This window comes from Vidua macroura, chromosome 19 (genome assembly GCF_024509145.1).
Source record: "Vidua macroura isolate BioBank_ID:100142 chromosome 19, ASM2450914v1, whole genome shotgun sequence".
Classification (NCBI taxonomy): Eukaryota; Metazoa; Chordata; class Aves; order Passeriformes; family Viduidae; genus Vidua; species Vidua macroura.
In genome coordinates this window covers 1,529,365-1,670,330 of record NC_071589.1, presented here as the reverse complement: position 1 = coordinate 1,670,330, position 140,966 = coordinate 1,529,365, and the positions used below count along the sequence as shown (strand labels likewise).

The following is a 140,966-nucleotide window of genomic DNA, read 5'->3' as shown; positions in this document are numbered from 1 at the left end:
CCACTCTCCATTTTCCATCTCCTTTCTCTCCTCTCCCACCTCACCTTTTCTGCCTGTCCCACCCCTGCAGGCTGACCTGGAGGCCATGCCCGCGCTGTGCGCGTGGCGCCAGGAGCTGCTGGCCGGCGCGCGGGCGGCGGTGGCCGCGTGCTGCGAGCACCGCGCGGGGCTGGAGCGCCGCTTCTCGCACCTCTACGGGGAGGACAGGAGGGAGCTGTGCCGCCAGCTCCTGCTCCACGGCCGCCTCCTCGTGCCCGCAGACGTCGAGGCCCACGGCGAGGACGGGGTCCCCGAGGCGCCGGCCACGCTGCAGCAGTTCAGGGAGCAGATGGGCTCCTACGAGCAGCTCTACGAGGAGGTGGCTCGCATGCAGCCCATGGGCACCTTCCAGGGCTGGCTGAGGCTCGATGCACGGCCCTTCAAGGCAGCCTTGCTCAACGAGATTAAAAGGTGGAGCTTGGTGTTCAAGCAGCACCTCCTGGACCATGTCACGCACAGGTGAGGGCTGGTCCTCCCTCCACTCTGGGAATTTCTCTCGTCTTGGCTGGGCTGGGTCATTTCACACTCATGGCCAAATGACAGGGAATCGTGGAATACCCTGGGCTGGAAGGGATCCACAAGGACCATCCAGTGCAGCTCCTGGCCCTGCACAGACACCCCAACAATCCCTGTGCATCCCTGGGAGCATTGTCCAAACACTCCTAGAGCTCTGGCAGCCTCGGGGCTGTGACAACCTCCAGAGCTAATACAGGAGCAAGGGAAGGGCCCGTGCTGCACAGCAGCTGCACCCCAACACTTCTTCTTCCACCAGTCTTCTGTGCCCTGATCTCTGCCTGTGTGTGAGCTGGGAGCAGTGGCATCCCTTGGCACCCCTGACATCCCTGAGCCAGCGCCCTGGGACCTGATGTAGGGTGTGAGACAGTGTGTGTGTTTGGCCGAGGTGTGTGTTTTGCTCCTCCTGAGCCAAATAATCTCTGCCAGGGCTCTGGGCTTGCTGTACTGGATTTGATGGTGGCCATCAGTAAATCTGCATTAATGCTGTGAGGTTTCTAAAAGCCCACGATTCAGGTAGCCTGGCATGAGCAGTCATGGGGAGGTGTCTTCAGGCTACAAAAAGGGGCAGTTTGGGCTGCAACTTTTGCATTAACACGTGTTCCTTGCTCTGAAGAGCTGCTCAGATCTGTGCAGGACAATGCCTTGGGTGATTTATTGGTCACAACTGAAGGGTGTCTTAGGCTGTGGATGCTCCCAGGGGAGTGCTCACAGACATCTGAAGAAGAGGCTGCTGAGTGGGGTGGTGATGTGATCTCTTGTGTGCTTTTCAGCACCATAAATCTGCCTGATAATTTCTTTGCAAAGAGGTTTAGTGTGGCAGAGAATGAGCATTTAGGAGCTGGTTATTGAGAGTCCCTGATGCAGCAGTTTAGTCTTTATTAGGTGAAGTATTTAAGGATACTTTTAGTCCCAGCAGCATCCAGAGAATTTAAGCAGGCACTTAAAAAGTGTTTTGAGACCCAGGAGCCCATTGTTCCTCTGCTGAAAGTGCCCAGTAGCTGGTGAGGTTAAGAACAGGATAACCAGGTGAGGAAACGTGCCCCAAACACTCTCCTGTCTGTGATGGTTTATGGCTCAAGCGCTTTGAGAGACAGGTATCTTAATTTTAAAGTCCTGGAGGGATTTTTTTTATCCTCCCACAAATGTCCAGTTGCTTTTCTAAACTGCTGTGAATTTGCATCACCTGCAGGAGGGAGCTGCCCTGTGAAGAGAGGCAGTGCATGAAGGACAATCCCTGTTTGTTACAGCCTTGAAACGTGTCAGGTTCACCTGGATTCTTGTAGTGGGAGAGATGGGGTGAAAACTGTCACAGAATCTCAGAATGGTGTGGGTTGGAAGGGATCTTAGAGCCCGTCCAGTGCCACCCCTGCCACGGCAGGGACACCTCCCACTGTCCCAGGTGCTCCCAGCCCTGTCCAGCCTGGCCTTGGGCACTGCCAGGGATCCCGGGGCAGCCACAGCTGCTCTGGGCACCCTGTGCCAGGGCCTGCCCACCCTCCCAGTAAAAACTGGGACAGTAAAATCTGTCCTCCCACACACCCCCTCCAGAGCCCTCCTGAGCTCCCTGTCTCTTCAGGCACTCTGTCTCCAACTTGACGTCCCAAGCTGTCTTTCTGTTCCTTGAAGGAAGCTGTACCACATCCAGGGACACCTTTGAGCAGGAATTCCAGTTCTGAGGCTGGATATTCATTCCAGAGGAGCTGCCCTCATCCCGTGCTTCCTTCCCTGCTTTGTGCCCCGCAGCCTGGCTGACCTGGACGAGTTCATCCAAACTGCCGAGAGAGGTTTGAGCAGAAAGGTGGAGAAGGGTGACTATGGTGGCTTGGTGGAGGTCATGGGTCACCTGCTGGCTGTGAAGGAACGTCACAGTGCCACTGATGCCATGTTTGAGCCCCTGAAGGAAACCATCGAGCTGCTGAGGGCCTACGAGCAGCAGCTGCCTGAGGAAGTCCACCAGCAGCTGGAGGTGGGTGAGGGCTTGTGGTGGGCACAGCAGTTTGCCCAGGAGCAGAAGGGAAAGGGAGCCAGGAGTGCAGGAGCATCCCAGATATTCAAGGCCCTGCTCCCTGTCATTAGAGGGCCTCATTGGGCAGCGTTTTGCTGTTGCAGGATGTGCCTGAGTAGCTCTAAATGTTGAGATTTTTCTTTTAAAGCAGAGATTAAGCCTTTTGTTACGTGTGAAAAACATGGAATTGCCTGCTCCAACTCCCAGCGATTACTCTTGAAAAAAAAAAATTAATGCATTTTCAAATCCATCTGTTAATTAGGTTGAATTATAATTATTTTTAAATAAGCTGGTTCTTGGCAGCTATGGAGATGGGAAGGATAATGCTGGCAGAGGAGCTGCCTTCCCACAGGACTTCAGTCCTCCTCTGGGTTAAGACCACCAGATCTGCTTTACCCAGAGGGCATCCCTGGCAGCAGGTTATGAAAATATCTTGGCATCTTTCCACATCTGGCTCTCACGAGTCAGTTTTTTAGGAATTCCTTTCCTTTCTGCAAAACAGACCATGAGATGAAGGTTGTAAGAGACGGCTGGGGGACAGAGACAAGCTCTGCCAGCTGTGTCTTCATCCACCATAAAGCCCAGTCCTGTGGGGAACCCAGCTCCACTAAATCCCCTGCCTGGGAGCTGCTGGCGTTCTCCTGCTTGTGCAAATACCTTCAAATAACCGATTTACTTTCCTGATAGAAGAAGAAATGAGGGTGTGGAGCAGCCATCCAGATGCAGGAGACAGCCAAAGAATTGTTCTTTGTGGCGAGTGACAGCCACACTTGTGTGTGAACGATTCATTCCCTCCTCCATGGAGTGGGAAAAGCAGAAGTCCCTCTAGGCTCCTCTCCCTCCGTGGAGATGGATGGGCTGGAGCTGCTGCTTGGTAGGAGGAGAAGGAAGCAGCTGTGTGTGGTCATGGACAGCAATTTCTGCAGAGACTCTGATGAAAAAGGCCAGGAAGAGACCCCTCAGGAGGGGCTGGCCCCAGCCTGGCCATCTCTGCTGCCTCAGAGCTGCCTGCAGCTATTCCCCTTCTTTCCATGGTGGGTCTCCATTATCTCCTCAAGAGCGTGGGCTGGGATGGAGAGAAACCCAAAGTCTTTCCTGTGGGCTTGCACAGCACATGGAGAGGAGGGAACCTGGGGACAGCAGAGCCCTTGGCAATCATGGAATTGTCAAGGCTGGGAAAGACATTTAAAATGATAAAATCTCACCATCCACCCAGCACCACCACCGTGCTCCCCACTAAACCACATCCCCAGGTGCCACATTCTCAGGGTTTTTGAACACTTCCAGGGGTGGTGACTCCACCCTGCCCTTGGCAGCCTGTTCTGATGCTTTACAACCTTTCCTGTGAACTTTTCTCCTCATATCCAAGCTAAACCCCCCGCAGGCACGACTTGGGGCCACCCCAGCCACCCTCCCTCGCAGTTCTAGCCGCGGGATGCGTCGCTTTTCCCGTTCCGTGGTTATCCGTGAGCAGCTCCCGCCCCGCAGAGCCCGTCCTGCCTGCCAGCAGTGCCTTTGTGCCCGCAGGAGCTGCCGGAGAAGTGGAGCCAGGTGAAGAAGCTGGCTCAGGCCGTGAAGCAGCAGGTGGCCCCTCTGCAGGCCGCCGAGGTGACGGCCCTGCGCCAGAGCTGCGCCGCCTTCGACGCCCAGCAGCTGCGGCTCAGGGAGCGCTTCGGGAGGGAAGCTCCCTTCAGGTACAGGTGTTCCAGCATCACACGAGCCTGGAGAGGAAAAAAGCTCATCCCTGTGATGCCCTGGAGTGGCTGCCTAGAGCTGAGGCTAGACAGAGTTAGAGAATAAAGTGGGTATTTATTAAAAGCCTTCAATAGAATCACAGAATAATGAGGTTGGAAGAGACCTCTAAGATCATCAAGTCCAAACTGTGCCCTAACACCTCAACTAGACTATAGCACCAAGTGCCATGTCTATATTTTTTTAATATACCTTTTTAATAGGTACACCCTGGGCAGTCAAAGCCTCACAGAGGCTATGCCCAGGATGGGCAATGGTCACCGATTTTTTTACACAGATGTAAGTTTGGTCTATTGGCATATCAGGAGTTAATTCTCCAATTACAGCTTCAGGTAATGCAGTCATGTTCCCCCAGTTTGCTCCCCCACAATTCACTTCTGTTTACACTTTTCAGGGCCTGTGGTGTGTCCTTGGATGTCAGGCCCAGAGGGATTGTTCTGTCTGACCAAAATGTGGAGGCAGTTAGCGACATTTTCTGTGGAGTTCAGAGCTATGCACTAATGCGCTACGGGATCTGAAAAGTAGAAAAGCTGAAATCCTAAGGCATCACCTGCATGTCCTGGTGATGCACAGATCTCCTCCCTGCTGTGCCTGCAGTGTTGTGTCCCTGGCAGGAGGCTGGGCTTGGGTGGTGTCAGCAGTGCCAGTGGCTCAGCCATCAGGGTGTAGTAGAGACCTTTCATCTCTCCGGTGGCTCTCAGAGGCTCTGTTTGTTTTACGGGTCCTTTAGAAGTTGTTACAATGTCACTTACGAAGAATAAACGCTTATTTCTAGGTTTGACGCCGAAAAGCCTTATCAGCTGCTGGATGCAAAGCACATGGAGATTAAAGAGATGGAGACAGCCATGGCCTCGATTTATGAATCAGCTGGTCTGTTTGAAGTCATGGTGCCAGAGTACAAACAACTGAAGCAGTGCAGGAAGGAGCTGTGTCTTCTCAAAGAGCTCTGGGACATGATCTCCCTGGTGAACAGCAGCCTCGAAGACTGGCAGACCACCAGATGGGTGGATATTAATGTGGAGAACATGGAACTGGAGTGCAAGAAGTTTGCAAGAGAGATTCGGAGTTTGGATAAGGAAGTGAGGGCGTGGCATGCTTTCAGTGGGCTGGACAGCAAGGTGAAGAACATGCTGACAGCCCTGAAGGCTGTGGCAGAACTTCAAAATCCTGCCATCAGGGAGAGGCACTGGGACCAGCTGATGCAGGTGACGGGCGTGAGGTTTGTGATGGACTCGGACACCACCCTGGCCGACCTCCTCAAGCTCAGCCTGCATGAATTTGAGGGGGAGGTCCATGGCATTGTGGACAAAGCAGTGCGAGAAATGAGCATGGAGAAGGTGCTGAAGGAGCTGAGGATGACTTGGAGCTCCAGGGAGTTTCAGTACGAGCCTCACCCCCGCACCCACACCCCCTTGCTGAAGTCAGACGAGGAGCTCGTTGAAACTCTAGAAGACAACCAGGTGCAGCTGCAGAACTTAATGTCGTCCAAATACATTGCGTTCTTCCTGGAGGAGGTGTCTGCCTGGCAGAGGAAGCTCTCCACCGCCGACTCCGTCATCTCCCTCTGGTTCGAGGTGCAGCGCGCGTGGTCTCACCTGGAGAGCATTTTCATAGGCTCAGAAGACATCCGGGCACAGCTGCCCCAGGTGGGAGCCCCCAGATCCCATATTTCCTGCTTGGGAAGTGTTAAAGAAGAGGCTTCATTATTAAATGGGGTTGTCTGTAGTGCCAAATTCCCCAAAGCAGTGCTGTTCTCCTGTACCTCGCTCCTCTGGAGGCTCCCTCAGTGCTGGGGCTGTTCCCCCAGGATGTTTTTGTACCCTTGAGCCGTGCTGAGGGGCTGATCTCCCTTGTAGCACTGCATGGCGAACACAGAGTTGCTGGGTGAGAGCTGCAGCCTTCCTGCAGTGCTGCAGGTGTGTTCCCTCTTCCTTCGGAGGGGAGAGGACCGAGATCATTACTCAGACACTGCAAATCATTAAACAGAGCTGGCCCAGGCAGCTTTGGCAGCTTTCCCTCCCTGTCTTTCCACTCTGGCGCTGGGGGAGAGCAGCTCTTCTCCTGCTCCTGCCCTGGGGAGCTCCTCAGGGTGCCTCCAGCCCAGCTCCCAGTGTTATTCCAGGCTCACAGCCATGCTGAGGAGGAACAAGCCTTTCACTGGTGAGGGAGGAACTTCCCCTCACCCCAAAGACAGCTCTCAGAGGATGGGATCTCTCAGCACACCAAGAGAGCGTTGCTGTGACCTTTGTGTCCCTTTGCAGGACTCCAAACGCTTTGAAGGCATTGATGTGGATTTTAAAGAACTGGCCTATGAAGTTCAGAAAACCCCAAATGTAGTTGAAGCCACCAATAAACCAGGTCTGTCCCAGCAACTGGAGGACATGCAGAGCAGGTAGGTAGAGCATCAGTCCCAGGATTTTGTCAGAGACTGGACTGAGCCATGAGAAGTTGGTTGAACCTGTGCTCCGAGGCTTTTTCTGAGGCTCTGCTTCCTCTGCAGTCACAAATCTCCAGCTTTTCTGATCTTTCTCAAGCTTATGTATTTGTGACCCATCACCCTGGGAGGGTGGGCAGGCCCTGGCACAGGTGCCCAGAGCAGCTGGGGCTGCCCCTGGATCCCTGGCAGTGCCCAAGGCCAGGCTGGACAGGGCTGGGAGCAGCCTGGGACAGTGGGAGGTGTCCCTGCCATGGCTGGGGTGGCACTGGGTGGGCTTTGAGGTCCCTTTTCCAATCCAAGCCCTTCTGGGATTCTGTGATGTTTGCAGCAGAGCTGAGCCCATTTAATTCACAAAACTATCCCTGTGTACCCTTGACATGAAGCATAACACAGCTCCCTGAGACAGACCTGAGTGCCCTGGCATGGAGACACTTCTCACTTTACATATGAATCTGCCTGAAAACCACTTCAAAGTCCATGCTAGGCTGTTGTGCCAGTAGCAGCTCTCCATTTCAAAGAAAGATTTGATTTTATTTTCAATCGAACAAGGCCAATGTTCCTCACAGAGAATGTTATTTAGGAACTTTGTAAGCTCAGCAGCAGTTTAGCATGTGAACACTGCAAGATTCATTTTAGATTGGAGCAAACAACTTTCCTTTCATGCTTTGCAAACACAAAAAGCTGAGCTGGTTGGAATCAGACTTTAAAATGTGGCTCATTAGAATAAAAGCAGTTCTGGAAATGTTCATCCCAGTGGATGCCACCACCTGTGGCAGCTACGAGCTTGTCTAAAGCAGTGGGTCAGACTGCAAACCTTTCCAACCTCTTCCACTTGGGCTTCTGCTTTTTCATGAGGCTGCCCTGACTCTTGGGTGCTTGACCCCTGGAGTAGAGAGAGTGAGCTGTGAGTTCCCTTGTGCTTTGTGGATCTGTTCAGGGCTGTGGGCAGGAGCAGCCTGCAGGCTCAGCTCGTGCCTGGCATTTCCCCATGGTGGGAAGAACCTGCCTGAAAAGGGCAGCATGAAGCATGGCAGGGTATTAGCCCACCTGCCCTGGCCTCTGCTTTGTCTCCCCAGGTTGTCTCTGTGTGAGAAGGCTTTGGCTGAATATTTGGACATGAAAAGGTTGGCTTTTCCCAGATTTTACTTCATTTCTTCTGCAGATTTGCTGGATATTCTTTCCAACGGCACCAACCCACATCTGGTAAGGCTTGTGCTGCACCACCTTTGCATTTTCCAGCTGTCAGGAGTGTCACAGTGGCAGGTGTTGTCTGAGACTCTCCTTAGTGTCCTTTCTGGAGTGGTTTTCTCCCACCCTACGTGGATTAACAACTCCTTCACAGCTGATCTCCACCTGCCATCACTGCCAGGCAACCCTGCCCTGGGTGTTGTCTGATCTAGCCCTGGGGATGCTCGTGGCAGGGTCAGAGAGCACCTCCGCGGGTTTTGTGCCACAAAAACTGTGGCTTTGCTCCTGCTGGGGTACAGTGAGGTTGCAGGAAAATTACTTTCTCAAGGATCTCATCCAAAACTTGTTGCTGACCTCGGATCCCAGCCTGGGATGCCACCAAACAAAGAGCCCCAGGCTGGCCATTCCAGAGTGGGAGGGTTGAGCACTGGTGGCTTGTAGAGGGCTGATTTTTTTAGGCAGAAGAGGCAGTTTCCAGGAAATTCTCTTCCTTCCCCCTGCAAAGCTTTTGGGAGGTCCTGATGGCAGGGCAGGGAGGAGCAGAGCCTGCAGGAGGTGAGCAGCTGGTGGTCAGGCAGTGGCTGTGGCCTGGTGGTGTCTGACCCTGCACTGGGATTTTTGGGATGGGGTCTAAATGCCAGGTATGGGGAATCCCCTCAAATACACCATTCCTCCTCCCAAACCCTCCCAAATACACCATTCCTCCTCCCAAACCCCCCCCAAAAACACCTCCTCCCAACCCCCCCCAGGTACACCATTCCTCCTGCTGGCTTGGTAGGATTGCCAGATCCCAAGGAGGAGCTGGCAGTGACCCTCCTGTTGTAAGAACAGGGGGTCCAGTCCCCTTCCCCCCCTTCCCAGTCCCCTTCCCCCCATTGCCAGGAGTCAGAACCCTCTGCCCCCCGTGGGCAGAGCTCAGAGGACTCAGTCCTGCAGGTGCTTTTCCATGTGGAGCTGCTGCCAGGGAACCTCAGCCCCTTAGCCTGGCAGTGCCATGCCCTGCCCAGCCTGGTTTGGGAGGCGTCACTAATCCTGAGGTTGGTGTGAGAACCAAATCAACATGCTCGCAGCAAATGGAGCCTGTTGGGTAAGGAATCAATTCCTTGTTCCTCCTTTTAGTAGTGAGCAATCTCAACCTCCTTAAGATTTTCCTCCTTCTCAGCGTTTGTGTCAGCATGTGAATGGGGCAGGCTTGGAAATGCTCTTGTTGCCACCAACCTTTACCTCTGCTTGGATCTGTTTGCTGCTGCTGGGTGATTTCAGCCCACAGAGTGTCACAAATACACAGCTGATTGATGCTTAAAATGGAGAGAGAGAAAGAGAACACGGGAAGCAGAGAAAAGCTGCTGTGTTGAAATGCTCCACGGAGTAAGGAGAAATTCCTGGTGCTTTCTGTTGTTCAAAACTATTTGCAGTAAAATCAAAGTAAATGTCAGGCAGGATCACACAGGGATATGCTCTCAGCCTTTCCACTGTACTTTCAAAGCCTGATAATTCCTAAAGGAGGATTAAATAGACAATGATATTATCCACTTGAACTGGGTATTGAACTGGTGCAGGTTCAGGTGCATTCTGGGCTCTGGTGGCAGAAGTGTGTCGAGTGCTGGAGCACAGCCAAGGCCCTGCAGAGTGGCCAGGGGCTGGGAGGGGACAGTGGGGGCTGCTGAGCCTGCCCACTTGCAGGTGAGAACCAGGATTCCATGGTTTATGTCAGATTTGAAAGGATGTGTGCTTGTCCTGGTGGGGAAGCTGAGTGCCCATTGCTTCTTGATCCACTTGGCACCTCCTGGGATTCGGCCAGGTAAGAAACTGATTTGGGCACCTGTGGGACAGCTCCTGAGGAGGGGTTGGACTCCTCTGTGGGACAGGGGGTGAGAACTGGGCAAACAAGCCATAGGATGGATTATAGGATAGCCTGAGCTGGAGGGGGATCCACCAGGATCATCAAATCCAGCTCCTGAGGACAGCAAGAAGCTCATGTTGGCAGCATCCTGGCTGTGGGTGAGAAGATGCGGTGCTGCCAAGATGTCCAGGTCACTCTCTGTGAGCAGGGCTGTGGCTGTCACGCCTCTGCTGCTCTCTGCCCTGCCTCTCCTGGTCCTGTCCCTGTCCCCCTCACTTCATTTACACGATCCCGTCGGCAGGTGCAGCGTCACCTTCCCAAACTCTTTGACAACTTGGCCAGGCTGAAATTCCAGGTGGACTCTGAGCAGAAGACAACCAAGGTTGGCCTGGGAATGTACAGCAGAGAGGAGGAATACGTCCAGTTCAGTGCACCCTGTGACTGCAGCGGGCAGGTGAGAGGGGACGCCTTGTCTGTCCAAGCTGCCTGGTGGAACCTGCTCCCACCCCCCTCGGGTGGGCACCCCTGGCCAGGGCCCTGCAGAGTTTCACTGCACTGCCTGCCTGAGTTGTTTGACACTGGCACAGTGTTAGCGCTCCTATGAAAATGCACCTTCCCCAAATGAGCGTTGTGAGATGTGATTAGGAATAGGGTAGAGCAGGTTTGAGCTTAAAAATAAAGGAGGGAATTTTATAATCTTATAACTACAGTAAAAGGAACGCATAGAATTCAGGATGAAAACTTCCTAGAACATTCTTCTTCTCCCTACTTAATTTTTACCCTTACACAGTGAGACACAATTTTGGATTTTGGGAGTTCTTTGCTTTTAACCCCTTGTGTTCTCAGAGGCGTGTCCAATGCCTTCAGTGGTCACTCTAAGTGTCAATATCCAAACCTGACCACTGATTGGTTTGACCCCAACTTTTCCTGAGAAAACTCACTTCCACGTCAAACTATGACAATGAGAAAAGCTGGAAAGGGTGGTGTGGAACTTCATCCTTGCTTACACCACAGCTCCAGTCCTGCTCTGGATGGGTCCTCACAGCCCATGGTGTGAGGAAGGGCTGTGGCCTATTCTTTACTGGGCTTTTTAATTTTAATTCCTGAAAGATGTTTTGAAGGTTACTCTTACCCTCCCAGCTGGGAGGGGATGCAGACTGAAAACAGATTAAATTATTCCATAGTACGTCTGCACGGACACCTTTGGAAAGAAAAGGTTTTCCAAATCTTCCTTATTTCGTAGGACGTGTTGAAGTACAAAATTTAAGAATCAAATTACTGCTATTTTACAGCTTTTCTGTCCTTGTAGCTGCACTTTTCTCCGTGGACTATTATCGGAAGCTAAAGTAGGTAATACCAGCTCTGAGCTCCCCAGTGATGGCACTTGGCATTTAAGCTCTCCTCTCAGTGAGGACTTTGCCTGTGAAATATGAAATTCAGCAGGAATTGTGTTCCCAGCATTCTCTTGCTGCTGGCAGGTTGTGCTCCAGTGCCACAGGTGACTCTGCCATGGCCTGGAGCTGGAACACGCTGAGCTCAATTGCTCCTCAGAGGAGTTCAGTGTGGTTCCTCCTCTAGCTGGGTTTCCACAAAAACCTCCCTTGGTGTCTGGAAGGGGATGCTGATCCTGCAGGAGCAGAAATGGCTGAGTCCCCCAGTCTGGAGGAGGCCTGGGGCTTGTTTGGCTGGAGAGCTGAGCTGCTTGTCCCCCTCCTTGCTGAGGGGTGAGGGCTGGCAGGCGTGTTCCTGGGACCATCCCTCATCAGCCAGGGATGAGAAGCAGGAATGTTCCTGGGATTTAACCCCTTCTGCAGGTCGAGGTGTGGCTCGGCCGCCTGCTGGACACCATGAGGGCCACGGTGAGGGATGGGATGAGCACGGCTGTGGCGGCCTACGAGGACAAGCCCAGGGACCAGTGGCTCTTTGACCACCCTGCCCAGGTACGGCCCCTGCCCTGCCCTGCTTCCAGAGGGGGCCGTGGATGGGAATGGTTCTGGCTGTGCTCTCCAGGGCGGAGAGGAAGGGTGTGATGCCTTAAGGAGCTGGAACAGAGGCTAGATGGAGTTCAGAGGAATAAAGTGGATATTTATTGAAGTGCCTTCAAAGGCAGTACTGGAGACACAGTCGTGGCTCTGCCTGGATGGCTGCAAGATGGAAACAAAAGAGGGCTTGGTCACAAGTTCTCCCATTTTTATAAGTTTTAGTCCATTTGCATACAAGAGTTAACTGTCCAATTAATAGCTTCAAATGATGAAGTTTCATTGTCCTTGCTTGCCTGCCCTCCTCTTTTTGCATTGTTTATACTTTGGGCCTGAAGTTGGAAGAGATTTTCCCTGAGTCTCCAGCTAGAATGGGATTGTTTTGTCTCCACCACCCTGTGAAAAGATCCCAGTAACATTTAATATAAAGCTAAAGCTGCCCACCAAAGAACAGAAAAACTTAAAACTTAAGGTGTCAGGGGAGTTCTCCTTTCTCCTGGCCATCTCTTGATGGGTTCCCAGGATGAGCTCTGTGCTCTGACCAGAGCTCCAGGCAGGATGCAGCTCGGGGACTTGGGCAGTGGCCGCTGCAGCCCAGGGGTCACAGGAAGCCCCTACCCCCAGTGGGGTGAGAGAACAAATTGATGGGGCCTGATGAGAGAAAGGAGCCCCTTGGATGCCCCTCTGGCAGCCTCCCATGTGTTCAGACATGAGAAAGGGGCTCCTTTACTGATGAGCAGTTGCTGGATGTGCCCGGGATGGGAATTTCAATGGATGTAAAACGGATCCCTGCTCCTCTTCCTGCTGTGATCCTGTGTAACAAAACTTCATGTCAGGTGTGCTTCATCCCTGACCCTCCCCATGGATGAGGCGCTCTCAGATGTGAGGAAAGGCCGGTGCTGCCCTGCTGTTGAGCCAGTCTCTCTCCCCAGGTGGCTCTTTGCTGCACCCAGATCTGGTGGACAGCCGAGGTGGGCATGGCCTTCTCCAGGATGAAGGAAGGCTACGAGAAGGCCATGAAGGAGTACCACAAGAAGCAGGTGGCCCAGCTGAACACGCTGGTGACCATGCTGCTGGGGCAGCTCTCCAGGGGCGACAGGCAGAAGATCATGACCGTCTGCACCATCGACGTGCACGCGTGCGACGTGGTGGCCAAGATGATAGCACAGAAGGTCGGTGTTCCCCGCTCAGTGTGAGCCATGCTGGGCACTGAAGGGGAGATGGTGGAGGGACAGGCACTGGGAGCACTGCCTGCCTCCGCAGGGCCACAAGAAAAAGCATTTGGGATTTTCTTCTCTGTAGCTTTCTTGCTCCGGTGTGGGCCCACGGGGAATCCCTTGGGAGTTGTCCACCACTCCCACACCGCTGCCCTGTCATCACATACTCCCAGAATGGTTTGGGGTGGAAGGGACCTTAAAGCTCTTCTCATTCCAACCCCCTGCCATGGACAGGGACACCTTCTGCCATCTCAGGGTGCTCCAAGCCCTGTCCAACCTGGCCTTTGGCTCTGATGCCTTCTGGACCGCAGCTGGGAGTGCTGGCAGGAGCTGGGTGTTCCTCTGCTCCAGGGGTTTTCCAGATGCCTTCTGTCCCATCTGGGGTGCCAGAACTGATGCCTAGAGAGGCTGAACTGGAACAGAGACTAGACAGAGCTAGAAGAATAAAGTAGGGATTTATTTAAAGATCTTTAAAGGATATACCTTGGGCAGTATAAGAGCCTGGCCATGCCTACACCCAAGATGGACCCCGAGTCATGAGTTTTCACATTTTCATAAGTTTGGTCCACTTCCATATTGGGGTTAATTGTCCAATTACAGCTTCAGGTCATGAAATCCCATCCTCCTTGTTTGCTCTCTTCAGTTCCCCATTGTTTATGAATTTTGGGCCTGGAGCTTGTAACAGCTGTCTTTGGACAAGCTGGAAAAGGAATTGTTTTGTCTCCCTGCCCTGTGAAGAGAATTTACTAACACTTACTAGCTCCGAGCTACACACCTAGGCAGCACAGCATCTGAAAAAAACATGAAATCTAAACCGCGAGGCGTCACGCCTGCCCTCCCTGGTGGCCCTCTGCAGGTGGACAACGGCCAGGCCTTCGTGTGGCTGGCGCAGCTGCGGCACCGCTGGTCGGACGAGGAGCGGCACTGCTGGGCCAACATCTGCGATGCACAGTTCCTCTACTGCTACGAGTACCTGGGCAACACCCCCCGGCTCGTCATCACCCCCCTGACCGACAGGTGAGGCCAGCCAAAAGCAGGGTCCAGACAGAATCAAGGGAATAAAAAGCAGTTAATTTATTGAAGGGCCTTCAGGTACATTTTGGGCAGGTGAAGCCCCCCAGGGGCTGCACCCAAAATGGACCATGGGTCAGGAGTTTTCACACTTTTATCAGTTTGGTCCATTTGCATATTGGGGGTTAATCTGCCAATTACAGCTTCAGGTAATGAAGTCATTTACCCCAAGTTTGCCGCCCCCAACTCATTTTTTGTTTCCATCTCTCTGGCCTGAGGCAGTGAGGCCTGGAGAGGAATTGTTGTGTGCCCAAAATGGGGAAGCAGCAGCTCACACTGTGTGTGGAGTTTAGTCATCCACTAAGGAACTGCAGGATTACAAATACATGAAAAATATAAAAGCTAAACTCCTAAGGCATCAGGAGAACCCTCTCACGGCTGGGCTGTGCCAGGCAGCTGCACAAAAGAGGGGTTTACTTGGGATGCCCACATCCCTCTTGTTTCCCCCCGTGTCCCAGCAGTGGCAGAGCTGCAGCTCTCCCTTGGTTTGGGGTTTTGGTGTTGCCCTCTGGGGTGTCTGTGCCTCAGATCCCAGAAGGCAACCCCCAGGTGAAGATGCTCGTGGTGGGTGCCTGCCTGGGCACGAGGTGTCCACACCCTGCAGGGCTGGACAGTCCCAGAGCTTTCATCTTGTCCCGAAGGACACATTGGGTCCCCATCTCAGTGGGGACACAGACAATGACATGAGATGCTCTGAGTTGTCCCACCTGGCTTCCAGCTGCCCATACAGATGTGTGCAAGTCTCCTGTGGATCTCCTGTCATATTTTCCCACTCTGTGTGATGCTGCAGTGGCCCTGAGCATCTCAGGTGGTTCTGGTGACCCGTGTTAGTCAGCTAAGCCAAGCTCCCCTGCAGGTTGCTGGCCATGGTGACTTCTAGAGGGGGTAAATGTGGGTACCTCCCTGGGATCCACCATCAGCCCGATGGAGAAGCTCTGGGGGCATTGTGTGGAATCATTCCTGGGCCATCAGAGCAGGTATTTAACTGTGCTGGGGAACAGGATCCTTTGGGCTGAGGAAGATCTTTCAGAAAAGCTGACTTTCCTTGTGCTACCCTGGACATGCCCAACGTCACTGAGTGTGACAGTCCAAAGATAGCACGGCCTGGAGTGAAGGGGTTGGGCAGACCCCAGTGGGAGATGAGGATCTCTTGGATTTGAGGAGCAGCTGAGGAAGCTGGGGGACTTTCCTGGAGGAAAGGAGGATCAGGAGGGACCTTCTCACTCTCTGCAACTCCCTGACAGGAGGGGGCAGCCAGGTGGGCTGTGCTGTGCTCCCAGGGAACAAGGGACAGGATGAGAGGTAACAGCATCAAATTGCACCAGGGGACATTCAGATTGGCTGTTAGGAAAAATTCCTTCACTGGAAGTGCTGTCAAACCCAGGCTGCCCAGGGCAGTGGTGGAGTCACCATCCCTGAAGTTGTTCAAAAACCACGTGGATGTGGCACTAAAGGACATGGTTTAGTGGTGAACAAGGTGCTGGTGACTGGATGTGATGACCTTAGAGGTCTTTTCCGACCTTTCTGATTGTGTGACGCGCTGGAGAAGTCCCAGCAGGGCAGAGGTGGTCGTTAATGCCCACCAGGACTTTCAGCTTGGCCATGCTCACACAGAGCTGTCCCAAAGGAGGGCGTGGGGCTCTGCAGAGTGCACTGCAGTGACCCGTGGCACCCAGCTCAGTCTCTGTCCCCTTTTCCCTCGTCCTGTGCAGGTGTTACATCACCCTGACCCAGTCCCTGCACCTGACCATGAGCGGGGCCCCTGCGGGCCCTGCTGGCACCGGCAAGACGGAGACCACCAAGGACTTGGGCCGTGCCCTGGGCATCATGGTGTACGTGTTCAACTGCTCCGAGCAGATGGACTACAAGGTGCTGCTCCCCCCAGACTGGGGCTGCTCAGGGCCCCTGGAACCTGCAGGGTGGGAGTTATCCAGCTGGGCTTGCTCTGGTCCATCCCCTCTCCTCTCATCCCTGCTGCCTCCCTTCCTGCTGAACAGATTTTTCTCCTCCTTTCTGTCTCTGAGACTTGCACAGGGTTCTTGGGGAGGAAGAGAGCTGAGCTGTGCTCCCTGCCCTGCTCCACCTTTCCCTTCCCTTCTGGAGTTAGGTTCCACATGAAATTCTTCACAAATTCTGGCCTGTTCAGTGGAGACCAAGGCTGTGCTGATCCATTCCCTCTCTGCAGACCCACAGGACACCTGTCCCAGGCATGGGGAGAGAGCTCTCCTGGCTTCCCGGGATTCTCTGCTGGGATGAGGCCAGCTCTGGTCATGGGGCTGACCCCTGTGCTCGCCAGGGGCAGTGGGTTTGGTGGCCTTGGACCGTATTTTATCCAGCTGAGGTCTCTCATGGACGTGGGGCCATCAGTAACTGAGCCCAGGTGACCTTTGGATGGAACCAGAGTGCAGAGATGTTGAGAGAGTGCAATTAGCAAATCAAGTGGCAAACTGTGCACAGCTATAAATATTATAATTGAGTTGTGCCTGCTGCTCCCGTGCACTTCTCTAAATACCCACAATAGTCTGTAAATTGCTATAAATAAACAGGCAGGGAAATCAAATCCATTTTTTTTGCTGGAGTTGATTCCGTTTGTGATTTCACTCTTGTAATTTTATTTTTTTTTTTTTTTCTTTTCAGTCTTGTGGGAATATTTACAAAGGCCTTTCCCAGACAGGAGCCTGGGGCTGTTTTGATGAATTTAACAGGATCTCAGTTGAGGTCCTTTCTGTGGTTGCTGTACAGGTAAGTGGAGAAAAGCTTGTGGATAAATACAAGCCAGCCTTCCTTCCCTCCCTCCCTCCCTCCCACAGGGCCAGAACAGAAATGTTTGAGACTTGGGGAACTTCAGTGCTGAAAATTGAGTTGCTAAAATATCAAAGTTCTTCTGGTCCCAAATGTCAGCTGTCAGTGCAGGTTTGGGGATCCCAGTGTTTGGCTGAGGTGCTGAATTCTTTCTAGACCCACTTGGAGGCTTGGCGTTGCAGAAATTAAGGTCTAGAGCCCAGAAGTTTCTCCACTTCTGTAAATGTCTTGATCAAAGGAATTGTTCTGAACCCCTCCACGAACTCCTCACTCTCATCTCTCTTTGTCTCATCGTTATACCTCCAGTGATGTCCCAGAGAAATCCCAGGCAGGTACAGGTGTTTGTGTGTCCTTCCCTCTCCATTCCCCTTCCCCTTCCATCAGGTCCCAGCTTAAAGTTGTCATTGAAAAACGTCTTTGAGCATCTTAAAATAAAAGGGGAAGCTGAACAAAAGAAGCCCAGATATGACTCAGCTGCTAATGATTCCCTGGCTCCTGGCTGGAGCGTGGTGTCTGAGCGAGCAGGGCTGTCACTCCATCATCGCCTCTGCTGCTGTTAGAGGGTAACCATGGTGATGCTTAATTGGCTGCCTTAGTCATGCAGCTCCTGTCGCTGTGGGTCCTTACACTGAGAAACTCCCTTAATTGCTTTGCTTTAAGGTGGCAGACGGGTGAGTTGAGGGCAGAGATTCCTCCCTCGATGGAGTGGTGCTATGGAGGAGGTGAGCTGGCTGCAAGGAGCTGCTCCCTTTGGAAGTGGGGAAGGAGGGTCTGGCAGTGTTTGCTGTTTAGGAAAAGGTTTTTTGACAGAAAGAGTGATAAATTCTGGAATGATCCACCCGGGGAGGTGGTGGAGTCACCATCCCTGGATGTGTTTAAAAAAATATTGAACGTGGCACTGCGTGCCAGGGTTTAGTTGAGGTGTTGGGGCTGGGTTAGACTCGATCTGAAAGGTCTCTTCCAGCCCAGTGATTCTGTGAATTCTGGGAATGGAAGGTGGGCAGTTAGGTGGTCTGGCTCTAATGGACTCACTCTCTTTGGAAAGTGGGGGATGAGAAAAAGAAAGCTGCAATCAGGCAAGTAGAAAAGACCAGCCAAGGGTCTTATGAAGCTAACTCTTGGAACTCTTTTCAGTTTGGCTGTCCAGTCTCTTCAGCCCTTTTCTGTTTTGTCAGAGTTGGGAGAGTTGTCAGAGTTCTCTCTGTGATGGGAGACACACAGATTAACCCCAAAAGTGTAGAAAGCTTTATATGGTCAGTAAAAACCCAGACCAGAGCAGTGATAATCCCCAGTCATCATGGGCCAAGGGCAGGGAGGGCAGCAGTGCTCTCTGGGGATTTTCATACCTGAACACCAGCACTGAGCACTGCCTTGGTTCCCAGGTGAAGAGCGTGCAGGATGCCATCCGGGAGAAGAAGAAATCCTTCAATTTTCTTGGAGAAGACATTAACTTAGTCCCCTCAGTTGGGATTTTCATCACCATGAACCCTGGTTATGCAGGACGGACTGAGTTACCTGAGAATTTAAAAGCTCTCTTCAGGTGAGTCGAGGTCAGGTTTTGTGACCTGTGTAATAAAACTGGCAGAAATTCTCTTTTGGAACACCCAGGCTTCATTTTCTTGGGAAATTCACTCGCACTGGGGATTCACAGATGGTTTCAGCCTTGTGCACCGAGCCTGGATCAGGGAATGCACAGGGAGGACAAGGGAGCTCTGTCCTGTGCCATGGGAAAGGCAGTGTGGGCAGACTGGGAGAGTCTCCAGTGGCTCACTGGAGAGGACCTGGAAGCTACAAATCCTCTGCTCTCGAGCTCTGTAGTCAACACTTGCTCTGCAATCCTTTCCTGCCTGTCTCCCTAGGCCCTGTGCCATGGTTGTGCCAGACTTTGAGCTGATCTGTGAGATTATGTTGGTGGCCGAGGGCTTCCTCCAGGCCCGGGCCTTGGCCAGGAAGTTCATCACGCTCTACCAACTCTGCAAGGAACTCCTGTCCAAGCAGGTGAGCCCTCTGCTGTGCTCTGGATCCCCAAAATCAGGGATATGACACCCTGATCTGGATCCCCAAAATCAGGGATGTGACACCCTGATCTGGATCCCCAAAATCAGGGATGTGACATCCTGCTCTGGATCCCCAAATCAGGGATGTGACACTCTGCTCTAGATCCCCAAATCAGGGATGTGGCACTCTGCTCTCTCAATCCCCAAACCAGGGATGTGACACCCTGATCTGGATCCCCAAAATCAGGGATGTGACACCCTGATCTGGATCCCCAAAATCAGGGATGTGACACTCTGCTCTAGATCCCCAAATCAGGGATGTGGCACTCTGCTCTCTCAATCCCCAAACCAGGGATGTGACACCCTGATCTGGATCCCCAAAATCAGGGATGTGACACCCTGATCTGGATCCCCAAATCAGGGATGTGACACTCTGCCATGCACCTCCACAGCTGAAGCTTCACAGCTTTTAGTCACTGACTGCCTTTGTGGCAGCTGTTGGCAGAAGGGAGGGTTTGGTTTGTGATCACCAGAGGAATGACATTTTCAAACTGCTCTCCTGGAAGATCTGCAGGGACTGAAGCATTTGACCAACTGCATTTGTGAGGGAGATTTTTCAAAAGCCTCCAGTGCCACCATGACTGGGGCAGTATTCAGTGACCCTTGGCTTTCCAGTCTCTTAGTTCCTATTGATTTTCCTGCCTGCAAGGGGTTCATGATGACTGTTCCTCTCTTAGTCCAACTAAATACTTCTCTGTCATGTCAAGTGTTGACCATGTAAGGTCGCCTCCAGTGCAAAACTCTGGTTAATCAGATTTTAACTTGGTATTGTCTGCATAGATCAAAGCTGGGGTGAGCTGAATCAGGACTCTGGATGGAAAACCTGGTCTTGGCTGCTCCAGCATGAGCTTGGGTGGGTTTCTGCCTTGTCACAGAAACTTTGTGCTGTGCAGCTGGAGGCCCTTGGGAGCTTTGGCCCCCCACACAAAGCAGTCAGGCTGTTGGGCTGTGTTCTGCAGGGTCTCAATGGAGCACAGATAGAAGGACTTGTTAGCTGGCTTGAGAGTTCCTCTCCTGCCTCTTTAGGATTCCTTTCCAGCAGTGTCCTCCCTGCCCCTGTTTGGTGGACTGTCCCCAGGACCAAATGTCCCTGGTAACCTGGTGATGGAGAAATTTGCGTGTCTGAGGCCTCAGAAGGGATTAATAAGCCTTCCATCTCAATAGCTCCAGCAGATCCAGGGCTCTGGCAGGCCTTGCTTAACCTGCACAAAGGCCAAGGTTTTAGGGTTTAGGGGAAAAAATTGCTTAGGTCTCCAGAGTGCAAGTCCTACTGCTGACTTAGTGCCAGTTCTGAGCCCATGTGATGGCATGAACAGCTGAATTATTTGACTCCTTGGTGCTCTCCCTGGTGGGAAGCTCACCTTCTGAAATGGAGACTCAGGCTGGTGGAGGTCTCTGGCCACGACACAAATAACGAATTTGGCTGCATTTCCATTGCTGCCTGCTCTGGCAGCTGGCACTGCTGGCTTTTTACCCCTGCCTAGGCATAAACTCACCCCTGTTTTTACTTCTTTCTTCCCCCTCATGTAGGACCACTACGACTGGGGGCTGCGGGCCATCAAGTCGGTGCTGGTGGTGGCCGGCTCCCTGAAGCGCGCAGACCCCGAGCGGCCCGAGGAGCAGGTCCTGATGCGCTCCCTCCGCGACTTTAACATCCCCAAAATCGTGACAGATGACGTGCCAGTGTTCATGGGGCTGATTGGGGACCTGTTCCCTGCGCTGGACGTGCCTCGGAAGCGCGACCTGGATTTCGAGGCCGTGGTGAAGGAGGCCGTGCTGGAGCTGCGGCTGCAGCCTGAGGACAACTTTGTGCTCAAAGTAAGGCCAAGGGATATTCTGCTCTACCTGCACCATCATCAGCTCAGCTGGGTTTTCTCAACTGCCTTTGCTTCTTCAAAGAGGGCTCTGCACAATCACAGAATCCTAGAATGGTTTGGGTTGGAAGGGACCTTAAAGCTCAGCTCGTTCCACCCTCTGCTTTGGGCAGGGACACTTTCCATATCCCAGGGTGCTCCCAAGCCCTGCCCACCTTGTCTTGGACACTTTCAGGGATGGGGCAGCCACAATATTCCCCTTGCAGACAGGCTTTGATGGAGGACAGTCAGCTGTGCTGGGTCTGACTGCTCCTAAATCCAGCTCTGCCTCTTCCCTGGACTTACAGAGACTGACTCTCGTGCACATGCAGCCCCTGCAGTGCAGAGCCTCCTTGGCTGGTGGCTGTCACTTGTGAGCAGTGCTGGAGGTTTGTCTGCCTGCTCAGGATTTCACCATCATGGTTAGAGTGGTCAGACCAAACTCGGGGTCAAATCCCTTTGTGTGTCTAGGTCACAAATTTCTATGCAAGAGCCCCAGTGAGAGCTAATTTCACAGAATGGTTTGGGTTGGAAGGGACCCTAAAGGACATCTCATTCCAACCCTAAGCTGTGGACAGGGACTCTTTCCCCTAGATTTTGCACATTTGAACTGCAATTTGGCGTGCCTGTGCGAGCTCTGGGGTGTTTCCCCAGGTGGTGCAGCTGGAGGAGCTGCTCAGTGTCCGGCACTCCGTGTTCGTGGTGGGGGCTGCAGGCACAGGCAAGTCTCAGGTGCTGAGGTCCCTGCACAAAACCTACCAGAGAATGAAGCGCCGTGCTGTGTGGACAGACCTCAACCCCAAAGCAGTCACCAACGACGAGCTCTTCGGCATCATTAACCCAGCAACGAGAGAGTGGAGAGATGGTAAATGTCTTTTCGTGGCTGAATTTGGAGGTAAAAAGGATATCTTTAATGAGGAGATGGTGGGTGTCTGTGTGCAGGTCTCACAGCCCAGGTGCTGCTCCCAGCCGTGTGAGGGTTTGCTGTTGGAAGGACATGTAGGGAGTCACAGTTTTTGGGAGTTTATCCTTTTGCCACAAGGATAATCATCATGTCTGTTAACTTCTGTGTCTGTCTCAAGTTTGACCCCGAGAGTGTAAAAGTCCTCATTTCCCAGCCCGTGCAGCCAAAGAAGGAGTCTGAATGTGCAGCATCAGCTTCTCAAGGTTGTTTATTTTCCCTTCTCTAGAACATTCTCTCTCTGACCTCCTGAGCTCTGTCCAGCAGCTCGGCCATGGCATTCTGTCTGCCCTCAGGGCAGTGTTCACATTTTATACCAAAAACTCCATGTGCTGTGGTTACAATAACGTGCCAATATCTGTCATTGATGTTGGACAGTGTGTCTGTGCCTTAAACCAACAGAAAAGTGTCACCAGCACAGCGAGACATGGAGGGCAAGGAGAAGAAGATCAGGACACACCTGAATCCCTCCATCTTGTCCCCTTGAACCCCATTCTAAAAAGCCCCAAAATTCTACTTTTTCACCCTGTGTTAATTCAACCACCACACTACTCAAACCCTTGTGGCTTGTAATTCCTCATACAGAGTTGCCAGCTTTTTCCACGGGCTAAAATCAAAGCCACAGGTGTTTTTGACTTTGTGCCAGGATCTGGAGCCAGCCAGGGCAGCCAGAGGGATGTCCTGGGTTCCCACATGTTAACACCAGCACTTCCCAATTCCTAACTCGGGCAGGTTGTTTTTTTTGGGGCTGGGCTGCTGATGGAAGAGAATTCCCTCCTGTCCTGTGCTGTGCCCTGGGTCCCCCCAAAAAGAGCCATTGCCAGGTTTCCGTGGTTGGACACTCCCAGCAGCCTCTGAGAGGTGTTTTCCCACTGAATATCCCTGCCTGATCACCAGCACGCGGCGTTGGCCAGGCTGTTGATCCTGATTGCTCCTGAGGAGGATGAGATGAGCATTTACAGCCTGCTGAGAGATTAGAGAGATGCAGAGTGAAAACGTTGGGTTGTGACTAATCCAGAAAGGCAGCTTTGATTCCCTGTGTGGCTGTTCTGGGAGCTGAGGGGGAGGTGAGGGAGGACAGCTCCATAAATCATCCTCGGCCAGAGGTCTCCAGGAGAGGAGCTGCCACCACCTTCCCTGCCCCCTGCCACCGCCCCTCCTGCCCCCCTGCTCTGCTCCAGTGCCAGGGTTAATTTCTTTTTAATTGTGACTAGGAATCCTAAATCAAAGTGACAGAGGGAAGTGTGGGATGTAGTCAGCCCTCTGCAGACAGAGCTGCACACTGGGGATTGTGGATCAGGGACTGTGGGTGGCACTGGACAGCAGGAGAGGCATTGCCAGGTGGATGTCCAGTGTCCTCAATCCTCTAATGTTTCAAGAGAACTTACAGGACTCCTCTCTGATGGCTCAAGGCAGATATTTTTCTGCATTAATCATTCCTGAAAATGTTGTTTCTTGATGCCAAAGAGCAGCCAGGCCATTTTCAGCACAGCTGACAGGAGAGGATGTGTCCCCTTATGGATCAGCTCCTTCTTTTCTTCCTCCCGAGTTCATCCTGTCACTCATTTCACTGCCAGCAGCTGGGAAGTTTGCACATGTTAGGTGGAAAAAGGTCTCACAAGGGAATCCTAAAAGTGTTATTTGCAGAACCAAACTCCTCTTTCAAATCCCAAAACCCCTCTGTGGTGTGGATGCCTGAGGCTGGGAGAGGGGCACTTCTGTCCAGCTGCTGCCGTGGTAGTGATGCTCCCAGGCAGGAGCTGCTGCTGGCACTGACAGTGCTGGAGAGGTTGCCAAGCTGTGTCCAGCGTGAGGAATGGAGTTCAGGCAGAGCCAGGGAGGTGTTATTTGTCTCTGACCCCATCTCGTAGCTGTGTGGCTCAGCTGCTCTGCACTGTGCACAAGCTTGGTTTTGGTCATGCAGTGCCACCGGCGGTTCCCGACCTGCACCACGAGGGAATAGCTGGTCCTGGAGAAACAAAAAGCATGCCTGTCACAATTCACCAGAAGAGAGGCTCTTTTTAATGTCTGCCTGATGTTCCTTCATGCAGACCAGCCTTTCCCTAGGTATTTCCTCGTGTGGAGGAGAAGTGATGGTTTTGTGGAGCTCTCATTTGCCCTGCAGTACTTCTGCTCTGTTCCCAGCTTCTCACTCTTCTTAGCATTCATTATTTACTCCCCTTGAGACTCTGTATATTCTCTGTCTCCTTGATTTTACTGACATTTTGTTCTGTCACTCAATGTCAGTCTGGGCTTGTTCTCCCCTCATTCTCACTAAAGCCATGACCCAGTGTTTAAAGCATCTTGATTTTCCTGATATACTTCAAGCTACAGGAAAAAAACAAAACAAAACAACCAAATATAAGAATTTTCAAGGCATATTCAGATGGTTTTCTCTGCGTTGTGTAGTTTGTGGGGTTTGTTTTCTCTGAGTATCTGCTCTTCATTTTTCCTGTGTCTTATGGTTTTCAGTGGGAATGAAGCTCGTGTAGGCCCACAGTCACTCTCAGTGAAAATAACTCTGATAATTTTTTTTTTCTTCAAAGCAGATATCATTATATAGTATTATTTATGTCCAGTCATGAATGTTTAAGGGGGAAGCATAATTTTTAGGAAGTTGCTGGAACAATCTGTTAGAGCAGGTGGCAATTTCAATGTTCATCAACATATTCGTGTCACCCTTCCAGGACTGTTTTCATCAATCATGAGAGAGCTGGCCAACATCTCACATGATGGTCCCAAGTGGATGGTACTAGATGGAGATATTGATCCAATGTGGATTGAATCTCTGAACACTGTGATGGATGATAATAAGGTAATGGATGCAAGGTAAAGAAGCAGGTATTCCTTGTCAGGGGTGATTCAGCCTGGGACAAATGCAGATTTTAATAACATCTCCTGGAATAATGCAGCTGTGTTTCTCCAGACACACCAAACAATATTGCATAAAGGCAATGGTGCACGAGGGAAATAACTTAGAGCTTGTTTTCATTGTAATTTCCCTTTTCTGGAGAGTCATGCACGTGAGTAATTGCAAATGTCCTGATCGTAACTTTAGGCCCTTTAGAAGTAAGGTAGGGACATAATTCTGTGTCTTTTCCCCACCCTGAGGGAATGCTTTGGATTCTGGGTTGTGGAAGAGAGAAGGAGCATTCTATGCCTGTCAGAAATCATGTCTGGCATCACAGAATGGTTTGGGCTGGAAGGGATCTTAAGGCTCACCCCATCCCAGCCCCTGCCATGGGCAGGGACACCTCCCACTGTCCCAGGCTGCTCTAAGACCTCTCCCTTGGACACTTCCAGGGATCCAGGGGCAGCCACAGCTGCTCTGGGCACCCTGTGCCAGGGCCTGCCCACCCTCACAGGGATGAATTCCTTCCCAGTATCCCATCCATCCCTGCCCTCTGGCAGTGGGAAGCCATTCCCCCTTGTCCTGTCCCTACGGGCCCTTGTCCAAGGTCTCTCTCCTGCTCTCTTGGTACCTTTAGGTACCAAAAGATCACCCCAGATTCTTCTTCAGGCTGAACACCCCCAATTTTCTCAGCCTGTCTGAGAACTAACAGAGCTGCTCCATCCCTCTGCTCATCCTGGTGCCTCCTTTGGGCTCTCTGCAGCTCCTGCCTGTGCTGGGCCCAGGGCTGGGGCAGCTTTGCAGGTGGGCTCTGGCCTCAATGGGGCAGAGGGGCAGAATCCCCCCTTGTCCTGCTGGGGCTGCAGCCCTTTGCTGCTGTGCCTCAAGGAGCTGGGCTGGGCAGCCAAGCCCAGCAGTGCCAAGTGCTAAACGCTCTTCATTCCTGTTCCTGGCAGAGTTTCAGGCTGTCTGTCTGTCTGCACGTGCAGGTGCTGACCCTGGCCAGCAACGAGAGGATCCCCCTGAACCCCACGATGAGGCTGCTGTTTGAGATCAGCCACCTGCGCACGGCCACCCCGGCCACCGTGTCCCGGGCAGGTGGGTCCTGCCTGGGCTGCACTCGCTGCAGGTGGCACTGAAAAACAAAAAAATTAAAACCTTACAATTCCTATAAAGATTTGTAGGGACGGTATGTTTATTACAGCGCTGGGTGCCTGTGGGGATCATCCCCTTCAAAGGACATGCGTGCCCCTGAGGACTCCTGATCCCTTTTTATTCTTTCTCACTAGTTTACATATGCATAAAATTTTGCAATAAGTTCATGCATATTCATTCTGCTGATTTTGCGTTACACTTGCAGCTCGTTACACTTGTAGCCAGTTTTTTATCAGAAAGTACAGAAAGAACTCCTGAGTCACTCTACCCTGTCTGTTTCAAGGTTTGAAGAGTCTCTCTTATCTCTTCAGCTTGGAAATTCGCATTCTTTCTCCTCAGCTGGAGCAGTTTCACTAGTGCTGCAGTTACCAGACTAAACAGCGTATTTTACTATTGCTAGCAAGCTCAAAGCAGCACATTTCACCTAAACCCAAATGGATTTCTACCCTGTTAAATCTTCACTCTGTCTCAGCACCTGGGGCTGTTAGCAGCCTTTGTTGGCCAGGCTTAAGCTGTGCCAAGGGCAATACAGGTTGGATATTAGGAAAAAGTGTTTTACAGAAAGGGTGATAAAGTTCTGGAACGGCCTGGAGTCACCATCCCTGGGTATGTTTAAAACAAGCCTGGATGTGGCACTGGGTGTCAGGGTTTAGGTGAGGTGTTGGGGCTGGGTTGGACTTGATGATCTTGGAGGTCTCTGCCAACCCAGTGATTCTGTGATCCTTTGAAAGCTGCCAGGCTGGGAGCACAGCTGCTTGTGGTGTGCAGGGAGTGTTCCTGAAGCTCACAGACACGCTGAGGATGCCGAGCCCAGCCCCACTTGGGGTCTGCCATCATCTTGGGCGTGCACTTGGAGTGTTCCCAATGCTGCTGTGGAGTCATGGCACTGCTGAGAGAACACTCCTGCACAGCTCTGTGTGGGCCTGATGAGGAGAGAGCAGTGTCTGTCCCACAGAGCTCCCGATCTTTTGGAGCAGTGCATGGGAACAGGGAATGAAGGTGTTCCCTGGTGTCTGGTGGCCAGAGCAATAACATGGCTCAGGCAACACCACGTTCCAAATTTGGTGCGGGGTCCTGAGAGGCGTCCTGGTCTCCTGAGTTTCATCTCTTCACTGTTAATGTTTCTCCGCTGCAGTGGGGCAGGAGGAGGGGGCAGGCAATGAGAGACCAGGTGTATTTGACAGGGTTTCAGTGGTTTGAGACCAGCTGAAAGTTTCTGGTGGGAAAAGGGAGAGCCTCTGCTGTGTCCTTATGCTTGTCTCTTCTCCTGCACCTCAAGGGATCCTGTACATCAACCCCTCGGACCTGGGCTGGAATCCCCCTGTGAGCAGCTGGATTGACCGGCGGGAGGTGCAGTCGGAGAGGGCCAACCTGACCATTCTGTTTGACAAGTACCTGCCCGTTTGCCTGGACACCCTGAGAGCCAGGTACCACTGCAGAGGGCTTGTGTCCCCCTGGCGAGGGCAGGTGGTCACTCACCACTTTCCAGACCAGCTCCAGGGCTGGCCAGTGTCCTCCTTGTGCCCAGGAGCCCTGAGTGTTGTTGGCTTCAGCTCCAGGAAGCTGTGGGTGAGGGGGCAGCTGACACTCCATCCTTGCTTGGTCTGATCTGGTTCTCCTTGGATATTGGTTTGATGGTTCCTGTATCCCTTGGAAATCAAACCCAGGAGATCCTAAAGGGAAAATCTTTCCAGTCTCCTGATGTGTCAGGCCAGACCTGAGTTCACTGCACAAGTTTTGGGTCAGTAGAGCAGATTTCAGAGCACTGCTGAAAGAAAGTGTAGAAGATGCAGAGCAGATCATCTCTTATCCTCTCCCCACATCTCTTCCTGCCCCTTGGGGATGAGGAGGAAGCTGGGCTTTGTGTGAGAGGGTGGGATTGCTCCAGGGGCAGTCCTCTCTTGGATTTCTTTCCTGAAGCATTTGAGCACAGCTGAGTCCCTCTGTGTGAGCACCCAGCCTGGGCGTGTTCCATGGCCAAACACAGACACTGAATGTCAGGGAAAAACAGGACAAGGAGTGATGGCTTTAAACTGAACAAGGGCAAATTCAGATTAGGTATTAGGAAGAAATTCTTGGCTGTGAGGGTGGACAGGCCCTGGCACAGGGTGCCCAGAGCAGCTGTGGCTGCCCCTGGATCCCTGGCAGTGCCCAAGGCCAGGCTGGACAGGGCTGGGAGCAGCCTGGGACAGTGGAAGGTGTCCCTGCCATGGCAAGAGGTTGGAATAGATGACTTTTAAAAGTTCCCTTCCAACCCAATCTAGCTTTATGATTGTGTGATTCTCCATCCTCTGCTTGCTCCACATACCTGAAGGTTTAAAAAAAAAATAGAAAAAGAAGAAAAGTCAGTGAACAACTGAACCTGGGCACCACCAGCCCCAACAAAGAGGTGTCAGGAGGAGCTGCTTGAGTGCAAGTCTTGCTCCTTGGGCCTGGGAGTTGGGAATCTTGCAGGGGAGCTGCTCCCCGGGTGCCCAAACTTTAAAGCTGTTGGCAGCAAAGCCCATCAAGCATCTCCAGCTCTCTCTGCTGAGCAATTGTCAGCCCGTGAAATCCCCAGGATTAGCTGCACCAGCCCCGAGCTGAGTATTTTGGGATCTTGCTTAATTCAGAAATTGTAGAACCAACCTTTCAAATAGCTCTAATTACTTTATGGAGGACTTCAGTGCTGCTACAATATTAGTTTGGAATTCTGTAAGTGTAGCTTAAACGAATGTAAAATGGCAAGATGAAAGGTTTTATTTTATTACTCCTCTATTTGACCGCTTTTGAACTCCTGGCGCTCCCAGGAAATCATCGCCTTCAGCAACTCCTCCATTTTACTTCTTTCAAGAGGATCAAAGTTTTTAAATGCCTGAAACTTCTGATTACTGTTATTACGTGTGTGTGTGCCAGTGCCAGCGGGGCCAGGCAGAGGATGTATGTTCTCCTCAGTGCTCTTCCAGGGAATGAGACACCCACTGCTGACAAGGAAAGTGCTGATATTCTGGCAAAGCATTCCTGCCTTGCTTTCCTGGGCTGGGAGCAGCCCTGGTGCTTCACCCAGTTATATTTCCCAATTATGTTTTCCATTTCCATCCCTCAGATATAAGAAGATTATTCCCATTCCTGAGCAGAGCATGGTTCAGATGCTCTGTTACCTCCTGGAATGCCTCCTGACAGAGGACAACACACCTCCTGACTGTCCCAAGGAGCTTTATGAACTTTACTTTGTCTTCGCTGCTGTCTGGGCCTTTGGTGGCTCCATGTTCCAGGACCAGGTAAGAAGGGATGTGCCACATCAGCATCTTTCAAAAGACCTTTTATTGCCTTTTTCCCCCCCCTACTTTTTTCTACTTTCCCAGACCGAAAGCTGTGTCAGTGATGCTGTTTGACCTGGAAACCTGAACTAAACTATCCCTTTGATGAAAGCCCTCATTATCCAGGGGGGAGCACTGGAGAATGGCCAAGCCCAGCGTGGTGCTCCCTTGGTGCCATCACCTCGAGGCTTTCGTGGTCCTTGTGGAGGATTTAACCCTCAATTCCCTGTGTGCCAGCTGGGAAAACCACAGCCCTGGTTCTGTCAGTGCAGGATAACTTTTAAGCCAAGCCTGGGGGGCACTGCTGGCCCTTGCCCAGCTGCTGCCTCAGCAGAAGAACTTCAGCCCCTCACTCTGGCTGGAGCGCGGTTGGTGGCACTTGGACGTGGCATTCCCGTGCCACAGCAGCTAGCCCTGGTGTGGCAGGGCCTTGGCACAGCTGGGTGTGTGGCAGGAGGAGCTGGGAGCAGGCTCAGCATCCCACTGGGAGGATTCTGCTCTGTAAATGTCAGGCAGGAGAGCGCGAGCACACGGCGTCCGAGCGAGGGGGAGCCTGATGAAAAATGATCCAATATAAAAGCTGTTTATTGCTCCCTGCTGAACGTGCCCTTCCTGCTGACCTTTTGCTGCCGAAATGTCAGGAGAAACAGGCTGGAAGGCTTCCCACTGATCTGTGTTTGTTGGTGGGGAGCGGGGCCCCTCTATAAAAGCAGATGATAGATTTGGCATTTCCAGGCGCTCAAAGTAGCAGCAATCCACACAGGGTTTTTGTTCAGGAAGCAGTTTGAGCTCGACACCATTCTGGCAACAGAGCTGGGGCTGGGACTGCTCCACTTAAGGGCTCAGCCCCTCCCAGCACTGCCAGCAGGGCGAGGCACCACTGTGAGAAAGCTTTTAGCAGCACTGCACATCCCTTTTCTGCTGCCGGGCTGAGGAGTTGTGACAGCAGGAGAAAGGAGATTACAGTCATTCTGCCTCTCTGGGCAGCACGAGACTGCAAAATCTTGGATGCTAATAATGTGTTTTTCAAATCCTCTGGTCTTTTGATGTGTGGTGGCTCGGGGAGCTTTGCGGAGGACACTCAGTTCAAAGCCAGGTTTCCTGAGGGAGGCTGAGCAGTCCACGGTCCCACCTGGTCCCAAAAACCCGTGCGGTGGCTATGGCGAGGAGAGACCCGATAGAGATGCCCCAGGAACAAACTGTGCTGCTAAAACTGGCTCAGTGATGCATGTGCTCTCTCCCAGACATCGTTTTAGCAGCACTTTCCCCCTCCTTCCCCCCCTGTTCCTCCCCAGGGCTGAGGGCTGCAGTCCCTGTGCTCTGCGTGGGAAGGGTTCAGACAGTGGCTGGCCCAATTTCACAGAGGGGACCTGAGGCAGGGAAGGGACTAAGCACATTTTGAAAATCCTGACTCAGTGTCTCAAGCAAAAACTGTCACCACAGCTCCCAAAAAAAAAAAAAAAAAAGTTCAGATGCTTGAAAATCTTCATGCATGGAGAGACAGAAGGGAGAAAAGCAGGAAAGCAGGAGCTTGCTTTCCTCTCTCCCATTCTTTGCTGAACTGGGGTCTGCAGTCCTGCTGCTCCTGCTTGAAAAGAGGCCAGAAAACAACAAAATGTTTGCAGGGTGGTGTGATTTATGAGGAAGAGATTTGGTATGCATGCTCTGACTATCCATGGCCACGGATGGAGATGGATGTGGTGTCCTTGTCTGTTGGAAGAAGTAGGCACCAAAAATCAATCAAGTGTCTGTTTAGTCATAGGCACGTATTTCTCTTTTTCAAATTGATCCATCTGTCTAATCTCAGACATACTAGGAGTGATCAACACAGAGGATGAATTATTTAGGGGAATAAATAGGAGTGATGAGAAAAAATGAAGAAAATGAAAAATTAGACCTAATAATAGGAAAAAGGATAAGATTGTTATGCTGTGGAATATATTTTTAAGGACTAATCCCACTCTGGCGGACTGGGATAAATAACATTCTCCATCTCTAATGAATTTCTCTGGATTTGTCTATTTTCTCCTCTTTTTCTCCTGCAGCTCGTGGACTACAGAGTGGAGTTCAGCAAGTGGTGGGTGGCTGAATTCAAGACAATCAAGTTCCCTTCTCAGGGCACAGTCTTTGACTTTTACGTTGATCCGGAAACAAAGAAGTTTGAGCCTTGGTCTAAACTTATTCCCCAGTTTGAATTTGATCCAGAGATGCCACTGCAGGTAGGTGACCCCAGCAGGCTGCTGGGCTGGAGGAGTTCCTGTGTTTTAGTGACTGAACGTGGGTGTTTCAATGCAGTCTGGTGAAAGGCCAGGCACTGATGGAATTCTTCACTGGATACAACTAAATTACCCATCTTTTTTGCTGTGCTTCAACTGTGTAACACCACAACCTCCATCCATCTATCAAACATGAGTGATCTACAGCAGGGGCAGGGAGCTGCTGTGCCCAGGGTGCAGAGAGAAGTGGTGAGACAGAGCAGGGACAAAGCCTCTGAGACACCACGGCTTGTTGTCATTCTTGCCTGACGCTGTTGAGCCAGGGACAGGTGAAATGACTAGCACGATTTCAGAAGGTAAAAATGAGTGTTTATTCAAAAGCACTTCTCTCTTTTATGGAGAACATTGTGAACATTAATTCCATTGTTCTTACAGTAAAAACATTTCACCTGATTGGTGCACTGGACTTAGGTCAGTGTGGTAGAACACATCTATAAACAATGTGAACAGAAAGCAAGATAACAGATTGTTTACATTGCTCTCGGACTTTTTCCCAGGCTTAGCCTGGCAGAAATCTTTCTCTTTTTCTCTCTGACTGAACTGAGAATATCCACCCTTGGTGGCTGTAACTAGAGATGGGTTTATGTTTGGGCCAAGAAAAGAGTTCCTCAGGTAGTGAATTGTGGCTGCCACTTGCTCTTCTCTGTTTTTTCAGAACTGCCACAGTTGACTGGTAAAAATCATCACTGTTTCAGCAAGGCGTGATTTTGTGGGGGGGATCCAGGCGCTGCTCCCAGGGGCTCACCTGAAAAGGTGGATTTTAACAGCTGCCAGCAGCAGATCATTCCTTCCCTAAAGGGCTGGACAGTGCCCAGGCAGAAAGGGAGCTGGGGGTGCTGGTCGACAGCCGGCTGGACATGAGCCAGCAGAGTGCCCTGGTGGCCAAGAAGGCCAATGGCTCCTGGCCTGGATCAGGAATGGTGTGGCCAGCAGGAGCAGGGAGGTCACTCTCCCCTGTGCTCAGCACTGGTGAGGGCACACCTCGAGGCTGTGCCCAGCTCTGGGCCCTCAGTTTGGGAAGGACGTTGAGATGCTCGAGTGCATCCAGAGGAGGCAACGAGGCTGGAGAGGGGCTGGGGACACAAACCCTGTGAGGAACGTTTGAAGGAGCTGGGGTTGTTCAGCCTGGAGAAGAGGAGGCTCAGAGGTGACCTCATTGCTCTCCACAACTCCCTGAAGGGAGGTGCAGACAGGTGGGGTCGGTCTCTTCCACCGGGCAGCGCTGACAGAACAAGAGGACACAGCCTCGAGCTACGTCAGGGGAGGTACAGGTTGGATATTAGGAAAAAAATTTCACTGAAAGAATAATAAAGTACTGGAATTGTCTTCCCAGGGAGGTGGTGGAATCACCATCTCTGGATGTGTTTAAAAAAAGACTGGACGTGGCACTTGGTGCTGTAGTCTAGGTGAGGTGTTGGGGCATGGGTTGGACTTGATGATCTTAGAGGTCTCTTCCAACCTCATTATTCTGTGATTCTGTAAAAGGCTAAAACCTGAAGGCATCAGCCTCAGTGGCAGGGCAGGGGACACTGAGGCTGTTGCTGTGCCCCCAGGCCTGCCTGGTGCCCACGGCCGAGACGGTTCGCCTGCGGTTCCTCGTGGCCAGGCTGCTGCAGCGCCGGCGCCCCGTGCTGCTGGTGGGCACTGCTGGCACAGGCAAGTCTGTGCTGCTGGGGGACACGCTCTGCTCGCTGGACACCGACGTCTTCCTGGTGAAGAAGGTCCCCTTTAACTACTACACCACCTCTGCCATGCTGCAAGGTAAGCTCTTAAACCGTGCCAAGGGGGTTTAGGCTGGACATCAGGAGGGATTTCTGCACTGAAAGGGTGGTTGGGCATTGGAATGGGCTGCCCAGGGAGGTGCTGGAGTCACCATCCCTGGAGGTGTTTGACAAAGCCTGGATGTGGCACTCAGTGCCATGGTTTAGTTGACAGGGTGGTGTTAGGTGACAGGTTGGACTCGATGATCTCAAAGGTCTTTTCCAGCTGGAGTCATCCTGTGTGATTCTGTGTGATTCTGTGTGATTCTGTGTGATTCTGTGTGATTCTGTGTGATTCTGTGTCATTCTGTGTCATTCTGTGTCATTCTGTGACATTCTGTGACATTCTGTGACATTCTGTGTGATTCTGTGACATTCTGTGTGATTCTGTGACATCCTGTGTCATTCCTGGGACATCCATTGGGGTTTGAAGCTGGATGTGCACTGGGAAGCTCAAGGAAAGACCCATGGGTGAGTTTGCTCGTGTTGTTGTGGGCACACTCACAACCCCACAGTGAAACTCTCCACTCAGCAGAGCCCTGCTTTTGTGGAGATGATGTTTTCCAACCTGAGAATGTTTCCAAAAGCAAATTTTTCCAGAAGCAGAGCCCTGCTTTTGTGGAGATGATGTTTTACAACCTGAGAATTGCCTTCTTAACCCCACGCCTCTGGTTCAGGGCTGTGCCAAAGCCCAGGCTTCAATCTGCTGTGCTTTTCATGGCTTGTACCTGACTTGAAGTGTGTCTCTAACATGCTGGAATTGAAGAATAAGATGGGTTTCTTGGAGAGGATCCAAACTGTCCTCGGGGTGCAATGATGGGAGCTGCATCCCAATGAGCAGTGAGGATGGTGCTAATGGATATGTGCAGGCTGGAAGCCAGGGCTGGTTCCTGGGGCTGTGCTCCTGTCCTGCCACAGCCCAACACGTCCCATGGGGCAGGGGCACAGAGCCCTGGGGGGCTCAGATCCCCAAGGAATCTCTTGCCCCAGGGAAGTCCTTCAAGAAAAAAAGGTAAAACCTCCCCTTCTGACCAGTCTCGAAGCCATGGGCATCATGATGGCTGCAACCTCCCTTTTTCCTTTTCCTCCTGGAGTGGGGAGTGCCCTGGCTTGGGGAGGGGCTGAGCTGAGGACCCTCGTGTTCCCCACCTGCCCAGGTGAGCGTGTGTGCAGCTGTGGGGCAGGTACAGGGTGTCCCTGTTGCTCTGAGCTCCAGGCTGAGCCCTCCCCTTCCTTCCTCTGCAGAGCCCAGCACGTCTTCATCACGGGGAAGTGTGATTTATGCTGCCTGGCATCCTTCCCCACTGCTCATTTTGTAGTTAATTTGTCCCTTTTTGTGGGGTTTGTCAGTTGGCTGCTTTTTTTTCTTCCCCAGCAGGTGCCTCTTTAGATTTGTAAAATGTGAATCCAAAGCATTTTGGGATTTTAGTTTTTATTTACTTTACGAAGAGCCAACCTGAAAGCCAGGGATTTTTTAGTCGAGGTGCCTGTTGGGACAGAGATTTTTAAGGTGCAGAGCTGCACTCTTGAGGGGAAGCACAGGGATGTGGTTAAAAAAAAATCTTTGTGGAGTTGTAGCTTACAGATTTTCATGTGCACAGGGGTTAAAAGGAGCCAGACCCTCTCTCTGCCCAAACCTGAGCACAGTTTGGGGATTTTCTTTGGTGTATTGTGAGCAAATCCCGCCGCCTGTGGAGCCCAGACCTCTGGAGTGCTGCTCCATGGACCTCTGCTCCTCCATCAGCTCTATCCCTGCCCTCATTCCCCACCTTCCCCCTCCAGATCTGCCTTGAGAAAATGACAATAAATGTTGTTTTTGGGGGTTGAATATTCTTTCCCCCTTGGCCATCAGGGTGAGAGGGGCCAGACTTGCCAAGTCTGGTGTGCAGTGAGTGTTTGAGGGGCTGATGGGGATGTGTCAGGAGCCCAGAGCAGGGACCCTGCAGGATTATTGTAGGATAAGCTTTGAATTAAAATGCAACTTCCACAAACATGTCACTTCATCCCCAGTAATTGCATTTCACTATGATGAATCTCCTGCATCCTTGTTTAACCTCGAAAAGGGCTGATTTTATGTGTTAATTAAGGCCTAATTAAATTTAAATTAAATGCTTATTTGAAACACTTAATTTGACTTGCTACCAGAAATTTCAAATATTGTGGTTTTACTGAAGGGGGAGAGAGACTCCACTGAGGAAAAATCTATCATTTTTCTAAGCACAATTCATGGCTTTGTGCAGAAGTGTCTGTGACAAGAAAACAGCTGAATTCTTAGTGGGTAACCAAGCTGTCTGCAGGGCACCCAAGCAGGAAACAAATGGGGTTTTAAAAGATTTGAGGTCTTAAAAAAAAAAAAAAAAACCACAGAATATAAATTTTCCCTAATAACTTTTGCCCTTGATAAGGGATGGCTGAAGCTTGCATTTGCACAAAATTTTTATCAAAGCTCCCAGTTGTCCCTAATTACAGAGGATTGCTCCTTGCCATGTGCTGCTTACAGGACTGGTGCTAACCCCAAACTGTGTCAGTGAAATAAATTCTGCCTCCATCTCCAGCAGGGCTGGGAGCACCTGGGAGTGAGGATGGGCTCCAGGAAAGCCCCTGGCAGGAAATTCACCCCAGGGCCCAGAAAAGCTGCTGCTCTTTGCTTTGCCTCTTCCTGAGGCAGTAAAGTTTGCTCAGGCTGCAGTGAAAGAAATCAATAACCTATAAAACATTTTGTGCAGCAATGTGGGGTGATCTGCATTAAATATCACTCCAGCATTGTAAATATTCCCAATATGCTACACTCTAGAGCAGCACATAACCTCAGCCTTCTCCTAAAAAAAAAAAATGGGAACTTTCCAGAGCTTCCAAATGAGTTTTCGCTCTGTGAAAAACACCAATCACTTGTGTTTTTTAAATTTTAAAAGTTTATTAGTAATAAAATAGTTATAAAAAATAGTAATAAAATTAGAGTAATAAAAAATTGGACAATGAGGATTAGGACACTACGAGACAATAAAAAGCAAAGAATTTCGGATGTCTGGATGTTTTTGGGCACTGAGCTGCCAAAAACATGCCCTGTGAACAAAGGAACAACCCTTAAAAGCAACAGCCTGTTGCATATTCATATATCTCATACATGATGCATAAATTCCTTGGAAATTAAGAATTTTTCTGGTTTTTGTCAATGTCTTCCCCTTAATCCTGGTGGTTCCATAAAGAAGGAGAGAAGGTGGAAGGATGTTTGTCCTTTTCTGATAAGGAGGCTGTAACTCTTTATGTGCCCTGTCGCTGTTATCTCTGTGCAAAGAGTTTCTTGATGATCTTATCCCTTTTCTTGAGCTAGTAAAAGACATCTTACATTGCAGAGTTTCTCTTTTAACATTGTTGTAACCTACAACTGTATTTAACACACCACTTAAAAAGGATTAATACAGTATTACAAAATAACCCTCCATAATACACATAGTATTCAGTATAATATTTGCCCAGAGCCAATCATAAAATACACATTTTTCACACTCTCCATGCTCTTCCTTCCTGAGAAGCCACAAACATCCCAAGTGTGCTGGGAGGGCACAAACATCTCTGGTGGAGCAGGCAGAGGGCTGGGCTGAGCACTCACCCCGGTCACTCCTGTCCCTACAGGTGTGCTGGAGAAGCCTCTGGACAAAAAGGCTGGCAGGAATTACGGCCCCCCGGGCACCAAGAGGCTGGTGTACTTCATGGATGACCTGAACATGCCCGAGGTGGACGCCTACGGCACCGTGCAGCCCCACACCCTGCTCAGGCAGCACCTGGACTATGGCCACTGGTATGAGGCTGCTGGACCTTTGCTCTAGGGCGTTAACCAAAAGGTTGGTGGTTCGAGCCCTCCCAGGGATGCCAAAACTGTTGGGGACAGCTTGTCGGGTCCCCAACAGGGTGAAAGTCCTCTCCCTACCCCGCTGCGGCCAAAGGAGGAGCCTGGAATGCGTCCGGTTGCGCTTTCAAGGTTGTTTATTTTTCCTTATCTGTATCATTCTATCTCTGACCTGCCCAGCTCTGCCCAGCAAATCCACCACAGGATTCTGCCTCGAGCCTCGGGCAGCTCCCACATTATATACGCAAAATTACGTGTAGTATGGTTACAATGTATTACCAATTCCTATCATCTATGTTAGACTGTGAATCTCTGCCTTAAACCAATAGAAGAGTGTCACCACCACAGCAAGACATGGAGGACAAGAAGAAGGAAAAGAAGGCTAGGACGTGCCCAAATTCCTCCATCTTGACCCCCTGAATTATATTCTAAAAACCCCAAAATTCTACTTTTCCACCCTGTGTTAATTCAACTACCACATTCTCAAACCCTTGTGGTTTGTAATTCCTCATACAAAATTGTCAGCTTTTTCTACAGGCTAAAATCAAAGCCACAGGTGTTTTTGACTTCGTGCCAAGGTCTCCGAGCCCCCTGCCAGGGTCTGGAGCCAGCCAGGGCAGCCAGAGGGATGTCCTGGACTCTGACAGCTACCTGGCAGATCTGTACTACTAAAAGCAAGCAAAGCAAAAAACCAGAAGCTTAATATTTGATTGAACTCCATATTTCCCTTAAGCTGTCACCCAACAAAACATTCTACAGCCCTACTGATTGCCACACTTATAAAACCCAAAGTTCACGGTCTTTTGTGGGTGAAACACAAGATGTCAGGTGCAAATATGGGCTGAGACCTTTTTTGTCCAGTCTGGTGTTGGAGATGAATGCAGAGCCCTCTTCCCATCCCGTGGTGGAGCTGGCTGGGAGGCTGTGGGTGAGGAGAGCACCGTGGGCTGTCCCATGTCCCCAGCAAACATTCCCTGAGCATGGAGGGAGGCCAAGGACTGCCCCTGCTGGGAGCTCCTGATGCTGTTTTCAGCCAGGCAGCAGCAACCAGTCATTTTCCAGGTGATCTGTGGGAAATCCAGCAGCAGTGTTTTGGAAGGAGATTGGAGAGTTTTACACTGCAGCCAGTGGGACAGGAATACTCACAGCTCTCCCATGGGAAAAACAAGGCAGAGACACAGAGACATTCCCAGTCTCCTCAGCTGGGAGTGTGCCCAGACTTGAGCAAATCTTCCACAGTGGGGTGGAAGCAGCAATTCAGGGCTGTGGGTGTTGGGGAGGTTGGGCAACAAGAGGGCTGGGTGGGGTGTGTGGGAGCAATGCCACGTGCTGGGGACACCATGGGCCACCTGTCCCCTCCCAGGTGAGTCCATGCTCCCTGCCCTGCTCTCAGCAGCACCTCTGGTGCACCCTCAGTGCTCCCGCTCAGCCCAGGGTGCTGAGGAGGGACAGGGGCACAGCTCTGGTCCCCTTGGGCTGCTCTGGCTGCAGCAGTGACCCAGGGGCTCTGCTGCACATCCTGCCCCCACCCCAGGCTGGCCCCATCCAGAGCCACTCCTGTGGTTTCCCACAGTTTCCCTGCCAGTGCTGGCTCTGACATCCCAGAGCTTTGCTCAGCACTCGTTACCAGCTGATGGAAATGCCAGCTCCAGGATTTCTCCCAGGAGCAGGGCCCTGTGTGGAGAGGGGCAGAATGTGACTCCCCCTGAAGCCACAAGGGTCCTGGCAGCCCACAGACACACTCAGGGGGGTGTGGTCACCATCTGTGGCTTTTGCTGTGCCCCAAGGTACGACAGGAGCAGGCTGACCCTGAAGGAGATCAGCAATGTGCAGTACGTGTCCTGCATGAACCCGACTGCGGGGAGCTTCACCATCAACCCCCGGCTCCAGGTACATCCTGCTCCGTGGCCCTGGTTTTGGGCGGGTTGTTCAGGCTCAAGGTTTCAGGAGAACCTGTGGCACATCCTGCTGTTGCTCAATCAGGGGAAGCAGCACGGGTCTGTGAAGTGGCTGTAATTCCTGATGGGATTTCTCCCTTCTTTGGGTTTCCTCTTGTTTTACTGCTCAGTGGGAGGAAGAAGTCACAAGTTCCCAGCCACCCTCAGGAAAACTTCTGGTTCAGACGGGCAGATTTTACCTTCCCCTAGCTGATATTACTGCTGGACCATAGTACTTGAAAGTCTTTTGGTGGTCAGGCATTGGAACTTGCAGCCCAGGGAAGTGGTGGAGTCACCAACTCTGGATGTGCTCAAAAATGAGTAGATGAGGCAATCCACAGTTTGCTTTGGGACTTGTGCAATGGTTGGACTTGATCTCAGAGGTCTTTTCTAACCTTAAGCATTCTATGTTCTCTTCCTCTGCAAGTTCCTCATCAGCAAAGGGAGGTGGCACCTTCCAGGGGCAGGCCTGGGCTTCACCAGGGCTCTGTGGGACCTTCAGACCTTTCAGCTCCTCAGTGGACTGAGCCTCCCTTGTGAAATGCCACTGAAAATCCCTTGTTCAGCCAGCAGAAGGTGTCTCCTGCCAGCTGTCCTCTGCTGGGAAATTGGAGCGGGGACAGAGTTCTGGTGGACTTTCAGTTGGGATCATAGAGCATCCCAGGTTGGAAGGGACCTCAAAGGATCTTCTGGGCCAGCCTTTTGTGGGAAGTGGAGCCCAGATGAGATTGTTCAGTGCTGTGTCCAACCACAGAAAGGGCACTGACCTGAGAGGTGGTTTCCATCTCTCTGACCTTTCCACCTCTCACTTTCCCTCCCTCAGCGTCACTTCTGCGTCTTCGCTCTCTCCAACCCTGACCAGGACTCCTTGTCCAGGATCTACAGCACCATCTTAGTGCAGCACCTGGCCAGCGGGAACTTCTCAGAGGCCGTGCAGAAATCAGCCCAGCAGCTCATTGCCCTGGCCCTGGGGCTGCATCGGAAGGTGGCTGCCACGTTCCTGCCAACAGCTGTCAAGTTCCACTACGTTTTCAACCTCAGAGACTTCTCCAATATCTTCCAAGTAAGTGCAGCTCCTGTCCTGTGGCATTTGGAGTTTGTCCCTGTGCCACAGGCAGCTGAGGTTCCTCTGGCCCTTGGTGAGCCAAACACAGTGTCCCACTCAGTAATGACACAGCATGGGTGTCCCCTGAGCTCAGGGGGTGACCTGGGGCCATTCCCTGACTCCTGTTTGGGTGGATTCCAGAGCCATCACCCATGGCTATTTACTTTCCAGCCTCCTCTGGCCAATGGGGAGGGATGCACAGCTCCAGGAGGTGTAGATTTTGAGGGGTTTGAATTGTTCCAGTGGCTGGAAAAAGGACAAATTGGAGAGAGCTTTGGGCTCCTGACCCCAGCCCTTCGAGCAGTGGCTGTTGTCAGTGTGCTGAGCTGGGTTTGTCTTGGTGATCCCCACCCCTGTGGTGCGAGTGTGGGGGTCCCTGGCACCACCCAGCACACAGGGAAGCTCTCCCTGCCTGGGGCAGGGGCTGGGTGCTCTGTGGGCTGCTGGCCCTGAGGAGAGGACAGCAGTGGCTGCTTCAGCTGCTCTGCCAGAGCCAGGGCAGCTTGGTGAGCACGTCCTCCCAGGTGCTCAGCATTGTGCATGCAGGCTGGCAGTTAAAGAGCTGATAAATCCATCCAAACCAGCTTTGATTTTACTGCTGAAACTGAATTACCAGCCACTGTACCAAAGCGAAGTTGTTCAGCTTCAGAAACGTTGTCTTCCATCCTTGGAGAGATTTTGTTTTTCTGATTTCCCCAGCAGTCTCGTGCTTTGAGGCAGCTGGTGTTACTGCTCAAAGAGCCTTTCAGAGTTTCAGGCCGCTTAATAAAATTTGATAAATTCCTCAGCAGCCAAACCGAGGGTCAGCACCGTAGCCTGTTCTAAACCCCCAGCTGGTCATTTGTCACTGTCCTTGTTAACATCTGCTTCACAAAGTGGGGACGTGGAAGTTCAGAGCCTTGTGCCTGCCCTCAGACAGGAGCTGAAGCAGTGACAGACAGGGAAATCTGGGACCAGGACCTCGAAGAAGTGAATAACTCCACCGTGGCAGGAAGGAGTCAGGCCTGTCGCTGTGCTCAGCTGAGCATCAGCAGCTCGGACCTGAGATGTGGGTCGTGGCAAATCCTGCCTTCCAGTTAATTTGGGCTTTGGGAGGTGAAGAAATTTCCTGAAATGCATGAAATTTCAGCATTTCAGTGGGAGGCTTTAATTTGATCTGCTGAATGTGCCAGGGTTGGGGGGTAACAGAAAACATCCTGCCAGATCCCAGCTCTGGGCCAGAGGGCGGTGACAGGAACACTCCTCATTCTCCTCTCAAGGGATTCCCCATCCTCTTTGTTTGTTTGTTTCTTTTTAATGTTGGCCCCACCTCCATGTGACCCACAGCCACGTGTCCCTCGTGCTTTTGGGCTGCGGGGTTCTTTAGATTCAGTCCCTTTAGAGGGACTCAGTGACCTTTAATTCTGTTCTAATCAGTTTAGGATCTGATGTGTTTTTCCTTCCTCTCTTTGAGCTGTCAGCTTTTCTCACCAATTTTATTTTTTTTTTTTCTGGAATAAATAAAATAATTTGACAGCTGTAATGACAGATGTGAAACCCAAACAATCTAAGCCATGGACCAGTGAGCTGAGAGGGCCTGCTTTACATTGCTTTCAATGCATTTGATATTTAATGTATAAATAATTAGATGTTAGGAATAAAAGCTGTCTGTTTAATTCATACCATTGAAAACCCTGTGTGCTGTTAATAGGCTTAGTATAGGCGACACCTCTTTGAAATATAATTCTTTTATGCATTTTAATAGAGTTCATGGTAAACATACTGTGCTAAGCAGACAGCAACTGATATTTCCTGCAGGCAGAATGCACCTAATTAGAATTAATTGATTAAAAGAAAAAATAGCCACCAGTAACATTTCCAAACCTTTTTTTCTTCTTGACAAAGCACCCATGGCATGGGGTTGGGATGGGAGAACCACGTGTCTGGGCTGGTGCCTGGCTCTGCAGGGTCCCAAATGCTGAGAGCAGGACCCCAGCCCGGCCAGGGGAGGCTGAGTGGGGGATTAAAATGGGTAAAATGGGTGTAATGAGTGTAAACCTTCAGAAGAATGTGGGGAACAGCCATTCCCAGGGCTGTGGGCAGCAGGTTGAGGGAGGTGATTCTACCCCTCTGTGCTGCTTTGTCAGACCTCACCCAGCTCGAGGCTCCCAGCACCAGGGGACGTCCCAGGAAGGACCTGGAGCTGCTGAAGGGAGTCCAGAGGGACACCAGGACGATCAGAGGGATAGGGCAGCCCTGCTGTGAACAAAGGCTGGGAGAGCTGGGGTTGTTCAGCCTGAGGATTGCTCTGAAGTGAACTTACTGTGGCCATTCAGTGCCTGAAGTGGCCCCAAGAGAGCTGGAGAGGGACTTTGGACAAGGGATGGAGGGACAAGGATGGAGGACAAAGGAGGAATCACTTCCTACTGACAAAGAGTAGGTTTAGATGGGATCTTGGGAAGAAATTGAGGGTGGGCAGGCTCTGGCACAGGGTGCCCAGAGCAGCTGTGGCTGCCCCTGGATCCCTGGCAGTGCCCAAGGCCAGACTGGAGCAGCCTGGGACGGTGGGAGGTGTCCCTGCCCATGGCAGGGGTGGGATGGGATGATCCTTAATGTCCCTTCCAACTCAAACCCTTCTGGGTTGAGAAGCAGCTTTGGGAGTTTTGGATTAACAAAGGACACGCTCCCTGGGGTGTTTGCTGTGGGGCTGCTCAGGTGCAGGTTGCTGTGAGGGGGACTCAGCCTGGTGGGTGCTGGAGTCCCTCAGGCCAAGCCGGGGTTTCCTGGCTGTCTCTGCTCCGCACAGGGCCTTCTGTTCTCTACCCCCGAATGTCTGAAGCAGCCCCAGGACCTGGTGAAGCTCTACCTGCACGAGTCAAACCGGGTGTACCGGGATAGGATGGTTGAAGAAGTGGACTGGGACACTTTTGATAAAATCCAGCGGGAGACGGTGAAGAAATGCTACGACGTAAGTGTGGAGCTCTGATGAGGTCTAATTCTGATGAGAATGGAACAGAATGGATTTACTGGAAGGGAAATCAGTACTGGGGGTGTTCTTTTCTCTCTCTTTCACTCCTGTGCCTGTTTCCCCTTTTCCAACACGCAGGAGAAACCATGTGGACATCAAAAGGCTGGAACACCGTGGTTCCCTTGGAAGGTGGCTCACAGCTCCACTGGGTTTCCTGTATTTGTTCTCTACTATTTTCTTCTCTTTTACAGGACATTGAGGACACTTTAGAGCAGTCCAAACACATGAATATTTATTGCCATTTTGCAAAAGGCCTCGGGGAACCTGGCTATAGGCCAGTTCCAAGCTGGGAGGAGCTGAACCAGATCCTCGTGGAAGCCCTGGACAGCTACAACGAAGTCAACGCTGCCATGGACCTGGTGCTGTTTGAGGATGCCATGAGCCACGTGTAAGGGGATTTTCTGCCTTTTTGCCCCCATCATTTGTCTGTGCAGATGGTTTTGTGGGGTTTCCTGGAGGATGTAGGAATATGGATCCATGTGCTGAGGCAAATAATTTGTAGTTCTGCAGGGCCAAGTGCCAGGTCCTGCGCTCTGCATAAACATTTCTCAGATGTGACAACATTCAGGTGCTTCTTTGCCTTCCCTTGCCAGCCAGGACAGAACTGGTTGTACTGAGGTTTCCCTAGATGCTGACTGCTGGGTTTAGAGCCACATTTACACAGGCCCTTAGAGGGATTTTCCTCTGTATAAAGTAAGATTATGTGCATTCAGCCTACTACTTTTAAAGGATGGAGGCATTTAAACTGCTTTGATCCTTTGGAAAACCTGCTTGCATGGAGATGCCTGGAGGTGCAGATGGATTCCAGCTGGAAATTGGACATGTGGGACTATATAAAAATAAGCCTCCTGCTGATTATTATGAAGCTGTTTACATGCTTTCAGGGGGGACTTCCAGCTCTCACACACAGCCTGGGGGAATCCCAGCAGAGCCAGAGTCACTCTGGGTACTGGGATGCAGAGCTGGCCTTAGGTGGCTCCAGGAGATGGAGCTGCCCTGGCAATCAGAGCTTGAATTTGTACAGAAACCTTGTCCCAGGAGGTGCAGATTTGGGACTCTAAGCTTGAAGGAAGCCCTTGACCTGCTGCAGCCAGGGTGGGTGGTTTTAATTCTCACTGGACCTGGCAGCCTCTTATATATCTGTATATATAGAGGAGTAGCATTTACATACATATATATAAAAATACAAATATATGAATATATGAATATATACAAATAAATAAATATATATATATATATACACAAATGTGTATATATATACAAGTATATATGTATGTGTGTCGCTATTGGACACAAAATGAGCACACAGAAGCTTGGTGAGTTCAAGAGAGAAAAAAGAGCCGAATTTATTTCTGCCCTCACAATATATACAATTCCAAAAGTGACAGAGGATTGGAGGATGAAATTTCCACCTCTCCAATCACACTGGTCAAACCAACAGTGCATCAGTTCTCTCCCTCCACAAAGAAGGATGCAAAACAATCATTGTTTACATGAGCAGTGTGAGAAAACTCCAGTAGAAATATGTAAACATTATCAGAAGGCTAAAGAAGTTTTAGAGAACTTCAAAACTTTCAAAAGAACTATAAAAGAAAACTTAACACTTTTAAAAATCAGGGTAGCATATGTGTATGTATATATGTAAATGTATTTGTATGTATATATATATTTATATGTGTGTGTGTATGTACACACACACACAAATTTGTCTGTTCCAAATGCTCCCAAACTGTGTTGTTGACCACTGGGCTGGGGCAGATTTTTCCTGAAATCTGCTGTCCATGAGTGTTTCTGCTTGCATTGCCTGCAGAATGCTAACAGGAATATTGACCCTGTGCTGCTCTTGCACTTTACATAAATCGGGATTTGCAATTGGAATTTGCAAAACACGGCACTGAGAATAATGAGGAAAGCAAGATTTGAGCATCCAGCACCACTTCACAATTTCACTGGAGCTGAGTGAATCTCATTCACTGCATTTGGAAATTGCTTTTGGCTGAAATACACAACTTCTTCCATCTCAAACAGCTTCTGAATGTCAGCTTGAATTTGCTGAAGATTTTCAGCTGGGAGAAAAAAAAAGAAGGAAAAAAGACATCTGATGACTTAATGTGTGTAGGGCCATGGGGGATACCTGTCAGTCACCTCATCCAGGGCTGTGTCACAGCACGGAGCCCTGGGGAGCTCATCAAGGCAGGGACCAGGGGCAGAGCTGGTCTGGGTAATTCTGAGCAGGAATGCTAAAGCTCTCCTCGCAGTCTGGATTGCTTTTATGAAAGTAATTTCACAGAAATTATTAAATTATATAAAAATCAGTCAGAGTCTGTGCATAGATTATAGAATACTGGAGTTGTAATAAAGCAGGGCAGTGTTTCTCACAGTCTTAAATGAAAAATAATTTGATTAATCTAGGAAAATAGTGAAGGGAGCTGAATAAAGGAATGGTGCTGTGTTTCAGACACAGTGAGGGTTCCACAGGTGGGATCCTCTGGACCCCCCTCACCTAGTGGGGAACACGTGGGGGTGTCAGCATTTGCTTAAAGAGAACAAAAGGGAGGCAGACAGAGTTCACCACAGGACTCTCAGGTGAGCAGACCTGGGAAATAACAGCAAGATCATTGTAAGAGTGAGAAAATCTCACTCTTACATAGTGGTGGTGTGGATAAAAGGAACAGAGATTTTCCAGGCAGGTTTGTGCCATTCCAGCCAGGTGTGAATGTTCTGTACTGCTCAGCAGGGCTCCTCACCTGTGCATGAATCCCAAAGCCTGGAGAAGAGGGGCTTTTCTGGGGAGGGGGGTCAGAGCCTTGAATTTTACCCTCGGTTTTTGTATGTCAATGTAACACCTTTTCTCCTTGCACTGCCTGCAAAGACACCCAAGGACTTAACATTGTTAAGTCACACTTAAACATTGTTCTGTCCAGCAGGACTTGGCAGGTGGAAAAAAAATGGGCACAATTTGAATTGCCACCATCCTCTGGACAGGTCTCAGCAGAGATGGGCATTGATTGCTGCCACATCTCCGAGACTGCCATTCTTCACCCAGCTCAGAACACAATTTCCTAGCAAATAAAATATGTATTGAAAAGCAGTGGGCAGAGAAATGGCAGAATGCTCTTGTTAATGAGAGGTTTTGTATGCCTCGGCGCAGCTGCCGCATCAGCCGCATCCTGGAGGCGCCGCGGGGGAACGCGCTCCTGGTCGGCGTGGGAGGCACTGGGAAGCAGAGCCTGACCCGCCTGGCTGCCTTCCTCAGCTCCCTGGAGGTCTTCCAGATCACCCTGAGGAAAGGCTACGGCGTCCCTGACCTCAAGGTGGGGGACTTGAAATGGAGGGGAAGGGAAAAAAAGAGCAGAGCTTGGCCTGAAGGATTGTTGTGTGTTGGGAGAGGGAATGGGGGAGGATGGCCCTGAGCACAGGTGTGCCCAGGTGGGCAAGAGGTCAAGGCCACCTGGGGGTGGCAGCAGGGCCAGGGCAGCGCCCGTCCCCTGTGCTGGCACTGCTGGGGCACCTCCAGGGCTGGGGACAGCTCAGGACAGGAAGGACAAGGAGGGGCTGGAGCGTGTCCAGGGAAGGGATGGAGCTGGGGAATGGTCTGGAGGGGCTGAGGGAGCTGGGAAGGGGCTCAGCCTGGAGAAAAGGAGGCTCAGGGGGGACCTTGTGGCTCGGCACAGCTCCTGACAGGAGGGGACAGCCGGGGGGGTCGGGCTCTGCTCCCAGGGAACAGGGACAGGAGGAGAGGGAACGGCCTCAGGCTGGGCCAGGGCAGGCTCAGGGTGGATATTGGGGAATATTTCTTCACTGAAAGTGCCATCCAGCCCTGGCACAGCTGCCCAGGGAGGTGGTGAAATGCCCACCCCATTTATAAGCCATGTGGATGTGGCACTTGGGGACATGGGTTGGTGGTGGCGTTGGCCACTCTGGGGGAACAGCTGGATGTGATGTCCTTAGAGGGCTCTTTTAACCTAAATGAGATACAGAAACACCCCAGAGACACCATGCTGCTGTGGAGAGGAGCAAATGCCTCGCTGGAGTGTGTCTGCCCAGGGCTGCAGCCACACCTGGGCTCTCCTGGCAGTGCCCTGAGTGCCAGCCCTGAGCTGTGCTGCTGTTCTCAGGGCAGGTTCTGAATGATCCCATTTCTATGCCTGGCCCATGCTTTGCACCATCTAAGCCCTCCTGGTGTCCCACCTGCAGGCAGACATGGCAAACCTGTACCTGAAGGCCGGGCTGAAGAGCGTGGGCTCCGTGTTCCTGCTGAGCGACGCGCAGGTGGCAGATGAGCAGTTCCTGGTGCTGGTCAACGACTTCTTGGCATCAGGTACAGCCCTCAGTGTCACCAGGTGACACAAGGAAAAAACGACGTACCACAGCCTTGGTCACGATGAAGAGATTAATTTATTTTCTTTGACTCCAATCTTTTATAGTTCTCAAAAGGTGCCAGTGGATTGGAGGGTGAACGTGCCACCTCTCCAACGACACTGGACAAACTACCTGTACATCAAATTTCTCTGCCTCTATGAAAGAATGCAAAACAATAGGTTGTTTACAGAAAGTTGTGTGGGAAAGTTCTCTACAAGAATGTAAACTCAGAAGGCTTTAGAAAACTCTTGATAATCAGGGCGACACCCTCAGGCTCTGCTTTCCCCTCTCCTGGGGAGTTCTGCTCCTGGCAGCACCTGGAAGTCTGGAATAGACAAAGGGGCAATGATGAAATGTGCTGGTAGTTACATTTCCTAGTGAATACAGTATGAGGTTGAGCTCTGGAGTAAAAACCATGCCAAGGCCTCCCTGAGGAGGGACACTCCATCAGCTGGGAGATTTCTTGTCTTTCCCTCATGTCTTGCACCCGTTTTTCCATATCTCATGGGATTCTGCAGAGAGTTGTTAAGGGATGTGTCTGCTGGGGTGTTGCAGCTGGGGGCAGAGCCAAGGGTGAGGAGTTTCATCTGTGGATCTCGTGCATCCGCCTCAGAAATTAAGGTTGTTTCTGGATACAAGATTTGAGTGGAGCATCTGTGAGCTGGAGGATGAGGCAAAGCCACAGGGTGACCTTGTGTCACCTGGCTGCTTATCCCATTCCAGGCTTTTCCCTGTTGTTGTTCCAGATGCATTCAGGTTTTTGAGGTGCTGCTCACCCAAAGCACTGCAGGGCAGTCGGTGTCCATGCCAGTGCTTGCAGAACGTGGCACAGGTGTGTGAGGATGAACATCCCTGTGCCAGGTGTGCTGCAGTTCCCGAGCACCTGGGGGTGCAGGCTGTGTCACCAGGACCATGGGAGGACACCTGGAGTGGGCATGTCCCCATTTTCCCTGGCAGATCCCTGCCACTGCCTGCCTTGTTTGTGAGTTGGATGGGGAAGGTGCCAGCTGGGTCAGGTCCCACAGGGATGGGGAGAGGTGAGGAATCAGCAGCACAACCGTTGGTGAGTAGCTCCAGAGGCGACACGTGTGGCTGTAAATTGGTGGCCAGATGGCTTCAGCACAAACAAGCTCTGAAGCTCTTCCCTCTGAATCAGCTGTGATGGTTTTGTCATCAGGAGCGAGGGCAGGGATTGTTGCAGATTGTGGGGAGGGGCTCCCACCAACTCCTACCCGTGGTGTAATGCACAGACCTCTGCTGAACCTCAGGAGAGCTGAGGTTCCTCAGCCTGGAGAAGAGAAGCTCTGGGGAGACCTTAGAGACTCTTGCAGTGCCTAAAGGGGTTCCAAGAGAGCTGGAGAGTGACCTGGGACAAGGGATGGAGGGACAGGACCAGAGACAATCCTTCCCTGTGAGGCTGCTGAGGGCCTGGCACAGGGTGCCCAGAGCAGCTGTGGCTGCCCCTGGATCCCTGGAAATGTCCAGGGCCAGGCTGGATGGGGCTGGGAGCAACCTGGGATAATGGAAATTGTCTTTCTTACGTGTCCCACTTGTTGTCATTATCTAGAACAAAATATACCTTTAAATCTTTTTGCTGAATGAGCAGATTTTCCTGATTAGTGTATTTCCCGAAGTGATTAGTGCTCGTATTGAAAGTATCTGGCTCAATAATGATGATTTTCATCAAATCAGAAGCCAGAAAGGAAGTGAATATGTGATAAATTAAGGAAACTCTAAAAAAAAGATATTTGGTTGGTTGCATTTTTGGCAATCAGCTGCTTAACTATTAACTTATAAAAGTTTTTACAAGATTTGTAACTTGTGAAATGTTTGGATGGGCTGGGAGTTATTTGGCCACTGCTAGAAATGGCCCTGAACAGCTGCAAAAGTTTTACATGTAATTAATGCATTTGCAAAACTACAATGATTTTATAATACGTATGGCATATTAGGGATTTGAATTTTTTTTTAATCTAGTTTGATTGCACAGCTAAGAAATTGGATTTTCTGTGCTTTGACTCTATTCTATCTTCCTTTCCCTTATGTTTTATAAGGAAGTTTGCTCTCACAGATGTTTATTTTTCAGCAGAATGACCTTCTGTGCCCCTTTGCTGCTTCTGGGGCCCAGGGGAACCTGGTGCAGGGGTTTCACCTGAGGAGGGGACTTCCCCGAGCCCCTGAGGAGGGGAACAGCAGCTTCCCTTTGCTCTGAGACTACAACAACCTCCTGAGGTGCAAACCCACGCGTGCCCTCCTCTCCTAGGGGAAATCCCGGATCTCTTCCCAGATGATGAGGTGGAAAACATCATCAGCAGTGTGAGGAATGAAGTCAGAGGCCGGGGGCTGGTGGATTCCAGGGAGAACTGCTGGAGGTTTTTCATCGAGCGAGTTCGACGGCAGCTGAAGGTGAGATGGAGCACGAGGGGTTGGCGCTGAACGATTTTTTGCCTTTTCCCTTTTATAGATTCTCTGTGCTCTTTACACACATATTTGTAGCCTGTTATTGTATTAGTAGCTAGTTCCAGTACTTTTCCCTACCTTTTCCCTAGCCAGAAAGAGAAAATTCCAGAGCTCCAGGGGGTACAAGGCCTCTATCCTATCTTGGTTTTTCTGGGAACCAAGGCAAAAACAGCTCTTCAAGACGTATTTTCATAAACAAAGTTTAGTTTCCATCTGTGGGCCATTTGCATATTGGAGTTAATTGTCCAATTATAGCTTTAGGTTATGAAGTCCCATCCTTCTTGTTTTTCTCTCTCCAGCCCACGTTGTTTGTGCTCTTGGGCCTGAGATTTGGATCATTTGTCCTTGGTCCCCAGCTGGAGAAGGAATTGTTTTGCCTCCAGTTGTGGTAATCCAGGACTCCTGAACAAAATCCAGGACTCTTGAACAGCTGACCAATATGATTGAGCAGAGGCCATTTATTGTTTACATTTTACAGATATTTATGGAGTCTATAAACTGCTAAGCACACACTTCTTGATTGGTGTCTTTGTCTTGTTCACTCGTTTTCTGCCTGCATTTCTCAGAGTATTGCTTACAGCCCGGGTGTTTCACAGTCCTCTATTACCCAGTTCTTGCAGTCTTGGTATTCGGTTTCTCAGCCTCTTCTTTCTTAATTTAGCACAATTTATGTTCCAATAGCCTTGACAAACTCCTGAGGCTTTGATGACAAACTTCAAGCAGGCTGGCTGTGCACACTGTGCCCTAACCCCTGCAAATACATTGCAACAGGCTCCCAACCCAGTGCAGAGAGCTCACCAGCACTTCAAATGAAGCTCAGAACTGCACACTAAAGCAGCACAGAATCTAAAACATAAGGTATCAAAGGGGTCATGCGCTGCTGCAGGTCCTCAGCTGGGTAATAATTAGTATTGATTGTAGAAAGCTGATCAATTGCTTTATTGTATTATCTTATAGTATATTCTGTTATATTACACTAGTAAGAGCTCTCACGAGCTCGAAAACCCGTGACTCTCTCTGTTGAGAGTCCCAACACAGCTGTGGATCCAATTGGTCAATGAATCTAAATACCATCACCAGAATCTAATCAAGCAATCACCTTGGGTAAACAATCTCTAGAACACATTCTGCATGGGCACAAACAGATAATTGTTTGCATTCTTTTGTCGCTATTGGACACGAAATGAGCACACAGAAGCTTGGTGAGTTCAAGAGAGAAAAAAAAGCCAATTTTATTTCTGACCTCACAATATACAGAATTCCAAAAGTGACAGTGGATTGGAGGATGGAATTGTCACCTCTCCAACCACACTGGTCAAACCAACAGTCCATCAATTCTCTCCTGCCACAAAGAAGGATGCAAAGCAATCATTGTTTACATGAACAGTGCGTGAGAACTCCAGCAGAAATATGTAAACATTATCAGAAGGCTAAAGAAGTTTTATGAGAACTTTAAAACTTTCAAAAGAACCATAAAAGAAAACTTAACACTTTTAAAAATCAGGGCAACATTCTTTTAACTTTCTCAGGCTGAAGCCTGAGAGAATTCTCCTTGCTCTCTCTTCGACTGAACTGAGAGCTTCTACAGTCGTGGAGCCCGAGGTGGGCTGCAGGGCAGGTGCTGCTCTCCCTGCCCTGCCCCTCAGTGCCCTCTCCTGCTCCGCAGGTCGCTCTGTGCCTGTCCCCCGTGGGCCCCAAGCTGCGCCTCCGCAGCCGCCGCTTCCCGGCGCTGGCCAGCTGCACCACCATGGACTGCTTCCAGCCGTGGCCCCGCGAGGCCCTGGAGTCTGTCAGCCTCCGCTTCCTGCGGGACATGGACACCGTGGAGGTGAGCAGCCAGCACAGCTCCTGCTGGGGACGCTGGGGACAGGGCTGGCCGCAGCCAGCAGCGGCCTCGTGTCCCTCACGCCGTCGCAGGGAGGGTTGGGTTTGTCGCTGTTGAGGCAGGGATGGGAATGAAGAGACTCCATCTTCAGAAGGTAAAAATGAGCGTTTATTCAAAAATTCTCTTCTTCTCAGGCTACTAGACAGGTGTTCTCTCTTTTATGGAGAACATCGTGAACATTAATTCCATTGTTCTTACAGTAAAAACATTTCACCTGATTGGTGCACTGGGCTTAGGTCAGTGTGGTAGAACAGATCTATAAACAATATGAACAGAAAGCAAGATAACAGATTGTTTACATTGCTCTCGGACTTCTTCCCAGGCTTAGCCTGGCAGAAATCTTTCTCTTTTTCTCTCTGACTGAACTGGGAATATCCACATGGATTGGCCTCCAACACATCCAGGTGGCACTGCTGATGTCCAGAGGGGCATCGCTGGTGGCACTGAAGTGCTTTGAACTCAACCAAACCATCACTGAGGCACACTCCACATCTTTTTGGAGAGGACCATGGACCTCGGCAGCAGAGCCATGGGTACCACGCTCCTGTGTCACTGGGAGCCGAGGATGTCTTACTGGGAGCTGCTGAAGTGTCACTGGGAGCTGCTGAGGTGTCACTGGGAGCTGATGGCACTGCCAGGGACAGGATGGCTCTGCCAGTACAAGGGCAGCCCCAAACCTGCACAGAAAATAACCTGCTGCTCTCCCCACTTGTGTCTGAGCCTCTGGAAATCTCAAGGGCAAAAATAGGTCAAGTTCTCAGTGATGACAATCTGCTACTAGAATAGAGATTCGTTTCTGTTTATTTAGCTTTTCCAGGCAGGATTTAGGAAGAATAAAGCCTACAATGTCTCTTTTTAGGAGTGTGCACTTTTCCCATTTGTACAGGAGAAAAGCCCAAAATTATACTTAAAAGAGCTGTTATTTTGTAGAGAAATCGCTTGGAATAAGATAATGTGTGAGATAAAAAGATATAAAAAAAGAGGTATAAAGTACACGAGCAGCAAAGTTATTTTAGAGATAACTGAAAAGGGATCAGCTCAGGTGTTACACCCTGGATTGTGCTGCAGCAGAATCAAAAGTTACCAAATTCCTTTATATTCAGCACAGACCTGTGTTTATATATAGTTTTCTATTTAAAACAGTTTCTCCTCATCTTCCCATCTTACCTTTAGGATTCAGTCAAGGATTCTATAAGCAAATTCATGGCCCACGTGCACATCAGTGTCAACGAGGTGTCCCGGCTGTACCTCAGCAACGAGCGCCGCTACAACTACACCACCCCCAAGTCCTTCCTGGAGCAAATCAAACTCTACCAGAACCTGCTGCTGGAGAAGGACAAGGACTTAAAGGCAAAAATGGAGCGCCTGGAGAACGGCCTCGAGAAGCTCAAGAGCACTTCTGCCCAGGTAAGGACTCCTTGGGGTTGGTTTTCCTTGTTTTTCTTGTCTGGCTTGAGGGGAGAGCTTTACAGGGAAGAAATTTGGGCTGGATCTTGGCTCTAGTCTGGCTTGAGCTGGGTTGCTGGAGGAGCAGCAGTGATCCTCTGCACTGGAAAGGAGAATGGAGAAGCGTGTGCCCAGTCTCTGCTGTTTGGGAGGTAACTGAAAGCTTTTGGTAAGTAAAATGAGACTGGGATCCAGCTGGCTCTGCCATCCTCTTTTAATGGTTAAATTTCAGCTGTGGTGACAAAAGAGCTTAGAAAATACATGACAGTGATTTTTGGAGTTGCATCCAGGAAATCTACAATAACCTCAGCAAGACTCTTTTAAACAAAAGAGTGCACGCGGTTAAAATGAGGCTGCTGTTCATTTTTCCTTCCATTATGCCATCCATCTTTAAGGAAAGCTAAAACATGTCTGAAATGCACATCAGTCATCCCAAAATCCTCCAGCTAAAGACTCCTGCTGGCACTCTCCTCTGGTAGTGATTAGAAGTTGTTCTGGGTGTTTCCCAGCCCTCTCTGCTGTTCTACATCTGTTGCTACACTCCCATTCTGCTCTCCTTTTCATATTCTATTAACTCTTACAAATGTTTGCTCGCAAAGCTTCTCCAGTGGCAAATGAGGCTCTCCTGGAGCTGCTCCAGAGGAATGCAGGGGGGTGGATGAGAAGGAAGGACTGGCAGGTCCACACAGCTACTCTGGGGTGTGCTGGGGGCATCAATCACATCTCTTGTGCTCAAGGGGACACAGCCTGCCTGGAGGTGATGGATGGGCTGGGCTGGTGCTCTCAGTGCTGATATCTCCATCTCCCTTCAAACAGCCTCCTCCACAGAGGGGTGGGCGCTGCCACGTCCCCTGTGCAGGTTTCAGCATCTCCTTTGGAGGGAAGGGGGAGCAGAGAGCACTGGTGGCACCCACCAGAGCCACGAGGCCGTGCCCTCACTGCCCAGCACGCACCTCAGCTTGTCAGCAAAACTACAGGAAAAACAAAAACCCCTCCAACAAGGTGTTTAGAGTTAGAGAATTGAGGCATTATTAGGTTCTGGCCAGGATGTGTAACAGAAATCATTTAATCCACACATAGCCTGGGTGTGCAGAGAAAATCCTTCTATGGCACATGAATTTTACCAGTTTTTTCACAAACTTTACGCAGTCAAGACCCATAGAGATCCATTGGTTCAATGTTCATTGATATCAAGTTATGGAGTTCTTAGTTTTTGGTTTCCTGTTGGTTCCAGATCTCTTCCCCTCAGATGCTAATTATGTTCTCATTACCTCCGATGCTAATTAGGTTCTCATTCTTATTTCTCTTTTCCCAGACCAGGTGTCTCAGACCATGCCAGGGGTGATGTTTGGAGCTGATGGTCGTTATCTTTTGTGTCTCTTCTGTGCTAGTCCCAGTCCGTTAAGATGTTAAATTCATCAGGCCTTGCCTGGTGGAACAATGCCTTGGAAAGAAACATAAATTCCCTTCCCCAGGGACAAAGGCGATCAAACCTGACTGAAATTATAAGATTAAAAATTTTAAACTTGGTATATTTTCCAACAACCTCACCTCACCCATGCAGGCAGTCGTTCTGATGGACCTGTGGGGTGCTGCTGTTTTTTCAGGATTCCCCAGTGGTGAAGAAAATGGATTTAGTTTATTTTTTTTTTTGGGGAGCAGCTAATATGAAATGAATATTTTGAGAACAAGTCCCTGGGTCTGTTGTGACACATGGGAACCCTTCTGTATCCTTCAGGCTTCTCTGCAGTGGGTGCTGTGTGGGCAGGGTTCTCTGATGAGCCACAGATCAGTGGTGGGGGATTTGGAGGCAATGGGAAGGATGGGAAAATCTAATCACAAGAAGGATGAAAGAGCACAATGCTGGTGTCTGGTTGCAGTGAGGCTGGGCTCAGAGGTGCCTCCTTGAGCAGGTGATTAAGATGCAGAGCAGTGAGGACAAAACATGTCAAATTCAAGTCTAAAATTAGCACTGGGGGCCTAAAATTAAACACCTAAATTACCAGATGTGCGCAACAGTCAAAACTGCTGTTGATTTGAAAGCAGAGTGTGGGTATTTATCAGTATTGGAAATCATACCAGCATGTTCTATCTTGAACGTGGCTTTAAAAGGCTGAACTTTACATTCACCCGAGGAAATCCTCGGTCTTGGGGCTTAGAAGTGAAGAGTCCTCTCCCTCACTCAGGCTGTCACCTGCGGGTTGTGCTTGGGAGCGATGTGCTGGGGGGTATTTTCAAAATAAAGGTGGGGGATTTTGATCCCTGGGTATCACCAGGGACGTAGCTCTGGGGGCTGGTGCTCATCACTGCCATTCTCCAGGGCCCATGACGAGCTGCTGCTGAGGTTTGTGTATTTCTGTAGCCTCAGAGGGGCTGTTGTATCAGGAGCTGCAGGTATTTCTTACTTTGCTGTCCCCATTTCAAAATAACCTCTCTGCCTCCTCTCACTGTGGTCCCCTCTACCCCATTTTTTTTTTTTTTTCTTTCCTGTGGAGATTTGGACACCTTGATGCTGTTGACCAACTTTGCTCCTCCAGCAATGTTTTACAGCCACCTCTCCCTGCAGACAGTGCATCCTCAGCACTCAGGGAAGCTGAAGCCTCCTTCCCGTTAGGAAATAATGGATTGGGAAGATGTGTGGGATGAGTCATTTGTTTTTCAGAGTGCTGTGTGCCACCGAGAGGTCAGCACCCATTGCTGAGTAATTCTGAGGATGGCTGTGGTTAATATTGCATCACTGGATTCCAGATTCGAGCCTGGCTGTTGCTATCAATTAATCGCTGACCTTTTGATGTATTTTGTGTTCTTGAAACTAGGCAGGGACAATCAGATAAAATGAGTCTTCTGGGAGCCTGCCCTCCAGGTTTTCTTCTCTTCAGTAATTTTTCTCATGCTGTTCTGGTGGTAGGCAAGGGCTTCTCCCTTCCTTTCCCTGATGAAGTCACAGCACATTACCCTTGAATTTCTCATTTGCTTTGCTCTTTCCCTTTCCACCTCGCATTACTAATTGCTCATCAGACTGTTCTGCACTCAGGAAGCTGCTCACAGGTTTCTCACAGAATCACAGAATTCTTTGGGATGGAAGGGATCTTAAAGATCATCCTTTCCCACCCCTGCCATGGCAGGGACACCTCCCACTATCCCAGGCTGCTCCAAACCTCATCCAGCCTGGCCTTGGGCACTGCCAGGGATGAAGCAGCCACAGCTGCTCTGGGCACCCTGTGCCAGGGCCTGCCCACCCTCACAGAGAAGGATTCCTTCCTGATAGCCAACCTAACCCTGCCCTCCTTCAGTGTGAAATCATCCCCCTTGTCCTGTCACTGCAGGCCCTTGCAAACAGTCCTTCTCCAGCGTTCCTGCTTTTTTTAAAATCCCAACAAAATATTTCCCCTTCCACTGCTGCGTGTGCTTGGCAGGGCATTGTCTGTTCCCCAGGGCTGAGCTTACACCTGCTCTTTGTGCTGCTGCTGAGTGCCTGTGGATTTTAATCCCCTGCTTGTTTTGTCCTGGCCGTGTAAAGCCCTGGAGCTGCCGTCTGTGTGTGTACCCAGCACACAAAGGCTGATTTCTGGGCAGAAGGTCACAGCCATATCAGCCATCAGCAGGGCCCGCTTCAATTTCCTGCAGCCCCCAGAGGCTTGGAGCTGAACAAGGAGCTGCTGCTGGGTTTGTCACACGCAGGGATGATGTGAGCCTGGATTTACAGCTGTGCCTTTGTCCTGGGGAGAGCAGTCCCACAGAGGCAGGCAGCAGGGGATGGTGATGGATGGAGGGCGTGTGGAGAGTCCTGAAAAACTGCTCTCCACGTGGAGCCAATGCCAAATGTCAACAGCTTCAGTGCATGGATTGCAGGTTGTGCTCTCCCTTCTGGTATCCAAATGGGTATGGCCAGAACCAGTGGCTGGCTTCCCTTCCTGTGAGTATTTTTGTGTGGGGAAAGATGTACCCCAGGAGCTCCAAGTGAACCTCTATGAGCCTGAGATCAGGCAGTGAAAGCCTCCGAGGTCTGCCCAGAGTCTGGTTAAATTCACTGAAATGGGGATTTTAACAGGTTTTCTGTCTGCAGCTGAGAGCCTGTGTGAGCTTGCCGCCGTGCAAATGCTGGTGAGGGCTCCTGTGTGTGAGCAGGGGGCGAGGAGTTGCCACCATGGCCATGCTGGTGGCCTCCTGGCTGCCAGCTCAAGGGGATGTCCCTTCTCAGGCTCATCTGACACCACATTTAAAGCCCCTTGACCCTCGGAGCTCTGGACCTGTCAGCAGATCCCAAATGCAATCTTTGTGGGGTGAAAATGTGTTGCCCTGATTTTTAAAAGCGTTAAGTTTTCTTTTCTAGTTCTTTTGAAAGTTTTAAAGTTCTCATAAAACTTCCTTAGCCTTCTAATAATGTTTACATGTTTAAGAGTCAGAGTTCCCACACAATTTCATGTGTAAATAGAATAGTTTACATATTTCTCTGTGGGTAGAGAGAAATAATTAGTTAATCTTTAGACCAGTATAGTTAAAGAAGTAGTAATTCCATCCTCCAATCCAGTGTCACCTTTAGAATTCTATAAATACCAAATGTTTAAATAAAACTTAGTCTTTTTCTCTTTTAAACTTACCAAGCTTCTGTTATTGATTTCGTGTCCGAAACGACATAGCGACAAAAATGATGTTAGGAAGAACACCCAAGGTGGACCCAAGATGGACTCAGAGTCACAAGTTCTCACACTTTTATGAGTTCTGCTCCATTTCCACACTGGGGTTCACTGCCCAATTCCAGCTCCAGGTGATGCAGTCCCACCCTCCCATGTTGCTCTCCTCCATTCCCTGCTGTTTGCACTTTTTGGGGCTGGAGCTGCAGCGCTGTCCTTGGTTGTGGGGCTGGGAAAGGATTGTTGTGTGTGCCTGAGCTGTGAGGAGAGCTGGCTGACACTTCATGTGGAGTTCAGAGTTATTTCCCAGTGCAGTGCAGAGCCTGGGAAATATGAAAGCTCAAACTGAAGGCTGTCGCCCTGATTTTCAAGAGTTTTCTAAAGCCTTCTGAGTTTACATTCTTGTAGAGAACTTTCCCACACAACTTTCTGTAAACAACCTATTGTTTTGCATTCTTTCATAGAGGCAGAGAAATTTGATGTACAGGTAGTTTGTCCAGTGTCGTTGGAGAGGTGGCACATTCACCCTCCAATCCACTGGCATCTTTTGAGAACTATAAAAGACTGGAGTCAGAGAAAATAAATGAGTCTCTTCATCGTGATCAAAGCTGTGGTGCGTGTTTTAGATGTCAGCGAACCCAATGGGAAGAATGATGATGTCTAACTCTATTTCAGAAGGCTGAATGATTGCTTTATTATCACTATGTTATAATACATTAATATGCTATATAAAAGAGGATACTAAATACTACATACTACTTTCTCTAACTATCATATCTAACTAACTCACAACTCGTGACCCTGTTCTCTAGAGCCCAGATTGGCTCTCAGGCCCAAACAATCCACCATGATCCAACCAAGCACTCACTCTGGGTAAACAATTCTCCAAACACATTCCACAAGAGAAGAACAAGGAGCAGAAATAGAAAATGTTTTCTCTTTCATTTCTCTCTGTGCACCTCAATAAAAAAATCCTGAGAGAGAGAGAAATGTGCTTGCCACAGTGGTGGGTCGTTTTTCCTTGTGTCAGCTGGTGACAGGAGGCGTCAGCAGGACTCTGCTGACAGGCAGGCGCTCCCTGCCCTGGGGTCCTGCTGGGTGTGGGGCTGTGCTGGGCACTGAGGGGCAGGCAGGGCAGCCCAGATCCCACACATCTCTGCCCTGCAGGTGGATGAGCTGAAGGCCAAGCTGGCAGCCCAGGAGGTGGAGCTGAAGCAGAAGAACGAGGATGCTGACAAGCTGATCCAGGTGGTGGGGGTGGAGACGGAGAAGGTGAGCAGGAAGAAGGCGGTGGCTGACGAGGAGGAGCGGAAGGTGGCCCTCATCACCCAGGAGGTGGAGCAGAAGCAGAAGGACTGTGAGGAGGACCTGGCCAAGGCTGAGCCTGCCCTGGCAGCTGCCCAGGCTGCTCTCAACACCCTCAACAAGGTAGGGTGAGGATTCCCAGTGGTTTTCCTCCTCGCTGGGAGAGAGGGGCTGTGTCATCTGATGGCCCAAGTTTTGTGCATCGTATTGTCCCTCCTCCAGCTTCCTCCCTGCTGGTGCTAAAGTGTGTAAAAAAGAGAATGGATGTAGCACTGAGTGCCATGGTTTAGTTGACAAGGCCGTGTTTGGTCACAGGTTGGACTTGATGATCTCAAAGGTCTTTTCCAGCCTGGTTAATTCTGTGATTCTGGGGTTCCTGGTGGAACCTGGAGCACCCAAGAGGATGCACCATGTTCCTCTTCACTCATTTCCATGGGGAGGAGCGGACAAAGCTGGTCCAGAGGAAGATGCCACTGGGAAAACGTATGATCAGGAGATAAGCATTGCTCTGATTGCAGGAGACTGGTTTTGGGAGGAGTTTCTGTGCCTTGGAAGGTTTGTCCTCCAGGGGTTCCCATGTGATGTGGTACTCAGTGCCACAGTGTTAGGTCACAGGTTGGACTTGATGATCTCAAAGGTCTTTTCCAAGCTGGTTAATTCTGTGGTTCTGTGATGTGCCTGAGAGATGCCCCTGCAATTTATTTTGGTCTGCAGTTCATGCATAGTGTGATAGTGAGTTTGAAAATGTAGGAAGTCAGGAGCTGGAGACAAAAAATGCCCTTTTGGTTCCTCCAGTTCAGTTTGGCTGCTTGCCCTGTGAGGGTGCCTGGGCTTTCTCAGCAGCTGCATTCCCTGAACCCTGAGGGCTGCAGGATGTGGGAATCAGAGGATGGATTCGGCACTGGCATCTCAGCTTGGGTAGGAGGCAGCATGAAGGGAAGCTCTGAAGGTTGTTTGAGAGGGCCTGAGCATTATTTCTGTAGGTTTCATTCTTATTTATCCCAATCTTCTGAGAGGGCATAAAACCTCCTGCTCCCCCAGGAGCCTGGGGAGGAGCAGCGTGCTGTGCTGGTCCCAGGTGGGATGTCAGGAGCAGGGAATGGAGCAGGTGTGCTGCAAACATGCAGAGCAGTGATCTAAAGGCAGCACTGCTGGGGCCCAGAGGAGCCCAATTTATCAGATTGATAGCCTGGGAGCCTGACTCTATTAGTGGCAGAGTGAAAAGAAAGCCCATTCATTTTTCACCTAACAACCTTGTTTTCCCCTTTTCAGACCAATCTGACGGAGCTGAGGTCCTTTGGGTCACCTCCTTCTGCTGTCAGCAACGTCACGGCGGCCGTGATGGTGCTGACGGCCCCGGGAGGGAAGATCCCCAAGGACAGGAGCTGGAAAGCAGCCAGAGTGGCCATGGCAAGGGTAGACAGCTTCCTGGACTCCTTGATCAAGTTCAACAAGGAGAACATCCATGAGAACTGCCTCAGGGCCCTCCAGCCCTATCTGCAAGACCCCAAGTTCAACCCCGAGTTTGTGGCCACCAAGTCGGCGGCGGCGGCCGGGCTGTGCTCGTGGGTGCTGAACATCGCGCGCTTCCACCGCGTGTTCTGCGAGGTGCAGCCCAAGAGGCAGGCCCTGGACAGGGCCAACGCTGAGCTGGCAGCAGCCCAGGACAAGCTGGCCACTGTCAAGGCCAAAATCACCGTGAGTGACCGTGGGGGGGACCCGTCCTGCTTTGTCCCTGCCTGGGGGAATCCTCAGCTTAGGCAGAGCTGCTGCTCGGTACTGGTGTTCTAAAGCAGGGGTGGGAACCCAAAGCTTTGGGGGTTGTGGGGTTTTCTCTCCCCCCTGTTGCACTGGCAGCCCCGAAATCCAGCCCTGTGCTGGGTGGGCAGCAGGGAGGGGAGGGGGATTCTCACCTGTGCTCAGGTGAGAGCTCACCTGCAGAGCTGGGGCCCAGCACAGGGAGGAGCTGGAGCTGCTGCAGAGAGCCCAGAGGAGGCCATGGAGCTGCTCCAGGGCTGGAGCCCCTCTGGAGCCAGGCTGGGAGAGCTGGGGGTGCTCACCTGGAGAAGAGAAGGCTCCAGGGAAACCTCAGAGCCCCTTGCAGGGCCTGAAGGAGCTCCAGGAGAGCTGGAGAGGGACTGGGGACAAGGGATGGAGGGACAGGACACAGGGAATGGCTTCAAACTGAAAGAGATGAAATTTAGGTTAGTTAAAGGGAAGAAATTGTTTCCTGTGAAGGTGGGCAGGCCCTGGCACAGGGTGATCCAGCTGTGGCTGCCCCTGGATCCCTGGCAGTGCCCAAGGCCAGGTCTGGGAACACCCTGGGACAGTGGGAGGTGTCCCTGCCATGGCAGGGGTGGAAAAGGTCTCCAAGATCCCTTCCAGCCCAAAGAATTCTGTGCTCATGTGACAGAATATTGCTGCTTTCTCAATTTCCTCTGTTCTTCTGCAGCCTTGCTTGCACCTGAATAGAAAGGCTAAATATGAATCCTTGTTATTCCCACCTAATTTTTTTGTAATTTACCTCTTCTGGGCCCCTCAGAAAATTCATTACCTCAAACCAGTGTGTTCCCCGTGTGCTGCACAGGGCAGGGGATGGGAACTGGAGGCTGATTCAGTGCTGGGAGCACAGAGCTGGGCTGGCTGCACACTCAGTCCCTGGTTTTGCAGGATGACAACTGCTCTTGCAGGAGCCTCATTTGTCACGGCACAGCTCCCTGGCAGCACATCTTGGATGTTATTTGGATTTTTCCTACTTAAAAAAAAAAAAAAAATTAAAAAAAAAATCTCTGAATAGCAGAAATTACAGCATGATTAAAAGTGCATTTCCACAGAGTGTAGAGTGAGACCTTTATCATTTTCCTTCAGAAAATTATCTCTATGCAAAAACACATCCTGCTTTATCCTGCTTTCCTCCCTGCTCCCTCCCTGCTCGATACCTGCTGAGAACAGGGTGTGGGAAGCAGCTGCTCCAGAACCTGCCCGGTTTTGGGGTGTTTTGGGATCTCTCCTTGGGAGTGGGATCCCCTCTGTGGCCTGGACCCGCAGCAGGGGCAGGGTCCCAGTGAGTGAGGTCCTTCTGCTCCCCTCACCCCCTCCACCAGCACCTCACCCTGTTAGAAAACACGTCACTCCCTTGATGTTTTCAAGGGCTTATCATTCTTAAAATGCTTACTACACTTTTTAACTAAAAATACAAGAAAAGGGTGCAGAACTCTCCGCTCGGCCCTTCCTGCTGCAGATGAAAGGAGGCACCTGGAGCAGGGATGGATTTAGAGGGCTTTGGTGTCTAATTCTCCCACCTCAGATGTGCCATACGGTGCTGGGGAACTTTTTTCATCCTTTTATGCTGCTCTTCTCCAAAGCTTTTTTACGCCTAGGCTTTTTTTTTTTTTTTTTTTTTTTTTTTTCCCCAAAGGAGTGGGATTTTGTTGAAGAAAATTGCAATCTTTGGGGAGATTACTGCTGCTCCTCTGGCAGGCTCTTACAAAACTGCCTGGTTTAGAGGCCTTCTCCTCTCTGCAGGTGGGGAGTGATGCAGGGTAGCGTGGGATGGATGTGGAGGTATATCCTTACTTATCTGGGATCTCTTGGATAGCTTCACTGCTGGCTGCTGATTCATACCTGCTCACAGCTGGGCCCCAAGCTGTCTCACACTCGTTTTTATTAATAAATGAGAAAATTCCAATTGTCCAAAACATGAAGGACTTTCTGCCTTTTTTCCCTGCCTGGGAAGTGAGTGCTCTGCACCTGGGGCTGCTGGAGGTAGGAGTGAAAGGTGTGTCCACAGCTGCACACAGCTGCATTTGTGTGCCCCTGGTGGGGCCCTGCAGACCACATACACGCATATATTCTACAGAAACTCGATTATCAGCTCGTGCTTTTATAGTGGAATATGATATACACGAGCCTTTGCAGGCTGATAGATCCACATGCACACAGGGACAGAAAGTTTTCGTGTTATTTTCCAAGGAAGGTCAAGGACAGGCTGCTTTGTGTTTGCCAGCATCCAGGAGAGCTGCAGAGATCTCTAATATAATCCTTTTTCATTTTCGGGTTTGTTTCTAGTGTGTAGCTCAGTGTTAAAGTGATTTACAAGCAGTTCAGCCTTAAGCAGTCTGCATTGGGTGCAGATAAAATCAATTATTGCTTTTCTTATCAGAAGTGAAATGCTCCAAGTGCTTGTGGGAGCTGTTGGTTTGGTTTAGGCCCAAGTGTGAAGAGCTCTGTCCAAGAACAGGGCTCTCCAGTTTCCTCTGCAGGTGCTTTGGCCTCCTCCTGCCCCTCCCAGCCCTGACCTGCCCAGCCCCACCTCACGGGGGGCTCCTGGCACACTCCTGGGCAGCTCTCAGAGCAGAACCATTTCCTTCACTCCTTGTATTCCTTGCTGGAAGCAGTGTGAGGGCATGGTTTGGAGAGGGTTCAGACAGAACTCCAGGAGCCCCTTGGGGATTTGAGCACGACTTGGGGAATCAGCAGAGCCTCAAGGACTGCTCGGAGACCAGGGGCTGTGGCATCAGGAAATATCAGATTTGGGTTCCTCAGCTGCCTGCTCGTTGCTCAGCCATAGCACTCGTCATCAGGGCTCAGCCAGAAGCCCCAAATAAATTCATTTTGTGTGTCCTTTGCCTCTGCCTGTGCCGAGGGTGTGGGTTCCAAGCAGGGGCCCAGCCCAGCCCTGCTCTGTGCTGGCTCCTGCTGCCAGCCCTGGGTGGATGAGCTGGGCTGGAGCTTGGGCAGCTCTGGACAAGGGTTTGCCTCAGGATCACAGGATACCAGAATGGTTTGGGCTGGAAAGGATAACAAAGCCCACCCAGTGCCACCCCTGCCATGGCAGGGACACCTCCCACTGTCCCAGGTGCTCCCAGCCCTGTCCAGCCTGGCCTTGGGCACTGCCAGGGATCCAGGGGCAGCCCCAGCTGCTCTGGGCACCTGTGCCAGGGCCTGCCCACCCTCCCAGGGAACAATTCCTAATTCCCAATCTCCCATCCATCCCTGCCCTCTGGCACTGGGAGCCATTCCCTGTGCCCTGTCCCTCCATGCCTTGTCCCCAGTTCCTCTCCAGCTCTCCTGGAGCCCCTTTGGGCCCTGGCAGGAGCTCTGAGCTCTCCCTGGAGCTTTCCCTTCTCCAGGCTGGACACCTCCAGCTCTTCCAGTCTCCAGAGCAGAGGGGTCCAGCCCTTGGAGTGTCTTCATGGCCTTTTGGACTCGTCCCACATCTCCAGGTGCTCCCCGAGCTGCTAAAACCGTGCTGTTCCTGACTTCCTCCTGCGTTTCACCCCCAGCGCCTCAACGAGAACCTGGGCAAGCTCACGGCCAGGTTTGAGAAGGCCACGTCGGACAAACTCAGGTGCCAGCAGGAAGCTGAAGCCACAGCCTGCACCATCACCCTCGCCAACCGCCTGGTGAGTGCCAGCAAGGGCAGCCCTGGAGGGACCAGGGCTGGGCTGAAGCCTGTGCATGCAGCACGTTCCATCCTCTCATGTTTTTGGGAATGTCTCCTGCGCTGCAGCAACTTCCAGCAATGAAAATGCTTGTACAGAGGTTGTTTCCATGAGGTTGTGGCAGAATGTCTTCTCTTTCTCAAAAACAAAAAAAAAAAAACAAACCCCCCCCCCCCCCAAAAAAAAAAAAAAAACAAAACAGGAGAGGCAGCTGCAGAAAGTGCTGTTGTATTCCAGAAGGTTTGGGGCAGCTCTGCTCATTAAAGTGCCTGGCTCTGCTGCCATCACATCTCTCAGCTCCTTCCTGGGGTTTAAATGTGTGAGCAGGTACTGATGGGCCAAAATGATGTCAGTCAAAAATGGTATCATAAAAACAAAGGTGTGAACACGCCCGTAGCTTTGCAGGGTCTGAAATGACAAGAATTAGAGAGAAAAGATCTCTAAAATCCTCAGTCTCCTCTGAGTCAGAACACAAAGGTGTTTAGAGAGGGGCCTACGAGGAACTGGAGAGGGATTTTGCATCAGTAGTGACAGGACAAGGGAGAATGGGTTCAAACTGGCAGAGGGGAAATTTAGTTTAGATATATGGAAAGAATCCTTCCCTGTGAGGTGAGCAGGCCCTGGCACAGGTGCCCAGAGCAGCTGGGGCTGCCCCTGGATCCCTGGCAGTGCCCAAGGCCAGGCTGGATGGGGCTGGGAACAGCCTGGGACAGTGGGAGGTGTCCCTGCCATGGCAGGGGTGGCACTGGATGGGCTTTAAGGTCCCTTCCAACCCCATCCATCCCATGGTTCTGTGATTCTGTGACACCACATCCCTGGTTACGTCCTTTCCCCACCCCATGACGTGGGAACAGCTCCCAGTCTCAAGAATTCTATGGTTTTATACTGTCAACAATTCATCATTTCTGCGGTGTAGGCAAGGAACTGCGTGCATCCCAACTTCCTGCTGTGCCCTGCACACCATCTCCTGTGTCATCCTGGCTTTGATCTGGGAACAGGACCCGGCAGCCCTCACTGATGTGCAGCTCATTTGACATTCAGGAGGTGTCACTGGTGTGGCTGGGGGTAGAAATGAGTTCCCAGACTTTGAAACAAACACAGCTGAGGTTGTGTAAGGAATGCAAGTGAACGTAGAGGGCGATGCTTTGGATTGACAGATGAACCTGGGGGATTGAGGCGAGCCCAGCTCTCACATTGCCAGACTGGCATCTCATGAACTTCAGGTGGCCTGAGCAAGATGCTCCAGGATCCAAAGGACAGGATCTGTGCACCAGAAAGGGAGGCTGGCTGATGAGTGGTGTTTGTGAGTGGGTGTGTGCTAATGCAGAGGAGGAAATTTAGCGATGACAAATGCTAAATAACGTGTGCAGGGAAAACAAACTGTAATCATGCAGTTACACGGATAGGGCCTAATTGCACTATTATCACTCACAGAAGAGCTCTTGGAGTTGTTGCAGAGAGTTCTCAGGAACAGCAGCGTGGCACTTGACAGGAGGAGAAAAGACAAATTGATTACTAATTGGTAGGAAAAAACCTCAGGAAACAGAAGTTAAGCGTCACTGTATTGGGTCTGTCAGTGCCTACATCCCACACGTGGTCACCCTGTCTAAGAAGGCTGTGGGCAGCCTAGAAAAGCTACAACAAAGTACATAACCACTTCCATGTGAGAAGAGAGGGAATGGATTAGGGCTCTTCATTTTGGAAAAGCTTCTAAAATCATGACTGGTGTGCAGAAGGTGGGTGAGGGATGGTTGTTCACTCTCTGTCATTATCAAAGGTAAGCCAAGGGGTAGCTTTTAATTTGCCTCTTGCTAAAGAGAAAGAATTCCAATGACTTCCAGGATCTGAGGTGGGAGACACCTGGGGTTTCTTGAATGTATTAAAAGTGGCAGTAGTGTGTGATCCAAGCAAAGGAGAAGAAAAGACTTCCAGGACCTAAGGAGATAAAAAGTAACCTGAAAAAATTAATTAGGAGTATGGAAGCACCTCCAAGTATCAGGAAAATCAGATCAATAAAGACTTCTTGGTCTTAGAGGGGCTGTGGGACTGCCCCTGGGTCCCTGGCAGTGCCCAAGGCCAGGTTGGGTGGGGATTGGAGCAGCCTGGGACAGTGGGAGGTGTCCCTGCCATGGCAGGAGGTGGCACTGGATGGGTTTTAAGGTCTCTTCCCACCCAAAGCAGTCTGTGATTGCATGAATCATAAATGAGCTGGTGTGTAGGAGGTCGCATGGCTCCGCAGTGATGATGTCAACTGTCTGTAAAGAATTGCAGAAACGATCCCAAGTGTGGAGGGATGAAACACCAGGTGGATAAATGTAATGTAAAGTACACTGGAGAAATGAGGGTTTGCTTCGCATGCCCTGTAAGTGATGCTGAGCCGATTGTTATCACTCAGGAATGAAAGGATGGAGTTAAGAGTGCTGTGAGCTCTGTGCTCCCAGAAGCAAAAAGCCCTCACCAAACCCAAAGCCCATCTGAAACCGGATATTAGGGTTTATTAGGAAAAGAAGGGAGAACAAAACAGAAAAATCCCCATCTTGCTCTATGAATACCTTCTAAATAAATCTTGAATGTGCAGCATTACCAACGCCCCCTCTGCTGCACCTCAAAGGCTGGAGGAGAACGGGAAATGGTGCAGAGCCAGCAACAATAAAAGAAACCGGATAATAAAGATTGCATCACTCTGTGCAGATAACCATTGCAAGGAAAATCAAAAGGCTGCTTCTGTCTGAGGAATTATTGAAGAGGCTAAAGCTCTTCAACCTGAAAAGAAGACAGCACAGGGATGCTGAGGGCTTGGAATCCTGAGTGGTGCAGAGAAGCTGGTGCCAGGATTGTTCCCTGGTTTTGCACTGGACAAATGTTTCAGCAATTGAAAAGTTCAGGCAGCACATCAAAGGATGTACTTTTATACCGAGAGCTCAGCTGGACTGTGGATCTCCTGCCCACAGGATGCTGTAGGTGCCAAAAGTTGGGTTGATATCCACAGCAGCTTATGCTCAGTCGTGAAGTCAAAAACCATCAGTGGCTGTTAAGCACAGGAGATATAAGCTGTGGGTCAGAAGGTCCTGAAGTCTGCAGCTGTGGGAAGCTGGGAGCTGTGTCCAGAGCTGTGCTTGCGTGTGCAGCATTCCCAGGACAAGGGCTGCAGTCAGCTGCAGGAGCTGGGTGTGCCCTGCAGAGCTGGGCCTGTGGTGGGGGTTTCAGAGGGGAACCCAATCACTTCTTGGCTTAGGAGATCCTGGCTGTTCATCAGGAGATCCTGGCTGTTCATGGAGGTACACGAGGCTGGGAGGAGAGCTGTTTGATCTGGAGTGTCTGCAGGACAACCAACACAACGAGTTTGTGTTGGGAATGTGAAGGTGGCTCTGACCCTCAGGAGGCAGCTGGAATTCTGCTGGAAGCAGGATTGGTCAGGTTCACATTCCATGATTGTACGAATGATCGATTTGACTTGGGAATTTGCAGGTTGGGGGACTTGCCTCTGAAAATGTGAGATGGGCTGAGGCTGTGAAGGACTTCAGACAGCAGCAGAGCACCTTGTGTGGAGACGTCCTGCTGGTCACAGCCTTCGTCTCCTACCTGGGCTACTTCACCAGGAAATACCGCCAGGACCTCCTGGATGGCATCTGGAGGCCCTATTTGCACCAGCTAAAAGTAAGTCCTGATTGCTCTGAGAAGCCGTTGTTTCTGGGGTTAACGTGGCCACAAATCCTGGTGCCCACAGGGGATCTCTCAGGGGAGGGACATCGCTGTGTCCTCACCAAGCTGGAGCGAGGATCAGGACGTGGCCACGTACTCCTCCCTGGGGAAAATGTGGTGTCCTTGCTCGATGAGGTTCCTCCATGTACACAGGAAAATCCCATACGCAGAGCCCAGCTCTGCAGTTTTGTCCATGGCCACGAAAGAGGGGGGAATATGGAGAAGGAATTGGAGCAGGCAGAGCTCGCTGCCAGCCCTCCAGGAGGCTTGGAAAAACTCCAGGTGTTTTTTCGTTCTGGACACGAGCTCTGGTCGTGCTGGCCATGCCTCTCAGCTGGTTTTACCCATGTCTTGCTGTTAGGACCAGATGGAGATCATTGTGCTTGAAGCCTGTTTAATATTTTACTAATTTTAACAGGTTCCTCATACAAATGGTGCCAAGAAGCTTTTTAAATAAGGTCCCAGAGATGCCCAAATCAAAGGGCTGACCAAAGCAGACAGTTCCTTAGGCTGAGAGAGGAAAACTTCATTCTGCATTTCTTAACCAGAAACTTAGTTAAGATGTGGTTTCAAAAATGACCTGACTGTGCTTAGAAATGTCAAGGAAGTGCCTGTAATTCCAATGGAAATGAAAGGCCCGTTCTGCTCAGACACCTGGCACAGGTAGCTCTGTTTGGCACGCCCAGACATGGCCTCCCCTGTCAGAGAAGTGTTTCTGGAGCTGCTGATGCTGGTTTGTAACACACCAGCAGCCTTAGGAGGGCATTAATTCTGTCCTTCCAAGCTGGCTCAGGGAGCTGAACAGGGCAGGGAGTGACCCCAGCCAGAGGGGCTGGGCTGTGGGGAGCAAAACCCCTGGGACTGTTTGTACAGTAGGATTGGGAAAAAAAAAACAGACTGCAAATACCCCATAGAATGGGAACCCACTGATAAATCATGGAATCACAGAATACTTTGTGCTGGAAGGCACCTTAAAATTATCTCATTCCAACCCCCTTGCCAAGGGCAGGAGCACCTTCCTCTAGCCCCTGTCCAACCTGGCCTTGAACACTCTGAGCACTCTTTGTGACCACTGAACATCTCCTTCCAGGGATCCAGGGGCAGCCATAGCCTGTCTGGGCACGCTGTGCCAGGGCCTGCCCACCCTCACAGCCAAGAATTCCTTACCAATAGCCCATCTAATTCACCCTCTGTCAGTGGAAGCCATTCCCTGTGTCCTGTCCCTCCATCCCTTGTCCCCAGTCCCTCTCCAGCTCTCCTGGAGCTCCTTCAGGCCCTGCAAGGGGCTCTGAGGTTCCCCTGGAGCCTTCTCCTCTCTAGGTGGACACCCCCAGCTCTCCCAGCCTGGCTCCAGAGGGGCTCCAGCCCTGGAGCAGCTCCATGGCCTCCTCTGGGCTCTCTGCAACAGCTCCAGCTCCTGCCTGAGCTGGGCCTGGAGCTGGAGCAGCTCTGCAGGTGGGCTCTCACCTGAGCAGGGCAGAGGGGCAAAATCCCACCCAATTCTCCTAATCCCACAGCTGCTGACTCAGATAAACACAACTTACCGCTTTTTAACCCAGCTAGCTTTCCCTGGGATGACCAGGAAGCTCTCAGGGTCTGGGTGTCAGGATGACCCCAAGAATATAAAAGTCCTTGTTCTCTCAGCCTATTCAGCCAAAGAAGAAATCTGGAATGTGCAGGGTCGGCTTCTCAAGGTTGTTTATTTTCCCTTATCTAGAACATTCTTTCTCTGACCTGCTGAGCTCTTTCTAACAAGTCATCCACTGTGTTCTGTCCTGCCCCTCAGGGCAGTGTTCACATTTTATACCAAAAACTCCGTGTGCTGTGTTTACAATAACGTGCCAATGTCTGTCATTGATGTTGGACAGTGTGTCTGTGCCTTAAACCAACAGAAAAGTGTCACCAGCACAGCAAGACATGGAGGGCAAGGAGAAGGAGAAGAAGGTCAGGACACGCCCAAATCCCTCCATCTTGTCCCCTGAATTATATTCTAAAAACCCCAAAATTCTAATTTTTCACCCTGTGTTAATTCAACTACCACACTGCTCAAACCCTTGTGGCTTGTAATTCCTCACACAGAGTTGGCAGCTTTTTCCACGGGCTAAAATGGAAGCCACAGGTGTTTTTGACTTGGTGCCAAGGTCTCTGAGCCCCCTGCCAGGGTCTGGAGCCAGCCAGGGCAGCCAGAGGGATGTGCTGGGCTGCGACAGGAAGCCTTTCTGTTTGCCTGGCAGGTGGCAATCCCCGTGACGCCGCGCCTGGAGCCGCTGTCCCTGCTGGCGGACGAGGCGGCCGTGGCGGCGTGGCGGAACCAGGGCCTGCCGGCCGACCGCACGTCCAGCGAGAACGCCGCCATCCTCAGCTGCTGCCAGCGCTGGCCCCTCCTGGTGGACCCCCAGCTGCAGGGCAGCAAATGGATCAAGAGCGCCCACGGGGAAAGGCTCCGCGTGATCCCGGCGGGGCACAAGGGGTAACGCCGTCGTTCTCTGGAAGGAGGGACTGCTGGCGCCGTTGGGAGTAGGGCGGTTGTGGCTGTGGAGAGGAGCTGGAGGAGGAGGTGGCCTGCTGTGAGGCTGGCTACACCCAGGGCTAGAGGGCGAGTGAGCAGGCTTGTTGTGGTTAGGCGAGGGCTGGGGTCAGTGGTGGTGTTGGGGTGCCTTTGGCAGCCTTAGGAGGCGCCTAGGGAGGCAGAAGGATGGTTTCGCAGGCATGTGAGGAGTGTGGCAAGCAGAGGGGGAAGGCTAAGCTAGGTTCATGGGCAGCTGGGTGGTTGGGGTAAATGTGGATGGTGACAGGCTGAATAGGTTGATTAGTAGGAGGAGTAGGAAGACCACCCCCAGGGAGGTGGTGGAATCACCATCTCTGGATGTGTTTAAAAAGAGACTGGACGTGGCACTCGGTGCTATAGTCTAGTTGAGGTGTTGGGGCAAGGGTTGGACTTGATGATCTTAGAGGTCTCTTCCAATCCATTATTCTGTGATTCTGTGAGGAGCGCCACGCGGTGAGTGTGGGATGTGCCTGCCCGGGGTGTTTGGTGAGCACTGGGCACTCAGCTGCACTGAGGGAAACCTGCCTCTGTATCTGCTCCCATTATCTGCTTCTTCATTACCAAAATGACAGATTTCTTATTAAATCAAGGGTCTGTTTAGTGCTTGGCTCAGTTACCATAGAAACTCCTCTGAAGCTGGTGATGGAGTGAGCTGAGGCTGAGTTTGAGTATCACAGAATCCCAGACTGGCTTGTGTTGGAAGGGACCCTAAAGATCATCCAGTTCCACCCATGCCGTGCGCAGGGACACCTCCCAGGTTGCTCCAATCCCTGTCCAACCTGGCCTTGGACACTTCCAGGGATCCAGGGGCAGCCACAGCTGCTCTGGACAGCAAGCCTGTGCAGAGCTGTGCCATCCTCCATGGGGCTCTTGTAGGTGTCATGTCCTGGTTTAGCTTCATCCAGGAGGGTGACCAGGGCTTCCTCCTTCTTGGAGAAAGAGAGGGTTGGGTATGGAGAGGTCACCATGTGCACTGGGCACAGGGTTCCATTTCCTCGTGAGGAAAGAAGGTGTCCTAAGTGTGACCCTAAACTCTGGGCAAAACGGAGCTGAAAGCTGCTCTTCATCCTTGCTTTAAGATGAACTGCACCAGTGGGCTCTGGAGAAAACAAAGTCCGTGCTGGGAAATATTCCAGGCTATGCCAGCTTTGCTCAGGGCTACCCTGGGACAGACTCACTGGTCACTCTTGTCCTTGGGAGGAGGTCTGGGGCCTCGTTCTCTCTGTTGGACAGCCAGGACTCTCTCTGTCAGTGCCACTTTCTGCACCAGGCACTGGCACCACCGTAGCCCTCTGCCTCTCTCCAAATGCTGGCACCCACCTGTAGCTGCCACCGCAGTGAGGGTCCCCTCTGTCCCCTGCTCACTGCCAGTGTCACATCCTGCTCTGCTGCAGGAGGCACCAGCGCTGTTTCCCACAGGTATCTGGACACACTGGAACAAGCCCTGGCTGCTGGAGACCTGGTTTTGATGGAGAACCTGGAGGAATCCGTGGATCCAGTGCTGGGGCCGTTACTGGGGCGAGAAACAATCAAGAAAGGCAGGTGAGCTTGGGGGGCTTGGGTACACATGTGGAGGGGGGTTGGGGGCTGCTGTGCTCTCTGTTCCTGCCCTCAGACCGTGGGTGATCACATCCAGCAGCATTAACATCCTGCCTTCAGCAGTGAGGGTGTTTTTAATCAGGCAGTCACAGGTAATTCAGCCATAGGATGGCTTGGAAATCAACCTGGATTTCTCATTTCATTTCACAGCGTCATTCAAACCTCGTGTAAAAGAGAGACCTGTAATTCTCCCATTGTACACGGACCTTGGGGTCTGTAATTGGCTGTTCTGACACCAAATCATTACCAAAATAGCTGCTGCTCTGTTGTGAAGTAAAAGTAGCCTGGAATTTTAGCAAACGCTGCAGTGTTTAGAAATGCAGCTAGAGATTTCAGCATCAAGTGTTTCTTAATGAGGTCAAGTTCTCATGGCAGCTGCTGGTCACCTCCAGCTGAGGGGAGATCAGCAAGGGAGGCAGCCAGGGAGCTCTTTTCCCTTAAGTTCTTTGAGGATTATTTCCCTGCTTGCCTAAAACATCCCAGGCTCTTGTAAACTGGTGGACAAGGCAAGCTGTCTGCAAAGTTTGCTGGGGAAAACATCCTGGGAAGGGTGGCTGAGCATGGGTTTGGCTGCAGGATGGAGGATGGAGGGGCAGGATTGGTTCCAGGGCAGGACTGAAATGTTTGGAGGATGCTGAGAGGGTGGTGCAGCAGGGAGGGTGGCAAATCTGACCCCCCTCCCCTCCAGTGGAACACTCAGGCATCCCCTTTTGTGCATGTCTGCTCTCAAATCTCCCTGCAAAATCATGTTTTAGCTAACAAAGGGAAACTAAGTCATAAATCACAAAGAAAATCCCTGGGTTTTGTGTTTCCAGGCCCTAAGCCCAGACTCCAGGCAGATGCTGCCTGGAAGGGGCTCTGAGGTCTCCACACAGCCTTCTCCTCTCCAGGCTGGACAATCCCAGCTCTCCCAGCCTGGCTCCACAGGGGAGGTGCTCCAGTCCCTTTGTCAACCTCCAGGTCTCCTCTGGAGCTGCTCCGACAGCTCCTGGTCCTGCTGATGTTGGGGACACCAGAAGTGGGCACTGTCCCAGGTGGGGTCTCCCCAGGGACAGAATCCCCTCCTGGCCCTGCTGCCCACACTCCTTTGGATGCAGCCCAGGGCACGGTTGGATTTCTGGGCTGGGTTAAACTTGGGTTCAGAGAATGTTGGAATTTCCTGGGGTCTCTGTGGGCTGTAGACTGCATGTCAGGAGTGCAGAGCAGCAGGATGCTGGGTTTCCTGGCTGATGTCACCTCCTGGGAGTGGCAGCCACCACTCTCCACATGTGGCTTCACGTGTCAAGCTCAGTGCAGCTGCAGAGCTGGCCTGCTCAGAGCCAACACTCTGGGTAATTTTAGCTGTGACCAGTGAAAAGCTCGAGGCTGAGAGGCTTTTCCTCCCTGCAACTCCAGTTTTAGGCAGAATTCAGCCTCTGCCCAAAGCCAGGAGAGTTCATGGTTGGACTGATTGTACTGCTGCTGGAAAATCTGAGCCCCTTAAACACAATCCAGAATTCAAGAGAGACTCTCTGGGGTTTTCACCTTAAATCAGAATTGATTTAAATGCGCCCAGTATGAATTAAATAATGATTTCTGTGAGGAGTGCCAACTATCTGGTGCTGCCACTGACTGAGACCACCCCGAGTGCTGTGGCGACAGCTCCTGGCTGACGCTCCTTCTGCTGAAATCCCAGGTACGTCAAGATTGGGGACAAGGAGTGTGCCTTGCACCCTGCCTTCCGTCTGATCCTGCACACCAAGCTGGCAAACCCCCACTTCCAGCCCGAGCTGCAGGCCCAGTGCACCCTCATCAACTTCTCTGTCACCCACGACGGCCTCGAGGAGCAGCTGCTGGCGGCCGTGGTGCGCCTGGAGAGACCTGACCTGGAGGAGCTCAAGGTCAGCACCTGGGAATTGTCTCTGGGAGCAAGCAAAAATAATCAGCAGCATTGTTATTACACTTATAATTTAATTAAAATTAGTGTAATTGTAATTATTGTAATTATGAATATTGTTATTGATATTGTTGTTGATATTGTTGTTACTGGTCTACACTGGGAGGCCTGACCTGGAGGAGCTCAAGGTCAGCACCTGGGAATTGTCTCTGGGAGCAAGCACAAATCATCAGCAGCATCGTTATTACACTGATAATTTAATTATAATCATTGTAATTATGAATATTGTTATTGATATTGTTGTTAGTATTGTTGTTACTGGTCTACACTGAGAGGCCTGACCTGGAGGAGCTCAAGGTCAGCACCTGGGAACTGTCACTGGGAGAAAGCAAAAATCATCATCAACATCGTTATTACAATTATAATTTAGGTATAATTATATAATATTTATAAATAATTATAATTTAATTATAATTATTGTAATTATTAATATTGTTATTAATATTGTTGTTGGTCTACACTGAGAGGCCTGACCTGGAGGAGCTCAAGGTCAGCACCTGGGAATTGTCTCTGGGAGAAAGCAAAAATAATCAGCAGCATTGTTATTAGACTTATAATTTAATTATAAGTGTAATTATAATTGTTATAATTACATTTATAATTGTAATTATTGTAATTATTGATATTGTTATTGATATTGTTGTTATTGGTTTACACTAGAGGCCTGACCTGGAGGAGCTGAAGGTCAGCACCTGGGAATTGTCTCTGGGAGCAAGTGTTGCAGTCATCATTATCATAATTCACTTTTTATTTTAATTTTTATTTCTGTTATTGGTATTTTTAAATTTTTATTTTGTTTTTAACAAACAGCATTTCACATGCCAGCTTGCAGACGTTGCTGAGCTCCTCACAAAATCATATTTCCCTTGGATAGCAAACAGTGAGGGTTTTTTTTTTTCCTTCAGCCTTCTCTTTTCTTGGTATTTTGAGAACCCTTGTACTTAATTTTCAAGGTTTTTCTCTCAAAAATTCTCTTTATTTTCCTCCTCCTCTTGTGACTGAAAGCTGAGTTTCTCATTACCTCCGCTTTTTTCTGGACTTCACAGATTTAATTTTGGAAGCAGGATTAATCTCGCTTAATTTTCAGCATTTGTGGTAAAGGAGTCTCTCTGTAAATATTGGCAATGATATTTTTCTCTTCTGGCTGTTCCTCCCACTTTGTAACAGGCCAAAATATTTTCTCTCTCTCTTCATAAGTACGGCTTTAATTTCAAGGCAATTTTATAAAGAAAATCCTCCCTTCTGACGACGCCTTTAACAGTGTAACAAATATGAATAATCCTAAATATTTTCTGAGAGTGGGAATAAATTGAGCACGTGCTGAATTTATAAATGTGGGAATAAATGAGAATAAATGTTCTGCCTGTCCCGGGCTGGAACTGCCTCTCTCTTCCCAGCTGTAGCCCAGTAAGCCACTGGTGGCTAGTGGGAGCCCGAGGCCAGGATGCCAAGGGAGCAGGGCAGGAGAGGCCGTGGCTCTGCCCTGAGATCTCCCCATACCCAAAGGGCTTCACTGCTGGTTTTGCCATCAGGTTTTAACCCCGTGTTCCCCTTTGCTGGAGTGACTGGGGTGGGCTGGAGTGGTGAGAGCAGAGGTTCAGCAGGAGGGGTGAGGAGCAGCTGGGGCTGGCTGGACCCCAAGAAATGAGGTCCAGGACAGGGGCAGGTTTTGGAAGTGCTTCACTCTCCAAACCAGCTGTGCTGTACAGCTGCTCACTGCCAGCTGTGCCAGCAAGGCATGAGTTTTAGAGTTTGCACCTGGATTTCATGAGTTTGTGCCCAGCTGGAATGCTGTGGAAGAGCCCTGTTAGAGGTTTGAGTCAAGCCTCACTCTCCTTTTGGTCTGCCTACCCAGAGACACAGGATATGTCTTTGAGATGGGGATAAAGGTCTTGTCTTCCTGATTCATTTCCAGTGTTTTCCTACCTTTCTAGCAAAAGGGCTCAGTTCTCCTGGTGCTCTCTGTGCTGTTCCAGGATTCTCTGAGCTGCTAGCTTGTTGGATAAGGAGTGATCCCAGAACTCTGGCCATTCCCAGGAGAGCAGGAATCAGCACTACTGGCCCATGGCAATTGTCAGTGGCAAGCCTGTTCCCATGTGAAGCTGATTCATCCTTACTTTACCACATCCTTTATGACTAAAAATTCCTGGATTTATTATTTGCAGTCAGATCTCACAAAGCAACAGAATGGATTCAAGATCACCTTGAAAACGTTGGAGGACAACTTGCTCTCTCGGCTGTCATCAGCATCTGGGAATTTCCTGGGAGACACAGCGTTGGTGGAGAACCTGGAGACCACTAAAAGGACAGCTGCAGAGATTGTGGACAAGGTACTAAGACAGTGATAGCCTGGAGAAAGGCATGTCTGTGGTCCTTTAAGGATTTCTGGGTGGAATGTAACCTCTGCTCTGCCCATCTCTGCTTCATCTGCTGAGCAGGGAGTAGAAATTGGTGTAAATTGTAAATGCTCTCCATTCTGGAGAGCTGCAGGCCATTTAGTTCTTTGGAGCTTTTTTTTGTGTTAAATGACCTATTTAAGACCAAGAGAAAACATTGGTTCCTGATGTAAAGACAATAAAATTTACACACTGTATCAAGGCAGCTTTAAGCTGTTCCAGCATAATCCTGGGTACATCACACTGCCTCAGTTAGGCTGGGTTTTAGTACTGACCAGGGACTGGAGTCTGAGGAGTTTGTGATCTCGAGTAAATCTGAAAGAACTCGGGTATTTCACACCCTTCCATTCCTCAGAGTATAAATCAGCATTTGTGTGAGCACAGCTGCCCTTGCTGGCTGCATGGGCTTAGGTAAATGCCCAGAGGTCTTTCCTTGCTGCTGAGGGAACTTGGGAAGTGCAGTTCCCGTGCCAGGATTGTCCCAGACCTCTGGTGGGGACATTCAGCTGCTTCCCTCTGCAGTCACCCCATCTCCAGAGCCTGCACTTGTCCCCCCCCAGCCATGTTCTGCCTGGCCCAGGCTGGAACTGCCTCTCTCTTCCCAGCCAGTGACCAAGACACGGAGTGATCCTCCCTCCACGTTAAAAATCAGAATTATTTTCCATTCGTGGTGCATTCAGCTCCCTGGGGAGGGGTTTCTTGAACCCCCAGAACAGGTGTTGAAGGGATTTTTTGATGTGGGAAGCTTGGCATCTCCCCCTTGAAGCAGGTGTTTTGGAAGTGCTTCACCCTCCAAACCAGCTGTGCTGTACAGCTGCTCACTGCCAGCTGTGCCAGCGAGGCATGAGTTTTAGAGTTTGCACCTGGATTTTACGAGTTTGTGCCCAGCTGGAATGCTGTGGAAGAGCCCTGTTAGAGGTTTGAGTCAAGCCCCACTCTCCTTTTGGTCTGCCTACCCAAAGAAAGGTGTGCAGCCAACATTTTCCTTGCTTTGGAAGTCCTCCCTGCTCTGCAGATGAAGAGCATCTGTCTGCCCCAGCTCTGGCTTTGAGTTTGCCAGAACCATTCCTGAGCCCAGCACTGCTCGTGGGGATGTGCAAACAGGCTCATCCCAGAGATCCCACAGCAGATTAAGGCTCATCCTGTGTTTCTCTGGGGTGTCCTGCTGGCTTGTTCTGCCACAGGAAGCCTAGGAGGGGCTGGAGAGGACTTCTTGCAGTGACAGGACAAGGGGAAGGGCTTCAAGCTGAAATCAGGCAGATTTAGATCAGATGTTAGGAAAAAATTCTTAGCTGTGAGGGTGGGGAGGCCCTGGCACAGATTGCCCAGGTAAGTTGTGGCTTCCCCATCCCTGGAAGTGTCCAGGGCCAGGGTGGATGGGCTTTGAGCAGCCTGGGATGGTGGAAGGTGTCCCTGAGTGGAATGAGAAGAGCTTTAAGGTCCCTTCCAACCCCAAGCATTCTGGGATTCTGTGATCCCATTGCATGGTTTGCAGGGCTGGCTGGGTCAGCACTGTCCCAGCAGCTCCTGACCACAGTATCAGACCTGTCTGTCCTCAGCCAGGGACTAAAATAAACCCCAGGAGGCTCAGGGGTGGCACTTCTTGCTGCTGAGGTGGAATGAAAGAACGAACAGGATCGAGGTGATGCTTCTGCCAAGAAGGTTTTCACATATCCCTCAGAGCAGCTGCAGAGCCCTGTCCAGGGGGGTTTGATGCTGCTGAGGAAAGGCAGCAAAGGTCTGCTCTAAATTAGCAGCTCTCAGCCCTGGGGAAGCTGCCTGAGAGCAGCACCGGGGCTGCTCAGCACAGGCTTGTTAATGGCCTGCACAGGAGGGGGGCAATTAGCACGAGAAACTCATTGATGAGAAAATGAATTCCAGTTAGCAAAGAGCAGGGAACCTAGGGAGATGTCTGGAGGGGACTCAGGAAAACGGGGGATTGGGCAACTGGGTGGAAAATGCAGTTAAATGGAAGGTTCCAGAGGGGGAGATGCCGGGGAGGGCAGCTCCAGCCTGGCAGGGCTGGTCCCACGGTGGTCACTTGTGGCTTGCCCTGATGGCTTTGTGGCCAGTGTCTATTGTTGAAATGGGCCCCCAGACAGGTAATAATAATAGACTCCATGTATTACAGAAGGTTGATTAATAATCTTTATTAAGAAAACCATTGCTCTTTTTTATACCTTAGTTTGCTACAAGTGGAATTGACTGGTCCTTTAGTTAGAACACCATCGCCATCGGTTCATTAAGAAACCACCCTTTGGTAAACAAATTTTCATAACACATTCCACATGTCCACAGTATCAGGTGTAGCAAGTTAAGAATTGTTCCTCATTCTTTTCTCCGATCTTTTCACAGCACGATGCCCGGGAAATTTATCTGCTGCTCTCCGTGGCCAGAGAGCTGCTGCCCCGCGTGCCCGCTGTGCCAGGGCTGCAGGCACTGCCCAGGGCCGTGGTGACAGGGATTGTGCCGTGCTTCCCTTGCAGGTGCAGGAGTTTAAGGCGACAGAAGGCAGGATTAACGAGGCCAGGGAGCAGTACAGGCCCGCGGCCTGCCGCGCCGCCATGCTCTACTTCACCATGACCGAGCTGCACGCCGTGCACCCCATGTACCAGTTCTCCCTGAAGGTACCTGCCCTCCTGCCCTCTGCTCCTGGGGTCCATAAAATCAGAATTGCCCTCACGGTGTCCCAGAATCGCACACGGTTGGGGTTGGAAGGGGTTTAAAGCCCATCCTGTTCCACCCCTTCCTGTCCCACGCCTTCCGCCACCCCAGGTTGCTCCAAGCCCTGCCTACAAAAAGTTGCAGCTTTAATATTCTGTGAAATGGGAAACTTTTCTTTTTGTCGTGTAAGAAAGGTGTTTTGGGGGATGGAGGGTTAAAGGAGCATTCTGGTCTACAGCTCCTTCCAAACGATTTCTTACCTTGACAAGTGACCTGGAAAAAGGAATTGAGGAGCGACTACAAAATGTTGAGCCTCACCCACAAAGAAGCTTTTCCTCCTGATAGCTGTGACTCGTTTGTTGCAGTAATTTTATCAGAAAAAAACGTACAGAATATCTTTTTGTGCCTTTTGAAAGATTCATCCCTCTCACATACATAATAGATACGGGGGTTCCTGAGGTTTCACCTTTAATCTGTGCCTCCCATAGTTAGTTTGTTTTATGTTTTCCAGTGAACATTAGCAGCGTGTATAAATACATGGAAAATTATTGGGGGAAATGCTTTTATCTAATAAATTTTGATGACAGGTCATAAAACATTGTGTAAAGATGCACAGGGATGATTTTAGAATACTTGCCACACAGCTGGGAGCCCATTATAAATTAGAACACAAAGATTTATGTGCCGCTCTGCAGCATGTTTTAACACAATTTAAAGAAACGTTAAGCAGGAAAATGCATTCTGCAATTATTTAATAATGCATTCAGTATCAGTGTTACTTTAATTTGTTGAGGCATCATTTTTCCTTTGTAGAACCCTAAAAATAAGGCTGCCAGCACGGTCATGCCTTGTCCAGTTGGTGCCATCAGTGTGTATCGGCCTGGTTATTTCCTTTAGCTGGGCCCAGCACTCGGAGCCTTTGCATTGCTAAACAGGGCTTGGGGTTTATGCTCTTGTTAATTTTCTTTTTCCAGCTGCACTTGATAATTTGCTCATGCTTTTAATTGGGATGACTCTGAAAGTTTTTTTTGTCTTTTCTCATTTAGATCAGAAATGTTGTTGCAATAGTCCTTAACCTCTTCTATAAGAGGGTTGTTCTCAATGCAGACACCCACCCTTGAGGGGACTTCAACGACTGCTTCAGCTCACTGCTCCCTGCCCTCCTCAGCCAGCCCTTTGCTGGATCCAGACAGAAAAACACTCTTGGGATTTTAAATTTTTTTTTATTTTTAATTATTTATTTTGAGGAATTGCTCTTCTCCAAGTTGAAATATTTGTGCAGTGGGAGATGTACTTTCCTCCTCTGCTCCACTCTGCTAAGACCCCAGCTGGAGTAGTGTCCAGCTCTGGGGTCCTCAGCACAGGAAAGGTGTGGACATGGTTGAGCAGGTCCAGAAGAGGCAATGGGGATGATTCAAGAGCCCCTCTATGGAGCCAGCTGGGAGAGCTGGAGAAAACTCCATGGAGACCTCAGAGCCCCTTCCAATGCCTAAAGGGGCTCCAGGAGAGCTGGAGAAGAGCTGGGGACAAGGGATGGAAGGACAGGGCACAGGGAATGGCTTCCACTGCCAGAGGGCAGGGATGGATGGGAGATTGGGCAGGAATTCTTCCCTGAGAGGGTGGGGAGGAGCTGGGATGGAATTCCCAGAGCAGCTGTGGCTGCCCCTGGATCCCTGGAAGTGTTTGAGGCCAGGTTGGACGGAGCTTGGAGCAGCCTGGGATGGTGGAAGGTGTCCATGGCAGGGGTGGAACTGGACGTGCTTGTGTTGGAGTTCTTCCCCACGGAAACCATTCTGGAGTCTGTTTCCTCTGGGAGCTCCACTCTCTGCTGGCTCCACACTTGCAGAGGAAGTGGCTGTGTCATCCCAACAGCAGCACGCTGGGCACAGACACATCTCCTGTACCCTTGTGTGGCAGTTCCCTGTGCCCTGGGGATGACATCCCTGGGATGTCACCACTGCCAGGTGTCCCTGAGGAGCAGCCACAGGCAGAGCCAGGGGCTGCTCGGTCTCTGTGTGCTCCCTGAGTTGGCATCACTGTGACACCTCAGAGGCACCCAGGGGCGTGCAAAGGGCATCTCCCACTCCCCCTTCCCTCCGTGTCTCCCCTCCCAGGCGTTCCACGTGGTGTTCCAGAAGGCCATGGAGAGGGCAGCTCCTGCTGAGAGCCTGGCAGGGCGGGTGCTGAGCCTCACGGACAGCATCACCTTCTCCGTGTTCCAGTACACGGCCCGGGGGCTCTTCGAGAGGGACAAACTGACCTTCAGTGCCCAGCTCACCTTCCAGGTACCAGCACCACCCCGGGCACCTTGTGTGCCAGGCTTCACTGCCAGAGCAGCCCGTGCAGGGGCTCCAGGCTTGACTGTCTTCTCTGGGACTCACAGAATCACTGAGGCTGGAAAAGCCCTCCCAGCCCAGTGAGTCCACCCTGATCCCCACCCTGTCCCCAGCCCAGAGCTCTGAGTGCCACCTCCAGGAATTCCTTGGACACCTCCAGGGATGGGCACTCCAAACCTCCCTGGGCAGTTCCAATCCCTGAGCCCCCTTTCCATGGGGAAATTCCTGCTGATTCCACCCTGAGCCTGCCCTGGCCCAGCCTGAGGCCATTCCCTCTCCTCCTGTCCCTGTTCCCTGGAGCAGAGCCCGACCCCCCCGGCTGTCCCCTCCTGTCAGGAGCTGTGCAGAGCCACAAGGTCCCCCCTGAGCCTCCTTTGCTCCAGGCTGAGCCCCTTCCCAGCTCCCTCAGCTGCTCCTCACAGGATTTATTCCTGCCAGTAGCAGGCACAGATGCCGGGTTGGATTTGAATTACGCTGACAAAGGTTATTTGAGAAATTCCTGCTTGCAGGACATGCAGAAGATGGCAAAGCAAACGGGCCTGGAAGGGCTCTTGCACTGAACCTAAAGAAGTGCTTGCTGCAGAGCTGCTGGCCCATGTCCATGGTGTTTGTATAATTTCTATTTTTTTTTTGTACAATCTGGCTCTGCTGCCAGGGCCTTCTCCTCAGGGTGCTCTCCACCCACATGGAACTCAGCCTTTACCACATAGTTTTCCCAACTTTTTTCCTGTCCTCTTGCCAATCTCCACACTCATTCCTGGTCCTCTTTTGGGACACCCAGAGCACTTACAAGCTGTGTCCATCACACCTCTCCAGCACGGGGCACTCCGTACATTTCAGCCACACGTTTTTGAAGCACTTTAATTGAATAAATAATCTGCTGGATTTTGTTGCTGCTCTGGATCCTGGCTGCTCTAGGAGATCTTGTTTGTTTGGAATTACAGATACTTCTGATGAATAAAGAAATCGACCCAGCAGAACTGGATTTCCTGCTCAGATACCCAGCACAGCCCGGAGTCACGAGCCCCGTGGAGTTCCTGTCTGACCATTCCTGGGGAGGAATCAAGGTACCTGATCCACAGGAAACCAGCTCCCCTTATCTCCTCTAAAAACCCTTCAGAGGGTCCTTGTGGCATTAGGTGAACAAGGTCTGCCTTTGAGGGGCCACAGGCATGGGGAGTTCTGCAAGTCCAACACGGATTTTGAGGGCTCTTCCTATGCCCTCATGTGTGTCCCCAGGAAGATGGTTCTTCCCTCTGAGATTTAGGCTTCTCCCTGTTAGACCAGGCTGAGAATACCCTCAGGGGTTTGTGGCTGTGGTTTGTAAAGGACATGGAGCTGCCCCTGTGTTTGGAAATAATTGGGAATTTCTGCAGGGATGTGCTGGGGTTGGAGCTGTGACAGATGCCAGACCTGCAGGGAAATTCTGTCATGGGAATGGCACCAGCCATGTGTTTGGAGTGAGAAGGGAGGAAAAGCACCCCAAAAAGATGAGAATTATCCCACACTTGCTCCTCTTTGTCAACAAATGGAAATTGTGCTGCCTTTGGACCTGATTTATCAGGGTGGGGTTTGTTTTCTGAAAAGGATCCAAATATTCTCCACCTTGGGCCTGTTCATTCCCACCTTGCTGGAACTGGGATTGTGTCTCCTGTCTGGCTGTGGTGCTGGTCAGTCTCTGGCACCTGTGGTTGTGAGTTTGTGGGCCCCAAGTTGGGCAACTCCCTGGGGGCTCCCCTGGCAGGGGAGACCCTCCTGGAGCAGCTCTGTGTCAGGAACCAGAGATGCATTGGACTTTTTCTGTCTTCAGCTTCTGTTTATTGTTATCAAAACTTCAGCACTGTCTGCACCAGACTCTGTGTGCAGGAAAAACAGCACAAAAATGGCCAATGACCTCGTGTTACAAGGCCTTTTAATCAAAAACTAAGCTACCTAATTAAGAAGTGACACCTAAATTATTTCCCTTTCTAACCCAATAACTGACCCCTACAGACCCACAATGAGGATTTTTCTGCCCAATTACAAGATACCACCCAAACCCAAGAAGAAGAAGATAGGAGAATGGAACTCAAGACAACACCCTGTACCCTCCATCTTGAACCCATCTATAACATACTAAAAATCCTAAGACCTAAATTTCTCACCCGTGTGACACACTACACTACTCTCTACAACCTCCACAATCTATTTCACACTTTTGTGGTTTCTGGTTTACCTTGAGGCTTTGGAAGTTTTCTCCATGAATGAAGGTCAAAGTCAGTGCTCCCCTGGGGGTCAGGACACCCCAGAGCAGAGAGAGAAATATTCCCAGTGCCCTGGGTTTCCACATGTGGTGATGTGAGAATGAGTTTTATTTACAGCATGTTTTCTCTGTGGGACGTGAGGACACGGGTTGGTGCTGGGTTGATGGTTGGACGTGGTGATTTTAGAGGTTTTTTCCAACCTTTATGATTCTGTGACTCCTGCAGGTGGTACAATCCCCAAACACACACCTGCTGGGTTTGCACGGAGTTTTCTTTGTGAGGTCACCACTGCTGTGCTGCCAGTCCCCCTCCATGGGGCTGAAATGGCCTTTCCTCTTCCCTCCGTGGTTCCCTTCACCGCGAGCCCTTCCCACTCAGCCTCCTCTTCCCCACTGGAGGGGCTTTGTGGAATCTGTGGTGCTGCTGTGCATGGGAAGGTTTCCAGGTGTGCTGCACACCTCAGGTGTCCTCAGCCTGCACTCAACAGCCCCAGGAACTGCCCAAGAGTCACTGCCCAGTCATCTGCACTAATTTTATGGATTTCAGGGCTTTCTGATAGTGAATTCTGCATTATCAGATACCAAATACCTTTCAGATTGTCTTTTGTGATGACTGTACTATTGATTTTGCTGTAAATAATATGGTTGGTGTCAACTTTTATTAGTGTTTGTGTTGATGTCTGTTGGTTTATTAACCTCTGAGGTTTTGGCAATTCTAGTTACTTGAGGCATGGGTTTAGTAAAATAATATTTTGTCACAGACTGCTATAATTAGGTTAATTAGTCATGGATTCTACACAGTTCATTAGCAGGCTAAAATCTCCTTTTCTTATATCAAGAAGATTAAATGCTACAATAAATTGTTTCTTCAACAAAGCTTGAATGAAGTACACTTCAAATTTATATTTCAAATTCAAAGTGAAATTTAGCATTCTGCTGATTTTTCACAGAAACATTGCAAATGCTCCAGCCCAAAGGACTCCTTTTGCCACGGGGTTCTGGCCAAGATAGTGCCAAAAGAAATCAATATTGATATTTGTGGCCCATTCTGAGCCTCCCACTTTGGGCACATTAACTTCCAAGGAAACCTCATTAAATGTTGAGGGTTCTGGGCATGCAACTGGCCTTGTGTGACTTGACTTATTATTTATTGTTGGGGGTTGATTAATAATATATAGAGGCCAATAATCCTTTGCAGTTGCTTGGCTGTTTGCAGCTCGTGGTGCTGGAGCGTCTCATTTAGGAAGCACTCATTTATGATTTAGTTTTCCAGCTTCTTTCAAGTTCAGCACAAAGTTTCACAGAGCCTTTTGCTGTAACCTGTGTGCCAGGGAAGTTTGGTATTCACTCCTGGATGAAGAAACCCACGGCCCTGGCCAGAAGGAGGTGGTTTGTAGGGAAAGGTAATAGCTTTAATTATATCTGCTGAGAGACCTGGGGAAATAGGCACATTTCAGGCTCTTTGGTGCTTCTTTAAAGCTGAAACAGCAATCGAATTCGAGCTAAAGGCTGAGAAAAGCTGCTCTGAGCTTGCCTTGGTTCTGTTCATCAGTCAGACGTGTGGGAGGGAATGGCACCTGTGGAGGAGCTTTGCCTGGCTCTGGAGCAGGGGAGATGTTAGCAAAGGGCACAGTCATTGCCTCAGTGCCACTCCTGCCTGTGGGTTATTGAGTGTTAGCTGAGAGCAGGAAGGGCACAGAATTTTGTCATTTAATTAAAGCAGTGCCTTTGCTGACTCCCTGGCTCTGCTGCTCAGTGGAGTTGGTCATTTCAGTCCTAAGGCCTCTCATTTGCAGGGGCTTAGCAGTGATCCCTCGAGAAGGCAAAAGTGTTCTTTTGTTCCTGTAATGAGGTTTTCTGTCTCTTTTCAATTTCCTTTATTGCAGCCTGTTGTGCTGTTCTCCCCCTCTGTGCTCCCAGAGTCTGCCTTGAAAGTTTTGATTTCTGTTGGTCCTTCTGAAAGCATTTTCTGTGTCCGTGCACAGCTGGCCATGTTTCCTGGCTTGGCTGGTGGTTTCCTCACCAGTAGATGTGTGGACACACCTTAGGGCACAGTGCTGCTGCTGCATGTGCCAGGTGCAAAAGCCATTTGGGAATTCTCGCTGTGTGGTTGAATTAGCACAGAATCCATGCAGAGATTGTCCTCTGGAGGGTGAGTATTCTCTGAATTCATCTCTGAGTTGTTGCCCTGTGGTCCTTTGAACCTTGTGTGAAGGCAGGCTGCCCTGTTGAGCTGTTCTTGGTTATCCCCAGGGCAAGGACAGACAGCTCCTGTCGTGGCTCTTCTCTGAGCATGATGTTGAAATGATATAATTTGGTTTTAGGGTCTTCTTTAGTGTCTTTGCTTGGTCTTTCAGACTGTATCCAGATTAAGCAGCAAGATGAGCCAGCAGTTGTTTGCTGCCCTGGCAGCACCTGACTGCACACAGTGAAACTCCCCTGAGCCCCCAAAGCAGAGCCACCTCACCTCCCTGCAAATGCAGGTGAACCTGGTGGGAAGAAATGCTGATGTCTGACTCCAGTTCAGAAGGCTGAATGATTTCTTTATTATAACTATGCTAGAATACATTAATATACTATTTAAAGGAGATACTAAAACTACAAACCTACTTTTCTAACTCCCATCTCTAACTCACAACTCGTGCCCCTCTCTGAGAGTCCAGCCACATGTGGGTTGGATTGGCCACCAGGCTCAAACAATCCTCACCAGAATCCAACCAAGCAATCACCCCAGGTAAACAATTCTCCAAACACATTCCACATGGGAAAAACAAGGAGCAGAAATAGAAAATGTTTTCTCTTTCTTTCTCTCTGTGCTCCTCTATGAACAAATCCTGAGAGAGAGAAGAATGTGCCTGCCACAGGCAGCCCTGCAGTGTCCTGCCCTGGGTTGTGCCCAGCCACTTCCTGAGAGCAGGAGAGCTCACCAAAGCCTAAGATGAGCCAGCAGGACACTGGCTAATTGTGTGGCTCACCCTGAGCTGTGCCTGGCCACCTCCTGGAGGCACAGCCTGAGGAGCAGATCAGCAGGGAGGGAGCAGCACCTTCCCCTCGCTGTGCTGGGCTCTGAGACCCAGGCAGAAACTCCTTCAGCCCATGTCTGACCCAGCCTTACTCTGGAGCAGCCCTGTGGCTGTGGGTTTAGGCCTGAGTTTAGACCCTGTGCCCATCAGTGGCTCAGGCACAGCCTCACACAGGGCACGGTCACACCTTCTGCCCACAGCAGGGGTGCAGCAGAGCCCTGGCTGTGTGCCTGGCACAGACCACCCGAGCATCCCCTGGGCAAGCTGGGCTCTTCTCCAGCTTCCCCACTGCTGATGGAGCCACTGGCTGTGCCCTCGTGGTCTTCAAAACCAAAACTTTTTGCTTTTGGCCAAAGGCAGGAGGTGAGGGTTGTTCTGGGGGTTGTTCCCCCCTGCATGCCGAGTTCTCCCAGCTCCAGCTCCTCCACGTTGCCCTGTGGCTCCCCGTGGGTGCACGTGGCTGTCCCCGTGTCCGGCTGTTGCCAGGAGCCTCGGCTGGCTCCTGGGAGCTGGAAATGTGCATTTCCCCAGCCTGATTTCCTTTGTGATGTTTCCTGCAGTGCCTCTTCAGCGCTGAATGCAGATGTGTCCCACGGGATAAGTGCAGCGAGTTAATGCACAGCAGGAGTACACCTGGCCAGCCTGGATTACTTCTTAGCCCAATCATTTCCCTCATCTTTTTCTGAAGAGGAAGAATTTTCATTATGTAGATATGAAAACGCCACTGAAAGGGCATTGTTTAATAAATGTGATGTTGAATAATGAGCTCTAAATACTGAATGCAGCTTTCGAGGAGGAGAACAGCCCTAGACAAAGTCGTATATTAACTCCATATTTATAATTTTGCAGAATGCAGATGATAGGATTGCGTATGTGGCTTATGAGATAAAATACCAAATCATATATTTTGCATCTAAGAAAACTGGATTTTTTTTTTTTTTTTTGACAAAAGAACAAAAATCGCTCTTCCAACTTTCACTTCTTGTACTTTTTAGATGAGGAAATTTTTCATTCTTCTCCAAGATTCATTGTGGCACAATCTGCTGCATACATTGTGCTCTCTGTGCATATGCAATGTCCTTTGATCAGGCTGGTCAGACACGAAAGGCTCGCAGCTCACAGCTTCCCTCCTACATCCAGAATTATTATAGTGCCAGAAAATCATAGTGTTAATTAAATATCTTCCATTAACTCAGTTCTTCAGATGTACAGCCTTTTAGAGCATCTTTGATAGAAAAACATTGATTGTGACACTTCAATGGGCATTTATCTGCTCTCATCTAGAAGTTTCCTAAGGACATTCTTCTGTCCTCTGTATCAAGTCTCGGAGAAATATTCCCAATGTCTCACAGAAATGCTACTTGAGAAGGTTTTACCTTTTTTTCTCCCCTTTTCTTTTCTAACCTGCTGGCTAACGATCTGATGCTTATCTGAAATATGGCAGAGATTGTGATCGCATCAAATATTTAAGGACGCACTTTGTCGGTTTGATTGCAGAGTGGAAATTGAGTTTTTCTGGATGCTCTAAGCCTCTGACTTTCCCTCTCAATCCTCCCTGATACAAAGCCTGCTGTCGTCTGAGCATTTGGAGTGTAAAAGCCTCTTCACCCTCTAAATGGGAGGAAAGGGAAGCAATGGCTTCATCCTGCCCTTGGGTCACACCAACCCCAGGCTGGGGCAGAGGGGCTGGAAAACTGGGAAAGGCCCTGGGGGTGCTGGAGACAGAGCTGTACATGAATCCAGGTGTGCCCAGGTGGGCAAGAGGCCAGTGGCACCTGGGCTGTGGCAGCAGGGCCAGGGCAGTGCCCGTTGCCTGTGCTGGCACTGCTGGGGCACCTCCAGTGCTGGGGACAGCTCAGGACAGGAAGGACATGGAGGGGCTGGAGCGTGTCCAGGGAAGGGATGGAGCTGGGAAAGGGCTCAGCCTGGAGAAAAGGAGGCTCAGGGGGAACTTCTGGCTCTGCTCAACTCCCTGACAGGAGGGGACAGCTGGGGGGTCGGGCTCTGCTCCCAGGGAACAGGGACAGGAAGAGAGGGAACAGCCATGTGGATGTGGCATTTGAGGACCTGATCCTCTTAGAGGTCCTTTTTAACCTAAACAATTCTCTGATTCAGTGCTGAAGGACGTGTTGGAGCTCCTCTTTGTGTGACAGAGCCCTCTCCCTGGTTCCTTTCCCTGCCTCTGGTGGTTCACGTGAGGAGCTGTGGAGATTGCAGACCCAGTGCTCAGCTCAACTCTGACTGGCAGTGACCTCTGGGTAAAAACCAGAGCTCTCCCTGGGTTGGGGAACGTGAGTTGGCCTTTTTTGGAGGCTCTCATGGCCTGTGTTTCATTCCCACAATGTGAGCACAGAGCATCAGTGCACCCCAGTACCCCAACAGGAGCCCTGGGGCCACCCTCTGCCCTTCGCTCAGACGCCTGAAAACACAACTGTGAGAAGAGATTGAGCAGAGGGAAAGGGGAAAAGTTCTGTCTGAGGACCTCAAGACTGAGAGGCCAGGAAGGTCTGCTCTCCAAGAGTGTCCTCTGGAAGGGAAAAAGCAGTTGGCTCCCTGTGTCAGAAAAGAGAAGAAATGTGCAGGAAATATTCACAGCAGGCAGTGGACCCTGAGAGCTTCCCACCTCTCAAGAGGACACCTGGAACAGCTGCTCCAGCTGAATCCTGACTTCTTGCAGACCATGGGATGTATTTTCTCTTTCAGTTTTGCTGTGCATTGGACCATTTGGGATTTATAACAACCAAATCCAGGAAAGTTTTCAGAAATACACAAGTAGCAACTTTCAGCTGCCCTCGGGGATCCATGCCCAGCTTCTGGTGCTGGCTGTGTGTCCCTGATTGCTGAGAGGCATCCAAGAGTGAAGAGGAAAGATGGAAAGCATGGCTTGGGAGAAGAGCCTGACTTTGCAAGGCCCGTTCTCAAACCCACTTGAACAACCTTTTTAGAAAATGCAGAGAAAATGTCAACATGAACCCATCTGGGAAACATCTCAGGCAAAACGAGGAAAACATGGTGGGTGGCTGTAAGCAAGGAGAATACAAAGATTGTGACTAAGTCTCATTTCCTTTACTGACCTTTCCCATCAAGTGGAGCTGGCTCTAAGAACGCACTGCTCGGAAGGAGATGAGTGCTGAAGCCATTGTTCCCCAGCTTATGATTTTTCACTGGAAATTTTCTGAGGAAAGGTGCTGAGCTCCGACCCATCGCTCATCAGACTGCTTGTGGTGTCCACCCTGCATGTTGTGATGCCCTGGGACCCTGCAGATGAACAGGGTGGGTTTGTACAGCGATGTGGTGAGGCTCTGCACACCTCCTGTCCCCATTAAAATGTAGAAGCAGGAGTTTGAAGGGAGACAGGGGCATACAGTGCCTTGAGCTTGTCAGTCAGCTTTTATGAAAGAAATAAGGAGGGTTAAAATAACATTTTTGTGCTGAAAGTTGATTGAAGCTTGGCAAACCCCATCAAATCTTTATTTTCACCTTGGTAGAGATTTTTCTTATGAGTTAAATTATTCAGGTAGGGCGGCTAAACAGAAAATAACACCTTCAGTGTATGAATAATACAGCCCAAAACCCAGGATGGGAGAGACTGTAAATAATCCATCATCTGCTACATTAATTCCTCTAGTTAACAGTAGTATTTAAATGGAGCAATTCATCTGCCTGTACGTCTTTTTCCTGAATGATCCAATCTATCAATTGAGGCCAGGTGCAGCTCTGGCTTTGCCATTCTTCCAGGAGCTGTCATTTTCCAGCTGTGGGGATGCTGTTTTTCCTAAAGACTCCTGGGCCAGCTACAGAAAATGAAAGAAAGGAATTATGAATGTTAGCTGAAATGTGCCCATGGACAGTGTAAGACCTTTACAAAGCGCTTGGGGGATCACAGAATTGTAGGGTCGGGAAGGTTGGAAAAGATCTTCAAGATCCTCGAGTCCAACCTTCCCCTGAATCCCACCATGGTCACCAGCCCCCACCACAAAATTCACCCACGAGCCACTCCAAAGCCCTCAAGCCCACCAAGGACCTCTGTGGATCTCTGCTTAAAATGTGTGTAACTCAATTCATAAATTCCACAGCTCCTTAACTCTGCAAGTGCAATCGTGACTAATCACCAGGATTTAATCATCTCACCAATTATTAGAACTGGGAGAATATGAAATATCATTTCTTTCCAGTGTTGTCAGGTTGTGTGATTTTTGTAGAGAGACGTTTGATGTTCAGTGTGTTCCCTACAGAATGTAATTTTTTAAAGCAGAGGCACAAGTTTTTTTTAAAGAAAAGCAAGATATGTTAATAAAAACTGAAAGTAAAAACCAGATATAAGCTGAAGCCTCAAATGGTAATGATAGCTCTTACGAAAACCCTCAACTTCCTTTATTTTGATTTTCTTCTGTCTTTTAAAATGCAGTCCTGTGGCTGCTGGGGAGGTGGTTACAGACTGGGTGTTAGGAGTGTTCTGACAGCTCTGCCTTTACTGGCTCTGTTTTATTTTCACCCTGTTTGTGTCAGTACAGGGCTCAGCAATGAGGTGATTTTGTCCTGCCAGAGCTGTTCTCTAGCCAGGTGACTCTGAGGAGGGGTGATTTAATTATGGAAGTATTTTAAAATGCAAAACAATATCTTTGGGTTTTTTTTGTTTTTTTTTTAAAGGACTGAGGGTTTTTTCAGAACTGAGGGGAAGACAACATGGGGTTAACATCTGTGTTTGGGTTATTTCAAGGTTTTATAACATCTTATGAAGCAACACCTAAACTTGAGGCCAGTTTGAGCAGATGGCTTCCCTAGAACAGTTGCCTTTAGTGATCAGAGCAAGTGTTCCCTCTAATAAATGTCCAGAACTTGTTGTGCTGTGTCTGGCAGCAGGAGATTCCTCATGTGCAGCAGCAGTGACAGCAGCCCTGTGGAGCTGTTCTCTTCTCCAAGGACTCCTCTGGACTCGGAGGGTTTCCTCTCCTCCCTGTCCCCACCCCAAAGATCCCCCCCGTTCCCTCGGATCCTTGGCCGTGTGTGGAGAACACTCCCAGGCTCTGTGGTGGCATCCAGGATTCCTGTCCCGCAGGCAGTGCCTGATCCATGCTGTGTTTCCCGGGAGAGCTCTGCCTCTGGGGATGTGTGAGCCCCACGGAGCTGCTGACGCTCCAGCTCCACAGAAACGCTGCTTCTCACTGACACCAGAGCTGTCAGAGAAACCCGAAGTGATAAAGCAACTTGTCTGTGACTCACTGAACGAAAAACCACTTTCTCTGAGAAGATGGTGGATCCTCTCCCTGACATGGTATGGAGAGCCCTGTTTTGCTGGAAAAGTCTCATTTTGAGATACGAAAGCCCCTCCTGTTTCCATCCACCAGAGGTGATCACAGTGTGGGCTGCAAAGACAAGAGCTCCAGTCCTCCAGCCCTTTGGATCATTTTCTATTTTCACCAATATTTTTTGTCTTTCTCAATTTCCATGACAACTCTAAGTGACAAAAGTACTTTTCATTATGTGGACAAAAATAGATAGCCTGCACAGGTTGATGTGCAGTTCCCATCTGCTGCCCCAATGTACCACTCCTGCCTGGGAACAGGGATCCTTCAGTGCTGGACTAAGTTTCTTGGAAAAATTCACAACAGGGGTATTGAAAAGCAATTAATATTCACAGAAAGATTACTGATCGAGAGACCTTTCACTCCACTGGCTTTTAAATAGAAGCATCTCCCATTAATACCATCACTCCTAATAAATGCTGTTAACATTGTTGGCTAATGACAATTTTAGTGTTTATTTATATAATACAGAGGTTTTATTTGCAATTAGAGCTTTCATGATTTCGCAATATGTTGTTCAGGGAGAGAGGGAGACCATCATTCCTGATTACACATCTGTCATTTAGTCAGAAAAAAGCAATTTTTCAGAGTCTCCCTTGTTAACATCAGCCAAGAGACTTCTCGAAGCAGCAGCAGCAGCCAAAGTTCTGAAGTGATATTTTAAGTGAATCACGTCAAAAGTCAACAGTGAGAAGATGTTTTATATGAGCACTTGCACTGAGAATTCCCCGAATTCAACATTTGCTGTTGTATTTTACTCAGCCAAGAGAGGTACACTGACAACATTTACTGCTGCAAGGACCAGGGCTTGGCAGGTCAGAACCTGTGCCATCATTCCTGGGAATTTCAGTTTCTCACCTTCAGTGCTCTGGATTCTGGCTTTTCACAGAAATCAGGATACGGCGCTGGATTTGGAGCAAGTCCTTCTGTCGCTGACATTTCTCCTTGTTAGTGCAAATCCACACAGGGAAACAACAGCTGTTGAATCACTCTTTGCTCACAGTCTCCATGGAATTCTCTGGATCCCTGGGAATTTGGCATGGGGATGATGCCTGGAGAGGCTCCTGCCTGGAGCAGAGGTAAAGGAATAAAGCAGGGATTTATGAAAAGGCCTCAAAGGACACACCTTGGGCAGCACAAGAGCCCAGCCAGGGCTGCACCCAAGGTGGACTCAGAGTCACGAGTTCTCACACTTTTATGAGTTCTGCTCCATTTCCACACTGGGGTTCACTGCCCAATTCCAGCTCCAGGTGATGCAGTCCCACCCTCCCAGGTTGCTCTCCTCCATTCCCTGCTGTTTGCACTTTTTGGGGCTGGAGCTGCAGCGCTGTCCTTGGTTGTGGGGCTGGGAAAGGATTGTTGTGTGTGCCTGAGCTGTGAGGAGAGCTGGCTGACACTTCATGTGGAGTTCAGAGTTATTTCCCAGTGCAGTGCAGAGCCTGGGAAATCTGAAAGCTCCAAACAGGAGAGGAGAATTCTTCCATTTTTGGGTAATGAACAGGGCGTGCTGGTTGATGCCAAAATCTTTCATCCTTCCCTGGACTGAACCTTCCAAGGAGAATGGACAAAATCTGGTCCTGGTGGGTTTCTGGCTGTGGTTGCCAGACTCCAGCTCCCTGGTGGAGCAAAACATGAGGAATCAGTAGAGTTAGAAAAACGGTTCAGAGGCACACAGGATTGCTCTTCCTGACATTCCTTGAATTTTTCCAGGCTCTCTCATCCATGGAGGAATTCAGAAACCTGGATCGGGATATTGAAGGGTCTGCAAAGCGGTGGAAGAAGTTTGTTGAGTCTGAGTGTCCTGAGAAGGAGAGGTTCCCCCAGGACTGGAAGAACAAGTCAGCCCTGCAGCGCCTGTGCATCCTGCGAGCCCTGCGGCCCGACCGCGTCCCCTGCGCCGTCAGGTGTGCCTGGGGGCAGCTCTGGGCTGGGCTGGGCTGGGTGGGCAGCAGGAGGAATTCAGGGATGTGCTTGGAGTTGTGAATGTCAGCACATTTTTAGGGTGTGAGTTCTGCAGCGTGGTTTCCTATCAGGGGTCTTGAATGAACCCAGTGAGGGTGGGAGGCACCAGCACAGGGTGCCCAGAGCAGCTGTGGCTGCCCCTGGACCCCTGGCAGTGCCCAAGGCCAGGCTGGACAGGGCTGGGAGCAGCCTGGGACAGTGGGAGGTGTCCCTGCCCATGTGATGATCCCTAAGGACCCTTCCAGCCCAAACTGTTGTGTGGTTCATTGATCTCTGAACCCTGCAAGGCAATCAGCACACTGGATTTAAGTGGAATTTCCTGCCTAGTGGGACCCAAGCTCACTGCCACAACCAGGGTGAGGGGCAGACCTGCCAAGTCAGAAATGAGCATCACCACACAGCTGTTACACATCTGCTGCAGTCTGAGCTCAGGAACATCCATTTTAGTTACTAGATCAGTTTGGGCATTCTCTACCAGAATAAGAGTAGAAGTAAAGAAAAGTCTTATAGAGGTTTTCTCTTTTCTTTTCTTTTTTTTTTTTTTTTTTTTTTTTTTCCTGTAAAATGCAAAATTTATGTGCTGCTGGTTCTGAAAGTTGTAGTGGTAAATAATGTAGTGAAGGTAACTGGGCGAGGCTAAACTTCCTGAAGTTATGCAAAAGCAACCTCCTCGTTCCAGGACAAACTAAAGGTCTTTCTCTCCCCGAGGACCTGCTTTTCCCTTCTCTGGCCAGTGTTTTGGCATTTCTGTGTCTCTCACACTCCCGTTTCTCCAGTAGTTTATATTCCTGCACCACCTGATGTGCACACAGCAGGGTGTTTTACTCAGTGTATGAACTACGTCTGTTTGTGCCTCAAGGTTCACAGAAAAACACAGACAAGACTGAGTGAATCTCCCTGTGGTCACTGTTACCATTTTTTATTAGAATAAATACTACAGTTTATCATAATACTGATACTAATCCATCTTTTTTCATTTCTTACTCTTATGGCCGGATTCTCCATGTGTCTCTCAGCTGAAAATATTGGTTTTCCTGTTGTTGTTTAGCTTGAGTAAAATAAGCTCTTGGAATTTATAGGTGCATTTATGCAACTATAATTCATTTCTTTCTTACTCAGAAATAACAGGAACATCAAATTTCAGCCCCTTTCCTGTCTCTTTTTTATGAAAAGGGAATCCAAGTTCAAAAGCTTGGCTGCATATTTTTAGGGTATGGGCACGTCAAGCTTTTCTGTTTGCACAGGAGTATTTGAATGGGTTTTTGTATTGTTTTGTTTTGTTTCTTATCTCGAAGTGCAAACAGTAACAGTTCACTGAGCCTTCCCCAGGACCCTGGGGACTCTTCTTGAAGTACAGCTCAGTCATCAATATCTCAGTGTGCCAACATGAAACACCTCACTGGCGACCATGGACATCGTGGCCAGTCCAAACCTTCCCACCTCTCCCTGACCAGTCCGTGGGTGCATTTTAGGAGTGATATTGTAGCCCAGCCACAGGTGGCATGGGGGATTTTAGGTGCCCTGGAATATCCCAACCTCATTTCCAGCTGCTGTTCAGCTCTAAGCCCCTTTGTGTCCCACCTCACGTGTACCTGCTCCGTGATGATGGTGTAGGATTTCTTTGGGATTTAAGATGATCCAAGCCTGCACAGGCCCTGGGAAGTTGGGTGCTCCAGCCACTCTTCCTGGGATCTTCCAGCAGATCCCTGGGGATGTTTGCCCAGTCTGGTTCTTTCCCTAAGGAGTGATCAGGAGAAGCCCCTGACTCACTCCTTAGAGCTTCAGGGCCAGCAGTGCACCAGCAACTGTAATTTCCTGAGAAAGGATTATCCCCTGTAAATCTCTTTCCCCCTTCAATCTTACTGAAGAACATCAGCAAAAAGCTTCTTGTAGCACCTTGTGTCTCTGAGTCCCCAAGGCAGTTTCAAAGAGCTGAGATGTGAAGTAAAACAAGAGTGTTGTGATCTTAAATCTGATGGGCTTGGTTAAATTTTGTGACCTGAGCCTTTCCAGCAGCAATTTACCAAATCTTGACCCTCAACAGAAAAATCTGCTTGAAGGAGAGGTACCAAAAATATGGAAGTTTTTTTTTTTTTTTTTCCAATCCCTTAGGCATTTCTGTTCCAGCTGCCTTTCACCAGTCCTTGAAGGAGGTTCTCATCTCTCTTAGAAAGAATTTGGCTGCCTTCAAAAGGCCTGAGTAATCCATCTGAGCTCCAGCAGCATTCCTGGGGTTTGAATATAACATTGCTACCTTTGAATCAGCGTTCAGTGTCTCTCTTTTTGTAAAGCACTGATGTCAGGAGCTCACCCCGGGGGAATCCAGCCAGAACATTCTCCACGCACCGTGCTCTGCTCCAGCAGCTGCTGTGGAGCTGAGCCTTTCCCTGCTCACTCCTTTGTATTTTCCCTTGTCACTCTCATGCTAAGGCTCCATGCTCCAGACATTCTTAGAGCTCTTCCCTTTCAGCTTTCCAGATCAAAGCAATTGTGGAAATCATCTGGACTTTCTGTGGATCGCTGCTTCCTCTGCAAGGCTGCTTGGGTTGCAAAACACGTGGCAGGTTCTTGTATCTTGCACCTTAACTCATTTCTTTCCTCCTGAGATTCCTGAGGCAGAATCAAGCCAGTGCTTGCATTGTGCTTCTGGATGCAGCTCCCACTGCTCTCCCTTCCCACTTCGTCATCCTGTTCTTTTAAAAGTTTTAAAGTTCTTTTAAAGGTTTTCTATGCCTTCTGATGTTTACATATTTCTACTGGAGGTCACACACACTGTTCATGTCAATGATTGTTTTACATTCTTCTTTGTAAGAAAAGAGAATTAATAAAAAATTAGTTTAACCAGTGTGGTTGGAGGGGTGGCAATTTCACCCTCCAATCCACCGTCACTTTTAAAATTCCATATATTACAAGTCAGAAATAAAACTTCCTCTTTTCCTTCTTTTGCATCTTAAGTATCACACTATGACACGAAATAACTCACACAAGCAGGTTAGATGTAAAAGGAAAGAAAAAGAACTAAAAAAATAAACTTTATTTCTGACTCCCATATATATACAATAGTAAAAGTGACAGTGGATTGGAGGATGGATTTGCCACCTCTCCAACCACACTGGTCAAACCAACAGCCCATCAATTCTCTCTACTCACAAAAAAAAATGCAAAACAATCATTGTTTACATGAACAGTGTGAGAAAATTTAATAGAAATATGTAAATATCAGAAAGTATAGAAAACTTAAAAAAAACCAAAACTTTAAAACTCTCAAAAAACCCCAAAAAACAAATAGGTGAGTTCTTTCGTGTCGTAGTGGGACACACCTCCCTTGTTTGGCAGGAGCTGGTGTCTCCTGTGGCATCCCAGCCCTGCTCAGAGCGCCAGGCATTGCTCCTGAGGGACAGCCCTGGGAGCCCAGCCTACAGATCCTCTCCACAATTATTTCCTGCTCCTTTTCCTAATTTCAGCTTCTAAATCATTTGAATCATCAGAATGAAAACTAATTGCAGGACAAGTCATATGAGGAGGGGCTGAGGGAGCTGGGAAGGGGCTCAGCCTGGAGCAAAGGAGGCTCAGGGGGGACCTTGTGGCTCTGCACAGCTCCTGCCAGGAGGGGACAGCCAGGAGGGATGGGCTCTGCTCCAGGGAACAGGGACAGGAGGAGAGAAAACAGCCTCAAGTTGCACCAGGAAAGCTTTAGATTGAATATTAGGGGAAACTTTTCCAGCTGAAGGGTTTTCAAACCCTGGCACCACCCCTGGAAGTGCTCAAGAGACCTGTGGATGGACACTTGAGGCCACGGTTTAATGGTGAACACTTGGCAATGGTCACACTTGCTCACCTTGGGAGTCTTCTCAAACCTCAACAATTCTGGGATTCCACCATAAATAATCGATTATTTGCAGGGGAATCCGCATTTTCCGAACAAACTGGCCAAAGTTTTTTTCTCTCTGGCAGGGACTTTGTAGAAGAAAAGCTGGGCAGCAAATACGTGGTGGGGAGATCCCTGGATTTTGCAACGACCTTTGAGGAATCAGGGCCTGCCACCCCGATGTTTTTTATCCTGTCCCCAGGAGTGGACCCCCTGAAGGATGTGGAGAAACATGGTAAATCAATCCTGTCTCCAGGCACAGCACAGCATTGCTATTTATCTGCTGCATTATTATCTTAGCACGACATGCCTGTCTTTGGTTTTTTTTTTTTTTTTTTCCCTCAGCTCTTTGTAGATAAGGAAGTAATTTGTTAAAAATAGATAATTGTGAGAAGATGTGGTGGGATTTTGGTTTGGTTTTATTGTTTTTCTTAAAGTTTTTTTGGATTTTCATCTGAAGTTTAATTAAACTCACCTCTTTCCTGCACTGCCTGGATTCCCAGTGTGGCTCACAGTGCAGGGATCTCCAAGCTGCCTCTGTGCACAACCTGTAATTTACGTCAGAGATCTCCCACATGCTCTCAGATGCTTGTTGCCAAGAAAGGTTGAACCAGAGGACCCTTGAGGTCCCTTCCAACCTGCTATTCTGTGATTTCACGATAACTAAAAATAAGCAACAGCTCCCTGTAACAGATTGCTGCTCTGTGGCAAAGTTTCCAGGTTTCCTTGCCGTCCTTCCTGAGCTGATTTCCATGTGGATGGTCAGCTGTGGAGCTGTCAGCTGGCTCCAAAGGCAAAGGGCCTGCTCTGAGATGCCTCCCTTGAGAAGGCACTGATGCCCCTGTGTCCCAGTGGCTGCAGCCACTGCTGTGCTCCAAAGCTGCCCTTGTGTAGAATTTACTCTGGGGCTTGGCTCCACTCTGGAAAAATTCTCATTTTCAGCCTGAACGTCCCTCTGGAGCAGAGGAGTCTGATGCCTTTGGGGCTGGACAGGACAAAACATCATCCAGGCTGGCACAGACCAATGACTCGTGCATTCTTTTTTCCTCTCCACAATGCACCCAATATAATGTTTGAGTGAGCCTTTACCAACATTGCCAGGAGCAGCTGTCAGAGCTGTTAAACTTTGCTCATTCTGGGGAATTCCTGGGCTTAGCTTTGCATTTCAGGCTCTTTCTGCCCCCAAACCAAGTGTCATTACTGGAAATTGAAGGGACACCCCCAAAAGAAGCTCCTGTGGTGTCCCTGGCTTCCCTTTGGAGCCACCTTGGTGATCCTGCCTCTCCCTGTTATTTCCTTGTATGGGAAATGAAGCACTAAAATCAAACCATGAGTGGTTTAATTGGAATTAAGCATAGCTGAGCACCTGGGGTTAGCCAGCCAGAAAAGTTACAGCAAGAAGCAGCAAAAAGAGAAGTAATGAAACAAAATCATTGCCACAGAGCAGCTGCACTGGCCTTCCAGCTGCCTCGCTGGGGCTGGGTTTTGCCTGTTATTAATATTCCTCTGTCCTTCATTAGGTTTTATTACAGTGCAGGATAATTCCTGTGAATGGAAGCCAGCTCCTTGCAGATGCTGCCCACCCATGGGGCCCTTCCTTGGCGTCACAGGGAGGGCCCTGCAGCAGGCACTGGTGGGCTGGAAGGGCTCTGTGAGTGCCCATCCCCTCCCTCCTGCAGCCAGCAAGGAGGGAGCAGGGCTGGCATTGCCAGGGCAGGCTCACTGATCCCCCTCTGCAGTGGAAAGAAAAACTGATACTCATTTATTATTCATCCCCTGGTTTGGGGGGGCTGCCCTGCTTCTCTGATTTGCCCCATCCCCTCTCCAGGCAGAGGATCTTGAAGGCAGAGGAGAAGATCAGCAGCTTTCAAAGCTGGCAGCAAGCCAGACATGGTGGGAAAGAGAACTGGAAACTCTGAAATGTGTGGAGAGCTGTATCCCAGGGGAAGCTGTGGTGAGGCTCAGCAGAGGGCTGGAGTTTGGAGGTTTGTTCTCCTTATGGCCATCTGTTTCCAGATGAGATGGTTCCTAAGCCTTGCAAGACAAATCTTTTCCTTGTTTCTCTCTAAAACTTGCCAGCTTTTGGCAGGAATGAGGAATTCAGGGCGCAGCATCTGTGGGAAGGCAAACCTGCATGCAGAGATAAGTGCGGGCAATCCCCAGGGATCAGCTGTGGGGATGAGTCCTGACTCCCTGGCTGAGCCCAGTCCAGCCTGGGGATGTTTGTGGGGCTGTTCCCTCCAGAAGCACAAACTGGGTTTTTCTTCTGAAGTGCACACAGCAGGGAGAGCTGGCTCTGCTCTGTCTGTGGGGGACAGACTCAACACCTGGCCAGGAGATGTGCAGCCATGAGCACAGAAGTGATCTGAGCCACTGGGCTGCTCCAGAGAGACCAGGGGAGGCTGAAGGTTCATCAGAGACCAGTGTAGGGACAGCATGAGCTGGATCCTCCCTCCAGAGCAGGGCAGTGTCGCTATGGGACACGAAATGAGCACACAGAAGCTTGGTGAGTTCCAGAGAGAAAAAGACCCTATTTTATTTGTGACCTCACAATATATAGAATTCCAAAAGTGACAGAGGATTGGAGGATGGAATTGCCACCTCTCCAACCACACCGGTCAAACCAACAGTGCATCAATTCTCTCCTCCCACAAAGAAGGATGCAAAACAATCATTGTTTACATGAACAGGTGAGAACTCCAGTAAAAATATGTAAACATCAGAAGGCATAGAAAACTTTCAGAAGAACTTTAAAACTTTCAGAAGAACTATAAAAGAAAACGCTTTTAAAAATCAGGGCAACAGGGCAGGGAATGGCAGGGGTGTGGGGCTGCACCTGCTCCCAGGATCCTCTGCCTGGAGAGGGGATGGGGCAAATCACAGCGCCAGGGCCCCACCCCAAGCCAGGGGGTGAATGGTGAGTGAATATCAGTTGTTCTTTCCACTTCCCAGCACTGCAGAGGGATATCAGAGAGCCTGCCCTGGAGGGACACTGGGATCTGTCTGGGTGGCTCCCAAACCACCCCTGCCCATGGGCTTTGCTCCCAAACCACCCCTGCCCATGGGCTTTGCTCCCAAACCACCCCTGCCCACAGGCTTTGCTCCCAAACCACCCCTGCCCACGGGCTTTGCTCCCAAACCACCCCTGCCCACGGGCTTTGCTGACAAACCTGGAGGGTTTCTCACTGCTCCCCAGACACCTGGGAGGCCTCGCCTTGAGGAAGCTCCCAGGGATTTCATTCCAGCTGCCCTCTCCAAACCCAGCTGCTGCACCAGCCTGCATTGCAGGGGCTTCTCCCCACCCAGTGTGGGTGTTCAAAGCCTGCTCAATCAGCAGGAAAAGATTTTCATTTTTTATCACTGTAAAACGTGTTTTTACACCAGGTTGCAGGGGAATAATGTTCTTTAAGCAAGAAGCACTTCGTATTAAGGTACCTTTGTGTGGATGCTGCACTGTAATTAAAAGAGTTTGGGGGAAGCTGCTGCTGTTTGAGCACTTGGGAAGGAGTGGGTGAGAGCCAAGAGAACGAGAGCAGAGAAGTGATATCACAGCTCCTGTGTGAGGGTTTGGTACCTGAACTCACTCCTTGTTCCCTCCCAGGGAAGAAGCTGGGCTACACCTTCAACCACAGGAACCTCCACAACGTCTCCCTCGGGCAAGGCCAGGAGGTGGTGGCTGAACAAGCTCTGGATCTGGCTGCAAAGGAGGGCCACTGGGTCATCCTTCAGGTACGGGGCTGTGGGCCAGTCCTGCCCTTCTCCCAGCTGGGCGTCCCCTCCAGGAGGGGACATGGGCACGGTGCCACCTGCGTGTCCCCAGCAGCCACCTCTCCCTGGGATCAGCCTCTGTCAGTTTGGGTTTCTCCTCCTGGAGCTGTTTGTGGGGTGTGCACGTGCAGGAGCCTGTTCCACACTTCTCTGTGCCTTTATTTGCCCCACGACTGAATGAAGAGCTCTGCTCTGAGAGCCCCTGCACTCGTCCTCTGCCCCCTGCACCTCAGAGAGCACAGAGGGGCCACTCAGGGAGGAAACTGCAGTGGGGCTGGCTCCCCTGGGCATCCCAAGCCAGGGAAAGGCTGCCAGCTCTCATCACAGCCCCACAAAATGCCTCAGAGCCTGCTGGGGTGTGGAGGGAGCTCTGCCTCTGTCAGGTGCTCTCTGGAGCCACTCATTTAGTGAGGGTTTGGCTCTGCTGATGTGCACTCGGTGATGTCAGCTCTCATTACAGGTTTTGGGAGCCCCTCTGATTTCCTTGATGTGGATTATATAAACTTTCATTATCACTGAATTGTTTGCATAAAATTAGATTAAGACAAAGCTCTGAGTCCTGATCTGAGCCTGCAGGCCTGGTTATGAATTGAAATTAAATATCCCGGATATTTTGATCTTAATTTTTGCTTTTTTTTTTTTGCAAGCTCCCTCTGAGCTAGACAATGCTGGACTTCTCTAGAGCTTTTAATATACAGAGGGCTGCAATCCTGACATCTGCCTTGGAGCTGGTGCAGATGGAAATACGCAGCTTTTCGAGCCGTTCAGTAATGCAGAGTGAAAAGTTATTTTCTCCAATGCTGGTGTGCTGCTGTAAAGGATCTGTCAGCAGTGCCAGGCTCCATGTGCTGCTTCAGAGCTAACAGACAAGCACTGGGGGCCTGAAGGGTTTTTATTGCATCCATTCCCATCTTCTCTGGTGGTCAGAGCAATCAGGAAGAGGTAAGGCAGACACTGAAGGCTAAATCAGAAGAAATCCTTGCTGGCAGGGAGGGCAGGCCCTGGCACAGGTGCCCAGAGCAGCTGGGGCTGCCCCTGGATCCCTGGCAGTGCCCAAGGCCAGGCTGGACAGGGCTTGGAGCAGCCTGGGACAGTGGGAGGTGTCCCTGCCATGGCAGGGGTGGAATGGGATTGATATTTAAGGTCCCTTCCAGCCCAAACCATTCCATGGTTTTATGATTCTGTGATTAAATGAGGAGAGCTCCAGAAATCAAATTTCTATAGCAGAACAGTGTTGATGGTTGGGTATTATAGATGTAGGTGAACCCGGTGGGAAGAAATGCTGATGTCTGACTCCAGCTCAGAAGGCTGAATGATTTCTTTATTATAACTATGCTATCATACATTAATATACTATTTAAAGGAGATACTAAAACTACAAACCTACTTTTCTAACTCCCATATCTAACTCACAACTCGTGCCCCTCTCTGGGAGTCCAGCCACAGGTGGGTTGGATTGGATTGGATTGGATTGGATTGGATTGGATTGGATTGGGTTGGATTGGATTGGATTGGATTGGGTTGGATTGGCCACCAGCCCCAAACAATCCTCACCAGAACCCAACCAAGCAATCACCCCAGGTAAACAATTCTCCAGACACATTCCACATGGGAAAAACAAGGAGCAGAAATAGAAATTTTCTCTTTCTTTCCTCTGTGCACCTCTATGAAAAATCCTGAGAGAGAGAAGGATGTGCCTGCCACAGCTGGGCTGGCTGGTTCTCCAGGTGTGACCCACAGCAGGATCCCCCTGAGCTTAGAGAGGAGCTGGATCCAGCTGGGTTAGGTCAGGGTGCTCTGCTGCATGGGGCAGGCTCAGCAGAGCCCCAGTGGCCCTGGGGACAGGATTGCAGGTGCCACTGCTGGTCAGGGTCACTCAGACATCTGGGATTGCCTCACAGAGCTGATAACACTTCACACATGTAAATATTCCGTTCTGTGCTGTGCTTAGCTTGGGATGTAGGCAAGAGTGGCTCAACACAGCTCTCAGAGCTCCTTCTGCTTCTGTTTCCAATTGGAAAAAAATTGGAGCAAATTTTCAATTTGCTGCTGGGCAACCAGCACTGAGGGCCCCACGAGGAGCTGGAGGTGCCTTGGTGGCACTTGGCTCTCTGGGCACGTCCAGCAGGGCTGTGGGGCAGCTCCAGTTCCAGCAAGGCAGAGGGACTTCTCTGTCCCCCAGAATGGCCAGGCTGCGCAGCCCCAGAGCCTGTCCCTGCCCCTCACTCCGTGTTCCCAGCTCCTGGGGAACGTGAGGAACAGGGAGAGCAGCCTCAGGGGATAAAGGTGTGTCCCTGCATTGACAGGACTCCTGGTCTAGCAGAGCTCCTTTAGGGTCAGCAGACTGCCACGGCATGAAAGCACCCTCAGGACAAACTGGGGTGCAGAAGGTTGGACAAAGAACCTTCTCAGGGCTGAAAAATCTGACCTCTGGCAAAACCAGTGCCCAAACTCATCCCAGTGGGAGTCAGAGAGGAGGGGTCACACAGGGTCTGCCATCAGTCAGGGCTGGCTCAGAGCAATGTTTGCAATTTGGTTTTTCTGGCAAGATCTTTCCTGCGAGGTTTTGGTGACACATGCCTCGCAAACAGCTCCGGGAGTGTTTGTCCAAGATCTGGAATGACACAGATGACTCAATTTACTAAAGTGCCACAGGATTTGTGGATCATTGCATTAATAATAAAAGAGAGGCCAGAGCAGATCTCAGGGTAATTTTACCCAGATAATTAAGCTCATTATTTGACGGCTGTATCCCACCCACAGCACAGTTACACCCAGGCTTCCCGTTTGTTTCTGAGCAGACAAAAAGCAACTGTTGGCTTTGCTTCTGTATGTTGCCATCCCCTGACCAACAGCTCAGCTCACCTGGAGCAGAGCTTCTCACACACACATGTGCTCCAGCACAAACACTTGAGGGGATTATCTGGGTGGTTTTTACACGTGTGACTCGTCACTGGTCCTTGGTTGGGACCAGGTATAGTGAGAGCCACACACCTGGAGCACTAAGGAGTCAGGGAATTAGGTTTGGGAGGCAGCTGGGAGGTTTTTGTTGGATGACAGGAGCAGGATCACTGCCTGGCAGGGAAGGGCTGTCCCAGGGCCACTTCCTCTCAGTCCTGCTGCCTTCTGACACCACAAGAGGCAAAATAAAGACAAAAGCACCCTGGGAAAGTTTCTCAGCTCACTCTGAAAATGGAGATTCTCATAAGTGACTCGTTTTATGAGAGAGAACAGCAGAAAGCCACCCAGTCCTTCATTTCCATGGGAAGATAATCCCCCTGACCCTGGCAGAGCCTGGCCAGCAGCTCCCTGCCCCTTCAGCACCAATTGTTCCTGTCTGGTGGCTTCAGCTTTGCTGAGCTCTGGCACAGGCTGGTGACAGATGAGTGAAGGCCACAGCTAAAATTATTCTCTACAAATACAAATGGTCCAGCTGCAGAAGAGGAGCCCCTGAGGCAAAAGTGCAGCTCTTTAAAGGCGACTTTGTTACCTGAGGGCTGCAGGAACAGCCCAGCTCAAGCCCAGCAGCTGCTCTGCTCCTGTCATTGGCACTGAAGAGCTGAGCTTCATCTCTGTGCTCCACAAAAACCCTTTTGACAGCAGGGTCTGGGTCTCCTTAGCACCAGTTCAGAGGTCTGGAGGGCTTTGGGGAGCATTCCATTGGGGAGTGCAGGCAGAGCTCACTGCCAGCTCCTCGTGGCTCTGGGGGGCAGGAACAGCTGGGCCCCACAGCTGGAGATGCTCTGTGCAGTGCTGGGATTGTTCAGCCTGGAGAAGAGACGATTCCATCACCCTGGATGGTGGGGAGTAAAGACCAGACTCTCCCACTGGTGTCTGGTGATGGGGACAACCTGAAATTCAGGAAATTCCATTTAAATGTAAATGGCCAAACAGTGGATGGGGTTGCCTGTAGAGTTTGTGGTGTTTTCACCCTTGGACACGTGCAGAAGGCACCTGGGCATGTTCCTGGGCCACTGCACTGCCTGGCCCTGCTCTGAGCAGAGGGCTGGGACTGGGGATGCCAGAGGTGTCTCCAGCCCCAGTGACTCTGTGATCTCTGCCCTCCCGTGCCCAGCTATCCATGGATCAGGTTTCTCTGCAGGGGCTTTCTGGTTTTCTCTGTGCACAGAGGAAGGAGCTTTGCACTTGAGTCAGCACGAGCTGTGTCTGCTCTGTGTCCCTCTCAGAAGCCTTTTGCTGATCCAGTGGCCACCACGGTCACCAAATGGGGTTGATCAGCTCAACAGCAAAGACACAGAGAAATTTGTTAGTGTTTGTTCAAATGCATGTTTGAATGCACTGGTGCAGGGAAGAGTCCAGACATTAGATATTCCCAATTTAATTGTAGTCTTTACCCATTAGCCAAAATGTCACTTCCCTCTCTTTGTGATCAAGTTAATTTAATTCTTGAGCATCTTTCCATTTTCCTAGGTTGCTGCTTCACTGAGTCAGGTTCATGCATTAAATCAAATAACAGTGAGCTCCTGGAGCAAAACCGTGTGAGATTCATCACTGTATCATAAATCACAGAATCCCAGCATGGCTGGGCTTGGGAGGACCTCTGGAGATCATCTGGCCCAACCCCTCTGCTCCAGCAGGGCCACCTGGAGCACGGGTCCAGGGGGGGCTCCAGGATGAGCAGAGGATGGAGCAGCTCTGCTGGCAGGAAAGGCTGGCACAGCTGGCATTGCTCAGCCTGAGGAGTGCTCTGGAGTGAACTGACTGTGGCCTGAAGGGGCTCTGAGAGAGCTGGAGAGGGACTTGGACAAGGTATGGAGGGACAGGACACAGGGAATGACTTCCCAATGACAGGGAGTTGGTTTAGAGGGATATTGGGCAGGAATTGTTCCCTGTGAGGGTGGGCAGGCCCTGGCACAGGGTGCCCAGAGCAGCTGTGGCTGCTTCTGCATCCCTGGCAGTGCCCAAGGCCAGGCTGGACAGGGCTGGGAGCAGCCTGGGACAGTGGGAGGTGTCCCTGCCCCTGACAAGGAGTTGGAATTGGATGAGCTTCCAGGTCCCTTCCAACCCAAACCTTTCCATGGTTCTGTAATTCTGACATCACATCCCAGGCCAGGCTGGTGGCATCTCCTGCCCATGCCATGCCCTGGGCACAGCAGTGCCCTTCCCTGTCCCTTGGGGCCCCCCAGCACCACGCAGTGAGCACGGGCAGTGCTGGGCTGGCTCTGGCTGTGCAGCCTGGCCGGCACGGGGATGCAAAAACCGGGAATGTTTTCCAAGAGGTCTCCCAGAGAACGAGACCTTGTACAGACGTCACCTGTCTCTGTTGCAGGAGTGATTTGTGAGGAGGGCTGAAGGAGAGGGGCACTTTCAGGCAGGGCAGGGTCCCCGGGTGCTGCCAGCACGGGGAGGGCAGCGTGGCTGCTCCGTGTCCGTGCGGTGTGTTCCCGATGGTGGCCACGGCAGCGCTCACTGAGACACGCCTTGTGCCTGTGCGAGCGCGGGGCTCGCAGGAACTCCCGAAGGAAAGCCTCTGGGGCTGCCAGGGCCCTGCCCCTGCAGCCCTGCCCTGCCCTGCCCACGGCCTGCAGCACCTGCCCTGCCAGGGGACACGGCACAGGGATGTGGGGTGGGCAGAGTGCAGGGGGTGGGCAGTGGGGATGGGCAGTGTGGGTGGTCAGTGTGCAGGGGATGGTCAGTGCACAGAGGATGGTCAGTGGGAATGGTCAGTGTGCAGGGGATGGGCAGTGTGGGTGGTCAGTGTGGGTGGTCAGTGTGCAGGGAATGGTCAGTGTGGATGGTCAGTGTGCAGGGAATGGTCAGTGTGCAGGGGATGGTCAGTGTGCAGGGGATGGTCAGTGAGGATGGTCAGTGTGCAGGGAATGGTCAGTGTGCAGGGAATGGTCAGTGTGGATGGTCAGTGTGCAGGGAATGGTCAGTGTGGATGGTCAGTGTGCAGGGGATGGTCAGTGTGGGTGGTCAGTGTGGGTGGTCAGTGTGCAGGGGATGGTCAGTGTGCAGGGGATGGTCAGTGCACAGAGGATGGTCAGTGGGAATGGTCAGTGTGCAGGGGATGGGCAGTGTGGGTGGTCAGTGTGGGTGGTCAGTGTGCAGGGGATGGTCAGTGGGAATGGTCAGTGTGGATGGTCAGTGTGCAGGGAATGGTCAGTGCACAGAGGATGGTCAGTGGGAATGGTCAGTGTGCAGGGGATGGTCAGTGCACAGAGGATGGTCAGTGGGAATGGTCAGTGTGCAGGGGATGGTCAGTGTGCAGGGGATGGTCAGTGTGCAGGGAGTGGTCAGTGTGCAGGGAATGGTCAGTGTGCAGGGGATGATCAGTGTGCAGGGGATGGTCAGTGTGCAGGGGATGGTCAGTGAGGATGGTCAGTGTGGATGGTCAGTGTGCAGGGAATGGTCAGTGTGCAGGGGATGGTCATTGTGCAGGGAATGGTCAGTGTGGGTGGTCAGTGTGCAGGGGATGGTCAGTGTGGGTGGTCAGTGTGGGTGGTCAGTGGGGATGGTCAGTGTGCAGGGAGTGGTCAGTGTGCAGGGAATGGTCAGTGTGCAGGGGATGGTCAGTGTGCAGGGGATGGTCAGTGTGCAGGGGATGGTCAGTGTGGGTGGTCAGTGGGGATGGTCAGTGTGGGTGGTCAGTGGCAGGGAATGGTCAGTGTGCAGGGAATGGTCAGTGTGGATGGTCAGTGTGCAGGGAATGGTCAGTGTGGGTGGTCAGTGTGCAGGGGATGGTCAGTGTGGGTGGTCAGTGTGGGTGGTCAGTGTGCAGGGGATGGTCAGTGTGCAGGGGATGGTCAGTGCACAGAGGATGGTCAGTGGGAATGGTCAGTGTGCAGGGGATGGGCAGTGTGGGTGGTCAGTGTGGGTGGTCAGTGTGCAGGGGATGGTCAGTGGGAATGGTCAGTGTGGATGGTCAGTGTGCAGGGAATGGTCAGTGCACAGAGGATGGTCAGTGGTAATGGTCAGTGTGCAGGGGATGGTCAGCGCACAGAGGATGGTCAGTGGGAATGGTCAGTGTGCAGGGGATGGTCAGTGTGCAGGGGATGGTCAGTGTGCAGGGAGTGGTCAGTGTGCAGGGAATGGTCAGTGTGCAGGGGATGATCAGTGTGCAGGGGATGGTCAGTGTGCAGGGGATGGTCAGTGTGGGTGGTCAGTGTGCAGGGGATGGTCAGTGTGGGTGGTCAGTGTGGGTGGTCAGTGGGGATGGTCAGTGTGCAGGGAGTGGTCAGTGTGCAGGGAATGGTCAGTGTGCAGGGGATGGTCAGTGTGCAGGGGATGGTCAGTGTGGGTGGTCAGTGGGGATGGTCAGTGTGGGTGGTCAGTGTGCAGGGAATGGTCAGTGTGCAGGGAATGGTCAGTGTGCAGGGAATGGTCAGTGTGCAGGGGATGGTCAGTGTGCAGGGGGGCTGTTTCTCATTGCCCACGCTGGCTCGTTATTGATAACTCCCACATCTCTCAGTACTGATAACTGGCACATCTCTCAATTACTCTGACCATGTGTTCTCATTAGATGTGTTCTTTCAGGTTTTGTTACCTGTCTGCTGAGAATTAATTTGCAAGGTTTCTTTCCCACCTGTGAATCCCTTCTGCAGCATCCCTGTCTGGCCTGGGCAGATATATTTATTTGAATTATGAATTCTTAGTACCAGCCCATGTTTGGCTGCATCTCTTCCTCTTTTTCATCCCTTCTATCACAAAAGGACAGGATATAAATGCACTCAATTATCACTGGACTGGAAATATTCCCTAAGTTGGCTGTTAGCAGGCAGTGATACCCACAAATAATGATCACTTGTGTCATGTCAAGACAAGCAAAAGCAATTATTTTTGAGCCATCTAACACCACAAAAGCAGATGTGGGAAGAAACTACCAATTAGAGATGAAAACACTTAAGGTCAGATATGCAGACTACGATTAAACTGATACTTAATGCACGATTTTTCTTTTGATATTTTGTTGAGCTCTTTCCCAGTTTTATTAAATCTCTGTGGAGTTGGCACCACTTTGGTTGCAGGTTTCAGTGCACTCCTACCTGATTGTTTGACTTGTGTTTGTAGAGTGAATTGGTTGTTGGGACCCTGGGGAGGATCTGATCTCCCGAAATCCTGAAATTCTGAAATCCTGAGTGCATCAGGCCAGCAGTGGTGCAGCAGCACTCTGGTGTAATTGCATTTTGTCTGCTGCTCCTCACACAGCCCTTGTTTGTGAGAAAACAACCCCAGAACAATCCCTTTGCCCAGGCATCTCGTCTCATCTCCCCCCACACCCCAAACTCCTTCTCATCCACGCAATGTGAGCACAACCCTAAATCATTTCAGGTGAGGAGACTGAATTTCTGCCGTTCTAAATAAAAATACTGTTCCCAGCCACGTCAATCAGATTTGGGGCAGCAGAGCTGGAGGCAGCAAAGTGTCCGTGGCTTCCCCAAACAGCAATTCTCTTGCCTCACACCCTTCAGTCCCTCTCTGAGTGCTGACCATCCCTCCAGCAGGTTCAAATCGTGGCAACAGTGCCAGCAGCCACCACTTTGTCCCAGCCTGAAGCACCTCAGCTTTTCCTTCCCACAACGTTCATCCTCTTCTCCAGTCCCAGCTGGGATCTGTCCATACCTAGCTCATCACGAAACCTCACAAGAGGCACCTGAAAAGCCAGCAGAGGTTTCTGTGCTCCCATGTGGGAGCCCCAGGGGCGTCCCTCTGTGGCACCAGCCCCAGGCACTGCCAGCCCAGCCCAGCCCCTGCCTGAGGCAGCACATGCAGAGCCTCAGGGAAGGGAGCAGGGATGTTGGAACAGGGCAGTAATGGGATCACCATCCCTGGAAGTGTTCAAATCCCATGTGGGTGTGGCACCTGGGGACGTGGGTTCATGCTGAGCATGGTGGTGCTGCTGGGGTGATGGATTTGCTGCTTTTAAAGCTTTTTTTTTTAAAGCTTTTTTTCCAGCATTAACAATTCTGTGTTTCTCTCTGACTTGCAGCTCAGCTCCACTCTGTGATTCTCTCGACTCCCCAAACACCCTGAAGCAGTAAATTGGCAGTTTAGTTCTGTGTCACATGAAAATGCACTTCCACTTTCCTTGCAGCCTGCTCTGCTCACCCTTCCCTCCCTCCCTCCACCCCAGGCTCTGCTCTCTCCAAATGGCCGAGTCCCTACTGATGGAGTGTCTCCTTTTGTGGGAGTTAAATCCTTTAGGATTTAAGAGGAGTGGGAGCTGGGTGCTGTTTACAAGATGAAGGCCCACCATGGATTTATGGAGTGGCAAAATCCCGTTTGCAGCTTTATTCTCTGTTCCTTTGCTCTTGCACTGCTAGGCACTGAACTGTTATTTGCAGGAAATAACTGTGAGGGCTCTGAGCTCTCTTCCCTGAGTGATAATAGTTAATTTTGAGCCCATCAGTGTGTGTATCTGTAGCTGGGGTTGTTTTCCTGAGTGCATTACTCTGCATCTATCACCACTGAGTTCCTGCTGCAGTGTCATCGCCAGTCTCTTAGAGTGATGGCATCCTCCTGCAGCTCTTCACTGCCAGGCTTTATTTTCAAGACTGGAAATGGCTTTGTCTTATGAGTTATTTTGTCAGCTCACCAATCATTTGCTCTTTTTGATATGGTGAGGAGTTAAAACTCCATCAGTAGCCTCCTTACCCCTGTTAGCTGTGCTTTAGCTGTTTGGTGGCCTGTGAGACCTCTCCTTTTACCTGCAGCAATACTGGCTTGGGGAAGACAGAGCTGGTATTGATGAAAATCCACGCCTGGGGATACAGGGACCCCACAGAGACAATTCCTGCTCCACGCAGGGCCTGCTGCTGGTGTGGGGGGTGCCTGGGGAAATCCCCTCTCCAGCCCCCAAGAAGGAGTTCATGGGGATGAGCTGCTGTGCTTAACCCCAGGTGGAAACCGAGCCCCACCTGCTGCTCCCTCCCTGCCCAGGGTGGGATGGGGCAGGGTGGGGGGTTCAAAGGGAGGAACCCCACAGCTTGAGAGCCAGACAATGCAAAAGGCAAAGCCAAAGCTGCCCAGGCAAGGAAGCCAAGTGAGGAATTCCCCACACATTTCCCCGGGCAGGCAGGGGCTCTGTCACAGCCCGTGGTGACTGGGGAAGGTGAACACCCTCCCTACCAGCATTCCTGCCTTCTCCTGCTCCTGCTGAGCAGGATTCCACAGGCTGGGACATCCCTAGGGACAGCTGGGACAGCTCCTCGTGCCCCCAGCCTGGTCCTGGGCCGTGTCCACCCTGCTCAGCAGGGACTGACCCCTCCAGTGACCAGCACTGCTCAAAGCCAGCCTGGGGCAGCTCCCGGGGACAACAGCAGCAGCTCCACCCTCCCCCCAGACTGTGATATCCTCACATATTTGGGCTCTTTAAAATGGGCTGGAGCTTTGAGATCACTGCTCTTTCCTAACTGATGCTGTTGGGGAGTGACTCGTGTCCTGCTGGAGCCCCTGCCAGGCTGGCTGCTGCCTCCTGAGCTGTGCTGTACACCTTCCTCTTGTGGGGTCCTTTTGGGGTGAGCCCATCTGCTCCCAGAGACCTCTTCTTATTTCTTACCTCATCGACCCTTCTGAGCAGCTCTTCATCTGCTGCTTCAGTTCCAGAGGCTTTGCAACAATTAAGAGGTTGAAGCATCTCTTATATGAGGAGAGGCTGGGGTTATTTAACCTCCAGAAGCTGGGGTTTGGCTCAGAGACAGCTGGGGTTTGGATAAATTTGGTTTATTGGTGTGTTTAAATCCCTCCTGGTAGAAGAGGGAGTCAAAGTCTTCATAGTGGTGCTGAGTGAAAGAGCAAGTAGCAAAGGGTTAAAATTGAGGTACAAACTTCCCGTAAACATTCATTTCATTCCATTTCACTATCTTATACTATTTTATAATTTTTTTTTTTTTTTTTTTTACTGTGAGTGTGGTTGAACACTGGCACACACTGCCCAGGCAGGCTGTGGAGACTTCAGCCTTGCAAATATCCAAAAAACCCAAGTGGACACAGTTAAAAACCTGCTCTGGGTGACCCTGCTGGGAGCAGCAGGGTGGGATGGATGATCTCCAGGGACATCTCCAGCCTCAGGGTTCCAGGGATTCCACCAGGCTGGAACAGTGAGAGCCTCCCCAGGCTCTGCAGGGAACATTCCTGCAAATTTGGGCTGCTTTGGGCTGGCCTGGCCTTCCCTGCAGACCTTGATATGTTACAGTTTTATAGACTCTCTAGTAGGTTCCTGGTTTCTTTATTAGCTTTTATGGTTTTCAAAAAAATTGCTTCTTGTAATACTTTTTGACTTTACTATGACTGGCTTTTGTGCTCTTTTCTGTTTTTCTCATTTGGACAAAACTTCCACTTTCTGAGGAATGTAATTTTACTCCTAATAATCTCCATTACTCTGCTATTTAACCATGAGAGCTCTTTCTGGCCCCATTTATAGGTGATATATATTTATTCTCAGCCTCTAATATGGTGCCTTTATGTAATTTCTTTGCCACCTCCGAGCAGTTTATCTTTCTGGCGGCTGCTTTTAATTTAGGTTTAGCAAGTTCCTTGTCCTTTCTTGGGGTGGGATAAATCACCATCCCAAGTGCCTGTGAACACAGCCAGTTTGGATTGCACACCTGCCTTTAACACAAGGGTAGTTTAGCCCACAAATCCCATTCCTAACAGAACAAAAAAAAAAAAAAAAAGCTGTTTTCTTGCCTGGAAACTATAATGCTGTATAGGACTCCAGGGGAAAAACTGAGGCTTAACTTCATCCATTTCACCATCTCCCCACGATTCTGCTTAATCTTCTGAGGGATGTGTCCAATTAGTTGCATGAATAAATAAATCCTTTTGTGTTAAAGGACTTTGTGAAATCACCTGCTTGACTTGTTTGCCCAGGAACTGCTATGGAGGTTCCTCACTGTAATTCTGATCAAAATGAACAAATGTTCTTATCTGAGCTCGGTGGGGCTGGGGGGAGGAATAACAACTCTGCTCCCCAGGAATAAAAACTCTGTTCCCCAGGAATAACAGCTTTACACCCCGGGAATAACAATTCTGCTCCCCAGGAATAACAAATTTACACCCCAGGAATAACAACTCTGCTCCCCAGGAATAACAAATTTACACCCCAGGAATAACAACTCTGTTCCCCAGGAATAACAGATAAAAATAAATAAATAAATAGTTTAAAGAATATAAAATGATATCAATAAAATAAAAAAAAATAGATACAAAATAAATATAAAAAAATAAATAATTTTCTCCCCTAGGAATAACCTCAGCTGGTATTGCTGAAATGAGGAGAATTCCAGCACCAAGAGCCCAACCAGCCCAGCTGTGACTTGCTGCTCTGCTGCTGATTTATACTGATTATTTTGAGTTTTCAAATGTTCTTGATGCACCTGGCTCTTTGGGGCTGGGAGCTGCACACAGGCACTCCTGGGCCAAGTCCCAAATTCCAGAGGGCTGGAATTCCCGTCAGTGGGATGGATTTGGTGCCTGCTCAGCACATGGGGGTGTGATGGGGAAACCGAGCAAGCCTTGTCCCTTTGTCCCTGCCAGAACATCCACCTGGTGGCCAAGTGGCTGAGCTCCCTGGAGAAGAGGCTGGAGCAGCACAGCCAGGGCAGCCACCGGGATTTCCGCGTGTTCCTGAGCGCCGAGCCGGCGCCGTGCCCGGAGAGCCACATCATTCCCCAGGGCATCCTGGAAAACTCCATCAAAGTCACCAGCGAGGCGCCCACCGGCATGCACGCCAACCTGCACAAGGCCCTGGACAACTTCAGCCAGGTAGGAGCATGGCTGGGTGTCGAAATGAGTACCCAGGAGCTTGGTGAGTTCAAAGTAAAAAAGACCCAGTTTTATTCAAACATCTGGTATTTATAGAATTCTAAAGGTGCCCATGGGTTGGAGGATGGAATTACCACCTCTCCAACCACACTGGTCCGAAGAGCAATCAATCATTTCTCTCCACCCACAGAGAAATATGTAAACTATTCTATTTCTACATGAAATTGTGTGGGAACTCTGACTCTCAAATACGTAAATGTTGTAGATGTCGGCGAACCCAATGGGAAGAATGATGATGTGTAACTCCATTTCAGAAGGCTGAATGATTTCTTTATTATAATTATGTTATAATACATTAATATGCTATATAAAAGAGGCTACTAAATATTGCATGCTACTTTCTCTAACTATCATATCTAACTCACAACTCGTGACCCTGTTCTCTAGAGCCCAGATTGGCTCTCAGGCCCAAACAATCCACCATGATCCAACCAAGCGCTCACTCTGGGTAAACAATTCTCCAAACACATTCCACAAGAGAAAAACAAGGAGCAGAAATAGAAATTGTTTTCTCTTTCATTTCTCTCTGTGCACCTCAATAAAAAAATCCTGAGAGAGAGAGAAATGTGCTTGCCACACGTAAACATTATCAGGAGGCTAAAAGAAGTTTCATGAGAACTTTAAAACTTTCAAAAGAACTAGAAAAGAAAACTTAGCACTTTTAAAAATCAGGGCAACAGTTGGGTGTGCTGGAGCTGCTGCAGCCCCTGTTGTGGTTGAGTCGGAGACAATCCAAAGCAACTCGCTCCATTTTCAAACTGTTTTTATTATAGCATGCATGCTTCTTATACACTCTTACAAAACTCCTACACTTTACTCATTGGTCAGGAGAGACAAACAAAGTGCTCATTGGAACAGGCAGCTGTAGTTTTATCTTATTTATCCTCCTTTCTTTCTTGGTTTCTATGTCAATGACCTTGGTAGGAAATTCATTCAGGGGTGAATATGGATCCTCTTATCAAACTCCTGTCTGCCTCACAGAGATCGCTGGAAAACCTCTTCCACAGAGCATGAGGGATGTTGCCTCCCCAGCCCCCTTGCAGCACAGAGCCTCTGGGTCCAGCAGCCCCTCTGCTCTTCCCCACAAGCCAGGCACAGATCTCTTTCCAAGCACTGGTTTTCCCAAGAAAGGGTTCCGGTGATCTGAGAAGCCTCTTTCCTGCAGCAGGGCCTGGGACACCAGACTTCTGTCCAGTTTGACCATTTTCATTTATGTGTTTAACAAAAGACTGGACATGGCACTTGGTGCTATAGTCTAGCTGAGGTGTTAAGGCATAGGTTGGACTCGATGATCTTAGAGGTCTCTTCCAACCTCATTATTCTGTGATTCTGTGATTCTGTGATTCTCCCCTGCATGTGATCACAGAATCACAGAATTAACCAGGCTGGAAAAGACCTTTGAGATCATCAAGTCCAACCTCTGACAAACACCTCCTCATCAACTAAACCATGGCCCTGAGTGCCACGTCCAGCCTGTTTTTAAACACCTCCACCACCTCAGAAAGGCTCTTTCAGTACAGAATCAGACTTCTGACTGCAGCATCGGGAGACTTTGTTGTGTTTCAGTTGATTTCTCTGTCTGGGTGCCTCCTTTCTGGGCTGCTGAGTGACACATGATGTCTAACACCCACACCGTGGGAGGTGAGCTGGTTAAACCTCGCTTTTCTGCTGTTTAACCAGGGTTAGAGGGTCAGAGCTGCTGATCTGCTCACATCCCTCTCCAGAGCAGCACAGAGAGATTGGATGTGTGCCCCAAGGCCATGCAGCTCAAGACCTTGCTGACACCAGGAGTGTTGCAAATCCGAGCTGGAAGCTGCCTGCAGGCAGGAGTTGCTTTGCCATGATGTAAATTAGGCCATGTGAGAGTGGCTGGCCCACAAGAGCAGCCCGTGGCAGGGTGCTCCTTGTGTTTATTGCTCAAAAATCTTCCTGTCACAGCAGGCACTCACCCCTGTCCCTCCTGTGCAAGGGAACAGCCCTGCGTGGGGAAGAGATGGAAATATTCCTGGTGCCCCAGAGGGTGTGGATCAGTGTCAGAGGGGCTGTAAGGCCGTGGTTGAATGAGCTCTGCTCTCACCGTGGGACAGGAGCAGGGCAGGATCCCATCCCTGCAGGGCTCCCTGGGAACAGCCCATGGGCCCCAGGGCAGGATGGAGCCAGGGGGGCTCGGCCATGACCCCACTTCCCTCAGGGGCTGAGGGCTGAGCACTCGTGTCGCTGCTGATTCCTGTCCTAGGGACACTGAGTCCCATTCCTGCCACCCTGACACTCAGTCACACACTGCCCTCACAGCAGGACCCCATCAGAAGGCTCTGAAGGTGCTCTCAGCCCTCAAACTGCCCGTTAGGATCGCTGGTGCTGACATTATTGCAGTTCCCATCCAGCTGGGAACACACCCTGCAGATCTTGCGGGGCTGTCTCCTCTTGTGAGAAATCTCTGCTTGGCTTTTGTGGAGCCCCACCTGCCGTGCTGAGTCCCACTCTGGGGCCCCAAACACAGCTGGAACGAGTCCAGAGAAGGCCACTGAGTTAGTCAGAGGGCTGGGGCACCTCTGCTGAGGAGTCAGCTGGGGTTGTTCAGCCTGGAGGAGAGAAGACTCCAGGGAGACCTTCCAGTACCTAAAGGGGCTCCAAGAGAGCCGGAGATGGACTTGGGACAAGATCCTGGAGGGATAGGACACAGGGAATGGCTTCAAATTGAAGAAGGGTAGATCTACACTGGATATTGGGAAGAAATTCTTGGATGTGAGGATGATGAGGCCGTGGCACAGGTGCCCAGAGCAGCTGTGGCTGCCCCTGGACCCCTGGCAGTGCCCAAGGCCAGGTTGGACAGGGCTTGGAGCAGCCTGGCACAGTGGGAGGTGTCCCTGCCCATGGCAGGGGTGGCACTGGTTGGGATTTAAGGTCCCTTCCAACCCCAACCAGTCTGAGATTCTCTCCATAAAATTTCTTGTTATTTGGGATGAGGCAAGAGCAGCCCCAAGCAATTGTGGACCCTGGGCCATGGGGCAGCTCACAGCAGCACTCAGATGTTGGTGTGGAGAGAATCCCAAGCGCAGGAGGGAACATTGCTGAGCAGGTGTGGGGGGAGGCACCATGCAAGGATTAATGCCAGTGGTCAGGGAAGATTATTCCAAACTTATCTACTGCCATTCATCATCCTGAGCTCCACAAAATGTCCTGGAGAACAAGGGAGGGGAGAACCTTCACCCCAAGCAACATTTTCATCCTGGCTCTGCTCATTTCAATCAATAGTAATTAGCATTTTCTAAATTGCTGGAGGATTATGAAACATCTCTTATCAGAAATCCTGAAGCGAGTGGGTGGGGTCCCTTTTACACCTCATTTCCCTGCTTTATACAGAAGAGATGTTCAAATTTAGCTTTCAGCTGAAGGCTACAAAGAAGGCCCTTTATTCTGTGCAGGGGATATTGTTCTGCTTTGTAGCTGAAGAAGAATTGACAACTGAAGAGAGGCCAAATGAGAATGAACTGGGTTGTTCTGGGGATGTTTCCTGAAATGAGAAAGGTGTTCTGCAAGTACTTGAAGCAGTTCTTCATCACAATGCTGATAAAGGGAGCTTAGAGTGCTGCCTAATCCAGGGAAAAGCAGCTTTTGGGATGTTCTTGATTGGCACGTGCACTTGGTCAGTATATTGCACCCTCTAGAGTAATGGATTCCCCCTTTTCTGCACAGCCCCTGAGCTCTGTCGTGCTCTCAGAGGATTAAAGGTCTAACGTGGCATTTTTTTAAGATAAATGCTGGACGGGCTTGGAGCAATGTGGGATACTGGAAAGCATCCCTGCCCATGGCAGAGGGGCTGGAAAAGCATGGACTTTAAGGTCCCTTCCAACAGAGAATTCTGTGATTCTGTGGCTCCCTCCTCATCTTTCTGGTGAGGGATGTTGAGCACATGCAGGTGATGGGGCGTTGAGTGGGTGCACGTGTCCTTCCCTCCCTGTGCGTGTTCCCGTGCAAAGGCACTCGGAGCTGGGAACAGTAAATGTTAAGTCAGAAAATACTTGCTAGAGTTTGCCAATAAATCTGCAATGCAAAGCCCCTGACTTTGAAATACACGTGTGCATGACACAAAAATGAACTGGAGGACAATTTGATCGGCCTCTTGCCCCAGGTAACAAGTGTCAGCAGGGGAGGTTCAGCTTGGATGTTAGGAAAAATTTCTACAGTGAAAGGTTGGTTAAGCTCTGGAACAGGCTGCCCAGGGAAGTGGTGGAGACACATCCCTGTAATTGTTCAAAAAAATACGGTTCACAATTAGTTGTGCATGGGGGTGTTTGATCGAAGCTTGAACTTGATTTTTTGGGGGTGTTTCTGAGCCCTGGCCTCTGAATCTGTGATTCACCCTGTCCAAAGCCTGGCGTGTTTGGGTTCCCTGGGAGTCGCTGAGGCTGAGGGCAGCTGTCCTGTTGTTATAAATAGAGGCGAATAATTTGTTCAGCCTTTCAAGAGTCAATCAGAAATTTATTGGTTACAGCAAGCGATGGCAAGCAAACAGTGCTGGGTGCAGCCGGGGAGTCCCCGCTCCGCAAACGGCTCACCCTGTTTCCCCCTTCCCACAGTCTTTTTATACTCTTTTTCTTCCGTGTCTGTGGTATCTCTGGGTGTACTCTGCGCTTGTGCCCTCTGTTGCTAGGGGGTCTTCTTCTACTCTCTGTTGGGCGTTTGACGAAGGCTCCTCTCTTCTTCCTTGGTGAAAATCCACGGCCCCGTAATGGTCTTCTCCATATAAGGTTATATGTTATATGCACCTAAGTTCTAATTACACAACTAGCTTAAGTAATCAACATACTAGCTAGTTTCTGCCTGTCGGTTTTCTGTTATCTACACAAGTCTTCTCCTTTGGTTCTCTGTTATCTTACACAAGGCTTCTCCTTTGATTTTCTGTTATCTACACAAGGCTTCTCCTTTCTGTCTCGATGAACAAAGAGTCTTTTGTAACTTATCACACTGTGTTGCAGGACACCCTGGAGATGTGCAGCCAGGAGAAGGAGTTCAGGAGCATCCTCTTTGCCCTGTGCTATTTCCACGCGGTGGTGGCGGAGCGGCGCAAGTTCGGCCCCCAGGGCTGGAACCGCCCGTACCCCTTCAGCACCGGGGACCTCACCATCTCTGTCAATGTGCTCTACAACTACCTGCAGGCCAGCTCGAAGGTGAGGACACCACGGTGGGGCTTTCTGGGGGCTTTGGACCACCAGGGTGGCCTGAAGCCGTCCGGAAATGCCATTTCCTTGGCGTCTTTGGGTTTCAAAGTTTGGGGCGCTTTTGGGAGGAGTTGGGAGACCTCAGCGCCACTCGCTCAGTGGGGAGCGGCACTGTGCTGTGCCCCAGCTTTCCTGGGGCAGGATTTAACTCCTGCCTGATGTTTGTTGGCTGAGGTGGGAGCCCTGAGGGTGCAGGGCAGTGCCTGGGTTCAGCCCAGCCTGCTCCACGCCCAGGTCCCCTACGATGACCTGCGCTACCTCGTGGGTGAGATCATGTACGGAGGTCACATCACGGATGACTGGGACAGGCGGCTCTGCAAAACCTACCTGGAGGAGTTTATTAAGCCAGAAATGCTGGAGGGAGAGCTCTGCCTTGCTCCTGGATTTCCCCTCCCAGGGAACATGGATTATAATGGCTATCACCAGGTAAGCTCTTTGTTTGCTGGCATTATTTATACATGTAAATGGAATGTCTTCCCTAACTGCCCCATAATCTGCCTTAGGAGGCAGGAACAGAGCTGCAGTGTTCCTGCACTGTTCCTCTTATTTCCCATTATGTTGTGTTCCTGTGGCTGTTTCAGCATTCCCCTGGATCAACCAAATCTAATGGTAATTTGCTACTTCATCATGGGCTCATTCTGTTCATGCATGAATAGAGCAACTGTATTGGTGCTCGAGACATAAGTGGGGCTCCTGGAAAATTGCATCCACATACTGTTTGCTAAAATGGCCCTTTCAAGCTCTTTTTATCATCAGTTTCGATGAGAATCACTGAAGGGTCTTGTTGATCTACTTACTGATCTCATCTGCTCTTTGTACACAAATGCAGTAGCAGAGAGAGGCACATCAGGCTGGTTTTGTTCATAAAACTTAACTACTGGAAGCTCAATTCCCACAAGAGATTTCAGGATGCTGATGCTGAAATGCACAGCAGATAATTGCTAGAGAAGGTCCAGCCTGAGACACGAAGCCAGGCTGAACTCCAGCAATTACAGAATTTTCCCAGCAGGAGCAGAAGCAGCTCTGTAAACATTTGTACTCTCCTTCCTCCATCACTTCCCTGGTGCTTCAGCTGGATCAGCCCGGGCTGACCTCTTGGGGCGATGATTCCAGCACTGCAGCTCTGCAGGCGAAGTGCCCTGGGCTGTTCCTAACGTGCTCTGAATGTCTCTGTGCAGTACATAGACGATGCCCTGCCTCCAGAGTCTCCCTACCTGTACGGCCTCCACCCCAACGCCGAGATCGGGTTCCTCACGCAGCGCTCGGAGCGGCTCCTGCGCACCGTGCTGGAGCTGCAGCCCCGGGACAGCAGCACGGGCCAAGGAGCTGTGGGCACCCAGGAGGAGATGGTGAGAGTGCAGAAAAGGAGTGGGGACTCAGGAGGAGATGGTGAGAGTGCTCAGGGGGAATGGGCACCCAGGAGGAGATGCTGAGAGTGCTCAGGAGGATATGGTGAGAGTGCTCAGGGGGAATGAGCACCCAGGAGGAGATGGTGAGAGTGGTCAGGGCCAGTGGGCACCCAGGAGGAGATGGTGAGAGTGCAGAAAAGGAGTGGGGACTCAGGGGGAGATGGTGAGAGTGCAGAAAAGGAGTGGGGACTCAGGAGGAGATGGTGAGAGTGCTCAGGAGGATATGGTGAGAGTGCTCAGGGGGAATGGGCACCCAGGAGGAGATGGTGAGAGTGTTCAGGGGCAGTGGGCACCCAGGAGGAGATGGTGAGAGTGCTCAGGGGCAGTGGGCACCCAGGAGGAGATGGTGAGAGTGCTCAGGGGGAGTGGGCACCCAGGAGGAGATGGTGAGAGTGCTCAGGGGGAGTGGGGACCCAGGAGAAGATGGTGAGAGTGTTCAGGAGGAGATGGGGAGAGTGTTCAGGAGGAGTGGGCACCCAGGAAGAGATGGTGAGAGTGCAGAAAAAGAGTGGGGACTCAGGAGGAGATGCTAAGAGTGCTCAGGAGGAGATGGTGAGAGTGCAGAAAAGGAGTGGGCACCCAGGAGGAGATGCTGAGAGTGTTCAGGGGAATGGGGGTTCCCAGGAGGAGATGCTGAGAGTGCTCAGGAGGAGATGCTGAGAGTGCTCAGGGGCAGCTGCTGGGGTTTGATGCCTGTCTCATCCATCAGGCTTGTCCATGGTTCTGTGTTCTGCCTTTGCCTGCCTAAAGCCCATTTTTTTTGCAGAACATCACCCTGGTGGGATGCAATTTAGTGTTGGCAGTAACAGGACAGTGCCTCTTAATTACCCCGTGCACTGTAGAGCCTTCGTTATCATCCTCTGAAGGTGTTGCAAATAAACCTTCCCTGAGCAGCAGTCCCTGTGACTGGCATAGCAATGGGCCCCTGGCACACTGCCTGCCACCCACAGCGTGCCACCCACAGCTCAGCCCTCCTCCTGCTGCTGCCACCGTGTCCCACCAGCTCCCCAGGGCCTTGTAATTCCTCATTTCCAGCTGAACTCCTTTGCTACTCCTTTGTGTCCTGGGCTGATCTCAGCCCTCCCTGTGGAAACTCACAGCTCATTAAAACATGGCCCAAACATCCCCGACAAGATCTGGAATCAGCCAACACATGCTCAGGTTTTTACTCCTGCAGTCTTAAGGTGCCAGCTCTGCGTTTGAAGATTTGCAATTTAATGAATGGCTAATTGCAGCTCATATAAAGCTGTGGTTTCACACGAGTTTCCTTTGGCTTGGTGTGAAGCTGGGGAACCGACTGCCTTCCCCTAAGGGGCTCCTAGAAGTGCCCATTTTTCAGTTCATACTGGAATTTGAGGTGATGAGAATAATCCAGGGGTAGCAAAGCCAAACAAGATGTTCAGAGATAGCAAATATGAGTTCCTCTTCTCCCTTCCCACTCCTTTTGTTACAGAAACACAAATTAATTCCTCAGCCCAGAGAAGCAAAATGATCAGGGAGTGCCCCAGCAGTGGTGTCACAGGTCGTGGCCACCCTGCAAACTCCTGGTGACAGTCAAGAAGACTCTCACAGGAGCACAGAAGTCCTCATGGCTCTGGGAATAAAATCTGCCTGAGAGCAAGCAGAGTGTGACCTCAGTGCCCTGCCTTGTGCCTGGGGACACGCTCCCACAGCTCATTTCCTTCCTGAAGTGATCTCTGTCATTATCCAAGCTGTCCCTTCCACTTGCTCCTTGGATGGGAGTGAGCAAAGCCTTGTCTCAACTCCACTGAAGGATGTCCAGCCCCTGGTTTGGCTGAGGTGACTTTAGGGAGCTTCCAGGGAAAATGTGAACCTGTCAATTTTCCCGAGGCTCTGACAAGTCCAGTTCCTCCCACAGGCTTCTGAGGTCACCCTACAGCAAACGAGCTGTAATTGCTGTGGAGGAATCAGAGCCAAAGGGACTTGCAGGGGAATTTCAAACCAGCAGATATTTCTGTAGTGCCCCCGAGGTGCAGCTGAGGAGCTTTTCCAGCTTTAGTCACCTGTGTGGCTGCAGTAACAGCCCACACATGGTCACTGCTGTCAGGAGCTGAGGGCTGGGGAGAGCAGCAACAGGAGGAAATCAGAGTGCAGAGTCCAAAATATGAATATCGGTGGCCCTGGCTGTAAAAGTACCCTGCCCTAGCTGGCACTGGCCCTGCATGCCAGGTTTGGCACTTGGGATCATAGAATTTTAACTGTATTATGTGTGCCCAAAAGGTCCCAGCAAGCAGGAGTCTTGCTCGGGTTCCAGCTCAGAAGTAAAGCAAAGCTTTGAGTGAGAGCTTCCACAGTAAACCTGGGAAATGCAGCTGATCCCATGGATAGCAGGGGCTTCATGCCTCATTGTCAGAAAGGAGTTTATTTAATTTTTTTAGACACCACAAAGGTCCCCTTGCATTGGAGTTAAGTACTTAGAGCTCTGAAGAAGCTGTGGTGGTGACCAGAAAATAATTTTGTTCTGTTATGCTTTTCTTCCGTGGCTCCATTAGTCCAGAATGCCAAATTCAGCTTAAAATTCAATTTCATATAATCACCTCTCTCCATCAGTACACCAGAGAAAACCAGCTCATAAGCTGTGTTGTCCTGAGGCTCGGCTGAGGCCCCAGCCCCATCCATCTCCTTGTGAGTGTGACCTCAGGAGAAATAAGAGAGCCAAGAAGAGAAGAGGCAGCCACATGTCACAGGGACATTTGAAAACCATCATTTTGCGAGCCGCTCATCTGACATTAACTTCTGCCAGCATTTGGATTTTAACAGGATGGGGCAAGCCCTTTGAGAGGTGCCCAGGGCTGACAGGGATGGTTTTGGAGACACTGACAGGGCAGGGGGAGGCAGCCGTGAGCCTGGGGATCACTCAGCAGCGTCCCCCTCTCTCCTCCCTCTGGCACAGGTGCAAGCCCTTCTGGAAGAGATGTTAGAGAAGCTCACGGACGAGTTCAACATGGCAGAGCTGCTGGCCAAGGTGGAGGAGAGGACTCCCTATGCTGTGGTTGCCCTCCAGGAGTGCGAGCGCATGAACGCACTCACTGCCGAAATGCGGCGCTCGCTCGCCGAGCTGGAGCTGGGCCTCAAGGTACCCATGGCCTGGAGAGGCTGCCTGGGACACAGAAAAGAGAATAAAGTGGGTATTTATTAAAGGCCCTCGATAGGAACACCGTGGGCAGTGCAAAGCCTCGCAGAGGCTGCACCCAGGATGGATGATTGATGCCCGGAGAGGCTGCCTGGAGCAGAGGCTGGACAGAGGTAAAGGAATAAAGCAGGGATTTATGAAAAGGCCTCAAAGGACACACCTTGGGCAGCACAAGAGCCCAGCCAGGGCTGCACCCAGGATGGACTCAGAGTCCCGAGTTCTCACACTTTTATGAGTTCTGCTCCATTTCCACACTGGGGTTCATTGCCCAATTCCAGCTCCAGGTGATGCAGTCCCACCCTCCCAGGCTGCTCTCCTCCATTCCCTGCTGTTTGCACTTTTTGGGGCTGGAGCTGCAGCGCTGTCCTTGGTTGTGGGGCTGGGAAAGGATTGTTGTGTGTGCCTGAGCTGTGAGGAGAGCTGGCTGACACTTCATGTGGAGTTCAGAGTTATTTCCCAGTGCAGTGCAGAGCCTGGGAAATCTGAAAGCTCAAACTGAAGACATCACAATGGTCACAAGTTTTTTATACAGATAGAAGTTTGGTCTATTGGCATATCAGGGGTTAATTCTCCAATTACAGCTTCAGGTAATGAAGTCATGTTCCCCCAGTTTGCTCCCCCACAAGTCACTTTTGTTTACACTTTTCAGGGCCTGTGGTGTGTCCTTGGATCTCAGGCCCAGAGGAATTGTTCTGTCTGACCAAAATGTGAAGGCAGTTAGCGACATTTTCTAGGAGTTCAGAGCTGTGCACTAATGCGCTACGGGATCTGAAAAATAGAAAAGCTGAAATCCTAAGGCATCAGCAGGAGAGCTGGAAAATCCTGCAGGGTGATGCTCAGGGAATAAAAGGGGTGACAGAGAAGAATTTGCTGCTGGCTGCAAAGCCAGCCTGGCTCCACAGGGCTCACAGGTGGATTTGCAGTGGCACGGTGTCTGCAGGCACACACAGCAGTGCTTGGCTTTTGGGAACAGGGGACAAGCACTTCTGGCCACCCCAGATTGTGCCACAGCAACAGCAGGTCACTCACAAATTGACACATGGCCTACTTAAAGGTGAGCCAAAAATCACACCTTTGTATAAAATGTCCAGGAGTGGGGGGAGCTTGGAACAAAATATCTCAGAGGCACAGGCTGAGCTGAAATCAAAGATTGGCTTTATGTGAAGGCACAAAATGTCCAGAACTGCAAAAGAAAAAGGCTAAAATCACAAGAGTTTTGGAAAATATACAGTTGGGTGTGAGCCACGTGCTTGGGAGTCCCTGTCCAAGGGCTCCAGGGCAGCTGATCCCCACCCTGGTGTGGAACCAGACTCTGCCCAGGACAGGGGTGTGTGTGTCCCCCCAGCTGCTGGCTTTGCCACACCAGCTGGGATGCACATTTCTGGTTCAGTGGGGTGTGAGGGAGGGCTGTGATTGATGCTGCATGCACTGGTAGGAGAAGTCACCTCCTGCATCCCCCCCAGGCACTCAGTGGGACAAAACAGAAAAGGCTCTGACTGCCCCTTAGGGATGAGCCAGAACGGATCAGGGAGTGAGGAGCTGCCTGGCAGTCCTGGTGCCCTCTAACAGCACTCCCCCTGCACCTTGTCACCCCCAGGGACCCCTCCCCACGGCCAGCTGCTGTCCATCCCTTGGGAAGGCACAAGTGCAGCACAGGAATGCAGCCTGGAGCTGGCAGAACAAAGCCTCAGCACTGCCCTGCTGCCTGCCCTGCCTCTCCCTCATGCCACAGCAGGGCCCTGGGGGATCTCTAGGCCATCAGACAGTGGGCATCCCCTGCTCCATCATGTCCTGATCCCTTTTCGTGGGGATGCTGAGCTCCCAGCCCTGGTGTGCACAGCGTGGCTGAAGGGTCTGGGCTTGGACCCAGCCCGTTCATAGGAGGAGCTGAGCGTGAGCAAGGAGGGCCTGCCCTGAGGTGGAATCACATCTCAAACCTCTCCCAGGGGCAGCTTGGAAAAGAAACCTTCATCTGCCCACGCTGCATGAGGAGGGGCAGGCTTGGCTTGGGGTTTAGGCACCAAGCTGCTCCCAAACCCCAGCTGCAGCCTGGAGGCAGCAGCTGCAGATGTGTGTGTGCTGCATTTGCTGCTGGTGCTTGTTAAAGCAGAGATATCCCTGACACAGGTGGTGGGTCAGGGTGTACAGCCCGTTTTGAAAGAAGCTGATATTTATGTAGTCAATTATCATAAACAGATTTCTCTTATTTTCTAGCATAAGGCACTGGAATTGAAAATTCCATTTCCTGAGACAGGTAAACAGAAGTGATTTAATGTTTCAATCCCAGAGCCCCAAATAAGATATAATTGTGACTTGGACAAGGGGTGGCAATTAGATTTAATGGGGGGAAGAATGTGCTGCTTAATATTGCTGGGGGAACCAGGGGATGCAGAGTGTGCAAATGAGCCACAAACAAAATTAACCACAGCAATCTGTAACACAGGGTGCAAAGCTCTCCCCAAACCCTGCCACACACCATGGCAGGGAAGGAGATGGGCTCTGCAGAAAAGGCTCCTCACAGGGCTGCAGCAGCCTCAGCCCCTGAGCTGGGATGCAGAGACATCCTGGGGCTGGAGGAGAACAGCAGAGCAGAGCAGCATTTGGCATTTCTGGTGTTTGGCAAGTCTGGTGTTTGCTGCAGAGGCACATCTGAAGGCTCTGAGAGGCCATCAGTGGGCAATTCCAAGAACCATGGAGTCCTTAAGGCTGGAGAAGCCCTTTGAGATCACCAAGTCCCACCACCACCCCAGCAGCACCACCGTGCTCACCCCTAAACCTCAGGTGCCACATCCAGATGTTTTTTTGGCCATTTCCAGGGTACTTGGGCTCAGTTGGTGCTGACCCCACCAAGGTTGTGTGTTCAGTCCCTGGACAGGCCATTTACTTAAGAGTTGGACTCGATGGTCCTTGAGGGCCCCTTCCAGCTCGGAATATTCTGTCAGCCTGTGGTTGGTGACTCCACCACAGCCTGTTCCACTGCCTGAAGAAAGCTCTCCTGACATCCACACCAGGTTTCCCCTGGCACAACTTCAGCCCAGGTCTTGTGTCTGCAGCCAAAGCTCACGTGTGGGTCCCTGCAGAGCTGAATTAGATCTTGTGCATGACCCAAAGCCCTGCTCAGCATCCCTCATGTCACCTCCCACACCTGGGGGACCACAGAGCAGCCAGAGGGGGCTGATGGCTCTTCCTGATGCTGCCCTCACTTGACTCTGGCCTTACACTGAGGAAATCCTGCTTTAATTGCCCTTTCCTGACAATTAAAGAGCTGTTAAGGCTCGTTCATCTCTGGGGCTGGGGGCCTGCACTGACAGCACTCAGAGGAGGAGAGTTTACAAGCCAGGCCCCACAGAGCTCAGGAGAGAATAAATAAAGCCCAGAGAAAACAAGGCTTATTGTTTTTAACTGACTGAAGGATCTGCCAAAGGAAGGCGATTTAGAAATGTCACGCCTAATTTGAATTTTTGAATAATTCATCGTGTCGTGGTAGCGGAAAGTGATTGTTTGGTCCAAAAATAGGAGACATCCCATTAGGAGGAAGAGAAATTGCAATAGACTGGTAGCCATCAGAAATAACTGGCATGTTGCATTTCAAAGCCCTTTGTTCTGGCTGGCTTGGATGGAACCAGAGCCTGGGCTGAAGCACTTGCATGTTAATGTTGTACCAGCCTCATTTTTTGCAAGCAGATCCTCTGGTTTGCAATTTGAGTGAAGGATGAGCCTCCAAAATGAGGATAATATATATTGTAAAATAACAAAGACCAAATTTTGATCGGCAAGCTGGGTATCAAGTGAAAATAACCTGAACTGAGGAAACAGTTTGTGCCTGTAGTGTGTTCATCTTGAGGGAATGGCTGCAGGCTGATTAGGACTTCCTTCAAGGGTGTCTTTAAATGAAAATTACTCCCAGCGTTTGGGAAAAAAAAAAATTTAAAAAGTAACTTGAATAATTTCCGATGCACTTTAGTATTCAGCATCTGAAATGCAAATTTATGCATAATTGTGTTTGGACAACTCTATGAGATTGCTGCTGTAGATGCTTTGAACCCTCACAGGAGACTCAAAGCATGCTTGAGTGCGCAGGCTTTAAAAATTGCTTTTCTCAAGCCTTGCTGAGAATTACATTTGCTAATTCATTTGTTTCCTGAAAGTAAAACTAGACATGATATATGATTGGGGGGGGGGGGGGTGTCTTTAAATCAATTTGGCTGCTTGCACACATTCTGCCATATTCTTACCCACGTCAAAACACTTCCAGGAGCACAAAAGGCTCCTGATTCAGAGTCCTGCTGTGGCCAGTGCAGGGCTTCTTGTTCTTCCTGCATGGTCCTGCCATGGCTTCAGCCCAGCCCGTTGATGGTTCCTCTTTGTGTCCAGTTTCTCCAGAGGATGGAGATCATGATGGAGATTTCGGGAGGTTGTTCCTCATATTTTAGTGTTAACTGCAAGTGCTGCTTCTTCCAGCTTTTCATTTCACGTTATTTGCTGTTGTAGCTTCGAAACCCATCTTAAACCCTTTGTACTCAGGATTTTCTCCATCCACCAGAAATCTGCTCTCCAGGATGTCTCTGCATCCCAGCTCAGGGGCTGAGGCTGCTGCAGCCCTGTGAGGAGCCTTTTCTGCAGAGCCCATCTCCTTCCCTGCCATGATGTGTGGCAGGGTTTGGGGAGAGCTTTGCACCCCGTGTTACAGATTGCTGTGGTTAATTTTGTTTGTGGCTCATTTGCACACTCTGCATCCCCTGGTTCCCCCAGCAATATTAAGCAGCACATTCTTCCCCCCATTAAATCTAATTGCCACCCCTTGTCCAAGTCACAAAGATATGGCTGGATTTGGTGATATTAAAGGTCTTTTTCAGCTGTCAGTGTGTCCCACAGGGCATGGTCAGCACGGGAACAAGCTGCAGAGATCTTGAACTGCAGGGCTCTGACAAGCATTGCTAAACAACTGCGGGGGCTGCTTTAAGAAGATTTCAACTTTTGCTAAAGCTTCATAGATTTTTGTGGCCCCAGCAAAGGGCACCTCTGCTGACCCCACGGCTGGAGGCACTGAAGTCCTGTGAAAGAACAGTTGGAATCTTTTAATGTGAATAGACTGACCCAATTCCCTCCCCCTTGTTCTCAGCAATGGCTCAACTGATTTTAGTTAATCTTTCCAAAAACACTTAGCCCGAGGCAAAGAGAAATTGTAAATGAGATAAATTTTGGCAAAGTGATAAGGGAACAAAAGGAAGTGCTTAGAATGGAGAGCAGTGATCGCCATTATCTGTGGGTCTCCAAAGTTCTGGGGGTGTTGTACCCCTCCAGCTGAGCACAGAGCTGCAGAGGTTTGGACTGTGGAGACCATTTCATACACACACAGGATCACAGAATCACAGAATAATGAGGTTGGAAGAGACCTCTAAGATCATCAAGTCCAACCCATGCCCCAACACCTCAACTAGACTATAGCATCGAGTGCCATGTCCAGTCTTTTTTTTATGAGGAAAGCTGAGCTGCATTTGCAGGTTTTCTCTTTGTATCCTGCTTGGGTGAGCCTGCTTGAGTGAGCCAGAATCACAGAGGAGTTGGTCAGGATATTGTCTGCTCCAGCCCCATCCCAAGCAGGGACAGGCAGAGCAGGTTGTTCTGGACCATGCCCTGGTGGGTTTTGAAAATTTCCAAGGATGGAGACTCCACAGCCTCTGTGGACAACCTGTTCCAGTGTACTGCCACCCTCACATTTCATTTCAGTGGAATGTCCTGGAATTGAGCTCTTCTGGCAGAAGTGATACAGGTTTCTAAAAGCTTTGAAACTAATTAATTGCTGCACAAAGGAAAAGTCAAACCTCTCTCTTTATCTCACTTGGCTGAATCATATCTTACTTTGTTGTGCTCCTTCCCTGCTGTGGAAGGAGCTGTGATTACATTTGCAGACAACATGTGAAGTCAAAAAGAAAATCTTGCACTGCAAAGCAGCAAATGAGGGGAGGAGTGAGGGGAAGTGGAGGAGAGTGGGGGGATAGGACTCAACATAACAAATATTTGGACAGTTTTAGAGTAGATCATCAGAGACTCCAGTATCCTGCCCTGGCAGTGAGTGAGAACAGCTTTGCACCCCTGAAAATCTGCCAGTCCATGAGGAAAAACAGAAATAACACCAAGACAACCAAGGGATACCCCTGCTGCTGTCACTATAAACAGCTTTTCCTCCCAGCAGTATTTTTACAGCAGGATGCAGGAATATGCAATAGAAAGTGTGCAGGAAACCCCCAAACTCATGAAGTCACCCAGAGCACGTGGCCAGCAGTGTCCGTGTGGGACTCTGTGCTCTTCCTCGTGCCCTGGCCCAGCTCTGCTCCCAAGCAGGCTCTGCTGGGCAGTGCTCAGTGCTGACTGTGCCCTTTCTCACCAGGGGGAACTGACCATGACCAGCGACATGGAGACCTTGCAGAACTCCCTCTTCTTGGGCACGGTGCCCGAGTCCTGGGTGAAGAGGTCTTACCCTTCCACGGCCAGCCTGGGCTCGTGGTTTGCTGACCTGCTGGCTCGCATCAGCGAGCTGGAAGCCTGGACCAGGGACTTCTCCTTACCCTCCACGCTGTGGCTCGGAGGGTTCTTCAACCCCCAGTCCATCCTGACGGCCATCATGCAGACCACGGCCCGGAAGAACAAGTGGCCCCTGGACAAGATGACGTTGCAGTGCGACGTGACAAAGAAGAGCAGAGAGGATTTTGCCAGCGCTCCTCGTGAGGGGGCCTATGTCCATGGTCTGTTCATGGAGGGAGCACGCTGGGATGCTCAGGTGAGCTCTGCAAGGCTCTGGGGGGTGAGGGAGAAGCCACAGGTGTGGCCCTGAAATTCTGATCCGGCGCTCTCCACTTATTTGTCATGAATTATCTCCCTCTCTGCAGTGGTTTTCCATGAAGGGTAGGAAATCAGGGAAAGCTGTGCCCTCCCTGATGGGGAGTTCAAAGCTCCAGGCTGTTTTCTGCTCTGGAAATGGCCTGAATTGGGGCTGGGGAGCCACAGGCAGCCGGGAACATTGGCAAGGGCTCTGCTGGAAGATGGATCTCACGTGGGTCAGGTCAGATCTCTGCTCTCGTGCTCTGGGCTCTGCTCACAGCAGCAGAGCAGGGACCAGAGCTCCCAGCTCTGCCCCCACAGTTCCCTGGCTGTTCCCTTCTCCACAAACAACCCTTGGGGGATCCCAGCCCCTGCCACAGGGAACACTGGATTTCTGCTGCCCTAAAAACCTGACAGAAATCAGCTGGACACACCAGAACAGAGAGAGATTTTAAAAATTCCTGGTCCTGCATGTCAAATACCCCATTTAAGCACATTCCAGTGCCTGCTGTTATGTTTTCTTTGCCACTATGACCAGAAAATGAGTTCTGTCTGGGTTTTACCCATCTCCAGGCAATGCTGGAAGTGAAGAGTGAGAGGTTTTTGGTGGTGCAAAGCCAGAAATCTTTGGGAATACTTGGCTTCTCCCCTCTGCCTGCTCCAATAACTGGTCTGGGTGATTGCATCCAGCAGTGGGAATTGTCTTCAGAGACCATCCCAACACCAGTAAATCTGTTTTTCTGATTACATTTACCTTGTGATTGAAAGATACTGAGCAATTATGTTCATGGAGCCATTCATAATCTCTGGGTATCATGCTTCAATGTATTTCAGAAAGGAAAAGGATATTTTTATGGGTTGCTGCTCCCACTGAAATATCATTTCTACCTAGTGGAACTATTCCTTTTACCTATAATCCAGTGAGTGCCAGTGTGCATTAATGGATGCAGGACTTTTAGAACAGGTGCACAACTCTTTTGGGTTGTGTACTCCTTCCAAATTAATCCTCTGATAAAAATGGCAGGCCATGTTTAGAAGAATTCCTCTGGGGAACACCTCCACTTTTAAAAGAATATTTCACATTTAGATTGTGCCTCCAAAAAAGGAAAGAGTCCTTCTATGTTCTGCTACTCACATTTTTCTATTTATTTAAACATTTATGTTTGCCCTTGGGTGTCTTAAATTTATAAAACATTCATTACAAAACAGCAGGCAGCTGTTAGATGAAATGAAACTAAGCAGATTATTTTGGGTGCAAATGATCTCGTGCTGCAGCCCTGTTAAAGTCACTGGGACTCAGTGACAGTCAGAAGGATGCTGTGGCTGGGGATGCTTGGAGACATTTTATCTCAAACTGCTGACAGATTCTTGGCTTTCTTGCCCTCTGCAATAGAGAGTTTGATGCCAAGAGCGTGCCCTGCCCCTGCCCAAGGGGGTTGGAGCGTGGTGGGACCAGGGCAGGGGTGGGTTTCACACCACGTGTGCTCCACGGAGCTCTGGCTGCTGTGCACAGCACAGCCCCTGCCATGGAACCACAAGATCCCAGACTGGCTTGGGCTGGAAAGGACCTGAAAATCAGCTCATTCCATCCCACCATGGGCAGGGACATCTTCCACTGTCCCAGGCTGCTCCAAGCCCTGTCCAGCCTGGCCTTGGGCACTGCCAGGGATGGGGCAGCCACAGGGCAGGGCCTCACCACCCTCACGGGGAAGAGTTTTTTCATTCCCCTTGTCCAGCCACAGTGGCTGAAGCCACTGACCCCATCACTCAGGGACCACCTTGGAGTGCTCCGTGCTGGCTCCATGTCCCTTTCCCTGCTGGCTCCATGTCCCCTTCCCTGCTGGCACCATGTCCCTTTCCCTGCTGGCTCCATGTCCCCTTCCCTGCTGGCTCCATGTCCCTTTCCCTGCTGGCTCCATGTCCTTTTCCCTGTTGATTCCATGTTCCCCTTTCCCTGCTGGCTCCATGTCCCCTTCCCTGCTGGCTCCATGTCCCCTTCCCTGCTGGCTCCATGTCCCCTTCCCTGTTGACTCCATGTCCCTGTCCCTGCTGGCTCTGTGTCCCTTTCCCTGTTGACTCCATGTCCCTTTCCCTGCTGGCTCCATGTCCCTTTCTCTGCTGGCTCCATGTCCCTGTCCCTGCTGGCTCCATGTCCCTTTCCCTGTTGGCTCCATGTCCCTTTCCCTGCTGGCTCTGTGTCCCTGTCCCTGCTGGCTCCATGTCCCCTTCCCTGCCCCAGGTGACTCCATGCCCAAGGCAGCCAGGCCGTGCTGGGGTCCCTGGGCCAGCTGACCCCAAAGGGGCTGTGGTGTGAGGAACCAGTGCTGGGAGCCTCCCCGTGCAGGGCTTGCAGGGCTGTGGGTCACAGGGGCTGGGTTTGGGCCCGTCTGTCACCACCCCTGGCTTGTGACAGCTCTTGGTGCCCTCAGCCCCGGTGACAAGTGGCACTGCCCCACGGCCACTCTCAGCTGGCTGCTGGCAGCCTGGGACAGGCAGAAGTGAGGGATCCTTTAGGATCTGAGGCTGAGCTCTCCAGGCACAGAATGGTGGTTTTGCACCACGAGTGCTGTGCTGCTAGTCAGGAAGAGCTGCTTTCAGAGCAGAATTAATTTCTGATGATGAGAGCGATAAAAAATGCAAATGAGAATCAGCCCAGACATAACAAAATGATATCTTACACAGAGGTACCTCAGGAAGATTTCAGCTCTTGTTAACCTAGAAACAGGTAGAATATCTCTTGGAAATTTCATTTGAAGTATTCTCAGCAGTAAAAAGAAAAGAGAAAGACCTGATTAAAACCCAGTCTCAGAAATGAAAGGTGTGAATTTAAGAAGAGTGCATAATAATGTTTCATAAATAGCTACTTTACAAGGTATTATACGAATTATTTAATGTTTGTTCAGCACGTTGGAAATATAAAATCCTAAATGAGAGTTGGATTTTTCATAGCTGAGCATAACAGATGGCATTAGTACAATTAAACCGAGGTGTGTGGCAGGAGGGATGATTTTTCTTCGCTCGTTATAGAACTAAATAAACTACTGGAGAGGTTGAATCTCACCCCACGACTCTGATCCGAGAGCATTTGGAATAATGATGATATGTGAAGCTCAGCTGCAGTGAGAAGCAGTTTCTTTAGTGCTGAAAAGTTTCGTTTCCATTTCCCTATTTGTTTTCATTTGGTCTCTCTAGCCTCCATTAGGCAGTTTTCCCTGGAAACGGATTGATGTGCAGGGTATTTTATTGTCAGGAAGAGAGAGAGAAAATGCCAGAGAGACCCAAATTAGAGAAGCAAACTTGATTTCTTGCCCTGGCAGGGTTCTCTCCCTCTCCTGCGTTGGGCAGCCTGCTGGGCTGGGCATTGCTGGGAGGAGAATAATGGGACTTGATATTTAATGGTGATATTCCCTCAGAAAAGTCATTTTGAATTCTCTCGGTTGCATCATGAGAGTGGGAACAAGCCTGTTTTGGGGCTGCTCTCCATCCCAGTGGTTTCAGGTGTCCACCCTCCCTCCCACCACCAGCAACACCTCCCACGAGGTGATTCTGGTCTGGAATCCTCTGAGAAAGAGATGCATGAGAATAATCCCAGGATCTCTGAGCTTGGAAAAGATCTCTGAGGTCACTGAGTCCAAGCTGTGCCCAATCCCCACCTTGTCCCCAGCCCCGAGCACTGAGTGCCACCTCCAGCTGTTCCTGGGACACCTCCAGGGATGGGCACTCCAAACCTCCCTGGGCAATGCTTAATCACCCTTTCAGCTAAGAAATTCCTCCTGATGTCCAACCTGAGCCTGTCCTAGCTCAGGTTTTCCTCTTGTCCTGTCCCTGTTCCCTGGCAATAGGACAAGAGGAAATGGCCTCAAGCTGCACCTCGGTAGAAACCAGGAGAAGAGAAGTGAAACTTTGTTGGTAATATGGCTGGACAGGGCCAGGGACACTGTTCCCACACGAAGTCCAGCTGGGATGTGAGGGTTTGAGCATCTGGTGGGAGTGCAGGCAGCTGGAGCCTTGAGATGATCTATGTTGAGGAGGGTCGTGGTGAGACAGGGGGCTCTTGGATCCAGACCTCCTTCCTCGAGGAGGCTCATCCAGCCCCTTGACCCTGGAGAAGCTGTTTGCACCTCCCCAGCAGGAGCAGCTTGGATAAAGATCACGGGGGCTCAGGTGCATCAGAGAGTAGCTGGTGGACACCTTGGAGCTGTGACCTTTGTCTCCTCCTCTCTGCAGGCCGGGACCATCACGGAGGCCAGGCTCAAGGAGCTCACCCCGGCCATGCCTGTCGTGTTCATCAAGGCCATTCCTGATGACAAGCAGGACACCCGGGGCTTGTACCCGTGTCCTCTGTACAAAACACGCCAGAGAGGGCCGACCTACGTGTGGACTTTTAACCTCAAGACGAAGGAAAAGCCGTCCAAGTGGGTGCTCGCTGGTGTGGCCTTGCTGCTGCAGATCTGAGGCACCAGCACAGCCCCTGCTCTGCAAATCCCCCACAGTGTCACACAATTTAAACAACGAAACGCTGAGATTAACCCAGGTTCCATCTCTCTGGTGGACTCCCAAGTTATCTCTGTGTCCTGGGGATGTGACCCAAACAGGGCCTGCCAGGAGGCGACAGAGGTGCAGGGTGACACGTGGCTGCTGTAAATCAATATCCTGCAATTCCTACACTGCTGCACTGCAAGATGCCAGCACAGAGCATGATATACCACACCCAGAGAGTGCTAAACTTAAATCTAGTTTTTATTTCTCTTTGTGATCCAAAGTAGTTTTAAAATCATCCATCAGTAAAATCACTAGCCTTCTCCAAAACGCTTAAATAGTCCAGTGACTTGTGAAATTCTCCAGAATTTATTCCTTTCCCTCATGTTTAATGTTGTGTGTGTGTAATGTTGAAAGCTGGGAGGTGAGCAGATGTTGTGGTTATAAGCTGTGTGTTGCTAACACTCCTGTAAATCTTAGCAACATTGAAAATGGTGTTAATATCCAGTGTGCTTAATGGAATCAATAGTGAAAGCACAGCACAGGGATGATTTAAGAGGAATATGTCGTGATGATAGATACTTACTAATAAAAGTAATTGTTCCTGGAATAGTCTCTGGAAGCTGCAGGTTTACTGCCAGTGAGGAGAGCACAGGGGCCGGGTGGGAGGAACACACCTGTGGGGGTCACTGGGGTTTAATTCCAGCTGGAATGGGAGACCAGTGTTCCTGGCACAGAGGGCACAGAGGGGTCTCAGGGTCCAGGTGTTGAGGTGACCCCGAGAGTGTGAAAGTCCTCATTTCCCAGCCTGTGCAGCCAAAGGAGTCTGAATGTGCAGGATCAGCTTCTCAAGGTTGTTTATTTTCCCTTCTCTAGAACATTCTTTCTCTGACCTGCTGAGCTCTGTCCAGCAGCTCAGCCATGGCATTCTGTCTGCCCTCAGGGCGGTGTTCACATTTTATACCAAAAACTCCGTGTGCCATGGTTACAATAACGTGCCAATGTCTGTCATTGATGTTGGACAGTGTGTCTGTACCTTAAACCAACAGAAAAGTGTCACCAGCACAGCGAGACATGGAGGGCAAGGAGAAGGAGAAGAAGGTCAGGACACGCCCAAATCCCTCCATCTTGTCCCCTGAATTATATTCTAAAAACCCCAAAATTCTACTTTTTCACCCTGTGTTAATTCAACCACCACACTACTCAAACCCTTGTGGCTTGTAATTCCTCACACAGAGTTGGCAGTTTTTCCCACGGGTTAAAATGGAAGCCACAGGTGTTTTTGACTTTGTGCCAAGGTCTCTGAGCCCCCTGCCAGGGTCTGGAGCCAGCCAGGGCAGCCGGAGGGATGTGCTGGGTTCCCACAAGGGGTGGCCGGGTGGGCACTGTGGCAGTGGCAGTCACACAGAGCGTCACTGAGCACACGGAGCTGGGAATGGCACCAGCTGGGCTGCTCCCTGGGGAAATGGGGTTTTCCTGGGAAAACTCTCTGTGCTTGGAGGCTCACACAGGCCCTGCCTCTGGGTGACATTTGCTGTTCCCTGTCACAGTAGAGATGGCCAAGACACATGTTTCTTCCTGCAGAATAGCCAAATCTTTATTCACATAACCATATGTTTAATATTGTTCATTTTTGGTGCTGGTGAATGCTTTGCCTGTTAAACAAACACTTTTCTCCCCACAGCTGTGTTTATGGGCCATGTCAACTTATGGGGTACTGTTTTAAAGATGAGGTGTTCAAAGGCAAAATTTCTCATTATCTATCTCTAAAATCATCTTCATCTCTAGGAACAGAGATCACTTGGGGAGGGCTCTTGAATTTGCTTTCTAGAGGAAATCCCTTGAGAAGTTTTCTCCCAAAATTGCCCCAAACCAGGACACCATATTATGATTATCAGAAGGCGCTGTGTTGACTCTAATTGGTCAGCAATTCATTGAAACTCAGCTCATTGGTTGGTAATGCACATGTCCACCAAACTTTTCTCTTTCTAGATATGTTTACATTCTTTCTTCATGGATTCTCTCAGGACAAACTTCTTATTTCCACAGGTGCAAACTGTCTTCTCGTAAGAATAGATTGTTGTGCAAAATGATTCTCATAATTCTTCTCTCGTGGGAACTCAACAGGCTAGCTTAGCCAGAAAAGCAAGGCCTGAACCATGTTTAACAAGGCCTTTCTGCTGTGAGGTTTTACCTGTATGGAACAGTTCCTCTCCTCATCCTCTCAGCCCTCGCCACACGAGCAGCCCTGGGTTTTCACCTGGGGCTTTGCTGCCCTCTGAGCTGGTCCCAGGGAGCCTGGCAGGAGGGAGGGGAAGGTGCCAGGGCTGCAGAGGGCTTGGCTCAGTGGGATCAGCACCAATCACAGAATCACAGAATAATGAGGTTGGAAGAGACCTCTAAGATCATCAAGTCCAACCCATGCCCCAACACCTCAACTAGACTATAGCACCAAGTGCCACGTCCAGTCTTTTTTTTAACACACCCAGAGATGGTGATTCCACCACCTCCCTGGGAAGACAATTCCAGAACTTTATTATTCTTTCAGTGAAAATTTGTTCCTAATATCCAACCTGTGCCTTCCCTGACTCAGCTCGAGGCTGTGTCCTCTTGTTCTGTCAGTGCTGCCCAGTGGAAGAGACCGACCCCACCTGTCTGCACCTCCCTTCAGGGAGTTGTGGAGAGCAATGAGGTCACCTCTGAGCCTCCTCTTCTCCAGGCTGAACAACCCCAGCTCCTCCAAACGTTCCTCACAGGGTTTGTGTTCCCAGCCCCTCTCCAGCCTCGTTGCCTCCTCTGGACACACTCAAGTGTCTCAATGTCCAATGAGAACCCCCAAAGCCTCCCACCCTGACCCAGTGTCAGGGTACAATCTCACGGGCAGATCTGGGTGTCCAGCAGGGACTGTGACCCTCCTGTGGGGACACTACAAACCCTCTCAGCTGGATAAACCCCCAGAATCAAGGAGCACCTCGACAAACACCACTCATCTGGAGAGGTCCTCACTTGGCAGCTCTGGCCCTGAATGGGCTCAGGGGCTGGGGAAGGGGGAGAATCACCAGCCAATGCTGCTCCAATGTTCACGTGGTGGCATTGAAACTGAAGTCTCCTAACAGGCAGAAATGCAGGAAGCAGCAGTGCTGGTGTCCCTCCCCGAGCTCTGTCCTGCTCATGCCTTGCAGCATCTGGAAGCACCATTCACTCCTGGCTTTCCCATCCAACTGCCTTTACCTCAGCCTGGGAGTTCTCACACTTTTACCCTCTGGGAGGGAGAGAGGTGGAGGCGTGGAGGGCTTGGCTGCTGCTGGGGTTAAACCAGGACAGCATTTCTGTGGGCACTGTTTGGTTTCTCAGAGCCTCATCTCACACTGAGTGGTTTTATGGGTGGCTTTGGCACGTGGCAGAAGATGTGCTCAACTCTCTGCCAGTCTAGGGGATCAGCTTTGCTCCCACTGAGAGGCATCCAGGAGGGTGAAGCCCTCAGGCTTTGCAGGAGATCCACAGGAACTCTCCTGCCCTGAGCAGCACAGCAGCTCTCTTCCTGCAGGAATGACAACATCCAAAATCCTCGTCCTTGCAGTCCCGGAGAACGACAAACTTCTGGATGAAGGTAAGGAGGAAAAACTCTCTGGTAAGAACTTTAATTGCTAGACACTGTCCCCAGGGCACATCCCCAAAAAATTAATGATGAAGGAGCTAGTTATGGCTTAGCAAAAGCCATCTGCAAATATCCAATGGAAGGGAGAGAGCTGTCTTAAGCTGGCTTTTTTAAATTGCCTCTAACCCATAAATGAGGCAACAGGGTCTGTAGAGTATCCCACATAATGAGTCCCTGCTAGAAGAGGTCTGTTAGCTGGGGAAAGCTTTGCTATTAAAGTAAATCCCTCCCAATTTAAATTAAGACCTGCCAATTAGATATGAAATGTAAACTGGTCACCCTGCAAAGTTGGGCACATTAAATTCTCTGTGTATTTCAGCATGCAGGAGGTTGAGATGCATGAGCAGAGCACTGCTGAATTAAACACAAAAGAGAAGGAGTGGAAGGAAGTTCATTGTGCTCCAGGTAATCCATCATGCTGGGTTAGTCCTCCACTGGGACATCTTCAAGGCTGCTTTTACCAGAGGGGACCTTGTGGCTCTGCACAACCCCTGGCAGGAGGGGACAGCCAGGGGGGTCGGGCTCTGCTCCAGGGAACAGGGACAGGAGGAGAGGGAACGGCCTCAGGCTGGGCCAGGGCAGGCTCAGGGTGGGCACCAGCAGGAATTTCCCCATGGAAAGGGAGCTCAGGGATTGGAATTGCCCAGGGAGGTTTGGAGTGCCCATCCCTGGAGGTGTCCAAGGAATTCCTGGAGGTGGCACTCAGAGCTCTGGGCTGGGGACAAGGTGGGCATGGAGCACATCTTGGCCTCGATGGTCTTTGAGATCTTCTCCAACCTAAGTGATGCTGTTTGTGGTTCCATGTGATTCTTGGTGCTCTGGATGTTGGATTTCCTGCCATTACAGAGACTTTCACTGTCCTAAGATTCATTCTTTTTCTCTTTCAAAGCCTTTCCTCCTTTTCCCAGCATAGCAGGGCCTCTCTCTGCTCAGTGTTGCCCTCCAAGATGCCCCTGTACATCCAGGGAAGGAGAAGCTCAGTAACTCCCCAGGCACTGCCTGCTCTTTCCAGAGCCACAGCCTGAGCTGTCCTCCTGTCAGCTGAAGAAGAATGGTCTGTTGACAACAAAATGGATCTGATTGTTTTATTATATATATCTCCCTGCATAATTCACCAGTTGGGCAGGCAGGGTAGTGGGGAGATATTTATAGATACTAGAAATGTCACCAGGGTGCTCATTCTTCATCCTTTGGAAATCATCACAGGAAAGAGTTGGCTGCAAAATGCTACAAGAGGACGGTGAATAATTTGATGCTTTAGGGGGTGGAAAAAAATCTTGACAGGAGTGAGATTTTCCAGCCATATCTGCCCAAACCAGGCAATTAAATCCAGCTGGACAGGCTTTTCATTAGGAGTGATTCATTAGCCAAAGGTCAAGGCTTTCTGTGCATGAGCTCTGGGAGACAGCTGCCCACTTGGCACCTTCCTCTGCTCTCCTGGGCTGGGGTGGAGGATCCCAGCTCAGGCAGGAGCTGGAGCTGCTGCAGAGCCCAGAGGAGGCTCCAGGGTGAGCAGAGGATGGAGCAGCTCTGCTGGCAGGAAAGGCTGGGATTGTTCACCTGGAGAGGAGACCAGGGAGGATCTCACTGTGG

At 50.5% G+C, this 140,966-nt stretch overlaps 1 protein-coding gene across 5 annotated transcripts; it reads left to right on the top strand.

The window, feature by feature from the left end:
- Positions 1–51,019: 51,019 nt before the first annotated feature.
- On the top strand, positions 51,020–136,314 carry DNAH9 (dynein axonemal heavy chain 9). Of its 5 annotated transcripts, XM_053994992.1 has the most exons (24): positions 51,020–51,169; positions 51,446–51,607; positions 52,838–53,071; positions 58,912–59,172; positions 60,322–60,747; positions 64,335–64,454; positions 67,962–68,150; positions 70,430–70,665; positions 72,163–72,285; positions 74,018–74,222; positions 76,444–76,608; positions 79,161–79,301; positions 81,453–81,623; positions 82,619–82,741; positions 93,956–94,149; positions 98,162–98,310; positions 101,677–101,804; positions 114,342–114,569; positions 119,609–119,800; positions 120,086–120,277; positions 121,030–121,200; positions 124,175–124,357; positions 130,806–131,195; positions 135,464–136,314. In XM_053994992.1, exons 1-24 carry the CDS (start codon positions 51,065–51,067, stop codon positions 135,689–135,691), a joined length of 4,716 nt encoding a protein of 1,571 aa, XP_053850967.1. In that variant the 5' UTR covers positions 51,020–51,064; the 3' UTR covers positions 135,692–136,314. The 5 variants fall into 5 exon arrangements, with proteins under 5 accessions (XP_053850967.1, XP_053850968.1, XP_053850969.1 ...); XM_053994993.1 differs by lacking the exons at positions 51,020–51,169; positions 51,446–51,607; positions 52,838–53,071; ... (1 more) ...; positions 60,322–60,747; positions 64,335–64,454 and adding an exon at positions 65,360–65,537; XM_053994994.1 differs by lacking the exons at positions 51,020–51,169; positions 51,446–51,607; positions 52,838–53,071; ... (2 more) ...; positions 64,335–64,454; positions 67,962–68,150 and having other exon boundaries at positions 70,526–70,665; positions 74,106–74,222.
- The last annotated feature ends 4,652 nt before the right edge of the window (positions 136,315–140,966 follow it).

What these genes read in the sequence shown, in the direction of transcription:
- DNAH9 (XM_053994992.1), top strand. Translation starts at nt 51,065, where the DNA reads ATGGAATTGTCACCTCTCCAACCACACTGGTCAAACCAACAGTCCATC. An exon ending in TCAAGAGCACTTCTGCCCAG is followed by an intron (nt 53,072 to 58,911) that starts GTAAGGACTCCT and finishes TCTGCCCTGCAG; the next exon opens with GTGGATGAGCTGAAGGCCAA. An exon ending in GTGCCCAGCTCACCTTCCAG is followed by an intron (nt 81,624 to 82,618) that starts GTACCAGCACCA and finishes TTGGAATTACAG; the next exon opens with ATACTTCTGATGAATAAAGA.